The following is a 108,471-nucleotide window of genomic DNA, read 5'->3' as shown; positions in this document are numbered from 1 at the left end:
TTGCTTACCACAGAAGTCAGACTTACCAGCCTGTAATTCCCTACTTCTTCCTTACTTCCACTTTTGTAGAGAGGGACCACATCCGCCCTTCGCTAGTCCTCCAGTACCACTCCCGACTCTAGAGACTCAAAAAGGTCAGTCAGCGGAGCTACCAGAACTTCCCTAAGTTCCTTCAGCACCCTAGGATGTACACCATCCAGCCTCATCGCTTTGTCTACCTTTATTTTAGCTAGCTCCTCTGAAAATTTATAAGGGTCTATTACTCCCCCATCCCTATTCACATTTGTCTTCTGCGGTCCCGCTTCTGGTGCTTCAGCCATGAACACAGAACAGAAATATCTGTTAAGCAATTCAGCCTTTTCTTTATCAGCTTCTACATATTTCTCCCCTTCACCTTTGAGTCTCACTATGCCACTTTTGCACTTCTTCCTATCACTAATATATCTAAAAAATGTCTTGTCTCCGTTTTACCATGTCAAGTTATTTTTTCTTCCATGTGTATCTTTACTTTCCTGACATGTTAGTTCTGAGGCTGAGTGATGTATTATGTATCTACTATAATAAAACCCTAAGCGTGCATGTGCACTCTTACCTGCGTGTTCTGTGATCTGTATGTCCGTGGCCGGCAAGAGTGCACATGCGCGCTTCGACTCCCCCCCTTCACTCACTGTAAGGAAGGAAGGCAGTTCATCGTCATCAACACCCCCCTCCCTACCCGAACCCTCATTGAGCCTCCCATCTGCCCCTCCCACCGCGAAATGGCCACAAACCAAGGAAGGGAGGCAGTTTGTCGTCGTTGACCCCCCCCCTCCCTCCCCACCGCACCCGAACCCCCGTTGAGCCTCCCATCCACCCCTCCCACTACGAAACGACCACAAACCTCCCGGCACCAGCAGTGTCCCCAGCACTTTAAACATGCTGCTTCGTGGCATTCTACTGTCAATTTCCTCTGCCGCATCCCTGATGACATCAACAGAGACAGAGATGCGGCATAGGAAGTCAGCAGTAGAAGGCCGTGAAGCAGCGTGTTTAAAGTGCTGGGGACACTGGTGGTGCTGGGAGGTTTGTAGACCGTCTCACAATGGGCGGGGCGGATGGGAGGGTCAGTGGGGTCAGCTGCACGGCGGCAATAGTGATGGGGGGGGTGCTGCTTACCAGTTCTACTGCACAGGGTGGATGGGAGGAAGGGAGTGAAAGAAAAATGCCAACTTCTACTGTACAGGGGGAACGGGGGGGGGGGGTAGAAATTGAAAGATGCTGCGCAATGGTTCTACTGCACGGGGGGATGGGAGGGAGACAGGCAGGCAGACAGTCTGGGTCAAAGTCTGGAAGGCAGTGAGGGGGACATAGGAAGGAGGCACTGGGGGCACTAAGGACATAGGAAGGGGCATTGAGGGCACTAAGGACACGGGAAGGAGGCACTGGGGGCACTAAGGACACAGGACGGATGCACAGGGGGCACTAAGGATATGGGAAGGAGGCACTGGGGGTACAATGGACACAAGACGGAGGCACTGGGGGCACTAAGGACATGTGAAGGAGGTACTGGGGGCACTAAGGACATAGGAAGTGGTACTAAGGACATGGGAAGGAGGCACTGGGGGCACTAAGGACATAGGAAGGGGCATTGAGGGCACTAAGGACACGGGAAGGAGGCACTGGGGGCACTAAGGACACAGGACGGATGCACAGGGGGCACTAAGGATATGGGAAGGAGGCACTGGGGGTACAATGGACACAAGACGGAGGCACTGGGGGCACTAAGGACATGTGAAGGAGGTACTGGGGGCACTAAGGACATAGGAAGTGGTACTAAGGACATGGGAAGGAGGCACTGGGGGCACTAAGGACATAAAAGGCACTGAGGGCACTAAGAACATGGGAAGGGGAACTAAGGACATAGGAAGGAAGCACTGACGGCACTAAGGACATAGGATGGGACACTATGGACATAGGAAGGGGCCACGGAGAGAAAGACAGGCATGGTGCAACAGAGAAATACAAGCAGGCAAGGGGCCAGGGAGACAGAGACAGAAAGAAAAATAGATAGACAGGGGGCCAGGGAGAGACACAGAGAGAAAGAATGACAGACAGACAGCGTCCAAGGAGAGAGAGACAAAGAAGAAAAAAACCCAGAAAGACATCTACTCTAGCACCCGTTAATGTAACGGGCTTAAACACTAGTGTTGTAATATATTATGTTATCTGTTTTGCTGATGTCTGTGGCCATTGGTGTACCTTTTTGATGTGCAATGAGAAAATAAACAATTACAAAAAAAGAAAAGACATAAATACTCCAGCTTTGTTTTTGGAAATGGTACTAAGTAAAACAGTTCCTCATTTAATTCCCTGGTAACACCTTAACTTTTTGTAACCCCCTTTGTTTCTCTTTCTTGTCAGTATCTGTCTTGGTGAAAGAAAGCTCTGGCTGGGCTGGAACCGACAGCTGACAACTCACATTTTCTAACACCTGCCTTTCTAAACTTCCACCTGTTAATGGTGGTACCATAAGGGGCACCTCTCCCACTGGGCCAGAAACAAGAGAGACTCTGACCCACTTGCATTGTCATGTAACTTACCATACTCCCAGGATAGCACACTTAAAGAAGGCAAGACACTCATTCAGCAGACACTAATCACACTAAAATTCTTTTTCCTTCTTTATTTTGTATACCAACAAGAAAACATTTTTTTTTTAAAGCACTGGCCCTACTACCCACAAACTTTCATCTATCATTGCACATACTGTAAAAGTCTTGCAGAATAGCAGAAATGTTGCTAGATAAGACATGTAGCAAGCATAACTTCTCCTTTCTGAAGTTTTCTCTCTTTTGAAGTGTTAAGACCATATTAATATGAATTATTTCCAATTAAAACAGTTCAGCCAGTCTTTCATTGTACCCATTTTTATTCCAGGTGTAGGTCCTAGGCATGGTCTTTACGCCAGTACTAATCTATCACTCCAGTTGCTCTTCTATATAAAAAAGAACATTTCTACATCCACGGTTACATATTTAGCTAAGTCAATAAATAAAAAACGGAAAGAAACCATGCCCCTGTACCAATTAACAGTTTTTATGCAGCCTCATCCATGGACATATTTGATTTTTAAAGAACCAAAAGAAATTGTGCAAACATACTGTAAAAACAAAGGTAGCTCATATCAGGGCAAGTTCCCTCAGGACATCCAAAAAGCAAAACAAATGGTAAGCCATTATCAAAAATTCAGAAAAAAAACCCAATTTAAAAAATGCCTTTTCATCCAAGGCATGTATAAAAGTGGAGTAGAACGGGTACAAGTGGATCGTTTTTTTTTACTCCATCAAAAATTACAAAGACTAGGGGACACTCAATAAAGTTACAGGGAAATACTTTTAAAACCAATAGGAAAATTTTATTCATTCAGAGAATAGTTAAGCTCTGGAATGCTTTACCAGAGGTTATTGTAAAAGCGGATAGCGTAGCTGGTTTTAACAAAGGTTTGGACAAGTTCCTGGAGGAAAAGTCTGTAGTCTGTTATTGAGAAAGACATAGGGGAAACCACTGCTTGCCCTGTATTGGTAGCGTGGAATATTGCTACACCTTGGGTTTTGGCCAGGTACTTGTGACCTGGATTGGCCACCGTGAGAATGGGCTACTGGGCTTGATGGGCCATTGGTCTGCCTATGATGCACCCTATAATAGGGTTACCAGATTTTAGTTAAATAAAATCCGGAACCATAGCCCCAGACTCACCCCATTACACACCCCAGCCCTGCCCCCTCAACCTATTCTCATGACATCCTGATACTTTTAAGCCTTAATCTCCTCAGAAATTCCTGCATCCCTTATGTACTATTCATTCTCTATGACAGGCACTGAGGTGGCCCAGTAGTGGCTGCTCTAAATAAGACATGAGGTATGGATTCATAATGGGACTTGCTTATTTCCATAGCTATGGAGACAATACTGTGCAGGATAGGGGAACTGCTGAAAATAGCAGGATATATGCTATTGGAGGTAGAAAGGCATAAGAGAATGTTAAGCTGGCCACTGTTGTATATATAGCAGTGGCAGGTATGAATGCCATATTGACAGGTTTACCTCCACCTTTTCCCATGCACACTGGTAAAAAAGGAAATATAGGAGATGCCAGCATGACCTGAAAGTTAGCCTAACTGAATCTCAAGGGCCTACCCAGAGTGTTAGCCAAAGGCCTCTAGGAAATATTACAAAGCTGATCCTTGGTGATGTCAGTGTAGGTAGACTGGATGTATCCTACTTTTGGGCTTAGTTTACATGTTGTAGGACTGAAGCTTAAGAGCAACAAAAGTTACCAGTTTGTTTCCAATAACTGGACCTTCAAAAGAATTCACACCTCCTTGGTAATCAGGAGACTTCAGATCAAAACAAATTTTGACACAGGAAGATACTAGAAAAGAGATTCCAGGTATATAAAACAGAGCATACACAGACCCATTATTCATTCAGACAGCAGGACATACATACACCCCTCCTCAGATACTGACAGAAGAACAGACACATTTATTTATTACATTTTCTATACTGTTCTCATAGGGGAGCTCAGAGCGGTTTACATTAATTTATTCAGACATTCATGCATTGTTCCATCTATCTAATGTACATACCTGGGGTAATGGGGGGATTAAGTGATTTGCCCAGAGTCACAAGGAGCAGCGTGGGTTTGAATCCACAACTTCAGGGTGTTGAGACTGTAGCGTTAACCACTGCGCCACACTCTCCCCATGTTCACTTACCCCAAATTAGAAGAACAGGAAGACATTGTGACACACACACAATGTAACAGCTCTGTAACAGATTTCTGTTCTAAGCGCTGTACATTTGTAACAAGCCTAGTTCTATATAAAATACCTTTTCCCAAGCCACACCTGTCTGTTGTCTTATTGTGCTACAACCCCACTGCCTCTGAGAAGCAGACCCAGGACAAAAGAAACAAGAACATGATGAAAGACAAAAATTACAGTTGCAAACTATAATCACCACTTCTAACCATATGAGTGTGTCCTGCTGCTGAAGTGGTTGAGAACTGAGCCTGTCTCTATACGAGGGACTGCTGTAAAGTTTTTGTCCAACCAACAATGCTGGGGCAGACTACATCGAGGGCTATACACTTAGTCCAGTTATTTTTTACTTTTTTCATTCTGTCTGAAAAATACGGAATGAAAAAAGTGGAAAATTGCTGGATTAAGTGTACAGCTCTTGATGGAGACTGCCCCAACATTGTTGGTTGGATGAAAAACTGGCTGGAGCATAGGCAACAGCGAATGGGGGTAAATGGACAATACTCGGACAGGAAGAGCGTCACCAGTGGGGTGCCGCAGGGCTCGGTTCTTGGACCCGTGCTCTTCAACAGCTTTATAAAAGATCTGGACATAGGTATGACGAGTGAGGTGATTAAATTTGCAGGTGATACAAAGTTATTCAGAGTAGTGAAGACGCAGGGGGATTGTGAAGATCTGCAACGTGACATAATCAGGCTCGAGGAATTGGCATCAACGTGGCAGATGAGGGTCAACGTGGATAAGTGTAAAGTGATGCATGTAGGTAACAAAAATCTCATGCATGAATACAGGATGTCCGGGGTGGTACTTGGAGAGACATCCCAGGAACGAGACTTGGGAGTTCTGATTGACAAGTCGATGAAGCCGTCCGCACAATGTGTGGCGGTGGCGAAAAGGGCGAACAGAATGCTAGGAATGATAAAGAAGGGGATCACAAACAGATCGGAGAGGGTTATCATGCCACTGTACTGGGCCATGGTGCGCCCTCGCCTGGAGTACTGCGTCCAACACTAGTCGCCGTACATGAAGAAGAATACAGTACTATTCGAAAGGGTCCAGAAAAGAGCAACTAAGATGGTTAAGGGGCTGGAGGAGTTGCCGTACAGTGAAAGATTAGAGAAACTGGGCCTCTTCTCCCTTGAACAGAGGAGATTGAGAGGGGACATGATTGAAACATTCAAGGTACTGAAGGGAATAGACTTAGTAGATAAGGGTAGGTTGTTCACCCTCTCCAAGGTAGGGAGAACGAGAGGGCACCCTCTAAAATTGAAAGGGGATAGATTCCATACGAACATAAAGAAGTTCTTCTTCACCCAGAGAGTAGCAGAAAACTGGAACTCTCTTCCGGAGTCTGTCATAGGGGAAAACACCCTCCAGGGATTCAAGAGAAAGTTAGATAAGTTCCTGTTGAACCAGAACATACACAGGCAGGGCTAGTCTCAGGTAGGGCACTGGTCTTTAACCAGAAGGCCGCCGTGTGAGTGGACTGCTGGGCACGATGGACCATGGCTCTGACCCAGCAGCGGCAATTCTTATGTTCTTATGAGAACTTTTCATCAGCCCCTTATTCTAGCCAGACTATGCAAGACGAAATAAAAAAAATCCCATCACTCATCCAGAGGACTGCTAAAATGCATATCAAGGCGAGAATTCAGGATTTACTCCTATAGTTGTGGATTTAGAATCAGATTACGGTATCTGCCAAAGTCAGTGCTAGTATACGAGAGCATACTTTACTAGCCAGATATATTTAGCTTTAAGTAATCTTTCTCAAGAATTCTTTTTGGAACTGTAACAGAATATTTATTCAGTTATCTTTTTTTATTATTATTATTAATATTGTGCACTGCTAAATAAGAACATAAAAACATCCAACTAGGTCAGACTAATGGTCCATCTAACCCAGTCTCCTGTTTCCAAAAGTAGCCAGTTCAGATCACAGTACCCGGCAGAAACCTAAATAGTAGCAACATTCCAGTTACTGATCCTGGGCAAGCAGTAGCTTCCCCCATTCTGTTTCAGTGGCAGAATATGGATGTTTTCTTCAGGAACTTGTCCAAACCTTTCATAAACCAAGCTATGCTAACCACCGTAACTTCCTCCTTCTAGCAATGAGTTCCAGAGCTTAACTATCAGTACAAAAAAATTTCCTCCTATTTGTTTTAAAAGTGTCCCCTGGTTAAGTACTTTTGGAAAGGGTGAAAAATCAATTCACTCTTACCTGTTCTACACTGCTCAGGATTTTGTAAACCTTAATCATATCTTCCCCTTAACCGCCTCTTTTCCAAGATGAAGAACCCCCAGCCTCTTTAGTCTTTCCTCATATCATCATTGTGGTTGCTCTTCTTTGAACCTTTTCTAATTCCACTATATCTTTTTTGAAATACGGCAACCAAAACTGTGAGCAATACTCAAGGTGAAGATGCACCATGGAGCGATACAGAGGCATTACAATATTCTCAGTCATATTTACCATCCCTTTCCTAATAGTTCCTAGCATCCTGTTTGCTTTTTTATGCTGCAGCCACACACTAGGCAGACAATTTCAGTATAATGTCCAGAAAAACATCCAGATCTTTTTCTTGGGTGCTGATGCTTAAGCTGGACCCTACCATCAGGTAACTATGATTTGGACATCCTCACTAGAGAATGACACGGTGGCGGTTACCCGCGGCTAGTCGCGTTTAGCCACGGGTAACCCGCCGGAATGGGGAAAGAAAAATAACAGTCGCTGCGGGGACGGGGACAAGGCCATTCACCGCCCCGTGGAGCGGTGAATGGTCTTGTCTCCGCCGTGAGGCATTAAGGATCACGCGGTCCCCGCAGCCACCGCCCACCCGTAGCGTTTAGCCAGCTCCCTCCCTCCACCTCACCTTATATTCTGAGTTTGCCAGCTTCCTTTTTCCTGAGCTGCACGCGTTCAAAAAGCCATGCACGCGCGGCTGCGGGACTCCATCAATCTTCTCCTCTGACGCAAACGGAAACAGGAAGTTGCAGGAGAGAAGTTTGATGGACTCGCGCAGCTGCGCGTGCACGTCTTTTTGAACGCATACGTCTCAGGAAAAAGGAAGCCGGCAAACTCAGAATATAAGGTGAGGTGGAGGGAGGGAGCTGGCTAAACGCTGCGATCGGGAAGATGGGGGCTGCTAGATCGTGCGATCGCGTGTGTTTCCGGCTCATACTAGGAAGAAGGGACTGAAAGGAAAAAAAATTCTGGGCCAAGGGGATGAAGAGGGAAAGAAAGAAACCCACAGCAGGAGAGAAAGGGGAAGACAGGTAGGTGAGCCAGATGCTGGAAGCGGGGGGGGGGGGAGAAAGAGGGAAAGAAGCTAGATGGGGTTGAAAAGAAGAGACACACTGGTATGGAAGAGGAAGATAAGGGAAATCTGGACAGAGAAAGATAACAGAAAGAGGGGAAATTATGTGCATGGGGCATAGGGGCAGAGACATAAAGGGGACATGCCATGGGGATGGTATATGGACATGGGGGGGGGGCAATGGCAGATACATAGGAGAGATATTAGAAATGGGGAAAATAGGAGCACAGAAGCGAGATGGTTTATGGGGATGGGACAGGGACCGAACTCGCAGGCTCCAGCGGCTTGCACAAATTACATTGTAATGTGCCACGAAAATAAGAGGGAGGGAGGTAGATAGTTAGGCCACGCGAGAGGAGCTGAAGGGTGGTAGAAAGGAACAGATGGTAAAGGTGGGAGGGAAGGGTGGTGGTGGAATGGAATAGAACAGACATTGAAAGAGGGTAGACGAAAAGACCCTGAAGGGAAATGTGGAAGACAGAGTGGGGAGAAGATGCTGGAAGGGAAGAAGACAGATGCCAGACTATGGGGGAGCGGAGGGAAGAAGATGGGTGCTAGACCAATTGGGGGAGGATGAAGGGAGAGGCACAGTAACAGCAAATGGAAGATGCAGAGAGAAGACACACAGTGGATGGAAGGAATTGAATGACAAGATGTGGAAAGCAGAAACCAGACAACAAAGGTAGAAAAAAAAATTCTATTTATTTATTTACTTTTTGCTTTAGGATAAAGTAGTATATTAGTTGTGTTGATAAAAATTTATAAACAAAGCCCTGCCAGCTGAACATCTCTTTCTCTAGTTCAGCAGCAGGAACTTTGATTTATAAGAAAGGAATAAGCTAAATATTACAGTACTAAGGCTTATATGGATGCAGCGGGGACGGTGACGGGGCGGTGAATGGGATGGCAGTGGCGGTGACGGGGCGGTGAAAGGGATGGCGGTGACGGTGACGGGGCGGTGAAGGGAATGGCTGTGATGGGGCGGTGCAGAGGATGGTGGGACGCGGACGGGGCGGTGACGGGACAGATTTTTTCCCCGTGTCATTCTCTAATCCTCACCAGTATGACGGTCCTCCCTCCTCAAGGCAGAAGTACTCTGCGTTCCCAAGACGCAGGGGGTCTGGCTGTCAGCAGTCCTCAAATGGACATCCAGCAGCGCCCCCCAAGAAGACAGTTTTGGTGCCTGCCCTTTGGCTCTCTCTCCCATGCATTGGGGGGAGGGGGTGTTGCAGCTGTCTGCTTTCTTGGCGGAACGAGAGACCATCACAGCAGATCCTGGGTCTTGGAGGTGTTGCGTGACAGGCTCACTTTGGAGTTTTCATGTCTTCTCTCTTTGTACTTTCTAGTTTTCCCTGCACAAAGCCTCAAGGTGGTGCTTCGGGTGCAGGCCATGGTCCACAGACATTTGGATCTTGTGGCCCTTAAGCCCGTGCCAGAGAACAATTTGGGCTCAGGGAGAAACTTGATATGCTTCATCATCCCAATGAAAGTCTCCAAAGTTAGGCACCAGCTTACGCATGGAGATGGTACATTCTGTCATTGATTTGCTAATGCCGGGAGAGTTGCAGACCTCCGTGGATCTCATGGAGGTGTATCTGTTTAGCCCCATTTTTACGGCACACAGGATGTTTTTGCAGATTCACGTCATGCAGTAGCACTTTCAGTTTGCGGCTCTTACCTTCGGGTTGGCGATGGTGCCCATGATCTTCACCAAGATGACAATGATAGTGGCAGCGCATCATCACTGTTTGGGTGTCCTGGTCCACATGTATCTGGACAATTGGTTGCTCAGAGATCCGTCTTTGGCTAAGAGGATCCAGGTGGTTCTGCAGGTGGTCCATTTGCTGCACCATCTAGGCTGGGTGATCAACCTTTGGTGGAGTCACTGCAAGCCCACCCAGCATTTGGTGTTCCTGGGGGTTTGCTTTCTCACAGGATAGAATATAATGTTCCTCCCATCTCCCATCATGAGAAGATTCGGTCAGTCATCAGAGGCTCCTGGCCACTCAGACCCCGACTGCCTAGAAACATTTCCAGGTCTTGGGGCTTGTGGTAGAGACGATAATTAGAGTTCCATAGGCCAGAGCTGAACTGAGTCTCTTGCAGCAGGCTCTGCTGTCCTGATGGTATCCACAACAGGATCCATTGCTTGCCCCCCCGGCCTTGGTTGGCATAACGTGCCGATTGTGTCCCAACAGCAGGTAAAGCCCCTTAAACTGCTGAAGATTTACAGCAGTTCACTGAAATGAAATATAAATTTTCAAGCCAAATTTTGTTACACATTCCCAACTACTACTGATTGGACATCTGTACCGTTAGAATGGGTAGAAGAAAACTGCTCTTCTGATCAGTACTACAGAATCCTTTCTACAGCTATTGGGAAACATTTAGGCCCTGATTCTGCAAAGTGCATCCCGATTTTAGGTAGCTGTAGACATCCTACAGCTTTCTAATCAGCCAATCGCGATGCATGTTTAAAAAAAAATAATAATAATGCTCCCTGGGCAGGCCGCCTATATTGAAGGTGCATCCAGAAGCCTAGGGAGGCCTGCAAGACCACCTATGCTTGCCTAAGGGCCTTAGGTGAACCTAGGCAGTCCTATGCGTCTCCCTAGTAGAGGAGGAGATGGTTGCAATGTAGGCCAGCAAAATGCTGGCCTACATTATACGTAGATGCGGCCACTATACTTATCGTGGCAAGGGATCTCCTTGCTGCGATAAGTATAGCGGCCACGGCCGCCTGTCCCCCCACCCCGATCACCGGCAGGAGGGTGCCCAATCCCTCCTGCCGGAGGATGCCCTCTGGACCCCCCGTGCTAATGCCCCCCGCTGCGCTAACACTCCCTAATGACCCAACTAACCTCCCCCCAAAACTAACCTCTTAATTGTTGGCCCACCAGACAGATCTTGCTGCTGTACAGCCAGCAGACCCGCCTCGTCGAAATGAGGCTGGCCTGCCCTTTTCCAGCCCATCCCCTCTAAGCCTAAGGTCTGATTGGCTCAGGCACATAGAGCCTGGACCAATCAGGCCTTAGGCATAGTGGGTCCGCCCATCCCCACTAAGCCTAAGGCCTGATTGGCCCAGGTGCCTAAAGACTAGGCCATTGAGGCCTTAGGCTTAGCGGGGATAGGCGGGGAAGGGGTGAGCTCGCCTCATTTCGACGAGGCAGGCCTGCCAGCTGGACGGCAGAAAGACCCGGCCGGCCAACAATTACCGTATTTTCACGCAAATAACGCGCACCCGTATAAAACGCGCACACGGGTATAGCGCGCAGAAATCACGATGATATGTACAAAAACTTTGGTATACCGCGCTCACGGGTATACCGCGCATGCTGCCCGACGCTCCTTTCGCCCGCCCTGACTTTCCGACTCTCCGTTCACCCCCCCTGACTTCCGTGCACTGTCCCCCCTTGAAGGTCTGTCCCCATCCTGAAAGCCTGATGCCCCTCCCCCCGACGTCCGATACATCCCTCCCCCCGAAGGACCGCCGACTCCCCAACAATATCGGGCCAGGAGGGAGCCCAAATCCTCCTGGCCACGGCGACCCCCTAACCCCACCCCGCACTACATTATGGGCAGGAGGGATCCCAGGCCCTCCTGCCCTCGACGCAAACCCCCCTCCCCCCAATGACCGCCCCCCCCAAGAACCTCCGACCGCCCCCCCAGCCGACCTGCGACCCCCGCACCCCCCTTCCCCGTACCTTTGGTAGTTGGGCCAGAAGGGAGCCCAAACCCTCCTGGCCACGGCGACCCCCTAACCCCACCCCGCACTACATTACGGGCAGGAGGGATCCCAGGCCCTCTTGCCCTCGACGCAAACCCCCCTCCCCCCCAACGACCGCCCCCCCCAAGAACCTCCGACCGCTCCCCCAGCCGACCCGCGACCCCACTGGCGACCCCCACTTCCCCCCCACCCCCCTTCCCCGTACCTTTGGTAGTTGGCCGGACAGACGGGAGCCAAACCCGCCTGTCCGGCAGGCAGCCAACGAAGGAATGAGGCCGGATTGGCCCATCCATCCTAAAGCTCCGCCTACTGGTGGGGCCTAAGGCGCGTGGGCCAATCAGAATAGGCCCTGGAGCCTTAGGTCCCACCTGGGGGCGCGGCCTGAGGCACATGGTCGGGTTTGGCTCCCGTCTGTCCGGCCAACTACCAAAGGTACGGGGAAGGGGGGTGGGGGGGTCGTGGGGATCGCCAGGGGGATCGCGGGTCAGCTGGGGGGCGGTCGGAGGTTCTTGGGGGGGGCGGTCATTGGGGGGAGGGGGGGTTGCGTCGAGGGCAGGAGGGCCTGGGATCCCTCCTGCCCGTAATGTAGTGCGGGGTGGGGTTAGGGGGTCGCCGTGGCCAGGAGGGTTTGGGCTCCCTTCTGGCCCGATATTGTCGGGAAGTCGGCGGTCCTTCGGGGTGGGGGTGCGAGTGGTCCTGCCGGGGGGGGGGATGTATTGGACGTCGGGGAGTCGGCCGGGCAAGAGGGCTTGGGCTCCCTCTTGCTCCGATCGTGGATGCGGGTGCGGGTGGGAGCGCGTGCGAGCGGTCGTTCGGGGTGGGGGTGCGAGCGGTCTGGCCAGGAGGGTTTGGGCTCCCTTCTGGCCCGATATTGTCGGGAAGTCGGCGGTCCTTCGGGGTGGGGGTGCGAGTGGTCCTGCTGGGGGGGGGATGTATCGGACGTCGGGGAGTCGGCCGGGCAAGAGGGCTTGGGCTCCCTCTTGCTCCGATCGTGGATGCGGGTGCGGGTGGGAGCGCGTACGAGCGGTCGTTCGGGGTGGGGGTGCGAGCGGTCCTGCTGGGGGGGTGAATCGGGCGTCGGGCGGGGTGGGAACTATGTTTTAAAACTTTTGTATACCGCGCTCACGCATATAACGCGCGAGGGATATGCGCGGTAGGTAAAAACGCGTATAACGCACGCGTTATATGCGTGAAAATACGGTAAGTGGTTAGTGTGGGGTGAGGTTAGTTGGGGGTGAGGTTAGGGGGGGTCATCGGGGAGTGTTAGCGCGGCAGGGGGGCATTAGCATGGGGGATCCAGAGGGGGGCATCCTCTAGCAGGAGGGGTTGGGCACCCTCTTGCCGGCGATCAGGGATGTCGGGTGGGTGGTGTTCCGGCAGGAGGGGTTGGATACCCTCTTGCCGGCGATCGGGGATGGGTGGGGGACAGGTGGCTCGGCCGCTATACCTATTGCATCTACTCTAACCCGATTCTGTAACCGACATATGTAACATGGACGCCGGTTACAGAATCAGGGTTAATGTAGGCCCGATTCTGTATAGGTCACCCCTCCCAGGCGTCCTATACAAAATCTGGGCCTTATTGTCCTAGCTGTAGAATAGCTTTGGTGGCTTCTTAAAAAGAAATAAATCGAACAAATTAATTAAAAAAAATATGGGGGCACACTATAGCACACTGTAACTTAAAGAAAACAAATCTAAATTATAGAATACTGCAAAGGAAGCTGTGATCATCAGTCAATGGAGACCATTTTCACATAATGTGAAAAGACATTACAAATAAAATCAGACATTTGGGGAAAAAAAGGAAGAATAATGTGCTAAAGCTTGACATATGAAAGGGAAAATCAAGGCCCTATAAGACCATACACTGGGGGTGGAGCTTGGCCGCATAAGGAAATGGACATGTGAATCAGTTACTCCCCCTCTGCCTTGCAGTATTGGTTGATTTAAGCTGATTTTCATTGAAATTTTTTTCTTTAAAGTTCATAACTTCAATGTAGAATTGCTTTGGGTAAACAACAAACAAAGTTGGAGGTGAATATGAGGTTTGGAGGAACAGCAAAACGATTAAAACCTGACCCACCGACACCATCAAAGGTGCCTTTGCCTAAAGACACAATGGAACTTTTAGAACAAGTGATAACATGTCTACTAGAGAATGACAAGGGGAAAAAATCTGTCCCTGTCACTGCCCCATCACCAGACCACCATCCTCTTCACCGCCCCGTCCCCGCAGCATCTACCCTTCCCTCTTGCTACCTCACCGCCCTTCAGCAGCTCGAGAATCTCCCTCCCTCCCCTTTACCTTCGTGGCGTACATAAACTTAAGGTAGGGAAGGCGCGCGGTCATCGATCGCTTTCACGGTCCCTTCCCTCCCTCCGGCCAAATCTATCTCCTTCCCTCCCCCTTACCTTCGCAGCGCTTTAGAAATAAACTGATGCAGGTGAAGCCTGCCTGTGCCGCCCTGCATTCGTGTGTGTGTGGGCAGAAGCTTCTCCTCTGACAATTGTCATTTTATAAACACAAATAAAACAGAGCAAGGTTCAACAAAACCCATCTCCCCTCCCTTTCATAAATATCCCCATCACTATTGTGAAAACTGAACAAACCAAATTACTACAGAATGCTACATAGAAAAATCAAGCTAACAGAATACTTTAGTCGCACATGGCAAGAATTGTATTCCTTGCGATATTTGCTTGTGTGTTCTTGTATTGTTGACTCCTCACTGATAATAAACATATATTAAAAAAAAAAAATAATAATGTTAGGGGAGTGCAACTAGGGCAACTGCCCCCTGGTCAGAGAGAGAGCCCTAAGCCAGCTGGAAGCTAAAGAAGCACAGCCTGGACTTTGTGGTCCCCAGTTATGTATAATACCAGCTCTAGCAGGATACATATTTCAAATCTGAAATATTCTAATCACAAAATATAAAATAAATTTATTTTTTTTCTTTTTGTTGTCTGGTAATTTTATTCTTCAAATCACATTGGTCTAAGGCTTTGGTTTTATGTTCCTTCTGTCTTCATTGTGGCATGGCTGGATCCTGAAAGTAAAATAGGCACAAGAGGAGCTGGGGAGAAGATGTCGAATCTGACACAGGCACAATTTTTTTACCACATGAGTAAGACTTTTCACCACTCCCACCAGGCGGTAAAAGGTCTTATCCCCATTCCTGCAGTAAACCAGTTGCAAATGTCTCCATTCCTGCGGATTTACTGCGGTGACCCGCGGTTTACCGTGATAAACAGTCCCCGTGCCATTCTCTAATCTCTACCATTAAGGATATGTTTTCTCAAACTACTTCAAAACTAACCTCTCTTCAGCTAGAAGTCTCTACCCTGGCAAAACAGCTGACAGTGAGTAATGCTCGAGTTGATCAATTAGAGCAGATAGTACTGGCTACTGAAGTACATGTAACTCAGTCTGTCACAGATCATAATTTAGTGTCCCAGCTAGTTCAGGATCTGGAAGAGGCTAATAAAAGATCCAGACGTAAAAATATCTGTCTTTTTGGTTTGAATGAGGAGGCAGAAGAGACTAATGCAGTATACTTCCTTACTGAATTTATTCTGAAAATCCTCTCTCAATTTTGTTCAGCCATTCGAGATTGAGAGAGCACACCATGTGCCATCTAGGTTGCCTATTAATCAGAGGGGTCCCAGACCTCTAATTTTCAAAGTCTTGCGGTTCCAGCAGGCCATGAATATTTTGGGGGCAGCAAAACAGGCAAAAACAGTAATCTGGCAAGATAAAACCTTCTGTTTCTCCCTGACTTTGCGAAGCATACAACCTCTCTCAGAAAACAGTTTCTAGATCTCAGGCCACAGCTTAGAGAGTTGGGAGCTAAGTATGGGCTGCTGTATCCAGCCATTATGAAATTTACTTTGAACAACAGTACAAAACAATATCGGGATCCTAAGAGTTTACAAGATTTCATTAACAGCAGCAGATGTCTTAACAGAGGATTCTATTTGATAGTTGGAGTGGCAGTTGGATTTCTATATTTTAATTTAGCGTTCTTTTCAAGTTATTAACTTGTCTAATAACATTGGATTCTTATGAATTACTACATTTTTGTTTGACTGAGAAAAGTTTTTCATTGTTTATCAGAATAGCTTTAGTATCTTTGCAAAAACCAATTGCGGCGGGTGGGGTAAATTTTCCAAATTTCTATCGGTACCATCAAGCTTTTATTATGCGGCAGGGTATGTATTGGATCCTTCTTGAACTCATGGAGCATCTTCCGGATTGGCTAATATTAGAATGGCAACTCCTGTCCCCATTGCGACTGTGTCATGTTTTAAGTATCAAGTTACCTAGGATTTATAAGGACAATAGAATTTTATTTTCCACATGGAAAACATAAAAAATTATTAATAACCTAACACCTATTTCGATTCATCAATCAATGTGTCAGTCCTTATGGTTGAACTCCAAGATTCAAATTGGTGAGTCTAAAATCCCCTGGAAGCATTGGTTGCAGGCAGGTTAGATGATGTGTTATCAAATGGGAAAATGCTTGATTTTTTACAACTGCAACAATCATTTGGCATTACAAAGGCTCAAGCATATAAGTGGTTGCAGTTGAAGCAGGCCATTCAGAAAGGGTCCCCTGATTGGCGAAATTTAAAAACTCAGTATAGCTTGCCGGGCCTATGCTTCCAGACAGATTTGCTAGGGCATCAGGCTACCAAGTGGTATAAATTAATTTCTGAATATTTGAATAAGAAACCTAAAACTAGTCTAAAAGATATTTGGAGCATTGAGACAAAGCAGCAGATTCCTGCAACTCAATGGCCACGAATTTGGACTTGGAGGATAAGATGTACCGCATCAGCATCTATGAGACAAACTTGTTTTTTTCTGTCATATATAATTTTTTGGACCCCTGTTCGTTTTCAGAAGTTAGATCGGTCTAAGTCTAATAGATGCTAGCATTGTCATCTTGATATAGGGACACTGGACCATCTATTGTCCCTTGATACTTAAATTTTGGAGGTCTATTTGGGGTCAAATCAATATGATATTGGAAGTCTCATTGTCATATAAGAACATAAGAAGTTGCCTCTGGTGGGTCAGACCAGAGGTCCATCACGCCCAGCAGTCCACTCCCGCGGCGGCCCATCAGGTCCATGACCTGTAAGGTGATCCTTGCCTAAATCATTTAATCCCCCTTGTCCTTCTATCTATACCCTATCATAACCTATCTCTACCTCTATCTGTATCCCTCAATCCCCTTATCCTTCAGGAATTTATCCAATCCTTTGAAACCCGGTAGTCCTTCTTTGACGTAGTGTTGTTTGGAACACTATTAATGCCCAAGAGTCCAATAAATGCAAATAAGAATAGTTTACTTCTTATCATGACAGGAATTGGTATGCAACTAATCAAGAAAAACTGGAAAAAATGGGATAGAATAAATCATCATTTTTGGTGGGAAACCTTATATCAAATTTATAAGTTTGAACGTATGAACTCGTTACAATTGGGACACTATAATAAATTCAAAGAAATTTGGGATCCATTAATAAAATTTTGTACGAATTGATCATTAATATTACCCTTTGAATGAGTGTTATGCACATCCAGGAAGGGTGGGTGGGAGGGAGGGGAGGGGATAAATACTTATCTTATTATTTGATTGTAATAAGTGCTGTTTGGGTTTTTTTTTCTTTGTTTGTATCAATTGTTGGTTAATCTGAATGTCAAGTACTACTGTCTTCATATAAAAAGACCATGCATCCCATACCTCCAAACATAATATGAAAAAATAATATCCAGTTCTGCAGATCTAGGCTGGCAGTTCTTCATCCCATGTAGTAGTCAAAACACATTTTTATGTGGATTATTTATTTATTTATTTATTCTAATGAAGACTTCATCTTGGACATCAACTCTCCACAAGTCTTTTGCTTTTTGGTCGTGTCCCCTTTGTGGAGGGATCAGGGTAAATTTTCTTGTTGTAGTCAACACAAAACACAATGTGGCAGCATCAGTCTACATGAAGAGACACTAGAACACAATGAGATGGTCTAATCTGGGATATTATGCGATTCCTGGAACTCTTTCCTTGTCTCTCAGTTCTCACTGGCTTGAACATATTCATCAGAGGACATTGCACTTAGGTACTGCCAACTCAGTGCTGCCAAAAGCATAGCACAATACAAATAGACTGGTGAGAAATGATTGCGGGAAACCAGTGTGCCATTAGGAAAACTCAAGTTCCTGATGCAGAGAATAATCCTGTGTGTCTTTCTAGATGAAGGGTTTGAAATTGGAATTTTCTGATAAATCTGTAGGAAAACAACAACAAAAAAAATATACAGTATAAAATTAGTTAAGGTATGTCAAGGCTCAGAACACAGCTGACAAGTTAACAGTAACTGAAGTCAAGGGTTTTTTTGTTTGCTTTGGGCTTTTTTTTTGAGGGGGATGGTAGAAAGGCTTGGTAGTTTCCTCCTATTTTTCTAGGCTTATAGAGATCCAAAACCAAATGCCTCTACAGCTATTCAGGGATTTTATTTCCTGTTTTTATATATTGTAGGAGTGACACTGGCAACCTCACACCGTGTAGGGCTTACTATTGAAACCGTCACGTTTGTGGTGGCTCCATGAGCTATGAGCAGCAGGGGCAAGAGAGAGATAATACATTGCTTCCCAACATACCAAGCTCATTTAAAGTGACAGTGTTTAACTTGAAACAATGTTATAAATGTATTTGGGAACCCTGGAATCATGGTCTAAATCCAGGCACTAGGTGTTACCCTAGAGCAGTGGTCGTCAAACCGTGACTTGAGAGCCGCATGCGGCTCTTTAGCCCTGCCCTCCCCCCTTTCTTTCTTTCTTTCTCCCTGCTCTCCCCCAAGCCACCGCCATTGGGGAACAGGCCGCCACTGAGTTCAGAGCTCTCCCTTCTTCCCTTTCCTGTAAAGAGGACGCTGAAGCACCGGGCCGACCAACCTTCCCCACCCGACATCAATTCTGACGTCGGAGAGGAAGTTCTGGGCCAGCCAATCGCTGGGCGGGTGGGGCTGGGGGGCCCAGTGAACTTGTGTGCCTAGGGGCCCTCAACAAATTAATCCTGCCCTGCACGTAACCCAATATGGACAGCTGCTAAAGTGTTTGTGCACTTTAAGAACTTTAGAAAGTTCGCGACTGACCGCACCACGCATGCGAAAGTGCCTTCCCGCCCGACATAGGCGTGCAGCTCCTCAGTTCAGATAGCCAGCTAAGAAGCCAACTAGGGGAGGTAGGTTGTGAGAATATCTGCCTGCTGTCCCTGGATAACACCTGTTACAGTAAGTTACTGTGCTTTATTCCAGAACATGCAAGCAGCATATTCTCACATGTGGGTGACCTTCAAGCTAAGGCTGGTTTTCTGGAAGCATCCAAGATGTCTTTAACAGATTGAGAAAAATGAAGGTTAAGCAAAGTCAGCCCGAGAGATACCAAGCTGTCAGGTGCAAAGACTGCAGGTTGGGATGAAGAAGAGAACCGAAACTCTTTCTAAGAAAAGATGGAAAAATTGGCAGAAGAAATGGCTCCCTGAGCTGAAGTAGAAGGGAGAACCAAGGTTGTCTGGGCCACTGAGGAGTTATCAGAATCATGGTGGCAGACTCCTGCTTGTTCACATAGTACATGGCTACTTGATTGTACAGATGAGAAGGACCTGATGTTGAAGAAGATGCTGAAAAGCCTTGAGAGCATTGAAAATTGCTCTGAGTTCCAATAGATTTATGTGATGGCAGCGACCTCTGGCAGACCAAAAACCTTCAGTGTGAAGACCATCTAGGTGAGCTCCCCAAGCATACGTTGACGAATCTGTCGGGGGAACCTTCTGATGAGGAGGTGTTTGAAACATCAAATATCTGGAAAGATTGGAAGAGAGCATCCACCACTGAAGAGATTGTCATAGAGAAAATGTTACTGTAATATGTTGGGAAAGCAGGTTGAGAGCTTGCGACCACTGAGGGATCCATAGGTGAAATCTGGCAAAAGGAGTCATGTGAACTGTAGATGACATGTGACCAAGAAGATCTTTTATTGAATCACAGCTCTTATTAAGCTTTCAAGCTTATGTATTAAAAACAAACTCTTATCCTTTACAGCAATATATTGATTCAGTTTCCAATAACGCTGAACCAATTCATGTGGCTAGATGGTAAAACATGTGATCTTCAAGCTCCAGCCATCCGATACAAAATGGCGGAACAACTATAAAAGTCAATAGCAGCGTTAATGGATTGTGCAACTAGTGCAAAAGGTGTAAACAATTATATAATGTGCTGAAGTGCATATTAAGGTGCTGATAAAGTGCCTTGTGCTTGTTACTTCAATGCCTGGCCCCCCGACCCAGGTTTCGTGTTCTTCGTCAGGAGGGGTCTAGATTAAAGCAAACTAACATTAAAAACATTTCTAAATTAAAACAAATACATACATACTTTTATAACTGAATCTCTCCAATCGTATATCAAATATCAAACTCGTCTTATATCAGTATAAAGTTAATGAACATACCTTCTCAGGCAAGCTACATCGGGGAATGACACCGGAAGAGGAGCGGACTACGACTACCTAAACTCTCGGATTTAAATACATGCACTCTCAATAACACATCCATCTAATCAAATGCCTGCAATTCAAGCAACGGAAATGAAGTTGCACCTGAGGACACCACACATACTCTTATATATTTAACCACTCGATTTCTAAATTTAAACCGTTGGGAGATACTGTATTCCAGTTATAAATAAATCGTTGTTCTTTCTGTAATAAAAGTTTGCAGATATCTCCTTCATATTGGTTAATATATATAAGCACTGTGTATCTCAAATCTGACAACGAGTGATCCTCCCTTAACCAGTGATCCACCAGGGGGGCGGATTCTCTGCCCCTGCGGATATTGCTGAGATGTTCAACAATACGTGTTTTGATTTTTCTACTGGTTTGCCCAATAGGGGCAGATCAGGCAGTACACAACTTCCTGGGAATCGCAGTTGGTGCCCATAGTGAGGTCAAATCTCTTCCCCTGCTGGTTTGGAATAGATATAAAAGATTGACACCATACATACCCGCTAGTGCTACAATGGCCGCAAGGTTTATGAGCGGACAATCTCTGTCTGCAATGAACACCCCTCCCGTACCTAAGCTTTTCACCCAAGTTATGAGCCCTAGTAAAGGCGAATTTAGGTTTATCCCTAAGTGAAGAATGATATTGAACTATAGGCCAATATTTTAAAATTATTTTCTTGATAGCATTACTATTGTTGATAAAGGGTAATACACACACCGTATGGGAATTATTATCCTTCTCTGATGATCTCATGAGCCAAGATCGATGTGACCAAGAAGAACCATCATGCGCCTCGCTGAGAGTGAGTGAAGGTGGGTCACTTGATGGAAAGTTGTATCAAAGTGTCCTCACGCTGTTGAGGAAGAAACACCCTGAGCTGAACAATATCTAGGAGGGCAGTTGAGATTTGTGAAGTTTATTTCGAATCCCAAATTTTTCAGAAATAATATAATTTTTTGTGTCGCTATGAGACCACCCTGAGACTAAGGATTTTTGATGAGCCAGTCGTCTAGATAGGGAAAGACTTGAAAACCGTGAGTCTGCAAGGCTGCTGCCACCACCACCAGGCACTTGGTGAAAACTCTGGGAGAGGATGCAAGACCGAAAGGCAGAACCTTATATTGATAGTGGTGATTTGCCACCTGAAATCTGAAGAACTTTCGAGAGGCTGGGTGAATGGAAATGTGGGTATAAGCTTCCTTAAGATCCAGAGAGTATAATCAATCATTGTGATCCAGTTGAGGTCTCTGAGATCCAATATCGGTCGAACACCTCCCGTCTTCTTTGGAACAAGGAAATAGGAATAAAACCCTGTGTTCTGCTGTCCAAGGGAACTTTCTCAATGGCATTGAGAATAAGCAGAGATTCGACTTCCTGCAGAAGAAGGGGGGACTGTAGAGTTTGGAAGGAAACTCTCTTGGAAGATGGAGGAATGTTGAGAAATGAAGATAATAACCTTCTTGAATGATATTGAGAACCCAGAGGTCGGAGATGATTAACTGCCAATGATGATGGTAATGTTGTAGGTGACCTCCAATGGGGAGAGGAAGAGGCAGAATTAGATTGATTGAAATTATGCTCTTGAGTAATCGGTCAAAAAGGCTGATTAGATTTGGGAGGAGCAGAGGTCTGAGATTTTTGAGGATGCTGCTGTTGTTTTTTCTCCTGCAGCCTGGAAGGAGGAAGAGGTTTCACTGTATAACGCCTTTGATAGGAAGGTTTGAAAGGTCTAGAGGTAGATGACTTAAACTTAGGCTATTCATGTGGCGAAAGTTTTTGAGTTGCGTTCTCAATAGTGTCTCCCATAAGCTCATCTCCCAGACGGAATGTTGGCTAATCGATCCTGGAGATTAACATCCATGTCTGCTATCCTGAGCCATGCCAGCCTTCTCATGGCCACAGATATTGCAGAAACTCTAGAGGACAGCTCAAAAGCATCGTAAGCAGATTGTACCATATGCTGTCTGAGTTGAGTGAGAGTGCTAAACATATGCTGAAACTCTGACTTCCGATGGTATGGAAGATACTTATAGTAGTTAGGCATTTGTTTCACCCAGTACTTAAGATAACATGTAAAATAAAAGTTATAGTTGATGACTCTGTTGGCTAGCATAGGGATGCCTACTCCCTGCGGCCAGCTGGTCCGCCTCTTCAAAATGAGCCTTCCCCTCCTCGGTGCATCCTGGGATGCACCGGGAGGGACCTGGTGCTCTGATTGTCCCAAGTTGTTTAAGGCCCCTCCCGTTTTGAAGAGGCAGGCCAGCTGGCCCAATCAGAGCCTCAGGCCCCTCCCTGCCGGCGATTGGAAGTTTGGGGGGGGTTCCGGCAGGAGGGGTTCGGCACCCTCCTGCCGGCGATCTAGAGTTTCGGGGGGCGGGGGTGGCTTTCCGGCAGGAGAGATTCGGTACCCTCCTGCTGGTGATCGGACAGGCAGCCACAGCCGCTATACTTATTGCGGCAGGGAGATCCCTTGCCGCGATAAGTATAGCAGCCGCGTCTACTTACAATGTAGGCCAGCACTAGGGAGACGCGTAGGGCCGCCTAGGTTCGCCTAAGGCCCTTAGGCGAGTTTAGGCAACTTGCAGGCCTCCCTAGGCTCCCAGAGGCGCCTTCAATATAGGTGGCCTGCCTGGGGAGCATTTTTAAAAAAAACATGCATCCCGATTGGCTGATTAGACAGCTGTAGGACGCCTACAACTGCCTAAAATTGGGACGGTACTTTACAGAATCAGGGCCTCAGTGTTTACAATAGAAAAAGTGACTCCAATGTTTCTTCTAATTAAACATAAAAAATCAAAGAGAAAACAACTTTCATATTAGGCTGGTTGGTCATAATCCTAAGTGTTAAAAAACAGAACAGTTTACATAACCATTACTTCTCTTCTTACCTCCTCAGCATACTGGTAAATTTTAGCTTTGACAGCTTGTATGTTTGTGGCATCCATAATTAAAGTGATGGCTTGTCCTTTCCGAATCTTCACGACACCCTTGAATACCTTCTGGTTATTGTAACAGGCAGCCAGAGTGGCAATGGCCATCACCTATGGGTGAATAAAAGTAAAACATCTCTAATTAACTCTAGCATAGAGAGAGAAAAGTACAGTATTTTAAACTCAGTTAATTGAAGTGAACATAAGAATAGCCATACTGGATCAGACCAATGGTCCATCTAAGCCAGTATCCTTCATGCATGCTCTGGAAATAAAAAAAAGATAGCTAAAGAAACTTGTCATTTGGTATAGGCCAGGGGTAGGCAATTCCGGTCCTCGAGAGCCACAGGCAGATCAGGTTTTCAGGATATCCACAATGAATATGTATGAGATAGATTTACATGCACTGCCTCCCTTGAGATGCAAATCTATCTCATGCATATTCATTGTGGATATCCTGAAAACCTGACCTGCCTATGGTTCTCGAGGACCGGAATTGCCTACCCCTAGTATAGGCTATTGCTCTGCATACAGATCTCTATAACCCTCCTCAAGAAGCTAGCTGAAGATAGCTTGAACAACCACTCCCTCCTGCCACTGGAGGTCCCCTGAACTCCCCCTCTCCCCCCCCCCACCGCCTTTCAAGGAAGTTGGGAGCAGGAGGGATGCCCCATCACTCCTCCTCCAAAGCCCACCTGTCCAAAATGGCAGACCTTCCCCTTCCTGGTGCATCATGTGATGCACAGGGAGGGACCCAAGGCCCTGATTGGTGCAGATGCCAATGGCCTTAGGTACCTCAGTCAATCAGGGTCTTGGACCCCTCCCCATGCATCACATGATGTACTGGAAAGGCCTGCCATTTTGGTCAGGCAGGCCTCAGAGGAGGAGTGACAGAGCATCCCTCCTGCTCCCAACTTCCTTGAAATGTACAGGGAGGGGGGGTTTGGGGGACTACCGATGGCAGGAGAAGTGGGCATCCCTCCAGCCATTTTTTTCTCGCATGGTGGAGGAAGCAGCATGACAGGAGGGAATGGGCATCCCTCCTGTTGATTTCTGCTAGCACGGGTGGGGGGGGGATGCCACATTCATCGAGAGTCATCTGAGAGGGCAGTCATTGGCAGTGGGGGGGGGGGATGTTCTTTTTTCATTTTTTTTAATGGGACCGATATTTTGTATGTGTAATGCATGTAAAATATCTGTACCATTAAAAAATAACCCAAAACCCCCCAAAAAGAAAAACAGGCAGACCTGTCGGTAACACAGTTGGGTTTTTTTTTTTGGATCACTAAAATCCTTGCCTCTTTTTGTGCATAGCCAAGCAATGTTAGTGCATCAATCACTTGGCTAGTTTGTATGGGGTTTTAGTTGATTTGCATGGCCAGATCAGAAAATGGGTAATCGAGGGAAAAAACACACAGCAAGTTGTTTTGTGCATCGGGTCTGCGAATGCGATCGTCGCTAAAGCTGTCAAAACAGGTTTAGTGGCGATCGCTGGCTTTAGTGCCTCTGGGCCTCTGACCCCCTGACCCCAAGCATGGACATTTACTGAGAGCACCGTTTCTCATCTGTAACAGGACTGATAAAGAGACTGCAGCATTGATCATGCACTCAAACTGCATACCAGAATAAATAGCTCTGAACTAGAGAGCTGCAAGGGAATGGGGATTATGGAAATCCCACAGAACCCACGGGATTCCTGCAGGTATGGAAGAAGATATCATGGGATTCCTATGGGGATGGAAGAAGTTGCCATAGGGATCTCAAGGAAGTGGTCCAAATCTCTGGTGACCACAGAATGAGGCTTGGAATGCACAAAGGCAACTGGAACACTAGAATGAAGCTCGGAACATTCATTGATTGAATGGTGAATACCATACAATAAACCATGGGTGGCTGTTGGTAATGCGAGGAAACAGAGGGTTGCAAACAAGTAAATAATTGTGTTGACTCCTAAGGGTACAGGTATGGATGGAGAAAAATTAATTATGAGGATGGGGGGTAATGGAATAGATCTTGGCAGTGCAGGTGGGTATCTGTTAGATTCCATTGGGTTAAGCAAGAATGGGTGAAATTTCTGTTCCCATGCTACTCTCTGCTCTGAACATGTGCAGCTACTTAAGAACATAAGAATTGCCAGACTGGGATAGACCGAAGGTCCATCAAGCCCAGTATCCTGTTTCCAACAGTGGCCAACCCAGGTCCCAAATACCTAAGTAGTAAAACAGATTCTATGCTACTTATCCTAGGAACAAGCAGTGAATTTCCCCAAGCTATTTCAATAATGACCTATGGACTTCTTTTTTAGGAAATTATCCAAGCTTTTTTTAAACCGCGCTAAACTAACTGATTTCACAACATTGTCTGGCAACAAATTCCAGAGTTTAATTACATGTTGTGTGAAGAAATAGTTTCTCCAGTTTGTTTTAAATCTACTACTTAGTATCTTCATCACATGCCTCCTAGTCCTAGTATTTATGGAAAGCATGAATACGTAATTCACATCTACCCTTTCCACTCCATGTGGTATTTTATAGACCTCTATCGTATCACTCCTGAGCTGTCTCTTCTACAAGCTGAAGAGCTCTAGCCACTTTAGCCTTTCCTCACAGGGAAGTCACTCTATCCCTTTTATCATTTTTGTCACCCTTCTATGTACCTTATCTAATTCCACTATATCTTTTTTGAGATATGGCGACCAGAACTGCACACAGTATTCAAGTTGTGGCCGTACCAGACACAGTAGTCTCTTTTCAGCAATTCCATTAGTCCTATAGCTCTAGAAGGAATGCAACTGCTATGGAGGAGGAAGGAGTTGTGTGCTTGATCAATTCTATCTCCAGAAAACACATTTTACAGGTGGTAAACAATGCTTGTTCTACAGATGAAAGGATTAAATCGGGTACATAACTCGAATTAGCCACTGTTTGGGAGCAGCCTAATCACCAAAAAGATGTAAACGTTACCGTGTGAAAGGCAAGCCAGAAAACTCAACCAAATCTGATGTCTAATTGACTGGACTACCAGTACTTTACTCTGTGGGTGATTCTGTGCAATGCAGAATTTGCACATAATTCCTTCCTTTTAGCTTTTTCTGCATAGGCATCAGCATCAGCATCAGCTGCTCTTCTCAATCTCCTTCCATCTCTCCTACAGAGACTGCATGGCAAAAGGAGGAGAAAGTGAATGGCTGCACAATGGTCTGCTGCTTCCTCCTACTGTCCCAGTCTACATCTATTTGAATTGGGTAGGTGGGAACAAACCTGTATTGAGGAACACACACAGTTCACATGAACAGGGAGCGGCAGTCCAATGTAAGAGTTATAGTTAGAGGGGATGGTTGCTAGCTAGGGTAGTGAGTAGAGGGGAGTAGGGTTATGAGTTGAAGGATCTCTCACTAAGGTGGGTTTTCAGCCTACTTTTGAACAAGGGAAGGGGCGTGACGGATGGACTCAGGTAGTTTATTCCAGGCATAAGGGGCAGTGAGATAAAAGGAACGAAGTCTGGAATCAGCAGTGGAGAAGACAGGTACAGATAAAAGCAACTCATGAGGAACTTGATTAGACATGAAATGAATTCAAATATGTGGTTATAAAAATCCAAAATACCAGTGCTATGTTTTCTGAAACAGAGAAAATAAAACCACGGACTTGCTTAAAAATGCAAGTGAAATATTCATAACGACAGATCAATGACCTGCTAAATTAAAAGCTCTTAAAACATATGAGCAGTGAGCATAGCTTAAATGAAAATCATAAGACAATAAAAATATGTAGATATTGAAAATACGTGTGTATATAATAAAATTATTATATAATACACAAGAGTATATAAATAAATTGAGACAGACTAACCCCCTCTTTTACTAAGGTGTGCTAGCCGATTTAGCGCGAGCTAAATGTTAACGCGTCCATAGAATATAATGGACGTGTTAGCATTTAGCAAAAACAATCATATAACATCTTTAATCAGACAAAGGCACACATAACATGAGAATAATTGATGTGCTCACTTTTGGCTGAATACGCTATCAAAAAAGATGTTGCAAAAAAGTAGAAATAAAAAAGATGATATAAGAGTGCCAGACAGCTAAGAACAATGCTCACAATGATAAATTTAATAAAAACCAGCCTAAACCAATTTAGAGATATGTATTCCATAAAAATATATATGAAAAATTATATACTGTAATTAAAATGTGCCACATAAAAAGTCACTGGGTAAAACCACTCAGGATCTATAAAAGAAGAACTTGAACTAAATGGATTTTACAAATCCATGAACTTGAACAAACATATTAACAATACGAAACATTAACAATATGATGTAAAATATGAACTATAAAACTTACTAAAGCGGCATTAAAAGCTTAAAAAGGTACCACATAAAAGATAAATCTTAGTGCACCTGTAATCGGGGCGTGAAAATGGCAAAACTTTAAAAATACCCACTTGTTGTGGAAAACGCTAGTCTCGTAGTCCTCGTACATAGAAAAGATGCAATGAAAAAAAACTGTGGGAAAGTTGATACAATCAAAAAGAGTCTCAATAGAATGATGTCAACATCATGTGCCAAGGATGGAAAACCAACAGTACTACACTACTAAAAGCAACAGACCAATCTGAGAAAAGAACTAAGCACAACCAATGTTCCAATGAGTGTTCCATAAAAATGTGATGCATGGATAAACATGTAAAGAAGCAATAAAACGATCACAGAATAATGACCAAACGAACCAAAAACAAAAATGAAAAGTAGATTACTATTGTAGTGCTGAAAAAACAAGAAAGTAAAACCGGAGATACATAAAACAATGTATGGAAAAATAAACATATTGCTGTAAAACAGGGTGAATACTAAAATAAGTGAACATAAAGCTTTGTAAATGACATGTGAAAGCAGATATACAATACTAAAAAAGAAACCCTTAAATGTATGGCTATGAATTAAAACAAAGAAAAATGGGGAGACCCAATGATCCACAGTGAAAACAATCCACCAATGAAAACAAAAACTGTGGATACAGATGTTCTGGAGATAATTTATTAAACACTGACATCTAAAACCATGAAGATTCAATTAAAAAAGTACAATGATAAAAAAATACAGTGATAAAAATCCAACCGGACTTTACATGGTCCGGGTTTCGGCGAACACGCCTTCCTCAGGGGTCCAATGGTTTGCAAACTCACATATAAAGAATTGGACTGAAAACAGTCTATTGTCTTTAAACATGTGGGCGAAGAACACCGCAGACAAGCTGAAGTAGGTGGGGAATTTTGCACCACTGCTTTCTTGCTGTCGGTCTTACATGATGCTCTGAACAGCCAATCATCCATGTATGGATGCACCTGGCCCCTGCCTGCACAGGTGCGTTGCTGCAACTATCATCACCGTGGTTAAGCTAAGAGGTGCTGTTGCCTGCCAAAGAGGAGTGCCGAGAGTTGGGAATGTGTCTCCAGCACATGGAGTCTCAGGAACTTCATGTAAGCCAGAAATATGGGAATATACAAATAAGCCTCTGAGCCACCAAAGTTATGACCAAATGTTCAGTCTCCATCCTGAAATGGGGCACTTTCAGTGCTACATTGATTGATTTCAGATCCTGGATTCAACTCCAGTTGTCCGAGTCTTTCTTGGGCATGATAAAGTACAGAGTATCCGCCCAAGCCTAATTCCATGGTCAGTACAGGTTCTATGGCTTGAATATCCATGAGCCAATTCACCATTGCTTGGACCTTGCCTGCTTTCTCTGATCATAGAGTCTGCAAATTAAGTCAAGTAGTTCTCTGGATGTTGTCCATCCCCAGTGGTCCGAGCATATCCTTGCCTAGGCCCCCTGATATGACGACATCAGGACTTCTTGGATGCTGCTGCTGGGTGGGAACCTGAGGGTTGGGATTGCCTGGAGCCTCCTAACCTCTGTTGCGAACCATTCAACAATCTATGAGCAGAGGATCCCACTGTGGACTAACAAATCTGTCGAGAATCAAAAACATTAATACGACCGATTCCCTCAGGGTAATGTGGTCCACTGCCTGGCAAAGACCTAGGGTGACTATCTGCTGCACTGGCCATGAGATCATCCAGCTCTTTGCCAAAGAGCATTTGGTCTTTGCAAGGTGGCCTGCTCAATATAGCTTTGGAAGTATGGGAGTGTATGGTGCAGTAGTTAGAGCTACAGCCTTGGCACCCTGAGGTTGTGGTTCAAATCCGGCACTGCTCCTTGTGACCTTGGGCAAGTCACTTAATCCGCCATTGCCCCAGGTACTTTAGATAGATTGTGTGCTCACCGGGACATCTAGGGATAATGCTTTATTTCTACATGCAGTGAAAAACATTTAGAAGTGATTTAATAGTTTTCTAGCATATACCATTAAATCTATAAAGCATGGTAAACTCATGAAAACAGATGGCTAAAGGCTCTGTCAGAATGAAGGAAGCTTTCCTTCCCAGGTAGTAGTAAATCTACTTAGCTCAGAGGTTCTGCAGAAGAAACTACAGATCACTGATAGTATGTGTTACTATATGAATGACAAAAAAAATGTGAACTTTTAGCCTTATGTTTTCTGGCTTCGATAACATTTTTGTAATATCTACTAAACTTACCAGTGGAATGGCACAAAAATTGAACACACTTTGGTTCTTCAGCCTAGATAGATAGGTGAGGACATCAGGTACGTGGTGAAGAGCATTTGTAATCAGTTCATTCATGCACTGCACAGCCATATCAATGTTCTCTGGTTTAGCCAAATCAGACAGCTTCTTAGTATACTTGCCCCAAACCTTAGTATGCAAAATACAAATTTTAACATGTGAAAATAGATTAAAATGAAAGTAGGCCAACTTTCTACATGTTGAAGTGTTTAAATGAGTTCAAATAATAATGGTGTTTGAGAATTAGATTTTGAGACATGATGACTGATGCTAATTTTTCCAGTATAATCGGTGTCTACATAGGGTTAACCTACTATGTAGGACAATGCCTCGCAAACTTTCTGGCTAGCAGCACACTAAACCCAGTGCCCCGTCCGGAAGACACCCGGAAGTGAACGGACATCAACGCAATGATATCACGCGCATGTGTGATGTCATCATGTCGATGTCCACACATGCGCGGAGGCCCATCTGGCCATGACCTGCTTCAATGGAGGGATCCAGGAGGAGGGGAGATGCAGGGAGAGGAGGAGAGACGCCGGCAAGATAGGCACATCTTGTAGGCGGTCAGCCAGTACGGATGACTCACCTCCTCGCCAGTGTGTGGCGGCACACCTGAAATCTCAGGAGGCACACAGTTTGCAATACACTGATGTAGGAGGACAAATCTTACATCACTAAGGGCTCCTTTTACAAAGCCGCGCTAGGGCCTTAATGTGCGGAATAGCGTGTGCTAAATTGCCGCGCACGCTAGCCGCTATCACCTTCTTTTGAGCAGGTGGTAGATTTTCGGCTAGCGCGTGCTATAACACGCACTAATCCGGTGCGTGCGCTAAAACTGCTAGTGCACTTTTGTAAAAGGAGCCCTAAGTTCAAGTAGATACAATTAAACTGTCACTAATCTAATCTTCATTTTATATACCGAATCTACTCCCTAAGGAGCTCGACTCAGTTTACAGTTTGTTAAAAAATGAAACATAACAAGTAAAAACTGTGGGATAAAAACAGAAATTGATTAGATGGATGGAAAAAGTTAGAAGAAAAGTATGTTGAATTGCTTAAAATTACTATTTGACAACTATTACTATTGCTTAAAATTACTATTTGACAGCTAACTATTGTGAAAACAACCAGGTTTTTAAACTTTTTCAAAATTGATATAATTGATCTACAAGTCTTAGAGAATCTAGAAGTCCATTCCAAATTCTCAGCAATTTAAATGTAAAAGATTTATTAAGCTTCCCAGTGCATTTAATACCTTTCAGAGAAGGAAATGCTAATTTGTTAATTGTTGTAATTCTTGAATAGCAGGATCTAAAGGAATTCCAACCAAGGGGAATCAAAGAGTTACATATTCCATAAATGAGTTTGAAAACCACACATGCACACTTGAACTGTATCCTTTGATGGGCCAGAAGCCAATGGAGTTTTCTCAGCAATGGGGAAACATGGTCGTATTTTCTCTTTCCAAAAATAAGTTTGGCTGCTGTATTCTGTATTAACTGGAGACGATCTAAGCTGCCCTGTTTAATACCCAAATAAATAGAATTACAGTAGTCCAACTTGGCCAACACAATGGATTGTACCAGAAATAAATAATGTTCTTGATAAAATAGTGAACTGACTTTCCTCAACATGCGCAAATTAAAGAAACATTTCTTTGCTAAGGAATTTATCTGGTCATTAAAAGTGAGAGAGGAATCCAGAATAATACCCAAAGCTCTAGAAGTGAAGTCAAGTTGTAATATAATATTTGATTTCAATGCAATATTAGTAGGGAAGAGACTGAGGGGTCCAAGTCAACCCCTTTCAACAAAGGTGTTAAAACTATTTTACCCATCTCTAATGAAAAATGACCATTACTGAGAGTATGATTTAGTAAGTGATAGCCTGTAAAGTAATATTACCATAAAGATAGGAAGGGAAGGGATCCAAAGTACAGTTACACCTTTTCAATTTTTCACATAATTTTAGGACTTAAAGCTCTGAAACAGGATCAAATGCCTTCCAGAGATGGTCCATGAAGATTAGTGCACGTTCATTAGAACCTAAAGTAAAATCATCAAAATTAATGGCTGGAAAAGTATTTATAATAAGAGTAATTTTGTTGTTGAAAAATTTTGCTAGTTTCTCCGCAGTTGGAGTATTATTATTATGTTTTGGTTTTGTATTTAATAAAGATAGGGATCGCCAAAGTTTAAAAAGAGTGCTACTTTGATTGTTGGATTTAATTACCAAGGTTGCCAAGGTACCGAGAAGCTATCAGAATCATGGTGGCATGTTCCTGTTTGAGTATGACAAGTGTCTTGAGTATGAGAGGGAATGGAGGGAATGCATAGAGAAACTGATTCGTCCATTCCAATAGAAAAGCATCTGCCTCCAGACAGTGAGGGGAGTATATCCTGCAGCAGAATTGAGGCAGTTTGTTGTTGTGAGGAGACGTGAAGAGATCTTTCTGAGGAGTTCCCCACTAAGAAAAAATGCGATGAAGAGATGAGGAATTGAGTATCTCGTCTGGAGCCTCAGCACGTTACTCAAGGAGTCCAGTCCATGTCAGTGCCTTGAGATAACTCGTCACAAGGAGTTCAATGCCTCTTGGTGTTTCAGTCTCGATCTCCAGGCTCCAGCCCTCCTTCCTCGCATAAGGCGTTGCCCTTTCCGAGGCATAGGGCAAAGACTCCTCAACGTGCCTCTCAGCGAGACCTGCCTGGTTCGAGGCACAGTTCTCCACATCAATCGAGGCATCCATCGAGGCACAGATCCTCTTCTCGAGACAGGCCTCATTTCTCCAGGTCTCAAGACTCTTTGAGGCCTCCTACTCCGAAGCCGAGGACACCACCTCTGGATCCTTACACCTATACTTCTCCTCTCCTATGAGGGAGTCTATCCATTTTCTCAGTGAGTCATCTATACCTGCATATTCAGATCTCAGATATCAGTACTCCAGAGAAGCTTCACCAATGTTCTCTGCCCAGCAACCAGTATACCCCCACAGTCAGCATCTCATCCCTGTACTCCCCCACCCCACACAAATGTCTGCCCAAAAATGTAGAGCCTGTAAAATGACAAATCCACTGGATTTAGTAGCTTTAAAACACATACCGGTATGCTGTTTGCTCAGGACTGAAACTCTGAAACCTGCTGAAAGAAGTAGGTGGCAATACCAGAGTGAAGATTGGCTGTTCCTGCCGGACTGGTCTCGAGATTCAGGAATTTTCATTGGTTCAGCTGGGGCACAATGGAACAATCACAAACAACCTCAGAGTTCCTAAGGTCATTTGTGATTGGCCCGTTGTACTGCAGCAGAACCAATGAAAAAACAAACAAACCCCCGTTACCCACCCAAAATAGCTAGTTACAGAAAGAAAATAGCCTAAAAACCCACTTCCCGCCCAAGACCTTTATTTCCTGCCATCGGGCAGGAAAACCACCCAACTGGCAACACTGAGAAGGAGGCAGGCTTATGCTCTGAGGAAGCAGCCCAGCTCTCAGGGAAAGCAAAGCCCTCTGGGAATTTAAGTCCACAGAGCACATTACTTATACATCTATTACAAACACTTAACTAGTTTTTATATAAGAAACTGAGCAAATGCCCACATAACATGGGGGCAGAACAGCTGTAATGTGAGTGTTAAAGTCCATTATCTGCACAGTCACTTGGGGACCGGGGCCCGATTCACTAACCTGCCTGGTCGTGACCGATTTGTGGCAGGCCGACCAATTCACTACAGGCTAATATTCAAATAGGAGTGATCGAAGGAATGCCCCCCACCAACTGCACGGATTGGTACCGAGTGATCCCGATGCATGCGCAGACCATCTTCTTTGCCTGTAGATGGTCTGCGCATTCCGCTGGAACTTTTTACTTTTACTTCCCCCATACACATTGCACTGGGACCCAGTATCACCCATGCTTCTTCCCCATACATTGCACTGGGACCCAGTCTCACCTGCACTTCTTCCCCATATATTGCACTGGGACCCGGTCTCATCCCCGCTTCCAGGTGAAGGGGAAGAGGGAGGGATGGTAGCGGGTCTCCTCCTTCCCACCAGTGTGCGAGTGCTGCTGTCTCCATTGCAAGGGATGAAAGAGAACCGAGCGGGGCTGTGGAGGAGAAGTTTGTGACCAAAATGGAAGTCTGTGCTGCCCCGACTCTCCTGCTTTCTGCCGCCCTTCCCTGCAGTGCAGCCCAGTGGGTTAAAACCACGGGCTCGCACTGCAGGGAAGGATGGCAGGGAGCAGGAGAGTTGGGGCAGCAAGAGCAGGGCTCTTCAAGGGCTAGAAGTGCAGCGATGTATCTCTGTTCGCTACCTTTCGGGGCAGAGAGCAGAGCGGAAGATGCAGGGCAACCAAGAGCAGGGGGCTTTTTTGATGGTTTGATGGGCTTCAGGGCTGGGATTTCAGGGCAAGGACAGTCAAAAAGGACGTGAGCGACTGGTCCCCAGCAGCCGCTTCTTCTGTTGATTAGCCAGCCCAGTTGGTGTCCCAGATTTGTTTAGTGAATCGCTGCCTACCTTTTTTGCATGCCGTTTCCCCTCATTTGCATGCACAAATCAGATCGGATCAGCACAGAGGTTAGTGAATTGGGTCAGAGGAAAATCGGGTCGCAAAGGGATCGCAAACCGATTGGTTTTCTTAGTGAATCTAGCCCTTAGATCGCTTTCCAGAAAGCCTTGGTGACTTAAGCGAAGAGCATGTGAAAGATTTCACAAAGACATAAAAACAATGGAAGCCAGATGCACACATGATGGTAGACTATTGTTGGAATCTTATGCAGTATTGTCCTAGCAGATCCCATTCTTGGAAGTCTTACAAAAGGAGTTTCTTGTGTGTTGAATGACTGGAAAGTTTGTATCATAAACTTATGCTTTTGGTATGAAATAAGTAGATTTTCATGTTGTACACTTTTCATTTTTAATGTTTCCTTCATGCTTAAAAGATATTAATTTAAACACTACATTAAAATATCCTGATTTTTTAATGGGCGAGCAGACTAAAAGAGTGTTTTTTATATGGCACATGTTTTGTATCTCAAAGACTAGAGCTGATAGGAGAAAACTGGTGCCATTTTTTTTGAATCAGCAGGTCAAATATACCCAGAAACAGGTCTAATATTTGAGGCACCATAAAGCACAATTATTTATTGTAACAGTTGCTATCCAGGGACAGCAGGCAGCTAGTCTCACATATGGATGACGTCATCCACGGAGCCCCGATGCAGAAAGCCTCGCAAGCATACTTGTTTGTAGAAAACTTTAGAAGTTTCGAGTCAGCCGCATCGTGCATGCGCGAGTGCCTTCCCGCCCAGCACAGGGCGAGTCTCCTCAGTTCAGAAAGCTAGCAGAGAGCCAACCAGGGGAGGTGGGTGGGTTGTGAGAATAGTTGCCTACTGTCCCTGGATAACACCTGTTACGGTAAGTAACTGTGCTTTATCCCAGGACAAGCAGGCAGCCTATTCTCACATATGGGTGACTTCCAAGCTACAAAGAATTATAACTGAGTGGTATAAATAATCAATATACAACAGAAATCAATACTCCACTCATATGAAGAGGTTCCAATTCAGTCAATTGCACCCCACTCTTATTGAACTAATTATTTAATCAAGTTAAAAAATACTATTCATGCAGGAAAAGGCCTCAGAAATAAGGAGTACTACGCTTATGGTATCATAAACAGTCACTGCCAGCGTAGATGTACTCCATACTGCAATCACTGGCCAAAAACCTGCTCTGTGTGTTTTATTTATATTTGTGTTTTTATTCTACTGTTTTAAACTTTTATTAACCTTTTATTTATAATTTTTTATTTATATTTATATCTTGTGGCTAATATGTTTCACAAGGAATATTCGAAAAAGACCACTTCAGTATTTGAAAAAAACTAACAAGAATTTACTTATCTGGTATTTTTAGTTTTTCTGTTTTCATTTATAGATTTTGTTTATTCTGTGCCATCTCAGACTGCCGGGACCAGGACTGGAGCTTTTCAGCGCTCTCGGGGCTATAGCCGGAGCCGACGTGACCGGCATTTCACAGACCACTAGTTTGTCTGCTGCTTCAGGGCCAATTTCATGGCACAGTAGTATCTAAAGATTAAAACCAATACAATAACTTATCAAAAAGAACTATTAAAACCCATATCAATTTTATTCTACCAAATGTACTTACTGCCTCTTGGTTTTCTGTCAGAAATTTTCAAACACTGGCAAGATGGCGCTAGCCCATGTTATATACACCCTCTAACCTACGTCATAATGTACTCCACCCCCTCCCGATCCTATTGGCTCTAAGTTTAAAACAGTAGAATAAAAACACGAATATAAAATAATTCAATATTGGATTCAATAAACGACTGGCTTCACCTCAATAAACTTGCACTCAATATAGAAAATTCTCGCGGTCTTGTATTTTCAACCAAAAAGTTAGAAACTCTTCCAGAAAAAATTTCTATCAAATCCATCCCAATCCAAATGGAGACAAAAATAAAACTTTTAGGTATTACCATCGATAACAGCCTATCATTCCACGACCATCTAAGTTCTGTAGTAAAAACTTGTTTCTATAAACTCCGCTTAATTCGCTCACTAACTTCAATGTTAGAAACTGAATCTATCAAAATTCTTGTCCATTCATTGATTATTTCCCATTTAGACTACTGTAATTCCCTTTTCAATGGATTACCACAAAAAGAAATTTGACGCCTTCAATTAATCCAAAACTCGGCCATAAAGCTCATTTATAACTTAGGCAAATATGACCATGTTACACCAGCTTTGAAAGACGCTCATTGGCTTCCTGTGACACACCGTATCACTTACAAAATTATTTTACTGACATTCAAAATAAAATCTTCACACTTGCCATTGTTTCTTCACAAATTACTCATTCCTCTATACTCCCCTCGAATTCTGAGATCTACTAATCAAAACTTCCTACTAATTCCGTCTATAAAATAATTTTACTACACACGAAAAATAAATTTTGCTGTATCTGCCCCGACACTGTGGAATTCCCTTCCACAACCACTCCGAGAAGAACAAAACCTCGATAAATTCAAGAAGAGCCTAAAAACATTCCTATTTCTTGACGCTTTTTCTTCCGTTTAGACTTCTCTTTATTATCATACTTTTACATACTATTCTACACTACATACATTTTTCCCCACCCTATTTGTTATAACCCTAACCCTTCTATCTCCATTTTTCTCTCTACAATGTAACTTTACCCACCCTTTCCCCTTTTGCCCTCACTATCCAGTTTGTCATGTTAAAGTCATTAATGTTCACTACGTATTTTAATTTATTTAATATTTTATAAATACTTGTACTATTTCTTTTAGAAAAATTTTTTTTTTAAACTTTATGTAAACCGGCTAGATATTTGCTTGATAGTCGGTATATTAAAATTCTAATAAACTTGAATAAACTTGAAACTTGAATATAAAAAAAATAAAACACAGAGCAGGTTTTTGGCCAGTGATTGCAGTATGGAGTATGTACAAGGATTACAACTATGATGAGACCATAAGCGTAGTACTCCTTATTTCGGAGGCCTTTTCCTGCATGAATAGTATGTTTTAAACTTTTAGTTCAATAAGAGTGGGGTGCAATTGACTGAATTGAGACCACTTCATATGAATGGAGTATTGATTTCTGATGTATATTGACTTCCAAGCTAACCAGAATGGAATGGTGGGAGCGTTGTCAACTTAGGAAAATAAATTTTGTAATACTCTCTGGCCAAATGACCATCCTGTCTGGAGAAAACATCCAGACAATAATGAGAGGTGAAAGTATGAACCGAGGACCAGGTGGCAGCTTTACAAATTTCCTTAATAGGAGTGGATCTGAGGAAAACTACTGAAGCTGCCATGGCTCTGATTTTATGGACTATGACTCGAATCTGTAGATGTAGTCCAACCTGGGCATAGCAGAAAGATATACAAGCAGCCATCCAGTTGGAGATGGTACGCTTAGAGATTGGATGTCCCAATTTGTTTGGATCGAAGGAGACAAAAAGTTGAGGAGCAGTTCTGTGTGGTTTGGGCGTTCCAAGTAGAAGGCCAAAGCACGTTTACAGTCCAGAGTATGAAGAACTGATTCTCCAGGGTGAGAATGAGACTTTGGAAAAAACACTGGAAGAACAATGGATTGGTTGAGATGAAATTCTGAAACCACTTTAGGTAAGAATTTAGGATGAGTACGAAGGACCACCTTGTCATGATGGAACACAATGAAAGGTGATCAGCAACTAAGGCTTGCAGCTCACTGACTCTTCGAGCAGATGTGAGGGCAATGAGAAATACCACTTTCCAAATGAGATACTTCAGATGAGCCGTAGATGGAGGCTTCATCAATTGAGCAAGAACAACATTGAAATCCCAAACCACTGGAGGCAGTTTGAGAGGAGGATTAACATTGATTCATAAATTTGGATTAACATTGATTCATAAATTTGGAAACCACCGGATGAGCAGAGAGGGGTTTCCCTTCTATAGGCTGGTGGAAAGCAGCAATTGCACTGAGATGGACTCGGATCGATGTAGACTTGAGGCCAAAGATGGATAAGTGCAAAAAATAATCCAGAACAGAAGATAAAGAGGAATCTTGAGACCTTATCATGAGAGAGGCACCACATAGAAAATCTAGTCCATTTTTGATGGTAGCATTGTCTAGTGGTAGGTTTTCTAGAAGCCTCTAAAATGTCTCTTACAGGTTGAGAAAACTGAAGAGGAGTCATGTTAAAAGGTACCAAGCTGTCAGGTGCAGAGACTGCAGGTTGGGATAAAGTAGAGATCCTTGACTCTGTGTAAGCAGAGACGGAAAAACTGGTAGAAGGTATGGCTCCTTGCTACTGAGTTGAAGTAGAAGGGAGTACCAAGGTTGTCTCGGCCACCAAGGAGCTATCAGAATCATGGTGGCATGACCGTTCTTCAACTTGACTAGAGTCTTGAGAATGAGAGGGAATGGAGGAAATGCATACAGGAAGAGATTCATCCGTTCCAGTAGAAAAGTATTGGTTACTGATCCAGTAGATTAGAGGACCATATCCAATACCCATCTTTTAGGGAAGCAATATTGTTCAAAAAAATCTTTAAGAGTCTAAAATCAAATTGCAATACCTTAAATATAGTCTTGTCCCCACCCACCCAGGCACATCTCAATTTATAGTTAATTATCTCAATTAGTGGGTGGGGGGAGGAGCACATTTTCATCAGCAACAATTAATGTATTCATAATTAATTTAGAAGCAAACAAAATAAAATACACCAAATATACCAATAGTTTAAGTATACCTACTCCTTCTTCACCAGATATCCTTCAGGGCAGACAAAACAGAGTTAGAACCCATCTTCCTTCTAAGTCTCAATTGGGACCTTAGACCACTTATTTCCCTGGACTTGCCCCCCCCCCCCCCCAAAGACTCTGGGACATCCAATACAGATGGTGACCTATGAACTGTTGCTTACTTTAAGGGGAAGGGTTTCCTAGCCCTCAAAAGAGTCCTATAAAGACATAAAATCAAGGGCATGACAGAACTGTAGCCTCAAGTCCAATGGAAATGAGTTCTTCTGTTAATCTAAGCAAATGATGTCTCCCCTTAGGCTTTCTAGGATTTTTGCAGTCTAGCAGGAAAATGGCTGCTGTTCAACAACAACAAAAAAATCAGTTAGCTGCAGTTGATTGGACTGCATTAGAAGACAGCTCAATTCCCAGTGCTCTGCTCAGCACCAACTCTGAGGAAATTGCTAAAAAAGAAAAATTGATCCCCTAGCACAGACAGGGCAGTAGGAGCAGCTTTAATATTAACTCATCAGTCCTACAGACCATGTACCGCCTTCCACCTGGCATCCTTGCCTAGACACAATGCCTCCTCCCAACGCCCTTGAATCTGACAAACCTGCCAGGGATTCCCCATATGGTTTTGTTCTACTTTATTTTCCCTTTTGTGTGTCTTTTTTAATTTTTGTTTTTAAACTTTGAGCAGGAACATCCAGCTTCTAACAATCCTTCTACCTTTAAAAGTTGTGCAGAAGTACTCTGCCCCACAAACACATTCCCTTTGGGCAGAATACAGAGTGACTCAGTGGCTACAGAGGGAAAGATCCTACTCCAAAACTAGCTTTTAGACCAATCCCTGGGAGCTAACACCAGACAAGGAGCTCTACTGGGGAGTTGGTCCTGACTCAAAAAATACTGCACTATGTGCTGGAGGCAAAGAAATATTGATTAGTTCCAGGTTGCATGTTGTCTTATACTAGTGATGTCATTGGAAAACTTCAGTTTATTTGCCTCCATCTACTGGTAAGACGACATAGAAACTGACGGCAGGAAAGAGCCACGGCTCATCCAGTCTGCCCACTCTAACGACCCCCCCTTTACCTACCTCTATGAAGAGATCCCATGTGCCGATCCCATTTTTTCTTAAAATCTGGCACGCTGCTGGCCTCAACTACCTGCAGTGGAAGATTATTCCAGCGATCAATCACTCTTTCGGTGAAGAAATATTTTCTAGTGTCACCATGAAATTTCCCACCCCTGAGTTTCAGCAGATGCCCTCTCGTTGCCATGGGCCCCCTAAGAAAAAAGATATCTTCTTCCACCTCGATACGGCCTGTTACATATTTGAACGTCTCGATCATGTCTCCCCTCTCTCTGCGTTCCTCGAGTGAGTATAGCTGCAACTTATCCAGCCGTTCCTCATACGGGAGATCCTTGAGTCCTGAGACCATCCAGGTGGCCATTCGCTGAACTGACTCAACTCTCAGCACATCTTTGCGGTAATGTGGCCTCCAGAATTGTACACAGTATTCCAGATGGTGTCTCACCATGGATCTGTATAACGGCATTATGACCTCGGGCTTCTGGCTGACGAAACTTCTACTGATACAACCTATGATTTGTCTAGCCTTGGATGAAGCTTTCTCCACTTGATTGGCAGTCTTCATTAATGATTACCCCCAAGTCACGTTCTGCTACAGTCCTTGCTAGGGTCTCTCCATTTAGGGAGTAAGTCTGGCATGGATTTTTGCTGCCAAGGTGCATGCCCATGCATTTTTTGGCATTGAAACTTAGTTGCCAAGTCCTGGACCAATGCTCCAGTAGGAGTAGGTCATGCGTCATACTGTCTGGCATTGAGCTTTTGTTAGGCACTGTGCTTTGGTCTGTTGTGCTCTTGCCTACTACGTTGCATAATTTGGCGTCATTGGCGAATAACGTAATTTTGCCTCTAAGCCCCTTAGCCAAGTCTCTTACGAAGATGTTGAATAGGATCGGGCCCAGGACCGAGCTCTGCGGCACTCCGCTGATTACCTCCGCTGTTTCGGAGGGGGTGCCGTTTACCACCACCCTCTGAGTTCTGCCTCTGAGCCAGTCCTTAACCCATGCAATTAATGTGTCACCTAATCCCATCGAGCTCATCTTGCTCAGTAACCTGCGGTTTGGGACGCTATCAAATGCTTTACTGAAGTCCAAGTATACGATGTCTAGGGACTCCCCTATATCCAGCTTCCTTGTAACCCAGTCAAAGAAGCTGATCAGATTGGATTGGCAGGACCTTCCCTTTGTAAATCCATGTTGATGGGGATCTCGTAGATTCTCCTCGTTCAGGATCGTATCCAATTGGCGTTTGATTAGAGTCTCCATAAGTTTGCTCACTATCGATGTGAGATTCACCGGTCTGTAGTTCGCAGCCTCCGTCCTGCATCCTTTTTTGTGGAGTGGAATGACGTTAGCTGTTTTCCAGTCAAATGGGACTCTTACTGTACTTAGGGAAAGATTGAAGAGCACAGATAATGGTTCTGCCAAGACGTCACTTAATTCCCTGAGCACCCTGGGGTGCAGTTTGTCCGGTCTCATAGCTTTGTTAACCTTGAGATTTGATAGCTCGAAGTAGACGCTGCTGGGCATAAACTCGAAGTTTCGAAACAGGTCTTCCGAGCTTTCCCTTGTCAGCAGCTGAGGGCCGGATCCCGGCACCTCGCAAGTGAAGACTGAGAAAAAATATTCATTTAAAAGTTTGGCTTTATCGGAGTCCGATTCTACATAGTTCCTGTCGGGTTTCCTAAGGCGTACTATTCCATCTGTGTTTCTGTTTCTGTCACTGATATATCTGAAGGAGGATTTATCATCCCTCTTGATGTTCTTTGCTAGATTCTCCTCCATTTGGAATTTGGCCTCTCTGACTGCTGTTTTGACGGCTTTTGACTTGGTCAGATAGTCTTCCCTAGATTCCTGCCTCCCCACTGCTCTGGACTAGCCTAACAGGAGAAAAAGCAAAAGGCAAATTTATTAAGTATTTGCACCCCTCAGCTGACCTTTGTTTTATATAGTGTGGTTTGATTTTTTACTCTGTCAAAAATTACAAAGACTAGATGCACTCGAGATTCCGGAAGCTTGGCCACGAGGGAAATGGCAGTTTGATCACACTGCTCCTCCTTGCCTCACTTATATGAACATTCTGTAGGATTAATTTACATCCTTTTTTATTGAAATACAGCTTAACTAAACCTGATTATGGCTTCTGGAAAACAAAACAAGGAGACACTGCTGGTACTTCAAGTGGAAGTGCAAAAAGGCCTAAAGCTGATCCTCCTACACCATCTAAGGTTCCTTTGCCAAAGGATTCTCATGAATTAATTGAACAAGTGGTAACTGATCTCCAGATCATTAAGGAAATGCTAAAAGAGACAACTTCAAAATTAACTAGACTTCAAGGTGTAGTGGATAATCTCTCCATGTAAATGGCAGTAAATAATACTCGGGTGAATCAGCTGGAGCAGAGGATGACAGCAGTGGAAGAGATGGCTACACAGAGCAAATTGGATTATAAAGTTATTGCTCAGATGTCTGCCCAGTTGAAAGATATGGAAAACAGAGGTAGAAGGGCTAATGTCTGAATTTTCAGTGTACCGGAAGGAAGGGAAGGAAAGAATCCTGTTTCATACCTTACCTCTTTTATTCCTGAAGTCCTATCCCTAAAATTTGATGAGCAGTTTGAAATTGAAAGAGCACACAGGGAGCCTTTTAAGATCCAGAGTAATAGAAAGGGGCCAAGACTAATATTAAAGTTTGAGATTTAAACATGCAATGCAGATTTTTGAGGCAGCTAGGAAAAAGAAGTCTGTGATGTGGAAGGATTAAAAGCTTCATTTCTTTCCAGATTTTGCCAGGCAGACTGCTAATGTCAGAAAACAGTTTTTGAATCTTCGGGGAAGGCTTAGGGAGCTAGGAGCAAGATATGGATTATTTTACCCTGCAATTATGAAGGTTACATTAAATAATAATACAATTCAATTTTGAGATCCAAAGAAACTTGAGGATTTTATTGATCAGGAAAAATAACGTATGGAAATCTAACTATGCTGATCAGACAGTTGGTAATAATTGGTAAATCAGTTGCCTTCAAATTTAAGTGATTCCATAGTATTTTCTAAGTTATTTTTGATGGGATCTTAATGATTGTTTTTTTTAATGTTAAAATAATTTTTACCGTTAGATCTGAAATTGGGTTTTATCTCGAGATTTAAACTTGCCTGAGAACATTTTGAGGATGAGCTGGGAAAACTAGAGAAAACCCACCAATAGAACTACAGCTATTTCTAAGAAGAACCTCCCTTTTTACTATTTCAGTGCTCTAATTGGAGAAGGATCATTTCCGGATTGTGAACAAGACTATGTAGTAGGAAAAGGGAAGGTGCATATGGACGGAAGATTGAGCGCAGCCTGCTGGGTTTGTATATATCTGCTGGTTGGCTTTTGCCTGAGTTTTTTGTTATTCGTGCGTGTGGGAGTTTTGTGCCTGCCTTGGGTGCCTGGCAGATTGGTGCTCTTGCATTTTGGTCTTCATCCCCCTTCTACTATATACCTTTCTCTTGCCTGGCTGCTGGTTTGCTGACTTGGATGCAGCGGACTTGATGTAAAACGACTTTGGGGGAGGGGGGCTGTTGGGCAGCGCAGTCTCTTGTGGATGAAGTTACAGTTTACAATTGAATGTTCCATGTAATGGGTTGTGGCAGCTCTGGGGGATTGTTTCGGGGAGTGGAACAACTGCTGATGACTAAGAACTGCTATTTTTGAAATGCTCTGCACTGTGGGTGAGCAGCTCACTTTGTCGAGTGGCATGGACTTTGAATATCCAGAGGAAACTTTATTTCTGCGGGCCAAGTAATCTTTCCTCGCTGCAGCTGATAGTGTCTCTATATTGGAAGAAGCAGAGGATGGGCCTGTTGGTCGGGCCTTAACATCGGGAGTAATTCCAGGAAGGAGGAAATGGAGGGTGTGTACTTCCAGCGCAGGAGGAATATTTTTTATCACACAGACGTTTAAGATTTTAATGGAACTAATATAATGACGTCCATAAGTGTGCAGGAAGTCATAACAGAATATCAAAGTTTTTGCAAGTTCCTGCAGCCATATCTTAAATCAGGAGTGTCCAACCTGTGGCCCGAGGGATACATGCGGCCCCGTGAAGTATTTTGTGCGCCCCAGTCGAGGGCGATGCAGTGTTTTCCACTGCTGCCCCCGGGTGTTTACCGTCTTGCCGGCTTCCTCCTATGTCTTGCTGCAGCATTTGCATGTTTGTGCGACCCCAGAAACATTTTTTTCGGACAATGCGGCCCAGGGAAGCCAAAAGGTTGGACACCCCTGTCTTAAATGATTCCTTCACCCTGAATCATTTCAAGAATGGTCCTGAAATGGAACAAGAGTTCTTCCACAGAGGCAGCTTGCTCTGGCACGTCTCATGGCATGGTTCACACTCCCAACTATAAACATCAAGTGTTCTGAGGGCTGATTGCTGTGTTTCCCTATACATGTCCAAAGCCTAGCAGCTGTCTTTGCAGCCGGTTCAGATTGTGCAGATATTAGTAAAGTTTGCATATCTACACAGAATTGTATTTGATTAACTTTTATGGGGAAAGTAAAGAAAGGAAAATGTTTTTTAAAATTTTCTCTCTGAGTTTAGGTATAAATGCACTTCTTGGCAGGGTTTCAGGAAATAAATTTGTGGGTGTTTTTTTTTTTTGTCCCATGTAACAATCCTTTGATTAGTTATATGTGAGTTGCTTACTATGGGAGGAATGATCATAAATATATCAATATTAGTGAACAGGAATTTAGTTTTTATGAAGATATTTTACTGAATGATATTATATGCAGGGTTAAAGGTTGGGGTGTTATTAAAAATAATTAAAGTATATATAACACATTGTATTATTTACTTACTATTATTGATATAATTAATATAATATAGTTAACTAATCTATTATCTAATTTAATTTGGGCGAAGAGTTAAACTGGAGATATTGCAATGATTTGGTCTAGTATAAGTCAATTAGCTAGGTTTCAAACTATATGATAGTTGGGAGGATGTGTTATTGATAATAACTTATTTATATATACTGCTTATTATTATTATTATTAATCTAATATGAATTAATTTTTAAGATTTAGTAATGATATTGTATAAATATAAAGGAGTTTAAGGCAATTAGGGTTGGGGTAATTTATTAGGGAAAGGTTAATGGTTGATTACTTATGTATTACTATTAAATCTATAGAGGGGGTGGATATTTCACAATGCGCAACTTACGAAAAATAAGGAAATTCTTCGACAAAGAACACTACAGGATCATTGTTCAATCCCTGGTACTAGGACTTGTGGACTACTGCAATATCCTATATCTACCATGTCCTACAAAAATGATCAAAAAACTACAGACCATTCAGAACACGGCTCTCAGACTAATCTATTCCCTCGGAAAATATGACCACATAACTAACGCCTACCTAGACTCACATTGGCTACCGATCAGAGCCAGAATCCAATTCAAACTATACTGTCTAATCTTCAAAGTACTCAACGGTACAGCACCTGCCTATCTAATCGATCGCCTACACCGAAACCTTCCACCCAGAATAAGAAGAACACTGACACCATTCTCATACCCACCACTCAACGGCACTCATCGTACAAAGCTTTACGATAACCTCATAGCAACGCATGCAGCAAAACTCAAACCCTCCATAACCAGATTGTTAACCTCAACATCTGACTTCAAAGCATTCCGCAAAGAACTCAAAACGCTACTTTTCAAAAAGCATATTCAAAACACCTAATCTCCTCTTCCACATACACCGACCAGGTTACCCACTCCCTGACACCATATCCTCAACCGACCAAAAAATAAAAAAAAAAAAAACCAAAAAAAAAAAAAAAACCTAATTCTTCCTACCGATTTATTACTTACCAACGCCTCGAAAAAGATTTGATATGTAATGTAATATAACTGCTCTCATCCAATGTTACCAAGTCTATACTCATTCTGTAACTATGTCTTACCCTAAATGTCACGTACCCTCCTGGAAATGTCCAGCTTCTTCTTATGTAATCCGCTTTGAACCGCAAGGTACAAGCGGAATAGAAATCACTAATGTAATGTAATGTAATGTAATATTTCTTATTTATTTATTTTTTCCAATGAATTTGGGTAATTTATGCTGTTCTTATAATTTGATTAATTTAATATGAAATAAGAAGTGAGGATGTAATGTTTAATATGAATTGTGGGGTGGGGAGGAATTGTGCTTTTATGTGCCTATTCAATCCGTATCCGAGCTTACATGATTTATATTAGGGGAAGGGGTGTATGTGGGAGGGATGGGGTCCTGGATGTGTATAGGGAATTATTTATTACTGCATTGTATTGTAGGATTTACTTTGAATATTATTGAAAATCATTTACAATGTCTTTAAAATATTTTCATTAAATGTTAATGAGCTTAACCATCCAATTAAGAGGAAAAAAACACTTTAACTTTTTAAAGAAACAGGAAGCCGATATATATTATATTCAATTAAATGCCATGGAATCAAAAAAGCTGGAAGGGGGCTGGGTTAGTAAATGTTTGTTTGCCCCTGCTGTAGGTAAGAAGGCTGGGGTGGCTATTTTAGTTAATAGTAAATGTTTAGTCACATTTAAATTGAATTCTGCTGATCCCTTGGGTAGATGGGTCCATGTGGACATGAACGTGGGGAAAAATACTCTGGCTCTTCTTAATATCTATGCCCCTAACTCAAATCAGGCTGAATTTATCAAGGCTATTCAACAGTTGATACTATCACTGGCTGCTTCAAATGTAGTTGTGGCGGGGGATTTTAATGCTGTGATAGATCCATTATTGGATAAGAAACCAAGTAGAATAATAAAATCATTAGGGTTAGATAATTTGGTAACATCTTGTGCACTTAAAGATATCTGGTGGATTCTCCATTTTAATGATTGGGAGTTTTCTTTTTGTTCCCAGGTACATAAATCTTTTTCACGAATTGATTATGTTTTTACAAAGGCCGTCATTGATCCAATTATTTTGTCTGATCATGGTGGCGTTTGGATTGAATTTAAGTTTGCTGATCAAGATTCCAGTAGGCCTGTATGGAGATTTAATAATGCATTGCTTGCAGATTCAAACTTTCTTGAAAAATTCCATTTAAAAATGAATGAATATTTTCAAATTAATACCTCTGAGGAAATCTCATTAGAGACCTTGTGGGATGCTTTCAAAGCTACCATGAGAAGGCAAATAATCTCCTATTCGGTACATATTAGGAAACAACTTAAAAAGGAATTTACTGATCTTGAACAAAATGTTAAAGACTTGGGGGTCCTTTTATCAAGGCGCGGTAGGGGTTTAACGCAAGGAATACCATGTGTTAAACCGCCTGCCGCGCTAGTCGCTAATGCCTCCATTGACCAGGCGTTAGTTTTTTTGCTTGCCGTGCGGGTTAGCGCGTGATGAAATGTCCGCGCTAACCCCGCTAGCGCAGCTTGATAAAAGGACCCCTAGAAGTCACAATTGGCCTCAAAATGGGAACAATCTACTTTACAGGATCTTTTAAAAGCTAAATATAAATACAATGAGATTTCCTCTCAACTGGCTAGGAAAGAATTGTTTTCTCAGCAAGCACTATATTATGGAAACTCAAATAAGGCGGGAAGAATATTAGCTAATTATCTTAAAGCTAAAAAGAGAAAAGTAAAGATTGTAGATATTAAAAATGAGAAGGTTAAAACTCATTCTCATATTGGAGATATATTAAAACAATTTTTGAATTTTTATAAAGCTTTGTATTCTTCCGAGTCTTATCCAAATAAGGAAAGAAGGTTCAGAGTTTTTAAAATTACTCAAGGGACCAAAAATTCCCGATCATATAAAAGGAAATCTTGAGGCTCCTATTTCATTGAAAGAATTACAAGCAGCGTTGAAGTCCCTTAGAGTTGGATCCGCTCCAGGTGGTGATAGTTTCACTGTGGAATTTTATAAATCATTCCAAATTACTCTATTACCTTATTTATTAAATTTATATCAGGCTCAACTGACTAAAGATTACATTACAGGTACTATGGCAGAATCCCTAACTATTGTTTTACCGAAGCCAAATAAAGATCCTATGTTGGTTTCAAATTACAGTCCTATTTCTTTGATTAATGTAGATGGTAAACTGCTGGCTAAGTTATTGGACTGGAAAACAGCTAACGTTATTCCACTCCACAAAAAGGGCTGCAGGACAGAGATGGCGAATTACAGACCGGTGAGTCTCACATCCATAGTATGCAAACTCATGGAAACACTGATCAAACAGAAACTTGATACAATCCTGGATGAAGAAGATCTACGTGATCCCCATCAACATGGATTTACCAAGGGCAGGTCCTGCCAATCAAATCTGATTAGCTTCTTCGACTGGGTAACAAGACAACTAGATGCTGGGGAGTCCCTGGACTTCAGCAAAGCTTTTGATAGCGTCCCACACCGCAGGTTATTGAACAAGCTGAAATCGCTGGGATTAGGGGAAACACTAGCTGCATGGGTTAAGGATTGGCTGAGCAGTAGACTTCAGAGGATGATGGTAAATGGTACCCCATCCAAAACATCAGATGTGACCAGTGGAGTGCCACAGGGCTTGGTCTTGGGTCCAATCCTATTCAACATATTCATAAGTGATATGATCCAAGGGCTCAGAGGAAAAATATCATTGTTCGCCGACAACGCCAAACTGTGCAACATAGTAGGTAAAAGCACTATGCCTGACAGTATGACACAGGACCTACTACTATTGGAACAATGGTCATCGACTTGGCAGCTCAATTTCAATGCTAAAAAATGTAAAGTGATGCACCTGGGTAAAAGAAATCTGTGCAGGACTTACACGTTAAATGGTGAGACCTTAGCTAGGACAACGGAAGAACGGGATTTAGGAGTAATCATTAGTGATGACATGAAAACTGCCAATCAAGTGGAAAAGGCTTCCTCCAAGGCAAGGCAAATGATGGGTTGCATCCGTAGAGGTTTTATCAGCAGGATGCCAGAAGTCATAATGCCACTGTACAGATCCATGGTGAGACCTCATTTGGAATATTGTGTTCAATTCTGGAGACCACATTACCGGAAAGATGTGCTGAGAATAGAGTCAGTTCAGCGGATGGCCACCAGGATGGTCTCGGGGCTCAAGGATCTCCCGTATGAAGTAAGGCTGAATAAATTGCAGCTGTACTCACTTGAGGAACAAAGAGAGAGAGGGGACATGATTGAGACATTTAAATATATCACGGGCCGTATCGAGGTGGAAGAGGATATCTTCCGTCTTATAGGACCTTCGTCCACCAGAGGGCATCCACTGAAAATTAGGGGAGGAAAATTTCATGGTGACTTCAGAAAGTATTTCTTCACCGAGAGGGTGGTCGATCATTGGAACGAACTCCCATTGCAGGTGATTGAGCCCAACAGCATGGCAGATTTTAAAAATAAATGGGATATTCACGTGGGATCTCTAATGATGTAAAGGCAGGGGGTGGTGAACAAATTCAAGGCGAAGGGTCACTAGAGTGGGCAGACTTGATGGACTTTGGCCCTTTTCTGCCGTCATTTTTCTATGTTTCTAAGTTTCTACGCTTAGCTAAGGCTCTCCCTTATATTATCGGAATGCACCAAACAGGGTTAATTGCTCAGAGACATTCTTCCAATAATACCAGATTGCGTCCTTGGATGCAGAGAAGGCTTTTGATCGTGTAGAATGGACCTTCATGTATCAAGCAATGGATTGGTTTGGTATTGGTTCTGGATTTATTCAAATGATTCAAACTTTGTATAGCTCCCCTGCTGTTAGATTGTATATTAATAATAATTTTTCAGAGCGTTTCTGTTTGCAGCGGGGTGTTAGACAGGGTTGTCCTTTGTCTCCTTTGTTTTTTGACATTGTACTGGAACCCTTGTTGTTAGCTATTCAACAAGCAGAGGAGATCCAGGATATTCCTTACGGAGGTTGGGAATACAAGGTCTCTGCTTATGCAGATGACATATTGCTTCATTTGAGGAATCCTGGAATAACCATTCCACATTTACTGGAGTTGGTAGAGAAATTTGGGAAATTTTTAGGTTATAAGATAAATTGGAGTAAATCAGAGGTTCTTCTGCTTAATGTACATTGTACAAAAGGTTTATTTGATTCATTCCCCTTTCTTTGGAAGGATGAAGGGATAAAATATCTAGGTATTTGGATAAAAAATACGCTGGAAGAGACAATGAAAGTAAATGAAAAATCTTTATTGCAGAAGGTCACAGAAATGTGTGAGCAGTGGAATCCATTACATCTGTCTTGGTGGGGGAGAGTACAAACTGTTAAGATGATGATTTTGCCTGTGGTTTGTTACCAAATGGGTATGTTGCCAGTTTTTTTTCCCGGGGTCCTTTTATAAAAAATTAAATAGCATTCTGACAAAATGTATTTGGCTTGGGAAAAATGTGAGAATTGCTCTAGTATCTTTACAAAAATCAATTAACGAGGGTGGGGTAAATTTTCCCAATTTTTATAGGTATCATCAAGCCTATATAATGCGTCAGGGCATGTATTGGATCCTCCCTGAGCTCATGAAACATCTGCCGGACTGGCTATATCTTGAATGGAAAATTATGTCCCCTATGCGACTATCTCATGTACTAAGTATCAGACTACCTAGATATGCTTAGGACCACATAATTTTATTGGATACATGGAAAACAATTAAATTTATTGACAAACTAACAGAGGTTCCTATAATGAAATCTACTTTACAGTCCTTATGGTTAAACTCCAAGATTCAAATAGGCGGTTTTGGGATCGCCTGGAAGAATTGGATGCAAGCAGGTATTCGAACATTAGATGATGTTATGTCTAATGGAAAACTGCTTGGCTGCAACAATCATTTGGTATTTTAAAGTCTCAACAATATAGGTAGTTGAAGTTGAAGCAGGCTATTCAGAGTGGGTTCCCTGAATGGAAAAATTTAAAAACTTATTACAGCTTCCAGATCCTCTGCTACCAGACAAATCTAGTAGGGCACCAGGCTGCCCAGTGGTATAAACTGATTTCTGAATTTTTAAATAAGAAGCCAAAAAATAGTCTTAGAGATATTTGGAGCATTGAAATAAAACAGTATATTTCTGTATCTCGTTGGCCATGAATTTGGACTTGGAGGTTGAAATATACAGCGTCAGCATCTATGAGACAAACATGGTTATTTTTATTGCATAGGATTTTCTGGACCCCAGTTCATTTAAATAAAATAGATAATTCTAAATCTATAGATGCTGGCATTGTCATATTAATATAGGGACTTTGGATCATCTGTTATATTTTTGTCCATTGATACTTGGTTTCTTGGGGATAAATTAATCTTATTCTTGAATCATCTATCCCCTTGACATATGAGGCAGTAATATGTGGTACGCTACTTTATGTTAAACCTACATTAGATAAATATAAAACTCGTCTTTTTTTGATCTTGACAGGAGTAGGAGTTCAACTGATTACTCACAATTGGAAAAACCACGATAGAATTAATTTTAGTTTTTGGTGGGTAACTGTGTACCACGTACAAATATGAAAGGATGTTGGCGGAGCATTTAGGGACTAACAAGTCCTTTATGTTATGTTTCTTTCTTTCTTTTCTCATTAGATTCATTGAACATCCAGGGAGGGTAGATGGGTGGGAGGTGGAAAATGTATTTTAAGGAATTAAATATTTCATTGTAATACTAAAATCATATCATATGTATTAGTGTTTTAATAATTCAGATAAGGGGTGAAAATGATTTTTAATAGTAATAATTGTACAGTTAACTGTGTTTTTGTAAAGTCTTTTTGATTTAACATTTGTATGACGCTATCAAAGTTTAAAAAAACCAATAAATATTTACCAAAAAAAAAAAAAGACTAGGTGCACTCAAAGTTACAGGGAAATACTTTTAAAACCAATAGGAGGAACTATTTTTTCACTGGGAGAATAGTTAGGCTGTAGATACAGCCCTGCGAGTCTGGAATATGACCCGGAGAAGTTTGTTGCTGGGTAAGCACCATTCTTGGTATACGCCGCTGCGTCATAATGTGGCCTTTGAGCCTGGTCGGGGAGAGGGTGTGTTTGCTAGGTGGGAGTCTCATGGCTTGGTGTGTGTGGGTCAATTGTGGGATCCTCTCTTGGGCAGTATTAGGCCTTTTGCTGAACTACAGGGCCGTTATGATCTTCTGGCTTAGGATCGGTTTCCCTACTTACAGGCTGTTCACTACTTGTGGGCCTCGGGGGCCCTACGGGACTTACGGGCGGGTAAGACCCCCTTTGAGTTGTTGCTGGGCCCGACTCTCCGGAAGGGTGCTTTGTCTGCTATATATTGGTGTCTTAATAGTCGGGGGGCTCGGCCCTTGCCTTATATGTTGGCTTGGGAAGGGGATTGGGAATCAGCTATCTCTTTAGATACTTGGGGCGACATCTGGAGAGAAGTCGCTTCGGCGGGCATTGCAGCATTGGTGGTTGAAAATGGGTATAAAGTTCTATTCGGTGGTATTATACTCCTCAGGTTCTGGCTCGCTGGCGTGGGGGGACGAGTGCTTCTTGTTGGAGGGGATGTGGGGAGGTGGGAACCTATATGCATATGTGGTGGTATTGTGGGAGGGTGAGCGGTTTCTGGATTGAGGTGTTCTCTCGAGTTTCCCGGATTCTCACTGTGCAGGTTCCGGTGGACTGGAGACATGCCCTGTTATTTTGGCACCAATTGGATCTTGATTGGGGTGACTCTTTATTTTGTAAGTTAGCCTTCACTGCTGCCCGGTTGGCCCTAGCATCTTTGTGGAATCAGGGGCACTCCCCCACTTGGCATATGGTGGAACAGCGCTTAATTACCTGGCAGCTCCTTTATCAGTTAACGGCTTTACGACATGGCAAACATCATGGCTATGCTCATATTTGGCGTAGATTTCGGGCTTCTATAGGGATTGGTGGGAGGGGGGAGTGGGGGGTTGGATTGGATTGGATGTTTAATTGGGAGTGTGGGACAGGACGAGACCCTATGATAACTGTTTTTGAAGGTGAGGTTGGGAGATCCTTACCCAAAAGGGCGGTGTGTGCATTGTGCTTTATCCCTGGGGGGTGTGGGAGGGGAGATTTTGCTGTGGTTTTGCTGGATTTGTGGTTGGTTTTTGACATGTTGGGGCTATAACTACTGTTTAATTTGTTGTCTGCACTGTTGATTTTTCCTTCGTGCTTTGCTGAAGCTGTATATCACTGCTGTATACTTATGTATATTTTTCAATAAAAGCTTTCATTTGAAAAAAAAGAGAATAGTTAGGCTCTGGAACGCGTTGACAGAGGTTGTGGTAAGAGTGGTTAATGTAGCTGGTTTTAAGACTGGTTTGGATAATTTCCTGAAGGAAAAGTTCATAGTCTGTTATTGAGAAAGACATGGGGGAAGCCACTGCTTGCTCTAGATCGGTAACATGGAATATTGCTACTTTTGGGGATTTTGCCAGGTAGTAGTGGCCTGGATTGGCCACTGTGAGAATGGGCTACTGGGCTAGATTGACCATTGGTCTGACCCAGTAAGGTTATTCTTATTAGAGAATGACACGGTGGCGGTTTACCCGCGGCCACCGCATTTAGCCGCGGGTAACCCGCCGAAACGGGGAACGAAAACTAGCAGTCGCTGCGGGGACGGGGACAAGACCATTCACCGCTCCAGTGAGGCATGAAGGATCGCGCGGTCCCCGCAGCCCACACCCGCCTGCCCAATCGATCCTAGTGTTTAGCCAGCTCTCTCCCTTCTCCTCACCTTAGTTTGTAGGTTTTCTTTTTCGGCGACCCGCACGCTATCAAAGAGCCGCACACCCGCTGCTGCTCAGTTTCGATCTTCTGCTCTGACACAACCGGAAACAGGAAGTTGCAGCAGAGCAGAAGATTGAACACTGAGCAGCCGCGCATGCGCAGCTCTTTGGGAAAGTGTGCAGGTCGCCAAAAAAGAAAGCCTGCAAACTAAGGTGAGGAGAAGGGAGAGAGCTGGCTAAACACTAGGATCGATTGGGCAGGCGGGTGGGGGCTGCGGGGACTGTGCGATCGCCCATGTTCCCGGCTCAAACTGGAAGGAGGGAGTGAAAGGGAAAAGGATTCTGGGCCAAGGGGATGAAGACGGAAAGAAAACCCCACAGCAGGAAAGAAAGGGAAGGACAGGCAGGTGAGCCAGATGCTAGAAGCAGGTGGGGGAGGGGGGGAAGAAAGAGGGAAAAAAGCTAGATGGGGTTGAAAAGAAGAGACACACTGGTATGGAAGAGGAAGATAGGGGAAATCTGGACACAGGAAGGTAACAGAAAGAGGGGAAATTATGTGCATGGGGCATAGGGACAGAGACATAAAGGGGACATGCCATGGGGATGGTATATGGACACAGGGGGGGGGGGGGGCAATGGCACATACATAGGGGAGATATTAGAAATGGGGAAAATAGGAGCACAGAAGCGAGATGGTTTGTGGGGATGGGACAGGGACCGAGCTCGCAGGCTCCAGTGGCTTGCACAAATTACATTGTAACGTGCCATGAAAATAAGAGGGAGGAAGGCAGATAGATAGGCCACACGAGAGGAGCTGAAGGGTGGTAGAAAGGAACAGATGGTAAAGGAGGGAGGGAAGGGTGGTGGTGGAAAGGAATAGGACAGACATTGAAGGAGGGTGGGGAGGAACAGACCCTGAAGGGAAATGTGGAAGACAGAGTGGGAAGAAGACAGATGCCAGACTATGGGGGAGCGGAGGGAAGAAGATGGGTACTAGACCAATTGGGGGGGGGTGAAGGGAGAGGCACAGTAACAGCAAATGGAAGATGCAGAGAGAAGGCACACAGTGGATGGAAGGAATTGAATGAGAAGATGTGGAAAGCAGAAACCAGACAACAAAGATAGAAAAAAAAATTATATTTATTTATTTATTTATTTTTTGCTTTAGGATAAAGTAGTATATTAGTTGTGTTGATAAAAATTTATAAACAAAGCCCTGCCAGCTGAACATCTCTTTCTCTAGTTCAGCAGCAGAAACTTTGATTTATAAGAAAGGAATAAGCTAAATATTACAGTACTAAGGCTTATATGGATGCAGCAGGGACGGTGACGGGGCAGTGAATGAGATGGCAGTGGCGGTGACGGGGCGGTGAAAGGGATGGCGGTGACGGTGACGGTGCGGTGAAGGGAACAGCGGTGACGGGGCGGTGCAGAGGATGATGGGACGGGGCGGTGACGAGGACAGATTTTTTTCCCCGTGTCATTCTCTACTTATGTTCTTAACATTATGATCATAAGGCAATAGAATTTTCAGTAGGCTTACAACATGAATTAATATATGTTGGGAACTGAATTTAGGTTAGAATTCTATCATTTTGAATCTATCTACTCTAGCTGTATTTGACTGATGATCCCAGAGTTTTATAGCTAGTGCTGACCCTAATTTGTTCTTTTATTGTAATGTAATTCTATAAGAAAAGACTGTATCCATAAAAAATTAAGATACTAACCTCTCTGGGCCAGAACTCACGCCCCTCCAGCTGATCCTGTAGGTAATCACGAATAATGTTGGTTTTCTGCAGGAAAAGGCCCAAAGAATTTACGAGCTCAGTGTTTTGCACAACTGTGGGATCTTCCTGCTCTGATGCAGAGATCAGAAGAGAAAATCCAATTCCCACTAATCCAGAAGCATAGTGGCCATACTGCAAGATCAAAGATAAAATATGACACTTTCCTGTTGTTTCTAATCATATTACCGTAATAGATAATGCGACATCTACCTGTTTGCCTCTTTACAATGGTGAAAGATTAAATTTTCAGAAATGATATCTATCATTCTGACCTACAAAAACGAAAATCCAAGGCTGTATTTCTGGTCCTGAGAAAACAAACAACTAGTTGTGAATATAAAAGAAGCCTATGATCTATATTTTTCCAGTAGAAATTTAGACATACGTTTACTGCTGTTATGCAATGCCTTAGCACTATCCTCAAACCAACTCAATTTGTCCACTGGTCACTTGAGAGGGTCTTTCTCAGGCCCCATGTGCACAATGCCTTTATATTGGCAACATTTCACTGACAAACTGGATTCCCACCTACCAACTGTGCAAGCATCCTGCCCACAACTATCATCTAGTCTAGTGGTTTCTAGGGACAATTTATGACCTCCTGTTTGTTTGTCTGAGATCATAAATTTCTCAGATTTGAAACAAAAAATGCTGGAAATCACTGATCTATAAGACTTAGGGCTAACAAAGAAAAAAAAAGTAAATTGACGTATATACACTGAACTGCAAAACATTATAGTTAGGGTTACCAAACGTCTGGATTACTCCAGACATGTCCTTTTCGAGGACATGTCTGGGGGTCCAGACGGCTTGCCGGGTTTTGAAAAAAAAAAAAAATAAATAAAATTAAAAAAAACTTCCCCTCGAAATCATGTTGGGAAGGGGCATCCAAGCATGCGTGGATGCAACATGGTGATGTCAGTGAGTCACATCCGCGCATGTGTGGATGCTGTCTTGTGCGGGGCTGGGGCAGAACAGGGCAGGCCTGGGGGTGTGGCTATGGGTCTGGATTTTCCTTTGGGCAAATCTGGTAATACTAATTATAGTCAACTACCAGGGAAAAGAAATAAGGATAATTCTGGTCTGGCAGGTTTGAAGAGAAGCTGTTAGAGAAGTTAAATCCTGTTTGGAGATCACAGGTTACTTCATAATGTTTTGTGATGAGATCTTTAAGGGATCGAATTCCTCTAGCATTATTTTTAAAGCAAACTTACTTACCTGTACCAGTTATTCTCCAAGGACAGCAGGTTAATTATTCTCACATGTGGATGACATCATCCAAGGAGTTCAATGCCAAAACAGTGCCCAGCATATTTTCCTTTAAGACAGTGGTTTCAAACGCAAACCCTTTGCAGGGCCACATTTTGGATTTGTAGGTACTTGGAGGGCCTCAGAAAAAAATAGTTAATGTCTTATTAAAGAAACTAGTCTTTAAGCCCGTTACATTAATGGGTGCTAGAATAGATGTGTCTGTCTGTCTGTGTTTCTTTATCTCTCTCTCCTTGGCCGCTGTCTGTGTCCTTCCGTCTCTTCCCCCCCCCCCGAGCAAAGCTGTCTGCCCCCAGCACACCCCTCCCCCCAAAGCAGCCCCCTTTCCCTCTCCATGGCCCCTTCTGTCTCCCCCCAGCACACCCCTCCCCCAAAGCAGCCCCCTTTCCCTCTCCCTGTCTCTTCATGGCCCCTTGTCTTCCCCCCAGAGCAAAACTGTTTGTCCCCAGCACACCTCCTCCCAAAGCAGCCCCTTTTCCCTCTCCCTATCTCTCCATGGCCCCTTCTGTCTCCCCTCAGCACACCCCTCCCCCCAAAGCAGCCCCCTTTCCCTCTCGCCCCCTGAATTAATCCCCCTGCTTACCCTCCCTCCATCCCGGCGTCTTCTGGCCTGCTCCTCTTCAAAGCAGGCCGCGATCATGGTGGCCGGCCCCAGCGAACTTTGCAGGCCGCTCCTAACCCGGAAGCACGCTCCCCCCCCCCCGACGCGATCCCATGCATCAGAGGGAACGTGCCACCGAGGCCGGAAAGCGCCTGCGAGGCCCGCCACAATCGCAGGCTGCCCCGAAGAGGAGTTTCAGCAGCAGTGGTGAGCAAGGGCGGGAGGTACGTTCCAGCTTGCTTCGGGTTGGTGAGGTGAGGGCGGGAGGTGTGTAGAGCTTGCTTCGGGTTGGTGAGGGCGGGAGGACGGGAGTGGCCAGAGTGATCTTTGGCCGGGTTCTAAAATGGAACACGGCCATGGATCACACACCACGGCGGCAGTAATCACGCTTTTTTAAAAGCGCATGCGCCGCTAACCTTTTATTATATAGGATGACAAGTTTTCATGAGGTAAAACTCTTTATAGTTTATAATCTTTCCTTTTGGCAAATCTTTCCTTTTGGCTAATATTGTGATTTATAGCTAAAGAGACAAATGATCAAGAAACTGTTTTATTCTACTTTTGTGATTATGATAAACATACCGAGGGCTTCAAAATAGTATCTGGCGGGCTCCTGGGCTACGAGTTTGAGACCACTGCTTTAAGATCTTAAGGTAGTGCTCTCACTATGCATGCACAGGTGACTTACAGCCCAACTTGTGAGTGCAGGACCAATAGTATTATAGCTAAAAAAACCAGTACTATAGTGTAGCTAAAAAAAAAAAAAAGCCCCAAATTCAACTCCAATAGGAGAGCGTGGGCTGATGACCTCGGAGAATACCTGCTACTGATAAATAAATTCACTTTCTCTGAGGACAATAGGGACTCACAACAGCAAGGAAAAAGTAGGTTAATTATCCTGAACTATATGTAAACAATACTGTTTGTGAAGATGCAGCCTAGAGCAGAATAAAATGGGCCTAGGCGGGTGGAGTTGGATTCTAGACACCAAAGAAATTCTGCAGGACTGTGACCAAACTAGATGTCACATTAGATATTGTGCTCAAGACAGCAGTGGGACGTGAATGTGTGGAGGAAGACCACATTGCAGCTTTGCAAATCTCTTCAAAGGAGGCTGATCTCAAGTGGGCTACTGACGCAGCCATAGCTCTTATATTCAGAGCTGGATTAAAGGGTAGGCCCAGTAGGCACATACCTTGGGCTCGGAAACATTATGGAGGCCCCAGGGATGGCCTTAGGGGGGAGCAAACAGGGCAGCTGTCCTGGGTCTCACAGTTGCAGGGGGCCCCCCAACTGCTAGGTGAGGCAAGGGAAGCTTACCTCCCTTCTACTCTCTCACTGCCCTCTTGCCTGCCGTGCATAAGCAAACTGAACCCAGGCTGCGGGGCTCTAACATTGCACGTGCTTGCTTCCCTTCTCCTCCCTCCCCCTCATGACGTAACTTCCCATTTTGGTGGAGAAGGGAAACCGATGCGCGCAGAGTTGGAGCCCTGTGGCCTGGGTTCGGTTCGCTTACGGGACTTGTGTGCCTAGGGGCCTTTGACAAATTAATCCTGCCTTTCTTATATTATGAGCTGTAACATGACCCTCCAGAGTCAGCCCAGCCTGGACATAAGTAAAAGAGATGCAATCAATCAGCCAAATGGAAAGAGTGCATTTATTGATGGCTACCCCCATCCTGTTGAGATCAACAAAAACTATAGGACTTAGGCTGCTTCAGGTAAAAGGTTGTGTCCAGTGTGATTTCACCAAGATGGCCATGAGGTTTTGGAAAGAATGTTGGCAGGATGATTGGCTGGTTAAGATGAAACTTAGGAAGGAACTTAGGATTGGTTATCATGAAATCTGGTATATGATGGATCTGCTACTAGGGCCTAAAGCTCACTGACACTGTGAGCTGAAATGACCACCACCAAAAAAACAGGACCTTCAGGTCAAGAACTTCAGGATGATAGGAATCCAGTGGTTCAAACGGAGCTCTCATCAGCTGGGTAATGATAGCATTGAGGTCCCATGATCCAGGCGAAGGTATGACAGGGGCTTTGTTAAAAACAAACCTCCCATGATTCAAACTAAAGGCTATCATATACAATAAACACTGATTGCACTGAGGTGAACTCTTATTGAGACCAGACTCAAAGTGTAGAAGATATATATTCAAGCAGATTTTGTGTAAGGGCAAATAAGAGGATCTAGGGCCTTGCCCTCATACCAGATGGCAAATCTCCATCATTGGCTAACATCTCTTAGGAGTCATCACCCAGAAAAAGAATCTAGGGGCTAGATGAATAGAACATGGTTGTTAAGACCATGTGGGTTGCTGTTGGCCAATTTTTTGGCTAACTCTGGAACAGCAATTGATTGTTCCAAGAAGTGTGCATGCAAATTATTTGTACGGAGGTCCCGTCTGATCACAGAGCTGGTTTGGGGAAGCCCTAACGGCCGAGTGGCAGAGGAAGCCCCAAATCAGCATCCTGCCAATCAGCTGTTGGGGCTTTTTTGTTTTAATGACACAGATGTTGTGCATGTGTTGCACATGCACAGTATCTGCCCCATGATGGCCCTCTCCGATAATCCCCCTAACAAACCAGAATGGAGACAGGAGGAATTCCCACACCCTCCTGCTACCAGATGCTGCCCCATTGTTTTGGCCAATCAGGGACTTCATTAGGCTCCTCCCTAAGAAAGTCCCTAATTGGGTCAAAAGCCTCAGGCCCCTCCCAAGGGAGGAGCCCAAGGCACCTGAGCCAATCACATAATGCACCGGAGAGAGGCCTAAGGCCTGCATTGCTGACAGCGGCCGGTGGAGTGGGCATCCCTCCTGCCTTTTGTTTTTGTTCGGGGAGGGAGGGGGTGCTTTGTTGGGGAGGGAGAACACTGTCGGGAGGCTTTTTTTTTCATTTGGCAGATATTTTGCTTGTGTAATGTGCGATTTAAAAAAAAAACCCAAAAAACAGGCAGACCTGTCTGTAACCCAATGCAAAATAGCCAAGCAAATGTAAGTGAATCAATCGCTTGACTATTTTGCATGGGGTTTTACTAATTTGCATGGCCAGATCAGAAAATGGACAATCGAGGGGAAAAACACACAGTGGGCTATTGTGAATCGGGTCGGTTAGCAGCGATCATTGCTAAAACTGTGAAAACAGGTTTAGTGACGATCGCTGACTTTAGTGATTCTAGGCCAAAGTTATTCAAAGTTGTTAAATAGGGAGAGAGTGTGGCACACTGGTTAAAGCAGCATCCATGATAAATGCCCCAGCTGGCTATTAGCCAATGCCACAGATCACATCATAACCTGGCTCACTCACCTCCAACGGCTTACTTCACCATGGGCAGCTCCCATCCAAGATGGGTCAATTTACAGATATGGTGGTGGAGAAGGAACAGAGGGACAAATTGAAAGGGATGCAAGGTGGAGGAATATTGGACCTAGTGATGGAGGGAGAGATGTGGCATGGTGCTGGAGAGGGGTGATAGAAGGAGAAATGGGACTGGGGCTGGTGGGCAGTGGTGAAAAATACTGCACATGATTCAGGGGATGAAAGAGTGAGAAATGTTGGATGTGACAATAAAGGGGGTGGGAAAGATACCTGGATCTCTCAAGACAGATGGACAGTGAAAGAGGGAGGGAGACATGTTGCCAATAGAGGTAGAGGAGCGAGGAAGAAAAGTTGGACTCATGGAGGGACAGAGAGAGATGTTGGTTGGAGAAGGGAATGAGATCTGGAGGAGATGATGCATGCAGGAGGCAGAAGAAAGGAAGTGTAGAAGGAAGTGAAATCACCAAACAAAGGTAGGAAAAATGATTTTATTTTCAATTAACCCCCTCTTCTACGAAACTCTGCTAGAGTTCCTATGAGCGTCGGGAGCAGCACGGCTCTCTGTGCTACAAACTCTTGTAGAAAAGGGGTAAGTGATCAAAATGTGTCCATTTTGAGACTTTATATCTGCTGTCTATATTTTGCACTATATTTGTCTATTTTTCTATAGTTATTATTGAGGTGACATTGCATATTTTAAAGTCATCTGCCTTGACCTTTTTGAAAAAAACCTGAATATAATTAAGATTTTCTATGCATACCGTGCGCTTTGTGGTTTTTAAATTTTGTGGTAACCATTATGTATTAATCAAATATAATAAAATGGTAGGACGCGCATGCGCACTAAAAAAATCGTGTTCCCTGATCCCGTCGCGGAAACACGAGTGTGCATGCGCGCCTACTACTTCACCACAGCCTGCTCTCCACCGCGCCGCTGCAGGCCCCACACTCGCAACTCACACATCCGCTGCAGCCTAGCAACTCCGACCACAACCTTCCCCCCTCAACCGCCTATGCCGGCTCAGGCTCACGCCGCAGTGGAGGGACGAAAAAGCCTATGACCCCCATCTTCAATGTTTGTCTCCAGCGCCTCTTATTTGCTCTCCGCTCACCTCTCTTCCGTTGACTCCGAGAGGGCCGCAGTGCGACCGTGTGGAAGGAGGGTGGGGGGAGCGAATGGTACGGTCAGATGGGAAGGGAAGCACTTTAGTCCATGGGTGGCGAAGGGAGCGACACTCCACGGTTTGACCGGGCAGGTTGGTTGGCGTGTACGGGAGGGGTGGGGGAGGACCGACCAGGGACTTCTGCTAATGGAGCTGGACCCCGCCTGTCGGCAGCGGATCGACCACATGGCGAACGGCAGACAGAAGTGAGGATGGATTGATGGGACATGCTGGACTGTTGAGGGGATAGACAGAGGGGAGATTCTGCTTTGGTGGGGGTTGGGGAAAGGAAGGGAGGCCTACTGCTGCACAAGGGGAGCAGGAAGAGGTGCTAATGGACAGGGGGGAAAAAGGAAGGAAAGCCTACTGCTGGACAGGGGGATCAGGAAGAGGTGCTGATGGACAGAGGGGGAAAAAAAAGGAAGGGAGGCCTACTGCTGGACAGGGGGAGTAGGAGGAGCAGGAAGAGGTGCTGATGGACAGGGGGAAAAAAAGGAGGCCTACTGCTGGACAGGGGGAGCAGGAAGAGGTGCTGATGGACAGGGGGGAAAAGGAAGGGAGGCCTACTGCTGGACAGGGGGATCAGGAAGAGGTGCTGATGGATAGGAGGGGAAAAAAAGGAAGCCTACTGCTAGACAGGGGGAGCAGGAAGAGGTGCTGATGGATGGGGGAGGGAAAGGAAGGGAGGCGTACTGCTGGACAGGGGGAGCAGGAAGAGGTGATGATGGACAGGGGGAGGTAAACAAGGGAGAAGGGCTGCTGCTGGATAAGGGGAGGTAAAAGGAAGGGAGAATGGACAGGGGGAGCACGCAAGGGGTGGTGATGGACAGCCAAAACAAAGAAAGACAGAAATACAGAAATACAGAAAGCGGTTAAGGAGACAGAGAGAGAAAAAGAAATAAAGACAGACACTCACACATATATTCTAGCACCCGTTAATGTAACGGGCTATAAGACTAGTAAGATTGTATTGTGTGTATATGAAAAATGGATAGAACATAAGAACATAAGCAATGCCTCCACTGAGTCAGACCTGAGGTCCATCGTGCCCAGCAGTCCGCTCACGCGGCGGCCCAACAGATCCAGGACCTGCGCAGTAGCCCCCTATACCCCTCTATCCCTTTCTTCAGCAGGAAATTGTCCAATCCTTTCTTGAACTCCAGTACCGTACTCTGTCCTATTACGTCCTCTGGAAGCGCATTCCAGGTGTCCACCACCCGCTGAGTAAAGAGAAACTTCCTAGCATTTGTTTTGAATCTATCCCCTTCCAATTTTTCCGAATGCCTTCTTGTTCTTATATGCTTTGAAAATTTGAAGAATCTATCTCTCTCTACTTTCTCTATGCCCTTCATGATCTTGTAGGTCTCTATCATGTCTCCTCTGAGTCTCCGCTTTTCCAGGGAGAAGAGCTCCAGCCTCTCCAATCTTTCAGTGTACGAAAGGTTTTCCATGCCCTAATCATTCGTGTCGCTCTCCTCTGGACCCTCTCAAGTATTGCCATATCCTTCTTAAGGTACAGTGACCAATAATGAACACAGTACTCCAGGTGCATTACAATTAGTACTATTATTATGGAGGTGGGGTCTGGGGCGGAGCTTGGCTGGGGATACTCTGTTAATATTTGTTAGACTTAGGAGGTACTTGGCTTGAAAACGTTGAGAAACACTGTTCTACCCAACTCATGATTAGAAGTACATAACCCACTGGTTCAAGACTTATATGCCTTTTGTACTAGAAAATAAGTTGTTTTTCTCAAGTTTGAAGCAGCTTTTTGTAATTTAAGTCTTTCATTTGGTATTGTTGCATTTTAGCTTCTTTTCATTCCCTTTAGGTTTAACTTTTGCATATGACCAGATAGACATCTTATAGACAGAACAAAGAAATGGGATGGTGCATCCTGGACATTATGGAAAAACAGTGGAACACGTACAGAAGACCGTTTCCCACCTGGGTAAGTTAAGAGCAATTAATGATTGTAGGTTTCATTTTTAAGGTTACGTTCAGATTATTTTATCATGAATTTTAAATTTAATGTTTTTCAAGTTATTGTTTATGGTTAAGTGGTCAGGCCCTTGTTATTTTTTAGATTTAGTGGAGTTTTGTCTATGTTGTCCTCAATTGTTTTATTATTAGATATGCATATTTTCTTTATTCATCACTGGGTTGAGTGGCTATCAAGTGGATAAAGAAAGCACAAAATTAATGTGATTAAAAGGATGAGCTGGTTTATTCTAAGCCCAGGTCAAACTGCTACAAAACCCCACACTATGTATTAAAAATTAACTAAATCCTATAAATTTGGTATGCATTCTAAAACAATTTCAGATAAATCAATTCAGTCTACAACAAACTGAAAAGTATATTTCCCTAAATTTTGAGTGTTTTCTTCACCCCAGAACTGAAGCTACAAAATCCAGGTTTCTGTCATCGCACTAATCTGTGCAATTTCCTGAGCATATCAAGGCCTATTACCATTCCCATTTCTATCTCCATTAACCATTGCTTGCTATTAAGTCTTACCTTGTCCCACTCCTGCAAGGTTTCCACCTTCTTTTCCAAAAACTCAGCCATTCCTACGCCTATCTTATAGCATATATCAATAATGACATCCTGATATTTCTTTGCAAGTTTCCGAAACTCCAGGGAAATCTAAGGTGGAAGAGTGCACAAGAATGAAACAACTGCAGTGAATCACACCAGTTTCAATCTAAATCTTTTAGTAAGAACATAAAAGCCATTTGGAGTTAGACCAAGGTCCATCAAACCCAGCACTCTATCTCCAACAGGAACCAGTCCAAGTCACAACTACCTGGTGAACGCAACAAGTGGGGAAAGCATGAGGAACACACAAATTCTTTCCAACTCCAATGGATGTACTTCTTTGGTGCTATTGGGTATAAGGGTATGTGTTTGTGTGTATGGGTATGGGTATGTGTGTATTGAGTTTGTAAACATACGGGGGATATATATAGGTTGGGGGAACTGTTATTTTGCCCCTCACCCCCACCCCAACAGATAATTTCTCAACCATTTTCATATAACAAAATATTTTAAGAGGATCTTGAGAGACTGGGAAACTGGGCATCACAATGGCAGTTGACGTTTAATATGAGCAACTGCATGTAAGAAAGGAAAAACTGTTTTACCTAATAATTTTATTTCCTTAAGTCACAACAGATGAATCCAGAGCTGAGTGGGTTATGACCATCCACCAGCAGGCAGAGAACATAAAACTGAGCTCTGTTTTATATAAGATGGTAAGCTTCTTTGCAAGCAATAGTAGCATAGTAGATGACGGCAGATAAAGATCTGAATGGTCCATCCAGTCTGCTCAACCTGATTCAATTTAAATTTTTTTTTTAATTTTTTCTTCTTAGCTATTTCTGGGCAAGAATCCTAAGCTCTACTCAGTACTGTGCTTGGGTTCCAAATGCCGAAATCTCCGTTAAAACCTGCTCCAGCCCATCTACATTCTCCCAGCCATTGAAGCCCTCCCCAGCCCAACCTCAACCAAAAGCCACATATAGACACAGACCATGCAAGTCTGCCCAGTACTGACCTTAGTTCAATTTTTAATATTATTTTCTGATTCTAGATCCTCTGTGTTCATCCCACGCTTCTTTGAACTGTCACAGATTTACTCTCCACCACCTCTCTCGGGAGCGCATTCCAGGCATCCACCACCCTCTCCGTAAAGTAGAATTTCCTAACATTACCTTTGAATCTACCACCCCTCAACCTCAAATTATGTCCTCTGGTTTTACCATTTTCCTTTCTCTGGAAAATATTTTGTTCTACGTTAATACCCTTCAAGTATTTGAACGTCTGAATCATATCTCCCCTGTCTCTCCTTTCCTCTAGGGTATACATATTCAGGGCTTCCAGTCTCTCCTCACACGTCTTCTGGCGCAAGCCTCCTATCATTTTCATCGCCCTCCTCTGGACCGCTTCAAGTCTTCTTACGTCCTTCGCCAGATATGGTCTCCAAAACTGAACTCAAAAGCCAGTATTCCTCTTAAAGCAGAAGGACAAACATGAAGAACAAAATGACAGAACTTCCTTTTCACAGTTCCAGAAAATAAGGCTCACAGGAGCCAAATCGCAGTAGTCAGAAAAAACAGCCCCAATGGAAAAAAAAAGAGAAATGAGGCAAACAAATCAAACAAAGGGTGAGACTCTGGATTTATATGCTGTGACTAATAGAAAGAAAATTATCAGGTAAGACATAACTTTTCCTTCCTTATCATCATCGGATGAATCCAGAGACAAGTGGGATGTAGCAAAGCAGTCCTTAGTAGGATGGGACAGAGAACTGAATGCTGAGGAGAATGAGACACCAAGTGAAGCAGTCTGCAGCTCCATCCACAAGGAACCAACTGATTGGTGATGGTGCAACTGGGTCCCCAAGAAGCAATAAAGGAAGAAAGGCCGACTACCTCAAGGTAGGCAACCAAAAATGAAGAACTGGTTCACCCAGTGCCTGGAGCTAAAATGACAGGACAAGCCCGCTATGTAGCGAGATCAAACAATTGAACCTGGACTGCCAGAGGACCTGAAGGACAGATGGGCGAGCTCTCCTTGATGCGAGTCATGTGCAGCTGCTAAAAAAACCTACTTGGACCAGCCAAAGGGCACTGCATTCCATATGTAGAAACTGAGCTGGCCACCACACCACTGGATATTCCAGGAAGATGATGCATCTGCCAGGACAGGCACCACACTTAAAGGCCTGGAATGGAGCCATGCTAGCTGCATTCTACAGTCAGACAAGGAGCAGCTGTGTCAAAGAGCCACAAATGGCAAAACGCTCGACAACTAGTGACAGTTATCCTCTGCAATGAAGCAGAGCTCAACATGTAGAGGTGGAGTCAATAGTACAGCTTCAAACCTCACAGCAGAGACGTGCTTGACATATAAATATTGAGCCTTGCTGTACCTTCCTAGGTGGAGACATGGCTAACATTCAGAGATGGTACCATGACGAACGGCCAGGCAGAACTGTCCAGAAGAGCCACCACAGTGTACTGCCATGAACAGCTGTGCTCAATATCCAGAGCCAGAGCCATGATGCAGAGTCAGGTAGGGCGCATGCACAACCAGAGACAGGGCTATGCCACAGCCCCACACTGTATTTCCAGCAATGGAAGCAAGCTGCACAGTTAGGTGGAAAAGTGTACAACATCCAGAGATAGAGGCACACTACACAGTCAAGAAGTCTCATGCTTTACTTCCAGGAATGGGGCCCACTACAGAGCCAAGCAAAGTTGCGCTCTTTATCCAGAGATGGAGGCACGCTATACAGCCAGGTGAAGCTGTGCGCTACATTCAGAAGAGGCAGTAGGGTACACAGCCAGGTGGAGTCATGACCTAAATCCAGAGATGGAAGCATGCCAAATATCCAAGTGAAGCCTCGCTCTACATCCAGAGATGGAGGCATGCCACACAACTAGGAGAAGCCATGCTCCATATCCAAAGACGACACCATGCATCCAGCTAAGCAGCGCCTAGACATGCTCACCATGCAAAGGCAGAGTGGAGCTATACTGCTATACAAAGAGGAGCAGTGCTATACATCCAAATGTAGGCACGATCTATGTACAGGAAAGGTACTATGCTGCACCACCCAGCTGAGAGCACCCAACATCCCAAGATAAATCCGCTCTGTACCAGAAGGAAATCTCATCCCAGTCAAACCAGAAGTAGTGTTGTAATGACCCCATCAGAGATGAGGATGCATCACACAAAAAGTCAGAGTAACCTCCACAGACAACCAGAGGCAAAGTCACCCTGCAACTCAGGAGTGGAGTACCGAGGGACTATGGAATGCACTCCACAACATAGGTGAGGCCAGGATGAATGGCCAGAGAAAAATAAGGTATCCCTACAGAGACAGTGTCAGTAGAGAAAAGAACTATACCAGCAATTGCGGAGGTAAGCCATACACAACCTGAAGTGTTCCATCAAAGGAAATGGGGTTGCATCTCCAAGAGAGAGAAATGGTCAACGACCATCAGAAGCGCTCTACTGCCACAGAGGGAGCTGTACTGCCTCTACAATATGGAGCTGCATGCCTTATCCCTACACGGAGCCACGTAACCCCACCAGAGGAAGACACCAATCAGACAGAGATGGAGCCAAACTCCACACACAATGAGAAAATACTGCAACACAGCCTGAAAATAACCAAACTAGGACAAAGCCACCAGAAAGGAATCCGATGTCCAGTCTGAATGAGACTGGAGGATGGCGGCAGAGAAAGAACTCAAAACCACCTCTTGAATCAGGGACACGCTGCCCAAGCAGACCCCATGACAGAAGAGACATGAGAGACATGAGAGAGCTGAAAGAACCACCTGAGCCTGGGTCACATCCTAGGCAGTGCTATCAGAATAGCCCCTAAGACCAGCAGAACCCTCAAGGCCATGGAGATGTTCCCCAGTGCAGCCCCTGAGACCAGCGCTAGGGTCAACCTTAGGATTCAGCACCCATGAAAAGGATCCAGCAGACATAAAAGACAATACACTGAAACCCACTGCCCAATGGGTATCAGCAGCCAAAAGACAATGTACAAAATGGATGAAAATTGCACTGTTTTTCAAATGTAAAATTAATAACAATTTATTACATATAGATAAATTTTTTTATATACCGCCCTAGGGTGTGCCTTCAGAGCGATATACAAAAAAAAAACATAGTAGGATAGAGGCATAAGAGAGGGTAAGAAGGAAAGGGGAAAAGTGGGAGAGAAAAAAACTCTATTATGTATAGAACAGGGGGGAAACAGTGTTGAAGAGGGGGGAAAAGATTGCTGGAGTCAGCGGGGAGTCAAGCAAGACATATCCTGTGAGTAGGGCAGATTCTATGAGGGGAGGAGGGAAATGGGGGTGGGGGGATTGGAGTTGGTTTGTTGCAGAATGAGTCTCTGAAGAGAGTTTTTTTTAAGAGTGCCTCTAAACTCAGAGTGAGAGGATAGAAAGCAAATTTCTAGAGGTCGTGAGTTCCAGAGTGTGGGGCCTATCACATTGAAAATTTTGGAACAAATATTGTCGTAGCAGATGTGGAACAGTGAAGGCACGTGTAGCAAGCTAGCCTGGGATGAACTCAGTGTTCATAGAGAGGAGTAGGGAATTAGATATTTGGACAGGTAGAGTGATCTGTCTGAGTGATATGTTTTATGGGAGAATTTTGAAAGTAATCCGGTCTGATTGGGAGCCAGTGTTCTGCTTTTATTACTGGTGTAATGTAATCATACTTTCTTGAATCTGTCATTAATTTTAATGGAGTTCTTGCTAAAGGATGAGGATAAAAAACAGGTTTGGACAAGTTCCTGGAGAAAAGGACCCTTGTCTGCAAATAGGCAGACATGAAAGAAGGCTCTGTTTGTCCTGGGGTTAGTAGCATGGAAAGTTGCTGCTTTCAGGTTTCTGCCAGGTACCCGCAACCTGGATTGGACATTTGAAAACAGACATGTGGGAAGCCAATGCCTAACCTGGGATCAGTAGCATGGAAGGCTGTCACTTGTTGGATTCCGCCAGGTATTTGGGATGCGGATTGAGCACATAAAAATCGGATACTGAGGCTAGATGAACCAACACTTTGACCAGAATGGGAGTCAAGTTTGTAAGATCCTAACCAGATCACTCCCATATATATGCTTAGCAGGTCTAGAAACTTGAACAGCTAAGTGAGCCCCGAGGTTGAAATCTCCTGCTGGAATTCTAGTGAGGATTTTGACTGAAAAGCGTGAAACTGACTAAAAAGAAGTGGGGGGAGGGGGGAGCAAGAGAGTCTAATGCCTGGTTGAGATTAGCATTCCATGCACAAGTTTGCTCCAGCAATGGTAAGGCATTGAAAGTGTTTAGATCTAAGTGAGAGCAGTGTTCTTCAACCTTTTTACACCTATGGACCGGCGGAAATAAAATAATTATATCGTGGACCGGCAAACTAATAAGACTGAAATTTTTAAAAACCCCATTGCCGCCCTGTCCCCGCGAGCTCGGTCTCGTTAACCATCTGATCCCATCCGCACAAGCCTCAAATAGTTCTGATTTTATATTGAACATATTTTATTAAAGTATAAAGAGAAACAATATTCTGTACAATTGTCATTTTATAAATATAAATCATACTGGGCAAAGATCAACAAAACCCCCGTCTCCCCTCCCCTTCACATATATCCCCTCTACTATCAAGAAAACTGAATAAGCCAAATTATTACAGAATGCTACACAAATATCATGCTAACAGAATACCGCAGTCACACATGGCAGGAATGGTGTTAGGGGGAGTGCAACTAAGGCAACTGCCTCCTGGTCAGAGAGAGCCCTAAGCCAGCTGGAAGCTAAAGACATACTGCCTGGGCTTTGCACTCCCCAGTTATGTCTAACATCAGCTCTAGCTGGATACATATTTAAAATCTGATATATTCTAATCACAAGATAGAAATAAAATTTTTTTTTCTACCTTTTGTCGTCTCTGGTTTCTGCTTTCATCGTCTTTTCACTCTCTTCCATCCAGCGTCTGCCCTCTGCCCCTCCCCCTCCCATATGGTATCTGCGTTCTTTCTATGCCCCTCTCTCCTACACCAGATCTAGCATCTTTGTCCCTCTTTCCTTATTTTTCATCTGACCCCCCTTTCCAGCATCAATCTCTCTCTACCTTGTCATTCCTCTGTCTCTCCCCTTTCCCTCATCTGATCTCCCCATTTCATCCTGACTCCTTCCCCTCCTCTAATCTCCCTGCCAGCTGTTTCCTTCCAATGTTCCTCCTCCCCTGTCCAGCAGTATCTTCGCCCTTTCTTCCTCCCCTTATCCAACAGTAACTCTCTTCCCTTTCCCTTCTCCCCTGCCAGCAGTAGCCCCTTCCCCTCCCTTGTCCAGGAGCACCCCTACTCCCTTCCCTCCTTCCCTCTCCAGCAAATGTTTCTTCTTTGTAGGCTAGTGGCAGCTCTGTATGCTTTTAACTTCGGCACACAGCTGCCCCTAGGCAGTATTTTAGCGCGGTTTCATGAGGCAGCCTCGAGGCCTTTGGTAGGCGATGCAATGTGGGCCGAGGCTGCCCGAGGCTGCCTCATGAAACCGCGATAAAATACTGCCTAGGGGCAGCTGTGTGCTGAAGTTAAAAGCACACAGACCTGCCGCTGCTTTTCTGGGGGTGCGGAGAAGTCATTGGTGGCAGGCAGGAGTGCCGGCATAACGACGGCAACAGGAAGTTGCACGTCAGCTGACGCCGGCACCTTTTGCTGCGGCGGGGTCTGAATCCTTCGCGGATTGGCAAGATTTTTTTGCGGACTGGCACCGGTCCTTGGACCGGCGGTTGAAGAACTGTGCCCTAGAGGTTATGTTTCTAAGATTTCTGTAGTAAGACTACTGTTGTTGGAACAGTGTCTTTGACACCATAGTTGTGAGAGAAAATAAAAGCAGGGCATGGTCATTCAATGGAAGTGAAGGAGATCAGTAGTGTATAAGGATTAGGATGAAGTCTGAATGGAAAGAATGAGGTCTAGGGTATGGCCACTCCTGTGTGTGGCGCCTGTGACATGTTGTATTAGATTAAGATTTGAGATGAGATTATGGAGTGGGGTCATCAAAATATACATTAAAGTCGCCTAATATGATAGTCTGTGATTGTTGCCTGTAGGAGTTGGAAGGAATTTGCGGAGGGAGGCAGGGCGATACAGAATGAGGAAGTTGTTCTATAAGCAAAGAAAACACTTTGCCTACCGTTGTGAAATCTTCAAGCACTTGCTTATACTTATCCTTGCTCTCAGCATATCGCCATTCTGGCTGGTAAAGGTAGGTGTGAAAATCATGTAACATGGGAACCTTTGTTTCTAAGGCAATAGTCATGTCATCTTCTATAGTATCCAGAGCACGGACCACCAGATAAAATATACATACTGCATGCCTAGGACAAAACATATGCAGTCTATAAGAAATGCATATTTGAACTTCATTACAGCAATACTTAAAAAGGTAACCACACTAGTATGACCAATGCATATTATCATTCCCTATATTAAAGGAAACCACTGAAAAAGCAAAGATACTTACCTGTAGCAGATATTCTCCGAGGACAGCAGTGGCTTTTAGAGAAGACTCAAAAAGGTGCAGAAGGTATTCAAGCAGTTTTTGTATAGGGCAAGAAGAGGGATCTAGGACCTTGCTCTCACACCAGTTCTCTTCCATTTAAAATTGTATGACCTCATAGTGTAGTCTTTCCGGGAAGCAAGCAAGGCCTTGGAGATACCCTCATATAGTTGAAGGGATGCAAATTCTAGGCTCTCAATATCCCAGCTATGATATCCAAGCTGGAACTTGGATGCTGGGATGTAAAAGGAACACCCTTGTTCTGGGTGATTAAGGTCAGAAAACAGTCCAAGATTCTTGGAGACCAACTCCAGAAGTAGAGGGAACCATATATCAGCCAAAAGGGCACAATGAGGATCATGGTTCCCTAGTCCAGTTTGAGTTTCAGCAAAATCTTCCGCACTAGAGGTATGGGCGTGTAAACACACACTAGTTTGGGAGTGAGACTCCCTAGAGTGAGGATGTTAGTAGTCATAGCCAATCCAGGAGGTGGGCAAGGGTTAATATTATCAAGATTAGATTATTACAACTCACTTTACTTCAGAATAGCCAAGACAAAATGTAACCGCCTAGGAATTAGACAGTATAGAAATTTTTAAAATAAAATAAAAATAAGGCGTTACAATTGCTGTGGAATTCAACTTCGAGGCTGATTACTGGGGTCTCTAGAATAACTACACACTCACCTCAGGAAAAGGATGGGAATGTGAGTATAAGCCTTTTTGAGATCTAGAGAACATAACGAATTGTTCTGATCTAGAAAGGGATATAAGGATGCTAGAGACAACATGCAGAATTTTTCTTTGATTAAAAATTTGTTGAGTGCTCTGAGATCCAAAATGGGGCGCAGATCACCTGTCTTCTTCGGAACTAGGAAGTAACGGGAGTAAAACCCTCCTTCTCTGCTGTTCCAAGGGAACTTCCTCAATGGCACGGAGATGAAGCAGAGCTTGAGCTTCCTGAAGAAGAAGGGTGGTCTGGGATGGATTGGAAGGATACTCTCTTGGAGGAAGATCTGGTGGAATCTGGAGGAAATTAAGAGAGTATCCTTCCTTGAGGATAGACAGCACCCAGGAGGTCTGATGTAATCATCTCCCAGTGATGGTAAATATGATGGAGATAACCTCCAATGGAAGGGGAGAGGACAGAAGCAGAACGATGGAGGTTATGCTCTGTACTAGACGGTCAAAAAGGTTGAGAGGCCTTAGGAGCAACAGGAGTCTGAGGTTTCTGCTGCCTCTGTTGCTGCTGCTGTGGTTGTTTCTTAGGAGGCACTCTGGTATAAGGAGCTGCCCTCTGTGGGAAACGCTGCTGGTAAGATGGTAGAAGCCTGAAGCCCTTAGAGGTGGAAGGCTTAGGCTTAGGATGAATGATGGAAGCAAATGACTTCTGAGAGAAGGAGGGAGATGGCAAGAAGGTAAAGCATGGAAGCTCTGGAAGAATCCCTCTGGAAGAATCCCTGTAAGTCCTGACATTATTAAACCAGGTGAAGTGGGACAAGGAACAACCATAAGCTCACAAACACTGTTCTCTCTACAAAAACCTTTCTCTCCCCCTGCAACTAGTATCTTATCTCTGCAGCTGATGGAAACAGTAGATTAGCTGTGAAAAGATATTTCCCATTGACTAAAGAGCATGCAAAGATGGGGAAATGCGCTGTTTTTAAGTTCAATTAGCTACTGTAGCAGTAAAACTAGAGAAAAAGCAACAGGTCCTGAGGCTGTGGGTATGCTGTGGTTTTACACCAAGGCCCGCCCAGCCAGATACCATGAAGAGATAAACAGACCATGGTCAGAAGACAGAATTCTCAGAAGATAGAATTCACAAGAAATATCATCTAATAGCAAGTGTCAGAGATATTTGCAGTTGGGAGGGGGTCTTGTGCTCGGAAATACTAATATGGTTCGGGAACAGACATTTCGGGGAATAGGTTAGGTCTTACGGGAAACATGGTGAACATATAACATGACGCAGGTCAACCAGCCAATAAAGGAATGTAGCTAGGCAGTAAAGCATAGGAAAGTAGCCAATAAGGATGTATCATGTGATGTAGACCAACGTGGTGTTGGCCACTAAGAAATGTATAAAAACCAGGCCTTTAGAAGGGAGAGAGCAGAGCAGAACAGACATCAGAGGATCCCTAGGCCTGGAGATCACCTTCTGTTACGCTATATGCTGAATGATTTATTCCTGTAAGCTGTTACTGATTGACTAAATAAATATATACTTATTGAAACCAGTATATAGCGTGCGAGGTCTCATTACCGAGGTAGGCCTGGACAGCTGTCTACATCAGTGGTGAACCCCGACGTTGAAAGAGGGGACACGCCCCTTTTAGAGACCTCACTGGATTGAAGGCCTATACTCTGCTTGTCAGATTGCTTCTCCATTACTTTTGGCCAAAAGTGTGTTTTTGGGTTGCATGCTTGTACTTATGCAGTGTTTCTACCTAAACTTCCTTATTTTCTTGCAGATTTGCTGTGTTATTTTACTTCCCCTTTTATGCGGGTTTTTTTTTTTTTTTTCTAGTTTAAAACCAGCAATGGAATATGGTCTGCCTTAAACACTGCTTTCTCTTTCCTTACTAATCCTGTTTGTTTGTCGTTTAGGCATAAGAGATAAGCTTATGACTGGCAGGTGGTAGTCAGTCCATAGTTTAGGAATAATTTAGGAATTAGGATATATATATTCATGACTGGCGGGTGGTAGTCAGTCCATAGTTTAGGAATAGTTTAGGAATTAGGATATATATATTCATGACTGACGGGTGGTAGTCAGTCCATAGGTTAGGATAGGAGTCAGAATACATTACGGTTGGCGGGTTGTGTAGTCAGCCTCTAGTTCAGGGCGTAGTTGATGTATATATACGTAGGTAATTAGTAGTTAATCAATTACCGGTGGGTCGTGTAGCCGGTGTTTAGGTATAGTCCAGCGCAGCTGTGTTGTCACCCACTAACACTTCCGTTATATGCCTTCTTTTTACTCTCCTTAAAAATTTTCTTTTTGGTACAGACACTGATTCGATTGCTGGTTAAATTCTTTCCTTTATTTCTTGTGGTCTTGGGCCACGCCTGACGTTTCCTCTGCTATATCAAACTATCACTGTTATGGTGTGACTGTTGTGGATCTAGCAACTTATAGAATTCCGGACCGAAGCCATCGGGGCCCGGCGTTTTAGCCATCGGAGTCTCCAGCCATAGTCGATACAGTTGAAGTTGACTCCAAATGTTTCTTGAACGGCAACTTCCTGGCCTTAAGCGACCTCTTTTGCAACTTAGAGCAGAGCATGTAAGAATTCTCTCGATGTGGAGGATCTAGGAACTGGACACACCAGTTACGTGGCATCTAGTGTATTGCTTCAAGATGCTAGGATCATTGAATGTGAATGGGAAAACTGTTGACATAAGGTCAAAAGACTCAGTGGTCCGAGGAGGTCAAGTAGATGGTATACCAAAAATGAGTTAACACTCCTGGCCTGAGAACAGGCTGAAAAGGGTCCATAGGCCCAAAACCAAAAATTGAACATTTCAATATCAAATGAAAGGAACACAAAAAAAAAAAGACTAAAATAAATGGGAAGTCAAAAAATACATGTATTTAGAGAAACTAAGAACAGCTTCTGTGAGTTGATGTTGGGCAGAAAGGCACTGACACATGTGCGGTAGAAGCAATTTCAAGATTTTTAAAGAGACAGTACACTTTTGCACTGTCCGTGCCAGGCCCCGTGGATGATGTCACCCACAAGTGATAATATGCTGTCTGCTTTATAATGCTTTTATTTAAAAGAAAAAATTGTAGACACTTACCGCAGCTCCCCATCTAATGTCTGAATGACAGCGGCAAAGCTTCTGCTGGTCTCATTTAGGTACTTGTAGCAAATTTTCAGACTATCACTTATAGAGTCCTGTTGGCAAAAGCAGGAAGGGTGAATTTGAGACTGCATGAGTCTGTACAGGCACACATTTTTGTACGATCCTGCTTCTCGCAACCCACCTGTTCACAGTTTTCAGAGAATGCTAGATGCTAGGCTTTTGGGCCAGAGGGACAAAGTTCTCTTGAAGATAGAAAAACAAAGGTCTTACAGTTTGTGCAGGCTATGAGCCCAAATGGAGTGTTCATCACAGTGGTGTAGCCAGACAGCCAATTTTGGGCGGGCCTGAGCCCATAGTGGGCAGGCCTCTCTTCCCCAGCCTGTGCAGCAGTCTCTCTCTTTCCCTCCCTACCCATACCCCCCCAGCCCGTGCAGCAACCTTTCTCTTTCCCTCCCTTCCCAACCCCACCCACCACCTATGCAGCAGTCTCTCTTTCCCTCCCTTCCCACACTCCCAAGCATATACAGCAGCCTCTCTCTTTCCCTCCCTTCCCACCCCAGCCTGTGCAGCATTTCAGTTTCTTTTCAGTGGTTTCTACAGTCTCCCGGAAGAGGTGGTGGAAACAGAGACTGTGTCTAAATTCAAGAGGGCCTAGGATAGGCACGTAGGATCTTTCAGAGAGAGAAAGAGATAATGGTTACTGTGGATGGGCATTTGGCCTTTATCTGCCGTCATGTTTCAATGTTACAAACTATTGGCAGCTGACCCATAAACCTACCCTCCAGCGCAAAACACAAACATGTCAGAGAGAAGGCTTCCAAGTCAGTCACCAGCACGTAAGAACTGCTGCCAGAGGCTGCTGAGTAGGCAGGCCTTAACCCAAACTGGGCAGACCCAAAGATATCTGAGCTCACAAAAATAAAGTGTTCCTTGGTCCTACTCTCCATGGCAAGTACTGTATTTGGTGGGTATATATGCACAGTAATACTTTGTCAGGGTTCTTGCTACAGGAAAGGAGACAACCATGACAGCACAACCCTTCTTGTAAGAACAGGCTCAGGCCCTCCCTACCCCCACCAACACTGACAAGGCTAGAAAGACTTAACTGCGTCTCGTATGCTGGAGTGTAGTCACAAGTTCAGATAACTATTAGCATGAGAATTGTGTGTGTTTCCCTAAAGTAACATTACAACAGATGGTCAAGGTTTCTGTGCAGCTGCGGGAAAAGAATCAGCATTTAAAAGTGGAAAAGAAAACATTTTCAGAAACATTATATGGAAACACCCCTACCTGCCTCCCCCTTCCCATTTACCCCACCGTAGTGCCAAATCCCCATACTTTCATGTGCAAGAATGCATACACAGAGGTCTCCAGCATCACAAAGGAATTCCTTTGTTATATTTATATATCACCTTTCTATTGAAAGTAGTATACAAAAATAACATGCAAATAAAATCAGATACATTATATAAATACAGACAGACCAAAATTAACCTAGACTTCCAATACCCTCGCTAAAAGCCTGGTTTTCAATCCTTTCTGAAACAATATACATCAGACTCAGTTCTAATTTCTCTTAATGTATTTCATAATCGACGGGCTTTATGGAAAATGATAGATCCTAAGCTGCTTCAAGATTTCATATGATACTGAAGGGGCATATAAAATCTCTATGAACATATCTCAAAATGATGAGAGGGTACATATGATAAAAAAAAAAAAAAAAATCAGAACCTTTCTAGTTTAAAATATTTACAGTATAATGAACCTACCTGTACCATCGGCACATCTGCATAGCTTACAGATTTCAAACAGCATATATGGCTCTCATTCTGAAATCTAATGTAATCAGGATTTCTTAATCACTCTTATCCAATACAGATTCTAGGCAATTTACAAGATAGGAGGCCCATGTAGCATCATGGGGAAGTAGTTACATCATATTGTAGCGGAAGGTTACACTGTTGCAAGAGGGCAAAAAGTTGCAACACATTGTAAAGGGAGTTTACATTCCTGCAAGAGGAAAAGTAGTTATATCATGTTGTGGAGGACGGGTACATTGTCATGGAGAGAGGATAGAGTCACCGAGCTGAAAAGAATTTATCAAATAGGCTAATTTTCAGGTTTTTCCTGAAGGTGAGGTAGTTCAGTTCAATTCTTATGGATGTAGGAAGAGTGTTCCAGGTTCTTGTAGCAACATGTGAAAAGGGTGTTGAATATTCACTTGTATTTCACTCCTTTGGATGAAGGGATAATCAGCTGGTGGTTGATGTTAATCCTGGTTGAAGTGAAGAGGGAGGTGGACACCAGGTGGGTTATCTTCTCCAGTGAGTTAGCATTTAGTGCATGGTGTATTCAAGTTTCAAGTTTATTAAAAAAAATTTTATACCACTCAATCAAACTTCTAAGCGGTGTACAAGTAAGTGCTAAAGGGGAACCAAAGACGCAGGCTTACATAGGTAGAACGAGATAAGTTACAAGACAAATATCTCATAACATATAAACGAACGGGCACAAGAGGAAAGAAGGAGGAACTACAATAATCAAGTAAAGTTAACGTAAAAGGTAGGTACGATAGGAAGGAAAAATTTAAAATAATAATGATAATTAAATGCAGGAAAGTTTAAATGAGATTCAGGCATTTACAGGCAGCCAGCGAAGCATGCGGTAGTTTGCAGAGACGGTCATGCATTTTTAATAATAATAATAATAATAACTATTTTTGTATACCGCAAATACCACAAAATAGTTCAGAGCGGTTCAAAATGCAAGAGACTGTACAAATACAGCGAAGATAAAGAGATTCAATTGTGACGATGCAAGGGTCTGTACATATACAGCGAAGATATAGAATCGATGGAACAGGTCTAATGGTCCTCAGTTTCAAAATTACAGGAGAGTATTGAGAGAGAAAGGAGAGACTGAGGGAAAGGGGAGGTAAAAAGGATTGAGGGATCGGGCAGCCTGATTGCATTGTTCTGAAACAATTGGAGTTTGTACATTTGGGAGGAGGCTATGCCTGAGTAAAGAGCATTGCAGTAGTCAAGTTGTGTTAAAACTAGCATTTGGATCAGAATTGCAAAGTGGTTGCTACAGAAGTAAGGCTTGATTAGTCTCAATTGCTTTAAACTGTAAAAGGATTCAGGTGGGGGGAAGGGATGGTGTGATATTTTTGGGGTTCATAAGAGTACAGGGCTTTGGAGTACCTTTCCATCCTCATTAATCTCACTTGCCCTATGTAGAGAAGGAAGTGGAGGGAGTTTGGTTGATGTTACTCTTTTATTGTATATGTTTGTTCTATTATTGTATATGATGCGTTATTATTTGTACTGTGCACCTTTGGGTGCGTTGGTGTTGTATTTGCTGTGTTTGCATCAATAAAAATTGTTTGAACCTAAATTTGTCAAGGGATTTAATTTCTCTTATATAATTTGGTGCTGAATTCCAGACGGTAGGGGCCGTAACAGAAAAGATGCTAGTGAAGGTAAGGTTTCCCAGGGTATTCATAAAAATGTTGAAGAGTGCTGGTGAGAGTGGGAATCCCTGAGGTACCCCACAGACTGATTTCCAGCTTTGGGAGAAGGTGCCATATTTCCATACACAGAATTCGCTGTTTGTCAGAAACTCTTTGAGCCAGTTAAGGACAGTTCCGGTCAGACCTAGTTCAATGAGTTTATTTAGTAGGAGCTTTTCATCGGCAGAGTCAAATGCAGCTGATATGTCAAAGTGTAGGAGGATTGATTGGTGCCCCTTGCTGAGTATCTGTTTGATTTTGGTGGTTAGTGTGAGCAGATGTAATTCTGTGCTGTGTTCGGGCCTGAAACTATACTGAGAGGGATGTAGGCAGGAGAATTTTTCTAGGTAGGTTGCGAGTTTTGCACAAACCAGTGTTTCAAGAAGTTTGGTGAGTAGTTGCATTCCAGCTATGGGTCTGAAATTGGAGGGTGAGGATAGGTCAGCTCCTTGACTTTTAAGAACGGGTATGAGAGCAATGTGAATCATTTGGGTGAGCAGCTGGCCCTTTTGTAAGAGGTTGTTCATCAAAGAGGTCAGCCAAAGAGCGAGTTCATTATGGAAGTGGGAGTACAAGTGAGATAGGCATTCATCTAGTAGGCAGCTTTTAGTAGTTTGTTTAGTTGGGGGAGCATTTCATCTGGGGCAAGTGGTTCGAAGATGCTCCATATTTGGTCTACTGTGCAGGGATCAGTGGCAAAGGAGTCAGATTGGATATTTGGGTACATAATGCTCAATATTTTGTTGATTTCTGCTTATACGATCTTAATTTTGTCTTGGAATTAGTTTGCTAACTCTTGGGCATTGGTTTTGGTGTTAATGGCTGATCAGCTTGGTCTGGGGGGGGACAGTAGTTGTGTGCATTAGTTGGAACAGTTTCTTAATGTTGAAGGTAGGGTTGTCTATTTCTGAAACAAAGTAGGATTTCTTGGCTTCGGCTATGTGGCGTTTATAGGATCTTATCACTGTTTTCCTTGACTGCTTATGGCTGGGGGGTGGGGGGTTGGGTTCTGCCTTTGCCTTTCTTAACGGCTGTTATATTCCAGACCCTTCCTATTTTGGTACTGATATAAGATCTGATGGTTTGTGCAGGAATATTGGCAAAACTTTTTTTTTCCAAACATACTTGGGAGCTGGCATAAAGGTGGCTTGGGTTTTCTGGACATCAGATTATAGAATCAGGCATGTGTTCTTGGGCATATCAGAGATTGATCATCCAAATCTGAAATCAATTCACCTTTAACTAAAAAAATTAATCCCTTGCTAACCACCAACCACCAGTGAAGCTAAGTATTCAATTTATACAAAATATTCTTTAAAACTATTTATTGTTTTAAAATTAACTAAATTAAAAAAACGATAAAATAATTAGTAATTGATACACACCATATATTGACCCAGTGACGATTAGGTGCGTAAAGCCAGAAGATATGATAATGTGATCTTCTGGTGGCGTCTCTGAGGGTCTAAAGACTAGCATTGAAACCTTTTTTGGATACAAGGTATAAAGGGTGAACTAACTGTATCACCTTGGATAATTCAGTGATATTCTCTTCCTTGTAAAAAAAACTTTTTTGTGTTATACATCAGTCAGATGTAATGAAATGAAATGATTCTCTAATATCAGCCAGTCCAGTAGATTCTCCATGAGTTCAGGAAGGATCCAATACATAGCCTGATGCAATATGAAGGCTTGATGATACCTTTATAAAATTTGGAAAAATTTACCTCCCCCTGCTGATTGTAATTTTTGCAGAGATACTATGACTATTCTAGCAGTTTTATCCGCCAAATAAATTTTGTAAGAATCCCATTCAATTTTTTTATAACAGGACCCTTGTAAATAAACTGGCAACATACTCATTTGGTAGTAAACTATAGGCAAAATCATCATTTTGATGGTTTGAACTCTGTTCCACCAAGAAAGATGTAATGGGTTCCAATGCTCACACATTTCTTTGATTATTGGAAAAATCATGATAGGATTAACTTCAGTTTTTGGTGGGCAACTGTGTTTACAATATGAAAAGATGATGGCAGAACGTTTAGATACTAGCAAGTCCTTTAATGAGATATGGGGTCCATTGACTAATTTTATTACGTTATGATTCTCCTTTTTTTTGTTTTTTCTCATTAGATTCCTTTACACATCCAGGGAGGGTGGGGGTGGAATATTTATTTGGTAGATTAAAATTAATTTTTTTAAATTATATTGATAGCATAAGATATAATATTATTGTTTAGAACTAGGATAAGAAGGGGATAAAAATTGTTTAATGTAATAATTGTGATAACAATGTATTTTTCATACAGTTTTGGTTTTTTTTTTGATTCTTCAATTGTATACATTATAAAAGTTTGAAATATCAATAAAGATTTACAAAAAAATAAAAAAATAAAGAGAGAAGGTTACGGGCCAGGCAATCGCTGCCTGGCTGGCTCAGAACCTTCTCTCCGACGTCAGAATTGATGTCGGGGGAAGGTCTGTGGGTTAGCTGCGTGCAGTAACTGCATGCATCTGGCCTGTTCCTGTTGCAGCGGTGGCACGGGAATAAAGCGTGAAGGTAAGGTGTTGGATGGCAGGGTCAGCTTCGGGGGTGGGACAAGGAGGAATCTGCTGTGACGGTGGTTTCAGCGGGGGAGCAGGCAGGGAGAGAGGAAGAAAATGTTGGGGGGAATGGAGTGTGTCAGGTGGCAGGGTTGACTTCAGGGGTGGGGTGGGGAGGCAGGGAAAAATTGGTGGCAGTGGCTTCAGTGTGGGGGGGGGGGAAAGGAGTGTGTTGAGTGTGTCGGAGAGAGAGGAAGAAAAAGTTGTGCTCATGGAGGAACAGAAAGAGATGTTGGTTGGGGAATGGAATGATCTCTGGAGGAGAGGAAGCATGCAGGAGGCAGAAAGAAAGAAAGAAATGTTGGATACACAGTCAGAAGAAATTATAACCAGAGACTCATGAAATCACCAGACAACAAATGTAGGAAAAATGATTTTATTTTCAATTTATTGATCAAAATGTGTCAGTTTTGAGACTTTATATTTGCTGTCTATATTTTGCACTATATTTGTCTATTTTTCTTTAGCTGTTACTGAGGTAACATTGCATATTTTAACATCATCTGCATTAACCTCTTTGAAAAAAACCCCCAATATAAATGATAATTAAGATTTTCTCTGCGTACAGTGTGCTTTATGTTTTTATAATTTTGTTGTTACCATTATGTATTAATAGGATTATATTGTGTGTATATGAAAAATGGATGGAAGAAATTGCATTACAATTAGTACTATTATTATAGGGGTGGAGTCGGGGTGGAGCTCGGGGATACTCAGTTGGTATTTGTTAGGCTTAGGGAGTACTTGGCTTGAAAAGATTGAGAAACACTGATCTAGACCATTAGACACATTGCACTAGAGATGGTATTGTGAAAGCATACCGGAACCGATTAGGCTATATGCTGGAAACAAAGACGGAAAGCTGACAGGATTGACGGTCAGTCTAGAAGAGGTATGCAGGCAGATTGATAGGCTTAAGAGCGATAAATCCCCGGGACCAGATGGCATCCATCCGAGGGTCATCAAGGAACTGAAAGGGACCATAGCAGAACTGCTTCAACTAATAGCCAATCTGTCGATCAAATCGGGAAAGATTCCAGAAGACTGGAAGATGGCGAATGTTACACCGATCTTCAAGAAAGGTTCGATGGGAGATCCAGGAAACTACAGACTGGTGAGTCTGACCTCGGTACCGTGAAAGATAGTGGAGTCGCTGATAAAGGACCGCATCATTGATCACCTTAACAGACACGTGCTGATGAGGACCAGTCAGCACGGTTTTAGCAACACGTTTTAGATTGTGTTTGATGAAATTGCTGCACTTCTTTGAGGGAGTAAACAGACAGATAGACAAGGACGACCCGGTAGACATTGTATATCTGGATTTTCAGAAGGTGTTTGACAAGGTTCCGCATGAATGACTACTTCGGAAAATTGCGAGCCATGGAATCGAGGGTGAAATACTCACGTGGATTAAAAATTGGCTGGAGCATAGGGTAAAGAGAATGGGGGTAAATGGACAATACCCGGACTGGAAGAGCGTCACCAGTGGGGTGCCGCAGGGCTCGGTGCTTGGACCCGTGCTCTTCAACATCTTTATAAACGATCTGGACATTGGTATGATGAATGAGGTGATTAAATTTGCAGACGATACGAAGTTATTCAGAGTAGTGAAGATACAGGGGGATTGCGAAGATCTGCAATGTCAAAAAAGAAAATATCCAGCCAAATCTGCAGCAAAATGAAAAACAAAACAAAAACTGCAGACTATGTACAGGATGCAGGCATTGTTTATTATACTGTCAATGAAATGCAGTAAATCTACAACCTTATTACCAACCAAGGGACCCGACACGGTCCGTGTTTCGGATAACACGCCTTCATCAGGGGTCCTATTGAACATAAATGAATGGATCTAAGATGATATAATATTTGAAAATTACTGCATAATGAATGTGTTTTGCAAACTAGTGAGCAAGTGACAAATAATTAGTTTAAAATGTTTCAGATAGTGGTATTAAATGTGTTTGTGTGAAATATATGTGAAATACCATGTCCCACTCTTGTATAGTGAAGTAGTGTTGCAAACATAAGAGGGTTAAAGAAAGGGGGGAAAAAAGAAGACCATGCAAATAGTGTGGATGAGAACATCAATGAGAGTGACAAAAAGAGGATTGTGAAACATGCTAATCACTTACACAAAAGGGGACATGATCGAAACATTCAAGGTACTGAAGGGAATAGACTTAGTAGATAAGGACAGGTTATTCACCCTCTCCAAGGTAGGGAGAACGAGAGGGCACTCTCTAAAATTGAAAAAGGAGTTCTTCTTCACCCAGAGGGTGGTAGAAAACTGGAACACTCTTCCAGAGTCTGTCATAGGGGAAAACACCCTCCAGGAATTCAAGACAAAGTTAGACAAATTCCTGCTGAACTGGAAAGTGCTCAGGTAGAGCTAGTCTCAGTTAGGGCACTGATCTTTGATCAGAGGGCCGACGCGTGAGCGGACTGTTGGGCACGATGGACCACTGGCCTGACCCAGCAGCGGCAATTCTTATGTTCTTAACAACAGACAGGATGGGTGCAAAATCAAATCAAGGACTGCATGGCTTAATGAACCTTTCTATTATTCACTTGTCAAAAATTTTGTAGGATATCATATACAAACTGACTTGTACAAGATACTAATAATTCTTAAATAGGTGAGGAAGCCCTTGTTTGATCACTTCCCAAAATGCATGTTACCAAATCTTTTTTGTACACATTAATAAAGATATTCTGTCACCACTACTAGAAAGGAAATATGTACTTTATCAAATAGCACCCACTCATCAATGTTACTATTAGAAGAACCATATGCTTTTTTTTTTAAGCTTGAGTAGTACAAAAACCTAACAAAACAGAGAAATAACAGACCACATTTATGAATGTTCTTATATAAGATCAGATTTGCACAACATCTTTAGTGTAAAATGTACCTTCCTTGCAGTAGCATGAGGAGCATTCTGGGTCCCTGCTCCATGGTGCCACTCAAAGATAATTAGCAGGAGGACTAGTCTGGGAGTCTCCAGTAGTAGGTGTTCTTCATAAGTGGAAGAAAACATCTCCCTAACTCACTTTTATACTATCTGTGTTCCTTCCGTAAAGGACTCATTCTTGTAAATTGCCAGGGGAGCCAACTCCTCAATCAAGAACATTAAGGAGAATTAGGAAGAAAAGGAGCATAGAAGTTAATGATTTAAACCAAAATTTCAGCTTAACACCCTGCCACACAGACTGCCAAAGTGAGTGAGAAATTGAGTCGTAAAGCAGAGAAGGGGCCAAGGGGTAAATGCTTGAGACAGAAAAGCAATACTAAAAATGTCACATTTGAGATCATAGGAGTCAGCTCCATATTGAGCAAACTCCTCTATTTCCCCAGTGAATCTGAAGGAACTGAGGTCCACAGCCATACCCAACCATCAGCCTAGAGTGAGTGAGAGGGGGGAGAGGGGGGGTCACAACACGCGCAATTCCCATCATCCCTCACTACTCACAAGGTCCAGCTTGTGCATCGTCGCCACGCGGCCACTCATCTTAAACTTGAGCAGCTTGTAAAGCTCCGTGGGATGAACAAGGGACTTGAGAATGTCCATGACGCTCAGCGACGGGAAGAACCGCGAGAGCAACTGAGCTGCACGAGCCTCTCTCCTCGCCTTATAAAGCGTAGTACCTTCGGCGAGGGCTGTGCTGGTCCTTGGGCGTGCGCAGTCAAGTATCAGGGGAGCTAGGTAGAGCCGATTGTCGTAAGAGGAGAACAGTGATTCATCCTAATGGATGGAAGATTGAAGGAAGGTTTATGCCCGAGCCTCCAGTAACACAAAGCTAAAGTGTAACTTTTGGTTTTTTTTTTTTTTGCACAAGGAATAACTCACCTGTGGTTAACATCCAACGTGGACGTACAAGCAGAAAAAAATACCGATTGTAGCGTAAAGTACACCACTTCCGTACTTTGCACTACATAATAACTCTACCTACTGTAACATATTTGCCAGGCTGAAAAAGCGCTTGAATGCTTCAATTATGATTTGTGTCTTTCAGCTATATATATTCATTGTGGATGTTCTCAAAATCGAAACCAAGTTGTAGAGAGCAATTGGACAGGTTTGGGATACCTAGATCAACTCATAAGAAATTAACATTCAAGAGATAATACAATGTCGAAAAACACTAGAGAATGCATCAATGTAAATCTACAGGGATGTGAAAAGTCCCCCCGTTTATTGCATATATTGAGTGATGGCAAAAGGAACTACAGCAGTGTTCTTCAACCTTTTTACACCTATGTACCGGCAGAAATAAAATAATGATTTTGTGGACCGGCAAACTAATAAGACTGAAATTTTTTTAAACCCCATTGCCGCCCCGCCCCCCGCGAGCTCGGTCCCATCTGCACAAGCCTCAAATAGTTATGATTTTATATTGAACATATTTTATTAAAGTATAATAAGAAACAATATTCTATACAATTGTCATTTTATAAATACAAATAATACAGAGCAAGGATCAACAAAATCCCTGTCTCCCCTCCCCTTCACATATATCCCCTCTACTATCAAGAAAACTGAATAAGCAAATTATTACAGAATGCTACACAAATATCATGCTAACAGAATACCGCAGTCATACATGGCAGGAATGGTGTTAGGGGGAGGGCAACTGCCTCCTGGTCAGAGAGAGCCCTAAACCAGCTGGAAGCTAAAGAGCACTGCCTGGGCTTTGCACTCCCCAGTTATGTCTAACATCAGCTCTAGCAGGATACATATTTTAAATCTGATATATTCTAATCACAAGATAGAAATAAAATTATTTTTTTCTACCTTTTGTCATCTCTGGTTTCTACTTTCATCGTCTTTTCACTCTCTTCAATCCAGCATCTGCCCCTTCCATCCATTGTCTGCCCTCTCCCCTTCCCACATGGTATCTGCGTTCTTTCTATGCCCCTCTGTCCTACACCAGATCTAGCATCTTTGTCCCTCTTTTCTCTCTACTTTGTCATTCCTCTGTCTCTCCCCTTTCCCTCATCTGATTTCCCCATTCCATCCTGACTCCTTCCCCTCCTCTAATCTCCCTGCCAGCTGTTTCTTTCCAATATTCCTCCTCCCCTGTCCAGCAGTACCTTCTCCCTTTCTTCCTCCCCTTATCCAACAGTAACTCTCTTCCCTTCCCCTTCTCCCCTGTCAGTAGTATCCCCTTCCCCTCCCTTGTCCAGGATTACCCCTTCTCCCTTTCTTCCTCCCCTTATCAACAGTAACTCTCTTCCCTTCCCCTTCTCCCCTGTCAGCAGTATCCCCTTCCCCTCCCTTGTCCAGGAGTACTCCTTCTCCAACAGTAACTCTCTTCCCTTCCCCTTCTCCCCTGTCAGTAGTATCCCCTTCCCCTCCCTTGTCCAGGAGTACCCCTTCTCCCTTTCTTCCTCCCCTTATCAACAGTAACTCTCTTCCCTTCCCCTTCTCCCCTGTCAGCAGTATCCCCTTCCCCTCCCTTGTCCAGGAGTACCCCTTCTCCCTTTCCTCCTCCCCTTATCCAACAGTAACTCTCGTCCCTTACCTTTCCCTTCTACCCTGTCAGCAGTACCCCCTTCCCCTCCCTTGCCAGGAGTACCCCTTCTCCCTTTCCTTCTTCTTTCTCCAGCAAATGTTTTCTCTATATAGGCTAGCGGCAGCTCTGTGTGCTTTTAACTTCGGCACACAGCTGCCCCTAAGTAGTATTTTAGCCGCGGTTTCATGAGGCAGCCTCGGGGCCTTTGGTAGGCCGTCCCACATTGCATCATCGAAGCGGGTCAGCCTAGCAAAGGCCCCGAGGCTGTTCCATGAAACCACGGCTAAAATACTGCTTAGGGGCAGCTGTGTGCCGAAGTTAAAAGCACACAGAGCTGCCGCTGCTTGTCTGAGGGTGCGTAGACAAAGGCTGGAGCAGGACACATACGCGGCAGGAGTCGGTGGTGGAAGGCAGGAGTGTCGGCATAGCGACGGCAACAGGAAATTGCATGTCAGCTGACGCCGGCACCTTTTGCTGCGGCGGGGACCCGAATCCTTCACAGACCGGCAAGATTTTTTTGCAGACCGGCGGTTGAAGAACTGTGAACTAGAGTAAATGCTGTACATACTGGGAGATGCACAAAACTTACCAATAGTACTATATATACTGATTGCTACAGCTGTTTTGCTGGATTTGTTATACCTATACTATAGGCTGTGAACCAGTTATTCTTGTTCTGTGGGGAAAAGGGGGAGAGGGTGGTTTCAAGTATACTTGGATGACAAGAGCTGTACTTTGTTACTTTTTCCTTTTCTTCGTTGGCTCTCATATTGTCATCAATAAAAAATTGTTCAAACATAAACCTAAAAATGTGAACTGGCTTAAATAACCAAAATTTTGGAAACAACTATATTTAAAGCTCATTTTAATTACCAGTCCTATTTTTTTTCACAATTTTGACATTCAAGTTAAGACGTTTTGAATATTTTAAAGCAACCATATGGAGACACAGGTTGTTTTTATTCATTAGTGCTGTTGGTTTTTTGCAATCTTGGTTGTAGCAGCCCTACTAATTAGAGCGGTTCATAGTCAAATGCGCGCAAGACAACAGCGCACGGACAAGTGAGCACAAGGCAACTGAGCGCCAAGACAACTGAGCGCAAGACATTTGAGTGCAAGACAATTCAGCGCAAATCATTTTCAGTAACAAGCACGAACAGGACTACTGAGCGCAAGACATCTGAGCGAGAGATATCTGAGCACCGGCAAGTGAGCGCAAAACTTCTGAGCGAGAGAAATCTGAGCGCCAGCAAGTGAGCGCAAGACATCTGAGCGAGAGACATCTGAGCGCCAACAAGTGAGCGCAAGACATCTGAGCGAGAGACATCTGAGTGCCGGCAAGTGAGCGCAAGATATCTGAGTGAGAGACATCTGAGAGCTGCCTATATTGACTGTTTAAGATTTGAACTATCTGCACCTGTGGAGTTAGGAAGCTCAAAGGAAGTTCATAAAATGTGTAGACCTGCTAGCACTGTAAGAAACCCAGCTCAAGAGGTTTCTGGTAGTTTCTGGAAGCAGAGTATGGTAGAAGCCAAGCTCCACCCCAGACCCCACCCCCATAATAGTACTAATTGTAATACCATTTATTTTTCATATATACACACACAATATAATCTTATTAACAATACATAATGGTTAACCACAAAATTAAGCTACGCAGAGCACACTGTATGTTTCTCAACATTCATTCCTACAAGAACACCTGGCCTTGATCACACATGCAGAATACAGATAACCCCTATGCAAATACAGGACCACAAACTAAGGGCTCCTTTTATCAAGCTGCGCGTTAAACCGCCGGCCGTGCTAGCCGCAACCGCCTCCTCTTGAGCAGGCGGTAGTTTTTAGCCAGCGTGGGGGTTAGCACGTGATGAATAGTCGCACATGTCAACCCCGCTAGTGCGGCTTGATAAAAGGAGCCCTAAAAGTACTAATATATACAAACAAAACATTAAGATGCAAGACTCTGCATGCAGTACAATCCCCAGAGAAATAGAAACAAATGCATTTCTTCCTGACCAGTGCAAAATATAGACAGCAGATGTAATTTCTCAAAACTGACACAATTCAATCACTAAATTGAAAATAAAATCATTTCCCCTACCTTCGTTGCCTGTTGATTTTGGTTTTCAAACTATCTTTCCCAGTCTCTGGCTGCACGTCCTTCTATCTGTGCTCTTAACTGTCTATCCAGGGCTACCATATCCATTTGCTGTTTTTCTCTCCTTCACTTTCTGCCATACATTCATCTTTGATCCAAACAGACCGGGGATTTTGAATTACAGTCCACTCGAGGGGGCAATACTTTCAAAATAGAATAAAAGACCCCCCTCTCATCAATACTGGGCAAGTTTCTGAAATAATATCATCATGTAACATTTAAAGGCTCAAATATTTAAATATGCTCATAAGCTCTTCAGCAAGGCGCCACAGCAGCGGTACAACGTCACTGGAAAGGTGCTTGAATTTTAATCATAACATAGTGCATGGAGCAAGGATTCTTGTGTCTACTGGAGTGGCAAATGTTATAGCTCTACAAAAGTTGTTTAACAGTAGCCCACTTATCTGAAAAGGTCAGTTCACGGCTCCAACACAGTCTGTGTTTCGCTACACTACATCAGGAAGCCAGAAGGATAAGCTTTTTATATTGATTTTATTTGCGGTGTGCAGTGCCAAAGAAGATCAAAAACGTGCTATGAAAATTGTGCTCATAGTTAAGAAACAAAATTCATTATAAATATATAACAACCATGTATTTAAAACATTGTTTTAGTCTGGCTGCCAGGCAGATTACCTGAGACCTTTGGTCTATACACTTGATGTTGAAAAAAGATGCCCTGGGGAATGGCACCAAACAGAGGCTGCAAAAAAGAAGCAGCCCAGCTGACGTCAATCACAGGAAGCGTGAGGACCCGCCTCTTTTACTGCGATTGGTCAAAGTTGTATGCTGCTCAGGAGAGAAGACTCTTACTGCGATTAGTCAGGATAGCATACTACTCAAAAGAAAAGACTGTTGCTGTAATTGGTCAGACTGATATATTTTTCAGAAGGCATTCGACAAGGTTCCGTATGAACGACTACTTCGAAAAATTGTGAGCCATGGAATCGAGGGTAAAATACTCATGTGGATTAAAAACTGGCTGGCGGATAGGAAACAGAGAGTGGGAGTAAATGGACAATACTCGGACTGGAAAAGCATCACCAGTGGAGTTCTGCAGGGTTCGGTGCTTGGGCCTGTGCTCTTCAACATATTTATAAACGATCTCGAAATTAGCACGACGAGTGAGGTGATTAAATTTGCGGACGATACAAAGTTTTTCAGAGTACTGAGGACACAGAAGGATTGTGAAGACCTACAACGAGACATAAACACACTCGAGGAATGGGCCACAAAATGGCAAATGAGGATCAACGTGGATAAGTGTAAGGTGATTCGTGTCGGTAACAAAAATCATATGAACGAATACAGGATGTCCAGTGCTATACTCGGAGAGAGCCCCCAGGAAAGGGAGTACTTGTAGACAAGTCAATGAAACTGTCTGTGCAATGCACGGCAGCGGTGAAAAGGGAAAACAGAATGCTAGGCATGATTAAGAAGGGGATCACAAACAGATTTGAAAAGGTTATCATGCCATTGTACTGGGCCATGGTACGCCCCCACCTGGAATACCGCATCCAGCACTGGTCGCCGTACATGAAGAAAAACATAGTACTACTTGAAAGGGTCCAGAGAAGAGCGATAAAAATGGTTAAGGGACTGGAGGAGTTACTGTACAATGAGATGCTAGAGAAACTGAGGAAAACGTCTGGGACACTGTGCTACCGGGATTCAAACTATACCGCAGAGACAGAGTGGCCCAAAAAGGTGGGGGCATTGCCATATACATCAAAGAGGGAATTGAATCTACTGGAGAGAACACACCACAACTGATGGATAAGTTAGAGTCTTTATGGGTCAAAATTCCAGGAACAAATGGCCTGGAAACGAAGATCAGCATCTACTTCCGACCCCCCAGGGCAGTCCAAAGAAACTGACGGAGAAATGACAGACAAGATTAAACGCAACTGCAAGGGAGGCAATGCAGTTATCATAGTAGACCTTCAACTATCTGGGAATAGATGGGAACCTAGGCACCTCCGGCTGTGTTAGGGAGACCAAGTTCTTGGATGCTGTAGGCGATTGCTTCCTGGAACAACTTGTCAAGGAAATGCAATTCTGGACTTAATTCTAAATGGCCTGCGAGGACCGGCACAAGATTTAGAAGTAGAAGGGACACTGGGAAACAGTGATCACAATATGATCCACTTCGATCTGGACACAGAAGAGAAACATCGGTCCAAAACAACAGCCACTGAACTTCCAAAAAGGGAATTACGAAGGGATGAGACTCATGGTAGGGAAGAAGATTAAGAAGAGGATAAGCCATGTAAAAACGCTAGAGCAAGCTTGGTCCCTTTTTAAGGACACAGTCATCGAAGCGCAAAATCTATATATACCGCTTATCAACAAGGGATCAAAGAGGAAAAAGAACAAAGAACCAGCTTGGCTCACTGTAGAGGTGAAGGAAGCAATCAGAGACAAGAAAACTTAGTTCAAGGAATGGAAAAGGTCAAAAACAGATGAAAACTAGAACAAGCACAAACAACACCAATGTAGGTGCCATAAAGCGGTAAAAGGGGCCAAAAGGGACTACGAGGAAAAAATAGCCAAGGAGGCAAAGAACTACAAGCCGTTCTTTTGATATATTAAGGGGAAATGACCTGCAAAGGAAGCGGTGGGACCGTTGGATGACAATGGAATAAAGGGAGCGCTAAAGGAGGACAAAGCAATCGCCGACAAACTGAACACATTTTTTGCATCTGTATTTACCGAAGATGATTTATACAGCATACTGAAACCTATCAGGCTATATGCTGGAATCAAAGACGGAAAGCTGACAGGATTGACTGTCAGTCTAGAGGAGGTGTGTAGGCAGATTGATAGGCTTAAGAGCAATAAATCCCTTGGACCAGATGGCATCCATCCGAGGGTCATCAAGGAACTGAAAGGGACTATAGCTGAACTGCTTCAGCTAATAGCCAATCTGTCGATCTAATCGGGAAAGATTCCGGAAGACCGGAAGGTGGCGAATGTTACACCGATCTTCAAGAAAGGTTCAAGGGGAGATCTGGGAAACTACAGACCAGTGAGTCTGACTTTGGTACCGGGAAAGATGGTAGAGTTGCTGATAAAGGACCGCATCATTGATCACCTTGACAGCACGAGCTGATGAGGACCAGTCAGCACGGTTTTAGCAAAGGCAGATCGTGTCTGATGAACTTGCTACACTTCTTTGAGGGAGTAAACAGACAGATAGATAAGGGCAACCCGATAGACATTGTATATCTGGATTTTCAGAAGGCGTTTGACAAGGTTCCTCATGAACGACTACTTCGTAAAATTGCGAGCCATGGGATCGAGGGTGAAATACTCACGTGAATTAAAAACTGGCTGGAGCTTAGGAAACAGCGAGTGGGGGTAAATGGACAATACTTGGACTGGAAGAGCATCACCAGTGGGGTGCCGCAGGGCTTGGTGCATGGACCCGTGCTTGGACCCATGCTCTTCAACATCTTTATATACTATCTGGACATTGGGATGACGAGTGAGGTGATTAAATTTGCGGACGATACAAAGTAGGATAAAAGAAATGGGTTATTGGGTAAGACATACTTTTCCACAGATGCTTAATAAATCATCCACTGGCATACATAAAAGTCACTTGTTGATCAGGGATAGTATAAATGCAGCGAAACTGGTTTGGCAAGCAATTGGAAACAGGAGAGTAGCTCAGCTGTAGTTAAATGGTTAAATAAGTTGTGAAATGGAGTGGCCTTCAGCCCAGAGGCACAGTACATTGGCCAAGTCAGAATAAATCTGTACTCATTTTTGTCTCATCATTCTTGATATTTGAAATTTGATCTAAGGGAGAGGATTCTGGGTTTATGACAATGGCCCTCTCAGATATTTGTTGAATTTGTGGGGAAAACTCCAAACTATCTTTGGAGATGGAGAGAGGAGGGTGTTCTCTTATGTTTGGGTTGTTTGTTATGCTAATTTGAGGTTCTTCTTTTGGCGTTCTCAATTTGTTTTAATTGTACGGTATCTTTTGTGGGCTGTAATGCATCTAACATCAATAAAGTGACCTCTAAACATTAAAAAGGAAAATAAAAACCTGCAAAGATGCCTGGTATCTTTGTCTTCTATTGTCAGCTATTGAATGTATGTCACATTTTTTAATGATTTGCAGGGTTTATGTTAAAAAAAAAACTTGGCATTGATAGTCTTTTTTTTTCTGCCCATAGAAGGCTAACACTTTGGTTGTATGAGTCACTGTGCAGGCAAAAGTGGTCTGTCCAAGACTGGGTAGGATTTAGATACATTTCAGCGTTGTTTTTTTTTCCAGTTCAAAAAGTTCTATTAGTTTAATATAATAAAACATTACACAAATGCAAAGAAACAAATTGCACAAGAGAGGCTTAAGATGGGAAAAAAACAAACTGTTGTAACTTCACTGGAAATGTCCAGTTAGCTCTTTTGTAATCCGCCTTGAACTGCAAGGTATAGGCGGAATAGAAGTCCCTAATGTAATATAATGTAATGTAACAACCTCATCATGTGATACACTGCACACAAATATCATGGGTGAAGTTGACTGTATACAATAGTATGTGAGCGAAAAAAGAAAGACAGAATCAATACTACTAGCCAGTTGATAATAACCTATTAATACCAAAGGTCAATTATAATCTGATATATTGCAGTGAGAAAATAATGGCAACCATGTATGTTGGTAGGACCTGAGAGTGTTAGACTTCTCTGCATTAGCCCATTCATATTTTGCAGTTAAACATAGAGCTCCTTTTACTAAGCTGCGATAGCGGTTTTAGCGTGCGCGTTAGACACTGGCGTTAGTGCTAGCTGCATAGTGAGTTTAGCGCACGCTAGAATTCTGCGCACGCTAAAAACGCTATCGCAGTTTAGTAAAAGGAGCCCATAGTGTATTCCACCATGTGTTGTAATCAGAATTCAATAAGTTTTTCCAATTATGTAATACATTTTGTAAAGCAAGAGTGTACATAATACGGAAAAGCTTAGATCCATGATAAGATAAAGACAGTGATTCATCTAGACATCCAAAAATGATTTGAGAATCCACTATAATAATACTCTTAGCGTGCATGCGCACTTTAAAACTGGTGGGTTCGTGATCTGTGGTGCCGTGCTCCCGCATGCACAGTACAAACAGCATGTGGCAATGGAATTTTGCACATGTCTGTTGCCCCAGCGACGGTTGAGCAACAATTGTGTCTTGCGTGTGGCGTTTATCCTTGAGAGTCTGCAGCGGTTTCCTTTCAGCTTCACAAATGCAAACAAGCCCCGCTGACACGGCAAGCCCACGTACCATGATCGGAGGACTTTCATGCAGGATAGCCACAATCTCTGTTGTCATGTGAAGCTTCCAATCTTGAAACAACACTCACTGTTCTTCTGAATCATTTACCATGTTGCTTGCACAGGAACACTAATGGACAAACATCAGAGAGCAGCAATCAGGAAACCTGCACAAATATCATCCGGGCCATTAAAAACCAAAACGAAACAAAAAACCCACAAGCAACCTCTTACTGCCAAAGAACGAGAAAAATTAATAAGCTTTTGAAACAATCAGCAAGTGGAATCAGCACAGCACAAGGAAGATTAGACCATTACATTAATGATTTCTATTCCGCCAATACCTTGCGGTTCAAGGTGGATTACAAAAGAAGTTATCTGGCCATTTCTAGAGGAATTGAAGAGAACAGCCAGTTGTTTCAGAGAATTGGGAAGAGTCTTTGCGGGTTAGTTTGTCTTCAAGGATTTCTTGAATAGCATGTTTTTTATTTCTTTTCTGAACGATTTGTAGTCTGGGGTCATTATCAGTAAATTGGAGAGTTGGTGGTCCAGTTTTGCTGCTTGTGTGGCTAGAAAGCCATCATACAGTTTTTTTCATTTGACGTCTCTGATTGCGGGATGCGTGAACAGTTTGTGGGTTCTTCTATGTCTGGTTGAGGTAATTTGGATTAGGCGGTTGTTTAGGTAGGCTGGGCTGTCTCCATTTATAGTTTTAAATAGTAGGCAGTAGAATTTGAATTGTACTCTTACTTGTATTTGGAGCCAATGTGAGTCGAGATATGCCTCCATGATGTGGTCGTGCTTCCTCAGTGAATAGATGTCTTAGCACTGTGTACGCTCAGGCTGCTGATAAACTGCAAACAATAAGCAGTTCCTGGAGAATACTCGCTTAGGGCCAAGGAGGAATTATGGCGAGCCCACTCTCAGGGCCTTCTGGAAGATCTTTCCAGCAAGGCAAGACTAGACAATGGCCACCCTGTCGGCAGCATGTTGGGGTTGAGATCTCTGCAGAAGCAGAAGGACACATCGGCTGAGCCCAAGAAAACGGGGAGCGGCAACATCGACACGAAGCCGCATCCTCTGTGTACTCCCTGATCAACAAGTTTGACGGGTCAGGGCAGTCACGAGGCCCGACTACCAGGAGGAGCTGGATCTGTCCAGCCGAGAGGAACCGGTCGTAGAGCCTCGACAGCCAGGTGTCCTACCATGATCCTAAAGCTTTTCGTGAGAATTCCAAAAGACTGGTGTTGGTAGCCTGAACAGACCTTGGTTTAGGTAAAGGGGGTGTGCTGGGAAAGGGAGGCATGGCTTGATCTTGCTTTTTTTTGGGGGGGGGAAGGGGTGTAATTAGTTGGGGACAAAAAGCAATTTTTATTTACTTTGGTGGATGGGTGTGATTGGTTGGGGCCATATATTAATCTTCCTTTAATTTAGGGGGAGGGATCTGCTTTGTTTGGTCATGGAGCAATCTTGCTTTTCTTTGGGGGGAGGGGTGTGATTAGTTGGGGTCATTGACCAATCTTGCTTTGCTTTGGGGGAAAGGGAAGGGTTACTGCTGGACAGGGGGGACATAACAGTAAGGCTACTGATGGACAGGAGGAGCAGGGAAGGGGGTGCTGCTGGACAGGGGGGACGTAAAAGGAAGGGAGAAGGGCTACTGCTGGACAGGGGAAGCAGGGAAAGGGTATTACTGGACAGGGGGGTAAAAGGAAGGGAGGAAAGACAAAAAGAAAGAGAGAAAAAAACAAAAGAAAGATACGCCTCAGCACCCCATTGTGCTAAAAGTCTAAACATCTATTCTAGCACCCGTTAATGTAACGGGCTTAAACACTAGTAAGTAATATTTGTTGAAAGGGATAAAACAGTGGATATAGTATTTCAAATTTTTTCCCAATAGTTTTGAAGAAAAGGGCAGTGAAACAGCAAATGTTCCAGAGATCCAGAGTGCCCTTTACAAGTCCAACATAAAGAAGAGGTGGCAGCATTGATTTTGTTGGATAGAATTGGTGTCCAGATTTCTCTATGTAGTAGAAAGTACATTGAGTGGAGTAACGAGGCTAATTTGATGGTTTTGAAAAGATGTTAACGATTAGCAACAAAGCTTCAAAAAATTATAACTGAGTGGTATTAATAATCAGTATACAATATAAATCAATACTCCACTCATATGAAACGATCTATATTCTGTCACTCATTCTTATACTCATCTTGAGCCAGTTGATTAGTCATGTGTTGAGCATTTTTTAAACATTTTTTAAGCACACTGTTTATGGAGGAAAAGGCCTAGGCGTTTTTGAGTTGGATGAAAAGTTGGACGAAAATGTGGTATAAAGATGGACGATTTAGCGACTTGGATGACCAGATCTGCAGGACGTATAATTAGACGATTTTTGAAAGAAAAAAAATTTTGGACATATTTTTCGAAAATGTGTTCTAGGCTGTTTTTTTACTTTGGATGACTTGTGACTTAGACAAAAATGGACTTAGACGTCCCTTTCGATTATGCCCCTCCATGAGTTTAGCATAGATTTTTGCATCTGTGTTAATTAGGGACAAAGGTCTATAGTTGTAGAAAAGCTGAGGATCTTTGACCGGTTTGGATAGAACAATAATTGTGGCTTCAGTAAAAGATCCAGAGGGCTGGCCATTATCAATAATATGGTTGAGAAACTATACAAAATGAGGTAATATGGCAGAGTGAAAGGCTTTATAGATTTCTATTATGAGGCCATCTGGTCCAGGGGCCTTTTTCAGTGCCATAGCATTTATTGCTAGGAACAATTCTTCCTGTGTGATAGGCTTTTCCATATTCTCAGCATCTATAGAGGCTAAGGTGGGATGAGGAATATCAGCCATAAAAGAATCCACACTGCTGGAGTCCAACAATTCAGAAGTGTATAGATTTTGATATAAGGATTGAAATTCACCCACAATCTCCACAGGATGTACCGTGAGTTCATTATTGGGTGTGTGTATGCTAGATATGAATTTTCGTTCTCTTTTTTGGAGATATGTAGCCAGCAAATGCCCACATGTATTATTTTCTGAGAAGTACTGTATGTAGCGGATTGGACAAAAACTGCACTAGCAGCTTTAGAGCTCAAGATAGTATTATAACGATGGCATAGCTTCTGAAGATCCTCCAGTAATCGAAGGTCGAGAGGACTCTGTTGATGTAAGGATTCCAGTTGGTGTTGTGACAAACCCAAGTTCGTGTCGAGTTTTGTCCCAGAGATAGGGAGAAAATACACTGAGCCCCGATGTAAGAGAGCTGATCAGGTAGCATGCCAATCTACAGAATTAGCTGACTACTGCTTAGATAGGAAGAGTGTGGCAGATGAGGCATGACAGGAAAGGATAGGCTGGAAAGTTGTACTCAGTTTAAACCTGTGCCTGCCACTGCTAGAGATTTGCTACCTTTCCAGCAGCCTGTCCCTGTTAGAGCCAGGGCTAGAAAGAATCCTGCCTGTAATCAAAGGGAGCAGGCTAGTATGTGGAAAGCCCTTCCCCCACCCAGGCTTAGGGGGAGTGGCTCTCCACAGCTTAAAATGAGTCTCTTCAGAACAGGAAGAGGAAATCAGGGGTTGAAGCAATCAGGAGAGAAGAGAAAAACAAGCAAGACAGAGGTCAGCTGGAGCTGAGCTGAGCCAAGAGAAGAGTAAGTCCCTCTCTCTCTAGTCAGAGGAGGCTGGTGACACGGACTGGCAAATGACTGATGCAGAAGAGATGTCTTCTTCCTCTGAGCTTTGGGAACAGGATCAGGGAGAAGCCATGGACATTCAGGAAAGCCTGGTAGGCACTGAGTCTTGTCCAATAGCCATGGAAACGCAGTGAAGCATAAGAGTTTTGTTTGCTGTCTACAGTCTCTGAGCTTCCCGTTAAATTGTATTTTTTTCTTTGAAGAGAGTTTAGTACCTCTCCTTGAAAACTGAACTCTGAATCTTACCTTAAAGTATTGGAGTGTTTGTTTCCAGTAAACGTGTGTATGGTTTCCTTGCTTGTTGCCAAGCTGGGTAATTATGTTACTCTCTCTCAGCTGTGGGTGGTTACTACAGCAACGTTTCAAAGAGAAATGTATGTAAGATACCTGTATTTAACCAGGACAGTGGTTTTGAATGAAAACTTCCCTACAATATAAGGCTGGGATAAGGTTTACAGTACCCATGGTTTTGAGCCCTAATTCTGTTCATGGGAAACCAGCTTATTTACAGAAAGGGTATGTTAAAGTAAAGCCGTGTGAAATTCCTGCCTGCTTTACTTCTCAGTCTGCTGGGGAGGTGGTTGTTTTGGTCCTGTTCATGAACACACCAAGTACTGGTAGTGCTCTTTGAATAGACTGTGGGATAAAATGTTGCAAACCTAGAATATATCTGCTCTGATGAAGAGGACTGAGTCATATTACACTGTTGAAGCCCAGAAGCAGGGGACTACACTTAAACCATTACTGACTAACTTGAACACTTTGATTTTGATGTTTTGTTTCTTGTATGATTTCATGGAATGTATGTTTTTCCCGCAACTACCAGGCTGAAGCCTGTATTTTGGTTTATTGGGCCAGTGGCCGGAATAAAGCTATCATTTTGCCATTTCTAACTGGAACTCATTACCTGCATGCCCTATTAGGCAGTTACCTTTCCAGAATAAAATCCTGAAGGGCCCCTTAGTAGTAAGGGACACGCTGGGTCAGAGGTTTTGTCACGTTCCCGTGAGCTCACTGCGCACTTCAGGGGCGCGGGTGTGACATTAAATTGAAGCTTCCGCCGCTGTTGCTTCAGCACTCTGTCCTTTACGTAATTTAGCATTGAAAGATATGACATCTCTGCGTATGAACGCCTTAAAAGGTATCCCATAGACATGTCCAATTGGTATGTTCAGGTTCTTGAAGCAGAAAGGCGTTAAATTCCAGTTTTTACCTGAAGGAATAGGTGTGCCACACTTAACTAACAAAAGTTATAGCAGCATGATCTGATACTATGATGGGCTTGATCTCAAAGTAGACAACAGATGTTCTCATAGAACAGCTGGTGAGAAAATAGTCGATACATGAATAAGATAAATGTGGGTGAGAGAAAAAAAAAGTGAATTTGCTGGCTTTGAGATGCATGGTTCTCCAAATGTCTATCAATTGTAGATCTGATATCATATTTTGTAGTGAGAACCAAACTTTAGCTTTCTTATATTGCAGCTGAGATTTTCTGTCTAATAATGGCTCCATTATTAAAGTCACCACCTATAATATATGGTGGATGTAATTTCATCAAAGAAATCTGCTGAGTCATCATTTGGCCCATAAATGTTGAGAATCGTGAAAAGTTGTTGCTGATAAAAAAACGCGTTTAACCAATCTAGCATTGAGATCTGTCGTAGAAGATAACCCTGATATGTTTAGTTGTTTCCTTATCAAAGTTGCCACCCCTCCCTTCTTGTCTATAGGGTGAGACCATGGTCTCTGCAGTTTTTTTGAATTAGACAAATTGAGATGGGTCTCCTGTAATAGTATAATATCCAGATAATCTTTTTCTAAGTAAGACATTATTTTTTTCAATTTGATTCGGTTGTTAAAACCTTGGGTATTTAAAGAGATAATGTTCAAAGACATCTGATATAATAGGATAAGATACATACATCATTCACAACCATTATTGTAAGCATGTAAATCACTCTTGAGTAAGCATGAGAGATATGAGTTGCAAACAGATTAGTATTAGCCCTCTGTGTGACATTAACATGATGAATGCTAGTAGCAGTCATCAAAACAGTAACAGCAATAAATGGAGAAAACAACCGAGAGGCCGTGGGGGCAGCAGCAAGAAAAGCACTTTTCAAAAAAAAAAAAAAAAAAGTTGCTTAAATCAGTGAGCCAACACATATTATAATATATAGCACAACATTGTGAGAAAAACAAGGGATAATAAGCCTTAAGTTAGGCGTGTCGTGAGAAATATATATATGAGGAAACAAGATATTACACAATAGATACAATATGCAATTGACAATAGTGAGATAATGACACAAGGAAATAAGATATGATGATCTAAGCCAAGATTGCATACTAAGCATGATATCTATGATGGCAATCACTTATAGACATATAAAGATAAGGTAATACATCATATTACTAGAAATGTGAGAAAATAGAGCTTATCATAAAACATTAGCATGATGTGGACAGGCATTCAAAGAGAAGTGTTCATGAAATAGCAATATATGTAATATAATAAGTCTGAGAGCAAACTAACCAGAAATAAAGGTGAAACACCATACATAATATTATTAATTGCACTTGGTAAAGTACATAGTATAGAGCAGTGTTCTTCAACCACTGGTCTGTGGACCGGTGCCGGTCCATAGAAATTTCCTGCCGGTCCACAGGGCCAGCACGTGCATCAGGCCCAAAACAGTGTTCTTCAACCACCGGTCCATGGTGCGATCAATGCGGCGTTATCTTCGAGCCAGCTCCCTTTTCCTCACTGATTCGGTGCACAAAGCCATGGGCAGTGGCTCCTACGGGCATCCTGCACCTGAACCGGAAGCCTTCTCTCTGACGTTGCAACGTCAGAGGGAAGACTTCCAGATGAGGCATGGGACGTGCAAAGTACAATTAGTACTATTATGGGGGCGGGGTCTGGGGTGGAGATTGGGTAGAGATAGGTGGGGTCTGGCCCACGACTTAGCCCAGTGTTCTTCAACCGCCAGTCCATGGACCGATGCCGGTCCACAGAATAATTCTTTTATTTCTGCCGGTCCACAGGTGTAAAAAGGTTGAAAAACACTGGTATAGAGTATGTTTACCCATATGTGCAGAACATAACTTATATAAGGAGAAAAAAAGAAGGGCTACTACACACTAGAAACCCTATAAGTATCTGTGAAAAAGTTTAACCAGGCAGTTGTGAGCTGGATGAGAGACACCCCTTGGGTTATACATGAGAAGAAGATGTTATCAAACTAACTGGAGATATTCCAATAATCAGACTTTTAGAGGACAAAGAAAAAATGGAGAGAGCTACGTATAGGGCTGTACTAATGCGGTTAAAAAACAGCACATAACATTAGGAAAATCTAATAATAATAGTATTGGGATACATTACAACCATCGGTAACCATATGAAAATAACCTCAGATATTGTGTAAATATCTTTTGTTTTAATCTTTATTCATTTTTAAAATTCACAAGTGTAACATAAGATACAATCATTTTATACTTTAACATGATCATTTAGGGGTCCTTTTATCAAGCCGCGCTAGCAGGGTTAGCATGTCGGACATTTCATCACGCGCTAACCCCCGCAGCCGGCTAAAAAACTAACGCCTACTCAATGCAGGCGTTAGCAGCTAGCGCGGCAGGCGGTTTAACACACGTTAAACCCCCTATCGCAGCTTGATAAAAGGACCCCTTAATATATCATCAAATTCTAACTCGCATCAAATATCCCCACTCCCTTATACCCAACAATTATTCATAAGCTTAAGAAATCATAAAATATTCCCCACCCCGGACATGCATGAAATATAGGGGAAAAAAAATATTTATTCTATGAAGTAATTTCTTGGCTCCCAAACATCCCTAAATTTCTTAAAATATCCCTGCTCCATTTTAAAGATTTGGCATAATGAATTCCACCCAAAATTATAATTCAGTCGCTCCCAATTTTTCCAGTTATTCATAATTTGTTGTATGGCAACCCCTGTCATGATGAGCAATAATTTATTATTATTTGGAGAGATTTGACTCTTAGCTCTCATAGAAGTACCAAATAACACAGTGTCATATGATAATGCCACCGGATTTTCCAGTAGAATATTTACATGGCCCCAAATGGATTTCCAAAGACTAAGTAACAATGGGCAATAGAATAGTAAATGATCCAATGTCCCAGCTTCAAGATGACAGTGCCAACATCTATTAGAGCTATCTAATTTCTGTAAACGAACTGGGGTTCAAACTGCTCTATGTAACAGGAAAAACCAAGTTTGTCTCATAGATGCCGATGCCTTACATCTCATCCTCCAAGCCCAAATTCATGGCCATTGAGACACAGTAATTTGATGCTTTATCTCAATGCTCCAAATGTCATGCAGACCAGTCTTTGGTTTCTTATTCAAAAATCCAGATATTAATTTATACCACTGAGCGGCCTGGTGTCCCAGGAAGTCCACCTGAAAACAAAAGATCAGCAAACTATGCTGATTACTTAGATTTTTCCATTCAGGGAACCCCTCCTGAATGGCCTGCTTCAACTGCAACCATCTATAATTTTGATTTGCTAAGACCAAATTTGTGTTGCAATTGTGAAAAGTCAAGCAGCTTACCATCTGATATAACATTATCTAAAGCAGTGTTCTTCAACCTTTTATTTTGTGGACCGGCAAACTACTAGGACTGAAATTTTAAAACCCTGTTTCAGACCTGCCTCCATGAGCTCGGTCCTTGCAAACCATCTGATCCCATCCACACAAGCCTCAATTATGATTTTATATTGGATGGATGTATTTTATTAAAGTATAAAAAGAAACAATATACTGTACAATTGTCATTTTATAAATACAGAGCAAGGATCAACAAAACCCCAGTCTCCCCTCCCCTTCAGATATATCCGCTCTACTATCAAGAAAACTGAATAAGCCAAATTATTACAGAATGCCCTTATAACTGTTACTACCTAATCAGATCACACTACAAACAATAGGATTGCATTAGGAGCACAAAAAAAGGTACATAGGGAGAATAATTTTTTCTAATCTAGTTCATGCATGCATTATCAAAATTACAATGTTATTTTTAAATACCTTTATAAAATGAGCCATCCAAGCGGTTTATAATGCAAACTTTAAAAAAAAAAAAAAAAGAAAAAAACTCCAATAAAACAGGAAAGGCAATAGAAATAATATAGCTCATAAAATATGAAGTATCATCCACTACTGACCAGTGAAAGTTGAGCTGGCTCGGTCTATATTTCATTCCTAATTTATAAACCTGCAGTTTAATTTGGTGTACAGACCATTTTAAGATCTCTCTCATTTCCCCAAATTAACACTAAAAACGCATGAACAGCTCCTTTGTGCACTCCTTAGGTTTCTCTTTTTTCCAGATTCTTCAGACTAGCGGGGGGCAACAAGAACAAGAGGGCATTCGCAAAAATTGAAAGGAGACAGAAGTTCTTCTTCACTCAGAGGGTGGCGAACACCTGGAATGCGCTACCAGAGGAGGTAGTAGGGCAGAGTATGATTTGGGGTTTCAAAATAGAATTAGATGATTTCCTGAAGGAAAAGGGGATTGAAGGGTATAGTTAGAGGGTTACCATACAGGACATTAAATGATTAGGGAATAGAATGTTTTAGGTATAAGATCACTTACAGGTTATGGACCTGGGGGGGGGGGCCGCAGGAGTGGATTGCTGGGCATGATGGACCCATGGTCTGACTCAGCAGAGGCCATGCTTATGTTCTTATATTTTTGTTATATAGAATATTTTGGACCCCAGTTCATTTACAAAAGTTGAAAAATTCAAAGTCTAATAGATGCTGGCACTGTCAACTTGAAGTAGGAATACTGGACCATCTGCTATTTTATTGTCCATTGATACTCAATTTTTTGAAGTCAATTTTGGGTAAAATTAATATGGTATTAGGTGTCTATTCCATTGTTTTATGATGTTGTTTTATTTGGGACATTGTTGAAACTTAAGAGTCCAATTGACACACACAAAAATAGATGACTTATTATGATGGGGGTGGCTATGTAATTAATAACTAGAAACTGGAAAAATTGGGATTGGTTGAACTTTTCTTTTTGGTGGGAAACACTTTGTTTATATTACAGATATGAAAGAATGCTTGTGGATCAATCTGGGAATAGTAAGATTTTTAAAGCTATTTGGAGTCCATTGGAGTCATATGTTAAACTACGGAATGATTAAAACTTTAATTAACAGATACACACATCCAGGGAGGGAAGGAGGGGGAGATTGGGGGGGGGGAAAGTAATTTGTTTCAGTTAATTGTAAGTATGTAAGTGCTGTTCTTTGATATTGTTGACTGTATAATTGTTGCACTTTTTATATGCCTTGAAAATCAATAAAGATTTAAAAAACAAAACAAAAACAGGTCTAGCCCAAAACATCCAAATTTGTGTCCTGGATGTTTTGTAAAATGTTTATCGCTGTAAAACGTCCAAGTGCTAAGCCCACCCAAAATAAACCTCTAACTCCCCCCCCCCCTTAAGATTTAAACACACTGGAGACAAAACAACCAGAAAGACATTGTTCTGAAAATGCCAACTTGGATGTTTTGATATATACATATACACACACATATATACATATAATAAAATCCTAAGCGCGCATGGGCTTAGTTTACATGTTGTAGGACTGGAGCTTAAGAGCAACAAAGTTACCAGCTTGGTTCCAATAACTGGACCGTTAAAAGAATTCACATCAAGTTTCAAGTTTAATGATTTTTTGATTAATCGCTTAATCATAATTCAAAGCGATGTACAATTTAAAATACATTCAGAGGGAAACAATACAATACAAACTTTAAAAAAGATTAAACATATAATACAAATCAAACTTGAATAATAACATAATATTAGAAATAGTTCAACATATTCGTAACAAAAGGTAAAAAGGGGAAGTGAAATACAATTCATGATAGAAAACTAGAACAAACAAAGGAAAAAAACATTGGGAAGGTATGTAACAGTAAAATTTAAGATTTAAAACAACAGTTTAAAAATTAATAAATCAAATGCCAAATGCATCTTTAAAAAGAAATGTTTTTAGATTACTTTTAAATTTTCCCAGTTCATGCTCATTTCGTAGATAGATTGGGAGGACGTTCCAAATCTGTGGAACAGTTACTGAAAAAATGAATTGCCGTCTTGTATTAATGATCTTGAGTGAAGGAATGGTTAGTAAATTTTGCTCATTGGACCTTAATGTTCTAGTCGGATTGTATGGGATTAATAATTTATAGATAAAAGCTGGAGTTTTATTGAGTAAAGCCTTGAAGGTGAGTAGACAGAGTTTATAAGTTATTCGATGAGTGACTGGGAGCCAATGTGCTTTTATTAAAAGAGGAGTAACATGATCAAACTTTCTAGAGTTAGTTATAAGTTTAATAGAGACGTTTTGAATAATTTGGAGACGTTTGATCTCATTTAATGCTATCCCTTTAAAGAGTGCATTGCAGTAGTCCAATTTCGCAATTACCAACGAGTGAATAAGAATATTTAAAGATTTGGGGCATAGAAATTTTGAAATTGCTCGAATCTTACGTAGTCTGTAAAAGGTAGTTTTAATAATAGTACTGATATGATCATGAAAATTAAGTTTGGTGTCAAAAGTAACCCCTAAAATTTTTATATTGTTTACTATTTGCAATGGGATATTTTTTATAGTAATAGGAGCAATGAGAGTGGAACTTTCTTTCCATGGGAATAACATAATATTGGATTTTTTGATATTGAGAGCCAATTTGTTTGCATTTAACCAGTGATAAACTAGGTCAAGTTTTTCGTTGATCTCTTGGATATCAGACAATTTATTGGTATCAATTGAATGCAGAAGCTGGATATCGTCTGCATATGCATAAACTTGAAAACCCACGGATTGACACAAAGTAATTAACGGAGCAAGAAAGATATTGAATAATAAAGGAGAAAGAATGGATCCTTGAGGAACACCGTGAGTAGTTAAAGAAAAGTTTGAGGTTGAGTCTTTAAAGACAACAGCAGAAGTACGATCTGATAAATAAGATGTAAACCAGGAAAGAACTTGGTCAGAAATGCCGATAGAGTGAAGTCTGCCAAGGAGAAGCTGATGATCGATCGTGTCGAAAGCTGCAGAAAGATCAATAGAAATTAATAGGGTTGATTGGTGATGATCTAAAAAGTATTGAATGGAAGTAGTCATACCAATCAGTGAAAGTTCTGTGCTATGGTGATGTCTAAATCCCTTCTGATTAGGATGTAGCGCATTGGTTTTTTCGACAAAATCTGAGATTTGATTATAGACTATTTTTTCTGTTAGTTTTGCTAGGAAAGGGATATTGGCTATTGGTCTGTAATTAGATAAGTCTTCAAAACTAGCATTTTTATCTTTTATTATAGGACGAATAATGGATTTTTTCCACGTTAATGGTACCGTGTTTTGACTCAGGCTTTTGGTAACTAAAGTATGAATGAAGGGTCCGAAGATATCAAAATAATGTTTTAGAATGAATGGTGGAATCAAATCGGCTTTGGATCTTTTGATATTAATAGTTTTAACAATGGATTCTATTTCTTTTAAACTAGGTAATTTGAATTTTGAGCATCTAGCAATTAATGAATCTGCAGCAATTTGTTCAAAGCTATCTGTTGAATCTTGTTTTATTGTAAACATTTTACTGATTTTGTTAATTTTTTCGATAAAATGTTCCGCTAATTCTTGAGCGGTGGGAACAGAAACTACTGCGTCAGGTTGTTGTTTGTAATTTGGAATTGTTAATGAGTTTAGTATTGTATAAAGTACTGAAGGATTTTTAGCTTTGAATATTTTATCTGAGTAAAATTTCTTTTTTGCATCGTTTATTTTTATTCTATAAAGTTTTGATTGTTCATTATATCTTTGTAAATTAAATTGAGTTTTATCTTTTCTCCATTTACGTTCTAAAGATCTAACCTGTTTTTTAATGAGGGAAAGTTCAGCTGTAAACCATGGATTATGAATTTTTCGAGAGGGAATTACTTTAACTTGTAAAGGTGCAATTTTGTCCAAATGCGTTTGTATGGCTATGCTCCAAAGGTTTGTTAAATCATCCAGGGTGCTAGAATTAGATTTTGAAAAATCTAAATTAAATGAAGAATGAATTAAGTCTGAAGAAAGATTGTTATAATTTCTGAAGTTAATTGTTTGTTCATTTTTTTGATTCCAATTAAAGGATGTAGTATATGTTAATGATATTAAAAAATGGTCAGACCAAGGAACAGGTATGCATTCTTTTAATGATAAATCTTTTCTTGTAGTTGTTGAAATTAAAGCCATATCGAGTGTATGGCCGGCCTGATGTGTTGGAGTGGTTATTATAGGGCTTAAGTCTAATTGTTTAATATATGAAAGAATTGTTTTAGTATGGTTGTTATTTAGATCATCAAAATGGATATTGAAGTCACCCATAATTAGAGGATTTAAGCAAGAACTACCGAAATCAAAGAGTAAAGATTG

The 108,471-nt window shown here is 42.9% G+C and overlaps 1 protein-coding gene across 7 annotated transcripts; it reads right to left on the bottom strand.

Moving 5' to 3' along the window:
- Nucleotides 1–17,060: 17,060 nt before the first annotated feature.
- On the bottom strand, nt 17,061–85,964 carry LOC117356715 (squalene synthase-like). 7 transcript variants are annotated; one of them, XM_033936318.1, is made up of 8 exons: nt 85,785–85,963; nt 76,182–76,279; nt 72,010–72,193; nt 64,808–64,936; nt 55,872–55,937; nt 29,962–30,138; nt 23,314–23,466; nt 17,062–18,146 (listed from the first exon to the last, which is right to left on the bottom strand). In XM_033936318.1, the coding sequence occupies exons 1-8, from the start codon at nt 85,881–85,883 to the stop codon at nt 17,931–17,933; spliced, it is 1,122 nt and encodes a 373-aa protein (XP_033792209.1). In that variant the 5' UTR covers nt 85,884–85,963; the 3' UTR covers nt 17,062–17,930. The 7 variants fall into 7 exon arrangements, with proteins under 7 accessions (XP_033792211.1, XP_033792209.1, XP_033792207.1 ...); XM_033936316.1 differs by having other exon boundaries at nt 17,063–18,146; nt 55,872–56,063; nt 85,785–85,962; XM_033936322.1 differs by lacking the exon at nt 85,785–85,963 and adding an exon at nt 85,227–85,245 and having other exon boundaries at nt 17,063–18,146; nt 55,872–56,063.
- Between the last annotated feature and the right edge of the window lie 22,507 nt (nt 85,965–108,471).

This window comes from Geotrypetes seraphini, chromosome 3 (assembly GCF_902459505.1).
Source record: "Geotrypetes seraphini chromosome 3, aGeoSer1.1, whole genome shotgun sequence".
In the NCBI taxonomy this organism is placed as follows: Eukaryota; Metazoa; Chordata; class Amphibia; order Gymnophiona; family Dermophiidae; genus Geotrypetes; species Geotrypetes seraphini.
The sequence above is the reverse complement of the archived record's forward strand: the minus strand, read 5'-3'. Positions and strand labels throughout refer to the sequence as shown.

Coding starts and splice junctions, on each gene's coding strand:
- LOC117356715 (XM_033936316.1), bottom strand. CDS start 85,883: ATGGACATTCTCAAGTCCCTTGTTCATCCCACGGAGCTTTACAAGCTG. Junction 76,280..85,784: donor CGATGCACAAGCTGGACCTT/GTGAGTAGTGAG, acceptor TTTTGCCAACAG/GACTCTATAAGTGATAGTCT. Junction 30,139..55,871: donor GTGAGTTCTGGCCCAGAGAG/GTTAGTATCTTA, acceptor TTGCATACTAAG/GTTTGGGGCAAGTATACTAA.